The following is a 115,564-nucleotide window of genomic DNA, read 5'->3' as shown; positions in this document are numbered from 1 at the left end:
ATAGTTACATTGTAATAAATGTATAATAACATTGTAATAAATGTTTAATAACACTGTAACAAATGTTTTGTTTTATTGTAATAAACGTATAATAACAATGTAATAAATGTATAATAACACTGTAACAAATGTTTTGTTACATTGTAATAAACGTATAATAACATTGTAATAAACGTATAATAACATTGTAATAAACGTATAATAACATTGTAATAAACGTATAATAACATTGTAATAAATGTATAATAACATTGTAATAAATGTATAATAACATTGTAATAAACGTATAATAACATTGTAATAAATGTATAATAACATTGTTAATAGAGGTATAATAACATTGTAATAAATGTATAATAACATTATAATAAACGTATAATAACACTAACAAATATTTTGTTACATTGTAACAAACATAATAAAAAGAATCGCTACTTTTCAAAAAAAGAATCACTACTTTTTTCAAAAAGAATCGCTATTTAAAAAAAAAGAATCGCTACTTTTTTCAAAAAGAATAAAGTAATAAATGTATAATAACATTATAATAAACGTATAATAACACTAACAAATGTTTTGTTGCATTGTAATAAACGTATAATAACAATGTAATAAATGTATAATAACATTGTAATAAATGTTTAATAACACTGTAACAAATGTTTTGTTGCATTGTAATAAACGTATAATAACAATGTAATAAATGTATAATAACATTGTAATAAATGTTTAATAACACTGTAACAAATGTTTTGTTGCATTGTAATAAACGTATAATAACAATGTAATAAATGTATAATAACATTGTCATAAACGTATAATAACATTGTAATAAATGTATAATAACATTGTTAATAGACGTATAATAACATTGTAATAAATGTATAATAACATTGTAATAAATGTATAATAACATTATAATAAACGTATAATAACACTAACAAATATTTTGTTACATTGTAACAAACATAATAAAAAGAATCGCTACTTTTCAAAAAAAGAATCACTACTTTTTTCAAAAAGAATCGCTACTTTCAAAAAAAAGAATCGCTACTTTTCCAAAAAAAGAATCGCTACTTTTCAAAAAAGAATCGCTACTTTTTCAAAAAGAATCGCTACTTAAAAAAAAGAATCGCTACTTTTTAAAAAAAGAATAGCTACTTTTCCAAAAAAAGAATCGCTACTTTTCAAAAAAGAATCGCTACTTTTTCAAAAAAGAATCGCTACTTTTCAAAAAAGAATCGCTACTTTTTTTTAAAAGAAAAGTTACTTTTCAAAAAAGAATCGCTACTTTTTCAAAAAAAGAATCGCTACTTTTTTTTTTTGGAAAAAAAGAATCGCTACTTTTCCAAAAAAGAATCGCTACTTTTTCAAAAAAGAATCGCTACTTTTTCAAAAAAGAATCGCTACTTTTCAAAAAAGAATCGCTACTTTTTCAAAAAAGAATCACTACTTTAAAAAAACATTGTAATAAACATATATAGTTACATTGTAATAAATGTATAATAACATTGTAATAAACGTATAATAGCATTGTAATAAATGTATAATAACACTAACAAATATTTTGTTACATTGTAACAAACATAATAAAAAGAATCGCTACTTTTTCAAAAAAAGAATCGCTACTTTTCAAAAAAGAATCGCTACTTTTTCAAAAAAGAATCGCTTCTTTTCAAAAAAGAATCGCTACTTTTCCAAAAAAAGAATCGCTACTTTTCAAAAAAGAATCGCTACTTTTTCAAAAAAGAATCGCTACTTTTTTCTAAAAGAAAAGTTACTTTTTCAAAAAAAGAATCGCTACTTTTTTCTAAAAGAATCGCTACTTTTACAAAAAAGAATCGCTACTTTTCCAAAAAAAGAATCGCTACTTTTTCAAAAAAGAATCGCTACTTTTCAAAAAAGAATCGCTACTTTAAAAAAACATTGTAATAAACATATATAGTTACATTGTAATAAATGTATAATAACATTGTAATAAATGTATAATAACATTGTAATAAATGTATTATAACATTGTAATAAACGTATAATAACATTGTAATAAATGTATAATAACATTGTTAATAGAGGTATAATAACATTGTAATAAACGTATAATAACACTGACAAATATTTTGTTACATTGTAACAAACATAATAAAAAGAATCGCTACTTTTCAAAAAAAGAATCACTACTTTTTTCAAAAAGAATCGCTACTTTCAAAAAAAAGAATCGCTACTTTTCCAAAAAAAGAATCGCTACTTTTCCAAAAAAAGAATCGCTACTTTTTTCTAAAAGAATCGCTACTTTTCCAAAAAAAGAATCACTACTTTTCAAAAAAGAATCGCTACTTTTTCAAAAAGAATCGCTACTTAAAAAAAAGAATCGCTACTTTTTTCAAAAAGAATAGCTACTTTTACAAAAAAGAATCGCTACTTTTTCAAAAAGAATCGCTACTTAAAAAAAAGAATCGCTACTTTTTTCAAAAAGAATAGCTACTTTTACAAAAAAAGAATCGCTACTTTAAAAAAAACATTAAAATAAATGTATAATAACATTGTAATAAATGTTTAATAACACTGTAACAAATGTTTTGTTGCATTGTAATAAACGTATAATAACATTGTAATAAACGTATAATAACATTGTAATAAACGTATAATAACATTGTTAATAGACGTATAATAACATTGTAATAAATGTATAATAACATTGTAATAAACGTATAATAACATTGTAATAAACGTATAATAACATTATAATAAACGTATAATAACATTGTTAATAGACGTATAATAACATTGTAATAAATGTATAATAACATTGTAATAAATGTATAATAACATTGTAATAAACGTATAATAACATTGTAATAAACGTATAATAACATTGTTAATAGACGTATAATAACATTGTAATAAATGTATAATAACATTGTAATAAACGTATAATAACATTGTAATAAATGTATAATAACATTGTAATAAACGTATAATAACATTGTAATAAATGTATAATAACATTGTAATAAACGTATAATAACATTATAATAAACGTATAATAACACTAACAAATATTTTGTTACATTGTAACAAACATAATAAAAAGAATCGCTACTTTTTCAAAAAAAGAATCGCTACTTTTCAAAACAGAAACGCTACTTTTTCAAAAAAGAATCGCTACTTTTCAAAAAAGAATCGCTACTTTTCCAAAAAAAGAATCGCTACTTTTCAAAAAAGAATCGCTACTTTTTCAAAAAAGAATCGCTACTTTTCAAAAAAGAATCGCTACTTTTTTCTAAAAGAAAAGTTACTTTTCAAAAAAGAATCGCTACTTTTTCAAAAAAGAATCGCTACTTTTCAAAAAAGAATCGCTACTTTTTTCTAAAAGAAAAGTTACTTTTCAAAAAAGAATCGCTACTTTTTTCTAAAAGAATCGCTACTTTTTTCTAAAAGAATCGCTACTTTTACAAAAAAGAATCGCTACTTTTTCAAAAAAGAATCGCTACTTTTCAAAAAAGAATCGCTACTTTTTCAAAAAAGAATCGCTACTTTTTCAAAAAAGAATCGCTACTTTAAAAAAAAAAGAATCGCTACTTTTACAAAAAAGAATCGCTACTTTTTCAAAAAAGAATCGCTACTTTTCAAAAAAGAATCGCTACTTTTTCAAAAAAGAATCGCTACTTTTTCAAAAAAGAATCACTACTTTAAAAAAACATTGTAATAAACATATATAGTAACATTGTAATAAAAGTATAATAACATTGTAATAAATGTATAATAACATTGTAATAAATGTATAATAACATTGTAATAAATGTATAATAACATTGTAATAAACGTATAATAACATTGTAATAAATGTATAATAACATTGTTAATAGAGGTATAATAACATTGTAATAAATGTATAATAACATTATAATAAACGTATAATAACACTAACAAATATTTTGTTACATTGTAACAAACATAATAAAAAGAATCGCTACTTTTCAAAAAAAGTATCACTACTTTTTTCAAAAAGAATCGCTACTTTCAAAAAAAAGAATCGCTACTTTTCAAAAAAAAGAATCGCTACTTTTTTCTAAAAGAATCGCTACTTTTCCAAAAAAAGAATCGCTACTTAAAAAAAAGAATCGCTACTTTTTTCAAAAAGAATAGCTACTTTTACAAAAAAGAATCGCTACTTTTAAAAAAACATTGTAATAAATGTATAATAACATTGTAATAAATGTATGATAACATTGTAATAAATGTACAATAACATTATAATAAACGTATAATAACACTAACAAATATTTTGTTACATTGTAACAAACATAATAAAAAGAATCGCTACTTTTTCAAAAAGAATCGCTACTTTTCCAAAAAAAGAATCGCTACTTTTTCAAAAAAGAATCGCTACTTTTCAAAAAAGAATCGCTACTTTTTCAAAAAAGAATCGCTACTTTTCAAAAAAGAATCGCTACTTTTCCAAAAAAATAATCGCTACTTTTCCAAAAAAAGAATCGCTACTTTTCAAAAAAGAATCGCTACTTTTTCAAAAAGAATCGCTACTTTTCAAAAAAGAATCGCTACTTTTTTCAAAAAGAATAGCTTCTTTTACAAAAAAGAATCACTACTTTAAAAAAACATTGTAATAAACATATATAGTTACATTGTAATAAATGTATAATAACACTGTAACAAATGTTTTGTTGCATTGTAATAAACGTATAATAACACTGTAACAAATGTATAATAACATTGTAATAAATGTATAATAACATTGTAATAAATGTATAACATTATAATAAACGTATAATAATACTAACAAATATTTTGTTACATTGTAACAAACATAATAAAAAGAATCGCTACTTTTCAAAAAAAGAATCACTACTTTTTTCTAAAAGAATCGCTATTTTTACAAAAAAAGAATCGCTACTTTTTTTCTAAAAGAATCGCTACTTTTCAAAAAAGAATCGCTACTTTTCCAAAAAAAGAATCGCTACTTTTTTCAAAAAGAATCGCTACTTTTCCAAAAGAAGAATCGCTACTTTTCCAAAAAAATAATCGCTACTTTTCCAAAAAAAGAATCGCTACTTTTCAAAAAAGAATCGCTACTTTTTCAAAAAGAATCGCTACTTTTCAAAAAAGAATCGCTACTTTTTTCAAAAAGAATAGCTTCTTTTACAAAAAAGAATCACTACTTTAAAAAAACATTGTAATAAACATATATAGTTACATTGTAATAAATGTATAATAACACTGTAACAAATGTTTTGTTGCATTGTAATAAACGTATAATAACACTGTAACAAATGTATAATAACATTGTAATAAATGTATAATAACATTGTAATAAATGTATAACATTATAATAAACGTATAATAATACTAACAAATATTTTGTTACATTGTAACAAACATAATAAAAAGAATCGCTACTTTTCAAAAAAAGAATCACTACTTTTTTCTAAAAGAATCGCTATTTTTACAAAAAAAGAATCGCTACTTTTTTTCTAAAAGAATCGCTACTTTTCAAAAAAGAATCGCTACTTTTCCAAAAAAAGAATCGCTACTTTTTTCAAAAAGAATCGCTACTTTTCCAAAAGAAGAATCGCTACTTTTTTCAAAAAGAATCGCTACTTTAAAAAAAAAAAAAGAATCGCTACTTTTTTCAAAAAGAATCGCTACTTTTTTCAAAAAGAATCGCTACTTCTCTAAAAAGAATCGCTACTTTTCAAATGAATGAAAAGTAGCCCAATTGTGTTTTTTCTAAAGGAGGGGATATAGATACAATGTTCATTTTAACGGCACAAACCGAGCACAAACGAACGACACAGTTTTTGTGCGATTGAGACGAATTGGGGAGGAGAGTGACGTCACAGCTCCAGAAATAAATTTGTTATATCTGCGAAAGGAAAATAGATGCAATGTTTGTTTTAACAGCACAAACCAGCACAAACGAATGACACCGGTTTGGAGCGATTTGAATGACAAGGGGTGGAGAGTGACGTAACACAACCAAAAAAATTATGTTCAATATCTCAAACACCAAACCAGCACAAACGTTCGTTTTTGCGGCACACATCAGCACAAACCAATGGCATAGTTTTGGAGATTATTTCGTTTTATGGGGGGCCAACTTCACGGAGGTGTGTGACCTGAAAACTTGCTTTTCTCAAAAGAGTTAAATTACCATTGCACATCTGGCATCTTCACTTTGAAGAATCCGCTCTGCTTCTCGACTGAAGTTGACCAAAGTGCTATACAAGATGTTCTGAATTCTCCATGTTTAGCATAATAACGGAGATGCACACAGAATCAGCGCTGTTCGTCACTAGATAGTGCGCGACTAGTGCAGTTGCGGAGCCTACGCTGATTTAGTAGACTGAGAATAAGTAGCGTCATAGAGTTGAACCAGCCGTTCTGACTGGAAAGTTCGCGGGATTGCTTGCATTATAAGGACATTGTACGAGTAAAGGACAAGTAAGTCCAGTGTTATTTGAATATTAATGTTATATTGCAAGTGGATTTGTTGTGGATAGTGTTTATAAGTTTATGCATCTATATTAAGCGGCCATTTACCACACGTGAATTGCATGCTGTATTATATGCCGTCAATCCTTTGAAGTTTAAATAGCGATCGTTATAATTTGAATAAGGAAGCATATACTTTATGTTGAGTTTTACATTTATATCTACAATGTAATATTTACGTGATTTATGTTGATTACTTTTATTTCTTTCATTGTTTAGAAAACCTTGCACATGTCCATCTATATTGATGCCAAAGCAATCATTAAAATGCTATCATCTATCCATGACTCTGAGTTCTCTGACAAGAACACTGTGGCGGTCAGTGCACATTGATCCAGCTAAAACAAAATATAACATGGTCCTTCGAGCCGGATGCTGACTACTACAGATATGTCATTGCCTGATGATAACCCGTCCAGTCCAGACCAGTCAGCTGGGAGACCAGTGAGACATAGTAAACTTCCTACGCACCTGGAGGACTATGTTATGGACTATAACTTTCCAAGGTCAACTAGTCCCCCACCAAACTCACTAGAAACACACACAGTGCCTTCAGCAGCAAACCAAGCTGTGGACAGAGCATTATCCTTGCCGAGTATGTCTACACCAGTACGTAAAGCAGAACAAGTTCAATCAACGGATAAAATGTCCCTGAGGGAATTGATGGAAAACATCTATGCAGCTGAGAGGGAGGAGTCAGCCGAGATTGCACAGCTTACAAGCAGACTGTCTCTTTATGAGAAAAGGCAGCAGCGTCGACAGGATATGTTAAAACGTATTAATGCTTTCCTACTGGAGGAGGAAGCAGATAACCTCTCACTCCAAGAAGCAGATATAGCACCTCAGAAGGGAGCACTTTCCCCTGAGTCTGTTCATAACATTACTTCGACTGCTCCACACTTCACAAAGACACCTGTTGACTGTCCAGCATCTCCGTCTGACCAAATGAGCTCTATACAAAAGGGAGCTGAATTACTTCGGATCTCACAAGTTCCAGTTATGGGAGACGTGGCACAGGGTACCATAAGAGCTCAGTCTGCCCAGCAAACACTTGCACTGAATGATATGAGTTCAGTCCACTCAATTCAATCATCATGCTTTGTGTCTCCCCAACTCCCTATAGCATTTGATACTGCCGTACAAGGACAGTTGCTCCTACAAAGGCAGTATGTAGATAAGTCACCTCCTGAACTTCGAAGGTCATTAGGAGTTGAAAGCGGCCCTTTTATGTCCCAGCAGCAATGGGCCACTAATCATCAGACTGCAATACATACAACGCAAAACTCTGTACCTACCGTTTATGCGGGCTGTCGTCCGAATTATCCTGGTTCCTACGCAGCACAGCCTAGTTATGCTGGTGCACATGGTGTTCACAACCCAGCACAACAAGTAACTTGGCCAGAATATGATAATTGTCAGACAGTTCCTCCACCTCCCATTAATTTGTACGGAGCGCCAAAACCTTCCATACCAGACTTTGCTGTAGACAGTGAAAGGGATTTCGCTAATCTGAAACTAGCTTTGGATAATCTACTAGACCCACATCCTGAGCTATCAGAGAAATACAAATATCACGTGCTACTTGAACATCTTAAACTTCCAGAGGCTCAAATGATTGGTCAGTCTTGTCGACATGAAGCTCGGCCATATACCGCAACAATGCAGGCTCTACAGTTGCATTACGGGCAGCCACATCAATTAGCACAGAGTGAAATAGCAGCCATACTCAACGCTCCAGATGTGAAGGTCGGCGAAGCTAGTAGTTTCCAGTCATTTGCCTTAAGGGTTCATCTTCTTGTGAGTATGTTGCTGTCCCTGGAGGGCCAGAGAGGCATTGAACTCAGCTGTTGCTCCCATGTAGACCGGCTCCTTAGCAAACTACCCAAGTATCTCAGAGACAATTTCATTGAGTTCTTACAGATGCAAGGCAAATTGAATGTCGCCAGCCTCAATCCATATAATCTTCAGGATTTTTCTGGTTGGCTGCAGAGTAAAGCTCAACAACAGCGTCTATCCAGTAGACTAGTTGAGCGTTATCAGAAAGAGAGATCCTCCTACTCACTTCAGGGAAAGGATTCAACCTCATCTAAAAGACAGAGTGCTTCAGTCTACCATGGTACAGAACCCCAAAGTGTCAAATCACCTAAGTCTGTATCTCAGCCTTCTCAATGGAAGAAATCCAAAGTCAATTGCCTATTTTGCCATAGCAAAGAGCATTACATAACCCAGTGCTCAGAAATAAAGGAGCAATCTACAGAAAACCTCATGCAATGGATAGCAGAAGGGAAACGGTGCTGGAAATGCGGCCGTTCCCATCAGCCAGAGGACTGTAATTTAAAGAAACCATGTGGAATCTGTGGGGAGATACATCTCCAAGTCCTCCATGGAATCACTGAACAGCGATCCAAGATTAAGCACACCAGTGCATTAAAAAGTAGGATCTATCTCACACCTTCCAGTCCCTCAGGTCGAGTACTACTGAAAGTCGTGCCTGTGCTACTACATAATAAGGACAGATCAATCGAGACCTTTGCGATATTAGATGACGGAGCTGAACGTACCATGCTGTTACCTGCCGCTGCTCAACAGCTTCAGCTAGGAGGGAAAGAGGAAACCTTAGCCTTACGTACTATCCGTCCTGATGTCACATTCCTAACTGGTTTAGTTGTTACCTTTGATGTGTCCTCTAGAAGCAATCCAGTAGTCAAGTACAGAATCCAGAATGCCTTCACTGCAGATGGATTAGATCTTGTGGAACAGAGCTACCCAGTGAAAGCTCTTCAACGTCGATATGTCCACTTGAGAGATATTCCATTGCAGTCATTCAAGAATGCTCAGCCCTTGTTACTGATTGGCTCAGATAATAGCTCTCTGATTACTGCAGTGGAAACAATTCATGTAGACACTCAGATTGGACCAGTTGCAGTCCGTACAAAACTTGGGTGGGCTCTTCAAGGTCCTGAGGGTCTTTCAAATCGGTCAACTTCCACTCATCAGAGTTATTTTATTACCACTGCAGCAGCCTATGATACCCTCCATAGAGATGTGGAGCGATTGTGGAAGTTAGATTCTCTACCTTACCGCAATGAAAAGCTGTTGACGCGATCTAAACATGACCAGGAATCGATTGAGATCCTAGATGGCAAGACCTGCAGGGTGTTAATCGATGGAATTCAGCGCTATGCCACTCCCTTGTTAAGAACTGACAATTCCCCCAAGCTCCGTGCTCCTCAGGAATCTGTGCTTGCCAATCTCCGCAGTACCGAAAGGAGACTCCGGGATCAACCAGAGAAGGCAGCCGACTATCAAGGGGAGATGAATAGACTAATTCAAGCAGGTTATGTAAAGGAGATCACAGCTAAAGCAGCTAATGAATCGGAGGAATCCTGGTACCTGCCACATCATCTCGTCTATCACAATGGCAAGGCACGTCTGGTGTTCAATTGTTCATTCGTCTACAAAGGTACTACACTCAATGAGCAGCTCCTGCCAGGACCAAACCTGGGACCATCCCTGCTCGGGGTCTTACTGCGATTTCGACAGCACTGTGTTGCGATCAGTGGAGACATCAAGGGTATGTTTCACCAGGTTCGACTGTTACCTGAGGACAGACCCTTACTGAGATTCCTTTGGCGGGATTTACTACGGGAGATCCCGCCACGAGTATATGAATGGCAGGTGCTACCGTTCGGGACAACCAGTAGTCCTTGCTGTGCGATCTATGCACTACAAAAGCACGTCAAAGAACACCCACGCAGCACTACTGACCTCATCCAGTCTGTCAAATCCAATTTCTACGTTGATAATTGTCTGGAGAGTCTACCTACTGCTGAAGCAGCCAAGAACAGAGTGGATGACTTGCGTGCACTGCTGGCAGATGGCGGATTTGAAATTAGGCAGTGGACGAGTAACCGATCATCAGTAGTGGCTCACTTACCATCTGATGCTAGATCCCAGGATATGGAACTGTGGCTTGATCACAATCGGTGTGACCCTCAAGAACCCGCATTAGGACTCTGCTGGAATTGTAGAACAGACACATTGGGTTACAGACATCGACCTATTAAACATTCAGCACTAACAATGCGCACAGTTTACAAGATACTAGCGAGTCAGTATGACCCTTTGGGATTCATCACGCCTTATACCATCAGAGCCAAGATTCTCATACAGCAGCTATGGTCAAAGAAAAGAGACTGGGATGACCCAGATCTCCCTGCAGATCTGCGTGAGTCTTGGAATGTCTGGGAGAGTGAATTACCACACCTCAGTTCAGTTTCAATCCAGCGTTGCTATGTTCCTGAAGCAATGGATAATCCTGAACTTGAGCACCACCTTCATGTTTTCTGCGATGCGTCGGAAAGAGCGTATGGAGCAGTAGCATACCTCTCTACAACCAATGAAGGCGCTACCAATGTCTCCTTCATAATGGCCAGGTCAAAAGTGGCCCCAAAACGTCAACAGACCATGCCACGGTTAGAGTTGTGCGCAGCGCTGGTTGGAGCACAGCTGAAAAAATTAATCCAGACAGAATTGTCACTCTTCTTGAAACGGACCACACTATGGACAACTGTTCTAGAATGGCTGCAGTCAGAGTCATGCCGGTTCAAGGTATTTGTCGGCACACGTGTATCCGAAATACAAGAACTGACAGATCAGCGATCATGGCGTTATGTTGACTCACTTAATAACCCAGCTGATGACTTGACAAGGGGCAAAACCCTTCTAGAGCTTACTGGACCGAGCAGATGGAGTAATGGGCCGTCTTTCCTCTTGCAAGCTTCAGATGAATGGCCTAAGAGACCACACATAACTCAGCCACATAAGTCCAACGAACTAAAAAATCGGACTTTCTGTAGTTTTGCATCGGTACCACGGAATATTCCAGACACAAACCAGTTTGATTCATGGAAAGACCTTGTCGAGGCTGTACGTCAGCAATGCCACGGGGCGGCAGAGCCAAACCAGACTCAATTGATCAACAGTTACCGTGAAGCAGAAGCTATTCTACTGCGAGCTTGCCAAGAACAAAGTTTTCCAGAAGAGCTCGTTTCTCTAAGAGCAAGCCAGCCAGTTCATAGTAGCAGCAGACTTAGAAATCTATCACCAGAGCTGGACCAAACAACAGGTCTCATAAGAGTAGGTGGGAGGCTACGGCAGTTACAGCATGTCAGTGATCTTGATATTCATCCCATTGTCCTCGACCCTCGTCATTCCGCTACCATGCTTATAATTAAAGACTATGATGAACAGCTTCTACATGCTGGTTCTGAGAGATTATTTGCAGAAATCAGAAGACAGTATTGGATTTTGAGAGGTCGACAAGTCATTAAAAGGTACCAACTTCGCTGCCCAGAATGTCAGAGATGGAGAGCACAGCCTAAAGTTCCTCAAATGGCAGATCTACCAAAGGCTCGTCTACGCATATTCAGCCCACCTTTCTTCTCAACAGGTGTAGATTGTTTTGGGCCATTCATTGCCAAGATAGGCCGACGAAATGAGAAACGTTGGGGAGTGATTTTTAAGTGCCTGACGACACGTGCTATTCATTTGGATCTCCTTAATTCACTGGATACAGATGCCTTGCTACTAGCCCTCCGTAGGTTCATTGCCCGGCGAGGCAAACCAGCAGAAATAATTTCGGATCAGGGCACGAATTTCAAAGGAGCTGACAGGGAACTCCAAACAGCTTTCAAGGAATTGGAACCACAGCTTCAACAACAACTGGCAAATTACCAGATTGATTTCAAATTCAATCCCCCTAATGCACCGCACTTTGGAGGAGCATGGGAGCGGGAGATTCGCTCCATTAAGAGTGCACTCCAGGTCGCTGTGGGAGCTCAATCATTGTCAGAAGATGTACTTCACACCATGCTAGTTGAAGTGGAAGGTATCCTCAATTCCAAGCCTCTAGGGTATGTTTCAGCTGATGTGGCTAATCCCGACCCTATAACACCAAATATGCTTCTCATGGGGCGGCGGGACGCTTCTTTGCCACAAGCCATTTACGCTCCTGAGACCATAGGAAGACGTAGATGGCGGCATTGTCAGAACTTGATAGATCAGTTTTGGATCCGTTACCTACGAGATTACCTGCCAACCCTTCATCCCCGCTACAAATGGCAGCATCCAACAGAGCCCCTTGCACTGGATACCGTGGTAATGATAATTGACCCCAACCTACCACGAGCCTAGTGGCCTATAGGTCGTGTGGTGAAACTCCTTAAAAGCAGAGATGATTGTGTACGAACTGTTGAAGTCCAAGTACGGGATAAAATCTACACACGACCTGTAGCCCGTCTTATCCCACTTCCCGGGCTGCCAGATAATACAGAAAATCCGCAAACATAAAGATTTCTACTGATCATCACATTTGCTTCTCAAATGTGGGGGCGGCTGTTCTGAATTCTCCATGTTTAGCATAATAACGGAGATGCACACAGAATCAGCGCTGTTCGTCACTAGATAGTGCGCGACTAGTGCAGTTGCGGAGCCTACGCTGATTTAGTAGACTGAGAATAAGTAGCGTCATAGAGTTGAACCAGCCGTTCTGACTGGAAAGTTTGCGGGATTGCTTGCATTATAAGGACATTGTACGAGTAAAGGACAAGTAAGTCCAGTGTTATTTGAATATTAATGTTATATTGCAAGTGGATTTGTTGTGGATAGTGTTTATAAGTTTATGCATCTATATTAAGCGGCCATTTACCACACGTGAATTGCATGCTGTATTATATGCCGTCAATCCTTTGAAGTTTAAATAGCGATCGTTATAATTTGAATAAGGAAGCATATACTTTATGTTGAGTTTTACATTTATATCTACAATGTAACATTTACGTGATTTATGTTGATTACTTTTATTTCTTTCATTGTTTAGAAAACCTTGCACATGTCCATCTATATTGATGCCAAAGCAATCATTAAAATGCTATCATCTATCCATGACTCTGAGTTCTCTGACAAGAACACTGTGGCGGTCAGTGCACATTGATCCAGCTAAAACAAAATATAACACAAGAAAAAACCACAACAACAAGATTTTCAAACAATAAAAGACAAAACACAAACTGTAAAGTAGGTGGAACTCATGAAAGTAAAATCATAAAACATCTAAAACATTCTGGGAAGGGGGCCTGAGGACTTTTTACCATTGCAGCTTAAAAATAATATCAGATTATTAACTTTAAGATGCTTTAGGATTTATATTTAGTAAATTACTTAATTACTGCCTTTAACTTTCTGTACTGATTCAGGAGATTCCATTCTCTGACCTATAATTAAAAAAACAAAGAAAACAAATTAAGAATATTGAACACCTGTCGCATTTGGCAGAAATGAATTATGTGAGTGAATCTGGGAAATGTGTCCCTCTGATGGGCCACCTACAAGGGAAACATTATGAGGGAAAAACATAGTCGTTAGGTTTTGAACTAAACATTGATTGTAATTTTGGTGACATATTGACTGAATGTGTCAATGATGTAGGCTACATAATACAAAAGTCACTTATCTAAAACAGATACAGGCAAAAATATCTCACAAAATCTGTAGTGTTCTTTTTAACTTATGTTGTGGCAAAAATTCATCAAACAAACATCACTGCGTAAGAGACACTCAGAGTCAAATTATAAAATAGAAGTATTTATTCTTTCAAGAATAGGAGCAGTCTAATACACATTTGTTACCCTGTGCAGAAGAGTGACACACCCCCAGACAGACTCAACTAGCCTTTATCTCAGTTTCAAGGCCTTCTTCCCGCCAGAGCCTTCCTCCCAGTAGTTTTCCATAGACAAGGAAGCCATAACACTAGTTTAGATTCGTCACTAGTTGGCCCACTAAGCCCCCCTGCACCAAATGGCCTTCTGACATCTAGGTCAGAGGTCCTTGTTCGTCTGTTCTCTGGAGTGTCTCCCCCTTCTGCCTCCCCAGGTACATAAACAAAATCTTCTCTCACTACAAGTGAGAGACACACATGTGACATTCTTTGAATCATCTATATTTTACTAAAGACAAATGAATATCATAAAATTGCCACCACACTTACCACTAGCTGGCTTCAAGATCTATGCAGCAGAGAAACAAGGGCGCAGAGCCAGCTTTAGAATATTGTCTTTGAACTTCCGTTTTTGCGGTCGCTCTGTTTATCTCTATGGCATTGCTGTCCAGGAGTAATTAGCTTTTGCAGTGGTTTTACGTAACGTAAAGTTAACGTAAGGTATCATGAGGATTGTAATGTTCAAAGCAGACGTCTTAACAAATGTCAGTCGACCGTGAAGATTTTAAAACGAGCCGTTCATTCATATAAGTAGTTATATTATAACATATACCATGTGTCACTTTTTGGATTGATTTATTACCCCCTTGCCCTGTCACAAATGATTGACAGGGAATCTGTGTCTCCAGAATATGTTTCTGATTTATGATGGGGTAACGGCGTCAGCGTGTCTAGTAACTATGGCGCCGCGTGACGTGTGACGCCGCCGGAGGTGTTGACCGGGGAATTTGAAAGAAAGGTGTCAGCAGGCTTCCTGGGTGTTTTATTGCCTTTGTACCTGAGCCATAGGTGTTATGACTGTGTGTATTATGTCTGCTGCGCTGTCGCGAGTTCGCACTTCGACAGAAGCTGCGTGTATAAATTTGTGTAGGACGCAATGTCAGTTACAGAATCGAGCAGAGCAGTGCAGATCGTGTCAGCGCTTCGGTTTATTTTCCTTGTTCTCAAACTATATTCCAAGGTAAATTGTGTTGCTGGAAACGCGAGTGCAAGAAGATGGATGCTTGTCTTAACAGTAAGTGTGTTTTATTATTTAGTAATATTATTAAGAAACATTATTTATTTATGTGAGAGTCATTGTTCTATTGGGGTTGCTTAAGGTTTAAAATCTGCGCGCTTCAGGTGACGCGGCTGGAGTGAGCCTCATCGACCTTGTTGACGAACTTAATTTTCTGAATCAAGCGAGTGGTACGTCGGCTATAATTATGATTTGTGTTTAAATGTTAGTCTACATATTGTGTGTTTTATAATAACGCTTTATTTATTTATAACAGGAGGTACCAGAGGTACTCATCAGCGGTCTAGTAACGTTAGGCATACAGCGCGTGCTTCTTTGCGAGAGAGCGCGGACGTCATTGCCCCCGGTAAGTGTTGTGTATGCTTATAGCGAGACTGACCCATTTGCGTTTTGTCTAAACACATGTTTCATTTGTTGTTTATCATTTTTTTACCAGCCCAACCGGAACGGAAAACCATCACAGCGTTAGTGCATGCGGCTCCGCGTGATAGTGCACACAACGAGCCCCTCGGTGAGTGTATAATTGTAATTCAACTTTATCAATCGTTATACTGCTATTATGTGTTATAATGTCTTGTTGAATTTAGTTTAAAAACTTTCTTATGTGTATTTCCAGAAGGCTTATCAAACCTAGTGAGCAAGGTTGCATCTGAATCTACGGATAGGATTGTGACGACAAAGGATAGATCGGCTGGTTTAGTGGCAAAACCAAAAAACAAACTCAAACGTAAAGCCCCAGCGGTGACCTGTGCAAAAGCAAAAGGACCGTTTGATGACGTTGGGAGAGACGGGCATTCCGGACCACAGACATCGGCACAGAAGAAGCCAAGACGATCTGCTAAAAGTATGTAAACAAACAATGTTGTTTGATTGAATTCAGTTCATTCTAAATTAGATGCAAATAAGCTACCAGAGTACGATAATGTTTTATTTGGATGTGATAGTGAGAGATTGTGTGTGTGTGTGTGTGTGTGTGTGTGTGTGTGTGTGTGTGTGTGTGTGTGTGTGTGTGTGTGTGTGTGTGTGTGTGTATGTGTGTGTGTGTGTGTGTGTGTGTGTGTGTGTGTGTGTGTGTGTGGGTGTGTGTGTGTGTGTGTGTGTGTGTGTGTGTGTGTGTGTACAATGTGTTAGTTCAGAACTGTTGTTGACACATGATTTGTTTATAAACAGGCACATCTCTTAGAGTGTGGATTTATTTATAATTATTTTACTGTATGTATTGGAGTGATTTTTGTAAAAGTGTAGACTCTTTTCAAACACTCCTTTATAAACAACCATGTTGAAAAAAAAAAAAAAAAAAAAAAAAAAATGTATCATGCAATGCATACATACTATTTTTAAATTAATATTATTATTTTTTTCTCAACAGAAGTGGTCGTGAATGACAATGCAGTTCCTGATATAAACGACGTTCAGAGCTGGAGTGACGGACTGATAGAAGCATGGGATGACTGCGTGTTTACAAGTGACCCTAAAGAAACCCTGCAGTCTGTTCCATCCAGCGAGCGTGTGGTGGCTGTGGTAGAGTCAGACACTGATGAGCTGCCTTCAAATCAGGAGGCTTTCAGACGGGAATCACAAGCCAATATAGACAATCAACAAATAATTGGTCTGATACAGGACTCTGTCAAGACAGCGTTGAACGCCTTCGAGGTACGTTTTAACGAACGCATTAATGCTTTTGAGAGACGCTTAGATGCTTATGAGAATAAGCATAATGATCGTGAACATTCTACGACGGCTGCACATCAACAACAGGATATTGGTATTAAACAAGTCATAGCAGCTCAGCGGTTGCATAGCAAAACTATCCAACAAGTAGTCAGAGATCAAGGTCTGTCTGTGGAGGTGTTAAAGCAGATCGTACTCACGCTTAAAAAGAAACACGGGTGAGTTGTGAATGTTTTTATATATTATGTGTTTTTGTGTGTATTTTCTTCTACATTAATCCCAACATTGTGTGTATTTTTTAGCATTGGTGTATAATGACTGATTAGCTAGTTTTTCTTTTTTCTCGCTGTATAGATGTTGGTTTTTATTTTCCGTAGTTACTTTAATTGTAAACCTGTCAGTGATTGAAATAAAAATTAAAAACTAAATCTGGTTTTAAAAAAAAAAAATGGCTAAACGTTGTCGGGAGTCAGATGGTTTTGATCAGGGTCCGGTAGCTAGGTTTAGACGCGACGATGGCAGTGTGGTATCCCCTGAACAGTGCAGTAACACAGAAACATTGCTCTATTTAAATCAGACATTGGAGGGTGTGAATAGGTCTGAGTCTACAACTAATACATTGTTAGAATTATTGGATATTATGACACCAATGGTAGATGAGGATCCAGGCCCAAATATTGATTTTGAACCTTTTGTAAACACCCAACAGGTTGGAGAGGTATCAGAACCTCCTCCAGAAACAAATGATGCTTTTGATAATCCTGTGTCTTTGTCACAGTCAGGAGAGGGAGCAGGTACCCAGTCACACCGCACACTCAATCGAGGTGCACCCAACATGGGTCTTGCACATAGTGACATAGAATCACTTGTAAGAGAGGGTGGTGATGTGTGTGGGTACACTGTACTGCCGCGCTCGCGGTTCAATGGCCTGGAAATCCATAGGCTTATAAATCTGCGGGAGATATCTTCTACAGATTTAGCAGCCTACACCATGTTTTTACATGACACACTTTCTGAAGTTGTGGACTTTTCCAGACTGTTGGGCGGCGACGGTAGTTTAATCAGCATCACCTTGAGGGGTCCGAGTTTGACATCAGATGTTAGTACACTTTTGACAGGCACCAATGGTTACAGTGTAGATCTGTTTATAAACGAACTTGAGAAAATAATGCAGAGCAACGCGGATGTCCAGTTTAATGAGAGATTGAATTTAAGACTGTCGATAGCGAGAAGTAAACGCGGCGGTGTTTATCGAAAGATGCGCGATCTAGCCCACAATGAAGTGATCAGTAAAAACAGACTTAATCTGTTCTGTCCCACAAACATTTCAAACAATCTTTGTTTTGCAATCTGTCTGGCGCATTTCCTAAACCCCCAGAAACCTCACACAGAGCTAGAGTCTGTAGCATATTCGTTGCAGAAGGCAGCTGGCTATACTGACCAACACAAGATAGCGTTTAATGACATCAGACAGTTTGAACGCATGCTGAACGTTAAAATAGTTGTCTTCTATCGATCTGATACGGGTGTTTTGGAGAAGTATACAAACACAGACGAACCACATCCTAAAACAGTATTTTTGTACCTGCACGGCGATCATTTTTTTTATGATAAAAAATCTACGCGCGTTTATTGGCACCCCATACGTGTGTGGATTTTGCTACCAAGGATACACATGTAGGAGAGATCACAGATATCGGTACATCTGTGATGTCTGTAATGATCCAGAATGTCATAAACATAACAAAAAGTCAAAACACTGCGGCGACTGTTTGCGCTACTGCAAGTCTGACTACTGTTTTGAGATGCATAAAAAAGCACCTCAAGGTATGCAACACGCGCAGTGTGATGTGACCAAATATTGCAGAAAATGTAATAGACGTTACCATGTCAGCGGTACTAAACCCAAAGCGCATAAATGCCCTGCAGATCGTTGTGTACACTGTGGTGAGAGTTTAGTTACCGATGGTGTGCATCAATGTTTTATCCAACCAGTTAAGCCGGAGATGCCAAACGATCGTTACATTTTCTATGATTTTGAGACCCGTTATGAAAACGGAAGGCACACAGCCAATTTCGTATGCGCTATTACGTTTGCTGGCGAAGAATTCGTGGCTGAAGGACCCGATTGTGTGGATCGTCTCGTTAAAAAATTCAGACAACCTCGTTACCTTAATTACACATGGATAGCTCATAACGCATCGGGTTTTGACAATTTCATTCTTTTGGAATACTTCACTAAGATGGGTATCGCTCCTAAAATCACGATGCAAGGCTGCCGTCTGATCTTGATGTACGACATTGCTTTCAAGCAACGGTTTATTGATTCATACTCATTCATCCCCATGCGTCTGGCCAAGACACCTGTTGCGTTTAATCTGACTAATGCAGAGAAGGGTTACTTTCCACACTACTTTAACCGCGTTCAAAATGACAACTACATAGGCGTCTACCCTGACAAGAAATTTTATGGGTATGCGACGATGTCGAACCAAGACAGAACGGCGTTTGACGTTTGGTACAGTACCATCTCTGACAAAGTGTTCGATTTTAAAAAAGAACTGGCGCTTTATGGTAAAAACGATGTTGTTTTGCTGAGGGAGGCTTGTATGAAGTACCGCGATGAATTCATTCTGTGTACAGGCCTTGATCCGTTTAATTACACCACTCTGGCGGCCACATGTATGGCTACGTATAAAACACACTACATCCCTAAAGACACAATAGCTCTGACACGCAACAATGCGTACACCAACCAGAACAAAACATATTCAAACATATCAATTGAATGGCTTGAATATGTCCGAAAATCGCAGACCATAGATGTTCAACATGCTCTAAACAGTGGCGAGGTGTCATTTGGGAAATACTACGTGGATGGATTCTATGACGACGGTGTCGTGAAAAAAGCATTCGAATTTCTCGGTTGCTTTTTTCATGGATGCGACCGCTGTTATAACTCAAATGATCTAAACCCGTTATCAAAAGTGCCTTATGCTGTTCTGAGAAGGCAATGTGACGACAAGCTTGAAATATTGGAGCGTGCGTACGGTCTTCAGGTTGAGATAATTTGGGAATGTGATTGGAGTCATGCCAAACAGACAGATGCAGACGTGATGGATTTCATGTCCACTTACAAACACCCTGAAAGATTGAAACCGCGTGAAGCTCTATTCGGAGGCCGCACGAACGCATTCAAACTGTACCACAAAGTCGCGGAGGGTGAACGCGTTAGGTACGTTGACTTTACTTCACTGTATCCCTTCTGTCAGGCTCGAAAATGCTACCCAATTGGTCATCCTGAAATAATATACAAGGATTTTCAAAACCTTGAAGAATATTATGGACTCGTCAAGGCTACAGTTCTTCCTCCGAGGAAGTTGCTCCACCCAGTACTGCCTTATAGGACTGGGGGCAAGTTAATGTTTCCTCTTTGTAGGGAGTGTTCTGAACAGCAGAACCAAACACAGCCATGTATGCACACAGATGAGGAAAGATCCATTCATGGATGTTGGGTTAGTATTGAGCTGTTGAAAGCCATTGAGAAGGGTTATGTGGTGACAAAAATCGATGAGGTCTGGCATTTTCCTCAACGATCTGAAACGTTGTTTTGTGATTATGTTAAAACATTTTTACAGTTCAAACAGGAGAGTTCAGGTTTTCCAAAAGACGTTGTGACCGATGCCGACAAAGAATCTTATGTTAGAGATTACTTTGAGAAAGAAGGGATTAAGTTGAATCTGGACAAGATTGAGTTTAATGCAGCACGCAGATCCATAATGAAGCTCCTTCTTAATTCTTTATGGGGGCGGTTCTCGATGCGCGAGCAGTTGCCAACCACCGAGATACTTATAGACCCTGAGCAGTTTGCCCGATACATTTTTGGCACTGAGTATGACCTCAAGCATTTCTCATTTGTGTCAGACACTGTTGCGATCGTTCAGTGGTCTTACGCAGATGGGAAAGGGGTCCAGACTCGTGACATCAATGTCTTTCTCGGGGCTTTTACAACAGCCCATGCACGGTTAGAGCTTTATGATCTTATGGACAAGTTGGGTGATAGACTGATTTATTGTGATACCGATAGTGTTGTATTCACATCTAAAGAGGGTGAATACGAGCCCCCACTAGGGCCATACCTTGGCGATCTTACTGATGAAGTTGGGGATGGAGACCATATTGTGGAGTTTTGTTCAAGTGGTCCAAAAAGTTACGGGTATCGTACTGCTATGGGTAAGGTGTGTATGAAGGCCAAAGGTATCACTCTGAATGCTGTAAACTCTGAGGCCATTAGGTTAGACTCATTAATTGGTCTTGTTGATCAGTATGTGAGGGGGCGGGGTGAGGGTAATTACATTATCGCACACTCCGACAGTATAGTGAGGAACAAAAAACAGTTCACATTACACAACAAGTCAGTTGTGAAAAAATTCCAAGTGGTGTACAACAAACGCGTTTTGCTACCTGACCTAACTACACTACCATATGGCTACTGACAACGTTTTTGGTCATCGAGGGGTGCTAGACTCAGACGGTTTTTATTTCAGGTTACAACACCCCTTTTCATGTGTATTAAGTGGTCCTTCTAGCTCAGGAAAAACTTTTTTTGTAAAAATGTTGTTGGAAAATGCTAAAACTGTAGTTTCTAAAAATGTTGAAAACATTGTGTACATTTATGATTGTTGGCAACCTTTGTATGATGAATTGTTGAAACTGTATGATATTAAATTTATTGAAGGTATCCCACAAACCCTGAATGATGACCGTTTGTTCCCGCCCAACAAGAATAATTTTTTGATTCTAGATGATGTTATGGATGATGCTAGTAACAACTCTGAAATCCAACGTCTGTTCACGCAATATGTACATCATAAAAGCCTGAGTGCATTGTATATTGTACAAAACTTGTTTTTACAAGGTAAATCCAGCAGGACCATCAGTTTAAACACCAATTATCTGGTACTGTTCAAAAACCCCAGAGACAACACACAAATTAATGTATTAGCACGTCAGATGTACCCCAGAAACACAAATTTTTTTATGGAGTGTTATGAAAATGCGACCAGCATTCCTTTCGGGTACCTTTTGATTGACTTTAAAGCGAAAACACCAGAGCAGTATCGTCTCAGAACAGATATTCTGTCACAATATCCAGTTGTGTACATTCAGAAAAGAAAACATTAACTTTGTTAGACGGTATTTGAAAATGTCAGCAAGACTTTTAAGAAACTTGCCTCTTTTAAAATTATTATTAAAAGCCACACCTAAACAAAGACGCGTTATTTTAGAGGTCGCTGCAGACGAACTCATTGTGTCGTTGTGTGAGGTAGCTCTTAATGTAGTCCATGGTAATATTCCACTATCGTCACAACAATATCAGAAACTAAAGAGAAAAAGAAGCGAGATCAAAATAGTTGCTGATAAAAAGGTTGGTGTTAGACGCAAAAGACGGTTAATCAATCAACAAGGAGGATTTCTTTTGCCGTTGTTAAGCGTCGCAATTCCCTTTATAACCAGTTTAATCGCATCTAAATAAGCTTGGTGATGGAGTACGCTGAGAAGATGTTTTTAATCCCGCAACACCAGTTGGACAAGCTGAAACCCTCTAACCCCCGTGAGTCTATACAGCATGTTGTGGAGAACGATTTGGATGCGACTATAAGAAATATATTGCAAAGGTCTGACATAGATCACCACGAAAAAGCTAAGCTGTACACCGGTGTTTTGCAGAGGTTTTTAACACTCACTAGACAGGGGGATACGGAATCCGCCACATTAACATTAAGTCTTCCGCAGCCTGGCAACCTTGTAAAAGAAGATCCATCTCCAACAGGCCTTGTTACTGTCCGCGACGGCTTAGATGATTTTGCAGATGAGATTTTAAAGAATATTCCACAGAGGAGTATGAAAAATGTCCGTTACATTTTAGATAAAATGTCTAAAACTAAAGATATCACATCGTGGACTGAGTCGGGGGAGTTTGTGTTTAAAGGTAGAACAATCCCCGGTTCACACATGCTTGACCTAGTTAAAAGCGTCACGGCTCCACAAAAGGTTGCTGATGAGCGGAGACCTGGTGGATGGCATGAGTTTCTGGAGGCTTTTGCTAGTTTAAATATGCCATACTCAGTGGTGCCAAACCACCATGTCAGACATGCAATTAACTCGTTCAAGACCATAGTGACCCCGATTATAACTGGTTCATCTAAGAAGAGTAAAAAACGGAAAGTGCATCCAAACACACCGATACCTTCAGAATATTCACAAGACTCGTTATTCAAATCCTCCAGTCTAGACCAGAGTCGATGGTTAAGTTTTTAATCCGACAGTTTGTGGTTAGCCTATTGTGTTTTTGTTTTGTTGTTGTTGTTTTTTTTTTTTTTTTTTTTTTTTTTTTTTGAGAATTTATTGACATGTATTGTTGAATATGATGTGTGTATGTGTAATAAAAAAAAAGAGTTTAAAGAAAGAAATATCTGTTCTTAAGTTGTTTTATTTAAAAATATTAAACATGAGACATATACATTTCACCCATTTGCACACACTGAATACATTTGAAAACATTTTCATTACATGGAACTTGTTTTAGTTTTTTCACAAATGTTGACACCATTTTATCATTTTTAATTAAATCATTGGTATACAATTTCAACACATAATCATAATCAAATCGCTTTGACATGTGGTAGAGAAAGAACACACAGTGTTGACCACAGGTGTCTGATGAAAAATCTTGGACTTGCACAGTGGAATATTGTACTGCACTAGAATTGAGATTTAAAAAGTCTTTGATAACGGGGTGAAACCCTTGGTAATCTGGTTTATTACCAAAACTATCGAAAAAACAACCTACGCTATCATCATTTATGTAGATGGCCAACCAATGTTGGCCTGGGAGGCCTGATGGATCTGTATTGATTAAAACCATTGATGGTAATGTTCTTAAAGGGGTTTTCGGTAGATAGTCACATGGTAGCACTCCAAGAAAATAAGTATTGCACGAAATCTTATCCATGACACCCGTAAGCTGCACAGTGTTCATTTTAACCCGTTAATAGTAATCAACAAGCACCTGTCGTCGATTTGATACTTCAATTATGTTGTCAAACAAAGCATAAACAATTAAGGTAACAGTCTGTGGTATTGGCTGTCTGAAGCGTGCTTCTAGTCTGATATTGCCACTTTTGACAAGTGATACATGCTGTCCACAATCCTCGTCTGGTGTGAAATTGAACGTGTAGAGTGTATAGCCATGCAGAAAATCTTCCCTATCGATACTTAGAGCCTGGTTTTTAAGATGCCTTCCAGAAGCCAGCGCTAACTGATAAAACTCACGCACTGCAGAACCATTTTCAAATTCAGGCTGCAGAGGCTTCGAGGGGTACTGTTGACCATCCAGATAAATGGCTAAAAATTCTAAATCATAGTTTTTAAATGCAAAAGGGTTTTTATTATATGACCCCACAAATGCGTCATTATCAACCATCGCTAGAACCAGAGATTTTGGCAATGCTCCTAAAAACAAGTTCTCTTGATTACAGACCCGTGATCCGGCTGGTATTGAGAAGTTTTTCAAACACACCCTGTCGATGGGGTACTTTGCAGTGGTTGAGAGTAGGGCTTGCGCATGACCCAGTCTCACAGCTGGGGACACTGTCACTTTTTTCACAAAAAGTGATGCAGACTGGATGTTCAATTTGTAGGCTATGTCATTGCTCCTCATCAAACAGAATTCGTCTTTACCTCTCGTCATTCTAATTTTAAGGTCCAATCCATTGAGTAAAAGTTTATCTTGAAAGAAGATGTCACTGTGAACTGGTGCGAGTAGTTCGACCACATTACTAGCGTTGGTGAAGGCTGCTCTCTTTGTCAGGCCGTTATTTGCCCCGGCAGGGTCTGAAATGTCCATATGCCCGGCTTTGTCCTTATAGAAGAGCCCCGCTGAGAAAAGTGTTTCAAGGGTATCTTTACCATAATTAGTAAGACACTCTATCATACAGCGATATGGATATGTGCTAGAACTCTGTGAAATGAGACGGTCTCCAAGCGACACGTCCACTTGTGAAAAAATTGTGGCTCCCGGATAGTTGATAAGCCCTACGGGGTCTCCGTCAGCAATGTCCGTCCCATCTGCATAAGTGATTTTGAGACGCATAAACAACAATGTGTTGTTTAGATCCACGTAATCCTCTCCATTCCCCGCAATGAAAAATTCCAGAGGCGATGTCGGAGATATCGCAGATAATGGCGGAATTTCTATATAAGTGTTCTTTTCAATAGCGGTCTGTGTCAGGGGTACAGTAAAAAGATCCAGTTCGGATTTTAAACACTCTTCTGACATGTTGTGTAGTAACGCCATGATCTAAAATATTGTTTTAACAGAACTCCTTGATCTTTTTGAAGCAGTACGCCTAGCCGTACCCTTGCGCTTGCGTTTTACAACTGATGTTTTCTTGGGGGACCGTTTTGTTTTCTTCTGCTTCTGGCCACTCCTCCGCACCCCTGGAGGCCTAGGTACACTTTTACGTGCCATCACCATTAATCCGGACCCGTCTTGAGTATCGTGATTGTTATTAAAAGATCGTGATAACGTATTACTAACAACGTCACTTAGTATGTTTTTCGCTGCTGATTTAAGATGTGGCTTGGCTATGCTAAATCCTCGTCTCAGTAGTGGTATAGCCATTCTAAAGAGACCCCTAAAAAGTCCGCCCAAACCAGCGCCATACATAACTCCGCCGGAATAGCCCGGAAGTCCATTGCCAGCCTGATTCTGGTAATAGGCCACATAACGCATGGGATCAACATTGTGATTGTTGAAATATGTCATTTTAATTAAAATTTTTTACTGGCCTAAAGTGTAGTTTAATGCACACTTTCCCGTAAGAAAATGGGATGTGTTGATTTTGATCGTCCTTTACTTCTATAGCAATGTCTGCGATGACCGATTTGTTGATAGACACGTAGTGGGGTTTGTCGTATCGTACACTGACTGTGTTGTTGTTATCACCGGTTATTTGTACACACTCCAGGAGTGGTACGAAGGCATCACCTACTGACTGGTATCGTATAATATCTGTGTATATATACAGAGTGTAGAAACCTCCGTGTATGTCTGCCTGATGCATTGCATATGTTACAACATCCTTTTCAAAATTAGTTTTTCCGGGGTTTGTTTTTTGTCGCATAGAATCTCCTATCGAGGCACCTGGTTTCAACCCTAAAATAATGGCTAGTTTTCCGTGGAAGGTTATTGAAATGTTAGGTTTTGCTTTCAGAAATACTTTGTTTTTTACAACATCGTAACCGAATGACCCATGAGGGGCTAGTAAATCATTTATCACACTAACCAGGGTTGGGACCTTGTCGTAATAACCTGTCTTTATAGGTATGCGCAGTCTCGATAAGTCGGTCTTCTTCACATCTACACCACGACGTATGCTGTTAGTGTTTTTTTCGCCGTCGACAGCAGTGGGTTCGATGTTTATCTCAAAAAAGGCATCTTTGTTGTTAAAGGTGTACCAACTTCTAGGATATTCAATTTGAACAAGACCTACCTCCCATTCTCCTCTTATATTTATAGAGGTAGCCAGCCTTGTTCTATAATTAGAGATTGTATTATCAGGATATACAGACTGTGAAGCATTGCATGGTAGTGTGACATAAAAACCACCCTCTGCCATGTCTGTTTTTTATACAACTGCAGACAGTCTGTGCTTGTCCTTTGTTTTTATGGCACCTGTACGTCAACTAATTCTTTCTGATCGATCCATGATGCAAATTTTGCAGGCCATCCGAGCCATTGTACCAGTACTAATGTTTTGCGACCCTGCTTCTTCTTATCTAAAATCTTTTCAACTTTAAATGTCTTGTTTTTACTGACAAATATTTTTTGTAATTCTTCAGCATAAAAAACGCCGTTGATAACATCACCATCATAATCACTCAATCTGTAAACAGGAGGGTCTCGTGGAATACACGCTGATACAGTAAAATACTCTTGTGTGTAGTTTTCTTCATAGCCTTTTGCAAACGGGCCTCTGACTTTAGAAATTCGAACCACGTCCCCGATCTTGTATTTAAATATGGGGTTAACATTGCGGGGTTTGGTATCACCATATAGGTTATGTAGCACCACAGATTCGTTTTCTGTTCCCACATCAATCGGTCTCATCTTGATGCTTCTGTGATAGCTCACATTGTATCCTTGTGTAATGTCTTGAAGTATGTCGATGTAACGTTTGGAGTTTATAGCTGTTAAATATCTCCACATTCTTCCTTTTAAGGTTCTATTAAACCGCTCGATAACACACGCCTTTAATTCTGTGTTTGTTGAAAAATGGTTAATATTGTACTTTTTTGTCACCTTTTGAAAGTGTTTGTTAAAAAACTCCTTTCCTTTATCTGTCTGTAGTTTTTGGGGTATGCGACCCTCTTTCAGTATGGATTCAAAAGCTTTAGAGACCTCTACACCACTCTTGTTTTTTAAAGGCCTTGTCCATGAGTACTTACTAAACAAATCAATGCAAGTAAGCAGAAAGTGGTGGTTGTCATTTACCTCGGCATATGCCGACATATCTACTAGATCGGCTTGGAACTGCATATCAATACCATAGACAAAAACCCGATTCCTTTTATATTTTAGTGGGGCACTTCTGTGTAGTGTATGCATCCTCGCCAGCGACCCAATCTGAAACTTCTTTATCGGTTAAACGAACACCCGTCTCTTTTAAAACAGCTTCTTTTAAACGTTTTTTACCCCCTAAAGAACCAGGGTTAGAAGGTGTGTAATAAACCTTTTTCATTTCTTCGGACATATTGACACTTCACGATCCACAAAAGAATAACACAGATGGTTTAAGTGGTTTGGGTATTTATTTCTTAAACATTAAAAGGACACACGGTATCATACAGCATCAATGTAGTGTAGAAAATTTATACACACCACAATGTTTTTCTCTAGAATGTAATCAACCAGTGTTTCAACAATTTTACATACATCAGTCTGATTGTTTCTTGTCAACATGTCTACACATAGATCCGACACATATGTACACAAACACAATATATCAGCTATTCTAATAAAACTACCACATTCAGTCATCATGTTACGGCGCCCAGTGACATGCCCGTTATTCAGTCTCGAGCGCCGTCCCCTGAATACTGAGTATGCATACTTGGCCTAGTATGCATCATTTGTGCGCTGATGAGCGATGCACCTGTTCGCAATGAACGCTGAGCTCTAGCGTATATCTGGCTCGTTGGCTCAGTGTTCCTTGCGAAGTATTGTTCCACTACTGTGTTGCATGACTGAGCATTCTCTGGATAATTTATATAACCTATCTTTGATTTCTGAAACCCCTGCTTGCCCTAACGACTCTGATTCTGTGCAGCCTGCCAAGTGAACCCCTGCCTGTGACCCGACTTCGATTCGTGCTGCCAGCCCTGAACTAAGCCTGCCTGACCACCGAGAACGGACTGAACCAGCTACCCAGCCCTCATATCCCCTTAACCCTTTACCTTCACCTTGCCATTAATAAAACGTTGCACATGGATCCGTCTCAGACTCCTGCTTCAAAACAGAATACTTCGCCACCACAGGATCCAGCAGCAATGTCCGTTCTATCTACTGCATTTAAAGCCCAAGCATCTCAACTCGCTACTCACCATCGTCAGTTGACCCATCTAACCTCGTTGACAGAGGAACTTGTGAAGGCAGTGCAGAGTTTACAGAAGCCCACGGAGGAAATCCCTGTGCAAGTCGCGCCAGTTCTATCGCCAGCCGCCGACTCTGCATTCTCCAGCACTCGTATTTCTCTTCCTGAAAAATATGAAGGGGATCCAGGTAAATGCAAGGGTTTCATGCTTCAGTGTTCCATGTATCTCGCCCGGCAGCCCGCTCAGTACGCTACGGACATGGACAAGATTACGTTTATCTGTTCTCTTCTCACGGGGCGGGCTTTGGAGTGGATTACCGCGGTCTGGAGGCCGGATGGAACCGCTTTCACCTCTTATGCCGACTTTCTCGAGCGCTTCACGGCCGTTTTCGAGCATTCTGTAGAGGGGAAGGGATCGGAAGACCGCCTACTGGAGCTCACCCAGGGGAAGTGTACCGCTGCTGATTACGCGCTCAAGTTCCGCACTTACGCTGCGCAAACTGACTGGACTGATAGCGCCTTAAAGGTGGTGTATCGACGGGGACTCAACCACGACCTTCAAGCTGAGCTGGCCTGTCGCGATGAGGGGAGGAACCTGGATCAGTTCATTCACTTGTCCATTCAGATTGACAACCTCATACGATCACGCCGTTCCGGCATCCGCTCCTCGACTTATGCACACCATATCTCCAATCTGCACTCTCCGGGTCCCTTGGCATCGGAGGCTGGAGAGCCTATGCAAGTTAACGCCACACGGTTGACGGAGGAGGAGCGTGAACGCCGGAGGATGTCAAAGCTGTGCATGTACTGTGGAGGAGATGGACACTTCCGTTTGCACTGTCCCCAGCTATCCACACGCAAAGAAAAGACAACGGTGAGTCTAACTCTTGACAGTCTAAATCCTCTCTCCTGTGTTTCTGTGCCTCTTGAATTTACAAAGGTTGATCAAATATTTTTTACTTCAGCACTGATCGATTCTGGGGCGGCAGGGAATTTTATGTCTCAAGAGTTTGCTCATAAGCACAAGATATCTCTAATTCCCTCCACTTCTCCTCTCACAGTCGAAGCTGTTGACGGACGGCCCCTTGGCACGGGGCGCATCACTCATATGACGCAGGAACTGCGAATGCGCACCGGACTTCTGCACTGTGAAAATATTCAGTTTTACGTTCTTCAAGCCCCACATACTCCTGTCATACTGGGTCTTCCCTGGCTAAGGAAACATAATCCTCACCTGCAATGGTCCACGGGACAGATCGTTCGCTGGGGTGAAAATTGCTTTTTCAAGTGTTTAAGCCAAGTGAAACCATTGTCCGTCCGAAGCATCTCAGCACTCAGTGAACACGCCGCTCTTTCTAGTCTCCCTACGGAGTACAGCGATCTGCAGGAAGCGTTCAGCAAAGTTAAAGCCACCCAGTTACCTCCACATCGAGAGTACGACTGTGCCATTGAACTCATGCCCGGCTCCACGCCTCCCAGGGGACGCATTTTCCCCCTTTCGCAGCCCGAGACGGAAGCCATGGAGAATTATATCCGAGAAGAGTTGGCCAAGGGTTTCATTCGTTCTTCCACCTCTCCTGTATCAGCTGGATTTTTCTTCGTTAAGAAAAAGGATGGAGGTCTACGCCCATGTATAGATTACAGAGCCCTTAACGACTGCACTGTGAAATTCCGCTATCCTCTGCCGTTAGTTCCCGCGGCACTCGAGCTCCTCCGCACAGCAAAGTATTTCACGAAACTGGATCTGCGCTCAGCTTATAACTTGGTTCGTATCCGTGAGGGAGATGAATGGAAGACAGCGTTTTCCACAAGCTCCGGCCACTACGAATATTTGGTAATGCCGTTCGGCCTGTCCAACTGTCCAGCTGTTTTCCAGTCATTCATGAATGACGTATTCCGAGACATGCTTCAGCGCTATGTAATTGTTTACATCGACGACATACTTGTGTACTCAGACACTTTGTCGGACCATGTTCAGCACGTACGGGCCGTGCTTCAAAAACTCATAGAAAATCAACTTTATGCCAAGTTTGAAAAGTGCGAGTTCCACCAGACATCCACTTCATTCCTGGGTTACGTCATCAGTCCTGAGGGCGTGGCAATGGATGATGGAAAGGTCAGAGCGGTGATAGATTGGCCCCAGCCTACCACTCTCAAAGAGCTACAACGCTTCCTGGGCTTCGCAAACTTTTATCGGCGGTTCATCCGAGGCTTCAGTTCTGTCGCGGCTCCCCTGACTGCGCTGGTGCGCAAAGGTACCACTCGCCTCCCCTGGACTGAGAGCGCATCTCAAGCTTTCAATCAGCTCAAATTCCGCTTCACTACTGCCCCGATCTTACGTCACCCCAATCCAGAGTTGCCCTTCATCGTAGAAGTTGATGCTTCCAGTACAGGCTTGGGCGCCGTTCTTTCTCAGCGCCAAGGAAATCCCGCTAAATTGCATCCGTGCGCATTCTACTCAAGAAAACTGAACTCTGCAGAACGGAATTACGACGTCGGAGACCGTGAGTTACTGGCCATGAAATCCGCATTTGAAGAGTGGCGGCACTGGCTCGAGGGGTCCTCTCATCCATTTACTGTGTTTACCGACCACAAAAATCTTGAATATCTGCGAACTGCCAAGAGATTGAACCCGCGCCAAGCCCGGTGGTCTTTGTTCTTTTCTCGTTTCCAGTTTACTGTGACGTATCGCCCTGGATCAAAAAACACGAAAGCTGACTCCCTGTCTCGTCAGTACGACTCTGAACTCACCAGTCAGACTCCCGAAAACATTCTCCGTCCTGACCTGGTCCTCGGTCCCATCCAGTGGGATATTGAGACTGAATTAGAACAAGCCAACACTAACTCCGAACCTCCGCCTGACTGTCCTCCAGGAAAAATGTTCGTGCCCGAAGCGCTCCGGGAGAAGGTGCTTAAACACGTCCATGCGCTGCCTAGCTCTGGTCATCCTGGCATCACTGCTACGATTCACATTCTCCGGAACCGTTACTGGTGGCCCACACTGCCTCAAGACACGACTAACTTCGTTCAGCAATGCCAGAACTGCAATACCCAAAAATCTTCACGGCTCCTTCCTGCAGGTCTTCTACAGCCTCTACCGGTACCCCAACGCCCATGGTCACACATAGCCGTTGATTTCATTACTGATCTCCCTCCGTCTGACGGACATACAACGATCCTTACTGTTGTCGATCGCTTCTCAAAAGCCTGTCGTCTTATCCCTCTGCCTAAACTGCCCACAGCCCTGCAAACTGCTGAGCACCTCTGTAATCTGGTCTTCCGTTTCTATGGTTTACCTGATGACATTGTCTCCGATCGCGGACCACAGTTTACCTCCCGGGTCTGGGCAGCCTTTTTTCGGATGCTTCAAGTGAATGTCAGCCTCACATCTGGGTACCACCCTCAGTCTAACGGGCAGGCTGAACGTCTCAATCAGGAGATTATTCGTTTCTTGAGATCCTACTGTCATTTCCACCAGGAGGATTGGAGTCGGTATCTCATGTGGGCTGAATACGCTCAAAATTCCATTTGTAAGCACTCCACGGGTCTAACGCCTTTCAAGTGCGTACTTGGTTATCAGCCACCTCTGTTCCCCTGGTCCGGCGAGCCCTCTAATGTACCAGCTGTGGATGACTGGATGAGGCGCAGTGAGGAGACGTGGAATCTAGCTCACACCCATCTTTTACGTGCCGTCAATCGCACTAAGAGACAAGCTGATCGTCACCGCCGTGCTGGTCCAGTCTATCAGCCCGGTCAGTGGGTGTGGTTATCCACCCGGGATCTCCGACTCAATCTGCCCAGCAAGAAACTCAGCCCTAAATTCATGGGTCCCTACAGGATTATACGGCAAATTACCCCAGTGTCTTTCCGCCTTGCCCTGCCCCGTCAGCTCCGCATTGCTCCCACATTTCATGTTTCTCTATTGAAACCAGCCACTGCATCTTCCACGGTCAGTAATGTAGAGTCTGAGGATTCCCGTTCTCAGCCCATCCTGATAGAGGGCGAAGAGGTGTACCGTGTGCGCCATCTGCTGGATTCTAGACGTCGTGGCGGGCGTTTACAGTATCTTGTAGAATGGGAGGACTTTGGTCCTGAAGAACGCTCCTGGGTGGACTCAAAAGATATTCTGGATCCTTTGCTCGTTCAAGTATTTCATCATGATCACCCAGACAAACCCGCTCCTCGTCCCCGCGGCAGACCTCGCCGCCGTCAGGGTTTTCGCGCCAGGAGTCGCTCCCAGGGAGAGGGCTCTGTTACGGCGCCCAGTGACATGCCCGTTATTCAGTCTCGAGCGCCGTCCCCTGAATACTGAGTATGCATACTTGGCCTAGTATGCATCATTTGTGCGCTGATGAGCGATGCACCTGTTCGCAATGAACGCTGAGCTCTAGCGTATATCTGGCTCGTTGGCTCAGTGTTCCTTGCGAAGTATTGTTCCACTACTGTGTTGCATGACTGAGCATTCTCTGGATAATTTATATAACCTATCTTTGATTTCTGAAACCCCTGCTTGCCCTAACGACTCTGATTCTGTGCAGCCTGCCAAGTGAACCCCTGCCTGTGACCCGACTTCGATTCGTGCTGCCAGCCCTGAACTAAGCCTGCCTGACCACCGAGAACGGACTGAACCAGCTACCCAGCCCTCATATCCCCTTAACCCTTTACCTTCACCTTGCCATTAATAAAACGTTGCACATGGATCCGTCTCAGACTCCTGCTTCAAAACACATCAGGTCTAAAATTTTTCTGATGGTTACACAAATTGGATCACCAGCATTAACGCATAATCGCATCATATCTGACCATTCATTTGACACATTTCTTACAACACACATTTGTTTCTTGAGGTTTGTAAAACGTCTGGCATCAACACCACATCTGTTTACAGTAATCGATACATTGGCACATTCATTAATGTAGTTATACAATAAGGTAGTCATCTCACATCTAATACGTTGTTTAAGTAGACACTTAGCCAGTCCGGTTGCAAAACAAGTGTTTCCCATGCTGTTGTCACAAACAGTCAACTTGGACAATACCTTTCCAGCTGTCCACAGCGTCATAGACAATTTGTTCACTGCTGCCGTCCAGAACTTTCTCTCTGACTTCGCAAAGCTTTTCCACAATGAAAACCTCGTCACGTAGTTCGTGTAAAATAGCGTCCACTGACCCCTGAATCCTCTGGGGGTGAACTCTTAAACCACAACGGCTCAATGCTTGAGCAACTATGTGCTTAAGGTCTGGTCTCACCAGATTACGTGTCAGTTCCTCAAAGTACGTGTCAAAGAAATAGGGATCTGGTTCAAACAAGCAGGAATGTCTAATCTGACTGGGGTGATCCACTTCACAACCCAAACAGATTTCTTTCAGCTTTTTGTTGATGACATGTTCCAGAAGGACCACAACAGTTGCTTTTATGATTTTGAACCCGTCAGAACGGATACAACTGTCTGTGGCGTCAATTCCTGCTAAGGCCGCCGCTCCTGCTATTGCACCGCTGTTGCCGTATGGTGTTGTAAGGAAGGTCAGGTTGTGATATCCTAGATCCATGCAAAATTTATCCAACCAGCTGTTGTCACAGGTTTGTGGGTGGGGTTCCAACGGTGTCGCATTGTCATCAGGCATTGCTGGGGCAGTCTCAGGGGTGTTGCTGTAGCAGTAGACTGGTGTAGATCCTTGAGACATGGTGGATGAATGCAGCGGTTGTACCGATCCGTAGGCGTTTTTAATGACTGTAATATGTGGGCGGGCTTAAGAGGCGGTCTTCGGTGTTGGTAACGCCCTTCTTAGGTTGAAACAGTTGCATCTTTACAGAACTGTAACGATCATACATGTCACACCATCTAAACATCTTGTCTATAGCTGTAAATATACTGTCAAGCATTCGAACATCCTTCCACCGAAACAGAAATTTCATGTCGTAGCACGTATGATGCTCAGATTCTCGAATAGGCCACACATATCTGTCGAGCTTTGTCTTGTCGTTGCAGCAAAAAATATAAACACAGTCGTCTGGTAGCTTTTTAGTGTGGTCCCCGACCACCCGAAATCTTGTGTTAGGGGTTAAGCCATCCCACTCGGCGACGTATAACGGATCATCACCATCGTTGGATCATCGTTCAAATCTCTCCAAACGTAGTTGAAAAACACAAACCAGTCTTTGTCTTGAAAAATCACACATGGAGTATCCCATGTAAACTCGTCTCCAACATCAGCAGTGTAGAGTTTCACAACACGCTGCACCTTGTCAAACGCATATCTCAGAACGCGTTTACCAGACATCGGGAAATCACGTTTCACATTAGCTATGTCTTCATGAAGAAACTTTGTCAAGCTAACATTTGTTTTTTTCCTTGGTGCATAAGTTAGTTCCTCTCTCATTTCAACAGGTCCTCTTGTTGGCGAAATACACATGACCTTTCTAGGGGTTTTAGAAGTTCCCGGAGCAGCCATTGTAGCAGGAGAAAGATGCAGAATGTTTTCTGTGTCTAACACCACATCCCCTAACCTTGTTTAAATCCACGATGTAGGTAGTGACGTAGGTAGTGACGTAGGTATGAAAAGGCTGTCCAGGATGTACCATGACATAAAAAAAAAATCCATCGCCATATGGTGAGGTGCGAGTATGCTAAAACGTTTGTAATACAAATTAGAGCTGCCGTATGTCCTGACACCTTTCTTTAAAATTCCCCGGTCAACACCTCCGGCGGCGTCACACGTCACGCGGCGCCATAGTTACTAGACACGCTGACGCCGTTACCCCATCATAAATCAGAAACATATTCTGGAGACACAGATTCCCTGTCAATCATTTGTGACAGGGCAAGGGGGTAATAAATCAATCCAAAAAGTGACACATGGTATATGTTATAACTACTCATATATACGCAAGATCACTGTGAAAATACAGACCGGAAGACAAAGACAACGAGCGCGGGGCTACATAAGCCACGCACTTGCGAACTTCCCGCACTTCCCCTCGTGGGGGAAATCCCTGCCGCCATTTTGAAGTGCGTTCCACTTCGTGAAGTGGACGAGGGAAGGAAGTTTGTGGACAGACCCTCGTTCCCTAGATTTTGACAGAGGTAGTGAGTCTACTTCATGTACACTTCAGGCACCTATATGTCCCACAATACAGTAAGATTTTTGATGTCACCACAGATCTCGTCTAATCACCAACAAACAACTCTATGATATATCAATTATATAAAATATAATTATAATTTATTTTATTTAAAACAACCCAAACCCACCTATACATTTGGATGCTGCATTAAACAAATTCTTAAAGGGGGAAAAATGTACATAATAAATCAACTCCATAGCTGATTCCAAGTGATCAAGGGCTTAGGACGTTTTTCAAATTCAGCCCATTGCAGTTTCCGCCTGAAGTGGGCACTCTTGCAACGTAAGCAATGACGTACATCCGAGTGAACGAGGCGGAGGGAAGTTGGCAAGTGAAGGGCATGTCCATTTTGGACTGGAACGCAGCCCTGGGGTGCTTATCTGTGCATCCTCGTTTCCTTTCCTCGAGTCTCAGCGAGATGTCCGTCAAGATGGCTGGGCTCGATCGGTTTCCGTGTCATAGGATGGAGGACGGAGGACCATTTTATTTTATTTTAATTTTGATGAACCAATATCGATTATTAAATCAGATTTTTTGGTCTATGGTGTTTTCAGTTGATTAATGAAAAAAGAAAAGAAAAAAAGTCCCTTCCAATATATACATTTTCCATATATAAAGTCTTTGACAAAATTCGTGCCTAGTACTACCATCCAATATATCCATGACCGGACTAACCAATTGGCTTGATTGGACTGCAGCCCATGGGCCCTGCCTTTACCTGTTTACTTTTCTCGTAAGACTTTTGTTCATCTTCAGAACACAAATTTAGATATTTTTGATTAAATCTGAGAGCTGTCTCACTCCTCCATAGGCTTCTATTGTAATTGAAACTTGCTTGTTAGCCCATAAAAGCATCATAAAACATTGTTCTGATGCACTTGTGCCATTGTTCAGCTATGAAGCTGTTGGAAAGACCATATTACTGTAAACAGTGAACATCATGTATTTCATGTCATGTGTGTTACTGTAACTAACTGGTGGCAATCTGTCCCTCCCCAGGGGACAGTCCTTGATCTGTGAACATAAGAGATGTGAAAAGTATAGGGCGCACTTGATTATACAGGCTCAGATGATCAGGAGGACTCCTGGGTGAAAAATAATGGCAGCAGCAGCAGGGCTTTGAAGCGCTGAGCTTCACAGGTCACAGATCAGAGCAGTGTCTTCTGGGGCTGACAGCTGATCCGAGAGAGGCTGTCTCTGTGTTAGTGATGATGAGAAGACTCCATCTCTGCTATGGGACTGTCCACCGACACAGAGGTGGCCATAGTGTGTAACATCCAGGTACTGTAGCTCTGCTCATACTGTGTCTGATATTTCCCTCCAGTCAGGAGAGCATCCCAGTACGCAGAAAATGCACATCAGAGAAATTAATAGGGGTATACTTTCTGACAGCATTTTCAAAATGCATATGAAAATATAAATATATATAAAAAAATTAACAGTAGATTGAGATCATGAATGTTTAATAAATACAAATGAAATATCCATACAAGTTTTTGTATTTTTCTAACATCAGAATATATATATGTGTGTGTATATGTATTTTTATTTATTTATGCGTTCATTTTTATGTATTTATTTACTTTTTACAGTTTTTAGTGAATTTGTATTTGCTGTCATCCTGGTCTTTACTGTGCTTCAGTCTATCTCACCAAGCTCAACAGTTGCTCCATCTTTGCTATTTCCACCTCCGGCCCACTCGGCAACTCATGACCCTTCTTGTCCTGCAGAGCCAAAGAGAAAAATGAAGAGAATGAGATGAGTCAGCTGCTGGTAGTGAGAGAACTGACCCAGGGGTGCCAGTAACAATCACAAACACTTCTCAGTGTGAAGCTCTAATTTAAACGTTTCCATCTCGACTGGCTGAGGTAATGAGAGAGGTGTTAGCAAGGTGTTATTTCCTATTTTGCTGTAGCGAACCGCTCTAATCTCACATGACATTTGTCTGATATTCCTATTGCTGACCATACCAACACCGTAATGAACTAAACCAAACCAGACCAGCTTCTCAACAGAAAAATTCACTTGCACTAATTAAACACTCTCCAGTTCCTGTCAATCATTAGGCAAAATTTCAGCAATCATGAGACTGGTAATCACTGCAAGAACATCTGCTAAATTTGCTCAGCAGAATGCTAATGTTCAGATATCCACCGAGCTGTAGTGGAGGGATCTTCAACAAGCTCTAAGTAGTAGCTCAAGGTTACATCTATTCATACAATCCATCAAATCCTAACCAAGGAGCGCAGTTAATGAAATAAATTTGAGAGAGTGAGATGTGTCAATCAAAGGGACTTAAGCATTTAGGGAAAGACAGGATGTTTTTTACTCCAGAGAAATGCTAGTCTTTGCCTTAGTTTCTGTTTGAAATCAACAGAGGAAATATTATAAATAGTCTTTATAATAACAAACATTATTTTCTATAGCGCCTTTAAAAGTTAAATCTCAAAGCACTTAACAAAAATAAGAAAAAACAAAAGAGAAATAAAACAATACAAAATAAAAGCATTCATAAAAGAGAAGCACATTCAAAATATACAATACAAATATAAAATGTTATCAAAAGAGTTTCATAATTAAATGCTATAGAAAAGTAATCAAATAAATAAAATAAAAATTACCCTAAAAAAGTATGTTTTAATGGAAGCTTTAAAAACACTCAAAGAGTCCGCTTGCCTAATCTCAGAGGGCAGAGAGTTCCATAGTTTTGGAGCAAATGAAGAGAAGGCCCCATCACCCATAGATCTTAAAAGAGTTGGCGGGACAGTTAAAAGACCAGCTTCGGAGGAGCGGAGATCACGCGTTGGGATATACAAGATTAAAAGTTCTGACAAATATTGAGGAGCCAGACCATGCAAAGCCTTATACAGGGTACCCCCAGGATCCTCCCACTTAAATTCAAGGCTTTTTAAGACCTTTTTAAGACCATTTCAAATTAAATTCAATGCCAACTTCGTACCCATTCCAACATAAGTATGAGGGGAAAATGTCAAATCTGTATAAATTTTAAACCATAGAAAATGATTATGTACATGTAGGCTACTTGAATTAAATAAAACATTTTATTTAAATGATCAGTCATATTTAATACATACGCAACAGCGTTGTAGTGCGCACGTGTGTGTAGGCCAGTGTTCATTTTGGCAGCCATTTTTGATTCAGTCTTAGTCTTCATCTTCAGACGAAAATGCTTATTAATGCAAACTTTTAGTCATTACTTTTAGTCAAACTGCAGTTACTTTACTTTTGGTAGATATTTTATATGTAGTCTTTAGACAGAAAATGTAATAATTATTCTCTCTAGGCCATTCAATTAAGCTTATGAGAAATCATTGACATTGCACTCTTTAGCAGTAGCACTTGTGCAATTCTACATCCCTTTTCATAAGTTCTGTGGTTCTCCAATTTTTTTGAGTGCCGTACCCCCTGGTACTCCCTCTCGTCCACTTTGACTGCAGTCACACCTTTTCCATTAAGGGACAATATTTGCCCCCTTTAATAAAATTTTCCATTTAATTTTTAACCTTTATAATACCTTTTAAAAATGAATAATGCTTTAAATAAAACAATGTTCAATAAATATGCAATGTTAAAAAACTTTTAATATTAATAAAAATATTATATTTAAATAGCCAGTAGGTGGCGGTAACTCACTGTCTTTATGAGTGAGTCTCGAGTCATTCATTCATTGAATCTCACGATTCGTTCAAAGCCACAGATTTTGATGCAAAATAGAGCAATAAGCCTGACTATACTGTTTTATGCTTTTGTTGTTTTTTAACTGTTGTATAAAATATAATATAAGTAAGTAATCAACATGAAACCTGACAGTGAGTCAGTGTAATGGTGCGTTCACACCGGACGCGAATAGCGCGTCAGGCGCGAGTCATTTCAATGTTAAGTCAATGCAAAGACGCGTTACGCGCGCAAAACGCGTGTAACGCGTCTTTGCATTGACTTAACATTGAAATCACTCGCGCCTGACGCGCTATTCGCGTCCGGTGTGAACGCACCATTAGGACTCCAAAATAGGAGTGATGTGATCCCTATTTTATTCCTGGTCCTAGTCAGGATTCTGGCAGCATAATTTCGAACAAACTGTAATTTGTTACAGCTTTTGAAACCCCTGCAAGTAGAGCGTTGCAATAATCAATGCGAGAAAATACAAAAATGTTCTTTATTTTTTCAGCCACCGGAAATGACAACTTGTTTCTAATGTTTGGCAATGTTTCTAAGATGAAAAAAATATATGTTTTGACTGTATTCTGGATATGAGGATCAAAAGTTGAATTAGCATCACATATCACCCCCAATTTTTTTTCTTTTGTTTGAAACTCTAAATTAGAGCCATCCACATTTAAAGTTAAAGACCCAGCTTTACGTAGCTGCAGGGGTGAACCGATGAGTATAACCTCTGTCTTGCCACTGTTCAGACAAAGACCATTTTGAGAAATCAATTTTTTTAAATCTCAGAAATACATTGAGACAGAAAGGCAACAGCCACATTATCATCAGGTTTTGAATGTATGTAAATCTGAGTACCATCTGCGTAAAAATGAAAGTCAAGACCAACTGATCTTAAAGGGATAGTTCACTTTAAAATGAAAATTCTGTCATCATATACTCACCCTCAAGTTGTTTCAAACCTGTATGAATTTCTTTCTTCTGCTGAACACAAAAGAAGATATTTTGAAGAATGTCAGTAACCAAACAGTTGACTGGTCCCATTGACTTCCATAGTAGAAAAAAAAAAAAAAACTATGGAAGTCAATGGGACCAGTTAACTGTTTGGTTACCGACATTCTTCAAAATATCTTCCTTTGTGTTCAGCAGAAGAAAGAAATTCATACAGGTTTGAAACAACTTGAGGGTGAGTATATGATGACAGAATTTTCTTTTTAAAGTAAACATGCCCCATTAAAAGTTGACCAAGTGGAAAAATGTAAATGCAAAAGAGTAAAGGGCCCAAAATTGAGGAACACCGGATTTCACCACACCAACCTCAGACCTCCAACCACCCATAACAACAAACTGCTTTTGATCTGAAAGGTATGACTTAAACCAGTTTAGCGCAGTATCAGAAACACCAAAGACAGTCTCTAAGCGGTTGATTAAAAGAGATTGATATACTGTGTCAAAAGTAGCACCTAGATCAAGAAGGATCAAAATTGAAAGACAGCCAGAATCAAAAAGCAATTGACAAATCATTCGTGACCTTAACTAATGCAGTTTCAGTTCTGTGGAATTTACGGAAGCGGTTTAAAAAGATTGTTTGCAGTAAGATGAGAGTGCAATTGAGAAGCAACAATACGCTCTAAAAGTTTAGCAAGGAAAGGAAGATTGGAAATGGGACGGAAGTTATTACGATTATTAAAGTCTGTGTTAGCTTTTTTAGGTATGGGGTTACAGCAGCAATTTGAAATGCTGCTGGCACAACAACAGAGCACAGGGAGTCGTTTATAATACTCAAAAAAACAGGACATAAAGAAGCAAAACATGACTGAATCAGACAAGTTGGTATAGGACCAACAATGGAAGTGGCAACTTTCAATTATGAAACCTGATTGCTAAGAGAATGAATGTACAATGTAGAGAAATTTGAGAGAGAGATACCCAACAGACAGAGGAATAATGTAGGGATAAGGGATAAAGTAGTGATAATGCAAATACACGACTCAATCTTCGAGCTGAAGAAATTAAGGAACCTATTACAAAGGTGAGTTGAAGCAGGGACATTTGAGAGACTGTCATATTTGAGCAGTTTGTTAATGGAATGAACCAATTGTCTAGGGTTAGGTTATTGATATCCTTAGCTTAAAAAAAATGACGTATACATACCTAATATTTTTGATCAGCAAGGGTGCACAAATTGTTCAAAAGTGACATGCAGTAAAGACATTTATAAAGTTACAAAAAAAAATCAGATAAATGCTATTCTTTTGAACTCTGTTCATCAAAGAATCCTGAAAAAATGTATCAGTTTCCCCAAAAAATATTAAGCAGCACAACTGTTTTCTACATTGATAATAGGAAGAAACATTTCTTGAGCATTCAATCAGCATATTAGAATTACTTCTGGAGGATCATGACATTGACACTGAAGACTGGAGTAATGGATGCTGATATAAATATATTTAAATATTGAATTATTAATTTGACTTTGTTCACTCTGGAATCATTGCTAATCTTCATCAAGGACCTTCAGTCATGTAATTTATTTCTCTGCATCTATTTGTTCTGAAAGCACTTTTCCCACACTGATTTGTATCTGGAATTACTATGTTTTATTGCCTGGCAATATGATATTTAAATTTAAGTTCAATACGCTACGTTAATGTCTTTCATGAAACATTCTCATCAAATGTCAGCTAAACTGAGACGTTCAGTAACTGGGTTAAACTGCAGTGGGTTGTGGGTTGGGTGAGGGAGGTGTGGTTCAGCGGTCTGTAATGGGAGAGAGAGGAAGGAGGCGAGCGGTACGTTCCACGACCGCCGTGCTGGAACGAGAGAGAGGTAGAGAGATGGACTGAGGACTCGTACGAGCGACTGGAGAGAGAGCTGAGAGAGCGTGTTTTGTGCCGTAGTGTGTGCCACGATGAATGCGCTTTCTGCATGCCTTTTGTTTGTTTTGTTTAATTTTTAGTCCCAGTCACGTCGACCCTTCTCTTCTTCCTTCCTAACCCTTGAACCTCATCGCTCAGTGATTGAAACAGCACTGATCGATTAAGCATGTGATTTCATTGGAGGGCTATACATAATATTAGTGCATCACTCACCTTAGGCTTCTTGCGGAGGTTCGGCGAGAGCTTGAGGCTGATGACATGGCCGCGGTCATCGCCCACGATGATGATGGGATGGACAGGGTTGAATTCGATTTTCACAGGCCTTTTCTTCCTTGACACCACTATTTGTTGGCAGAGAGCCTCATATTTGTTGACACTGAGGTCGAACACATGAACCTGAGAAAGAAATAGAAGAGGAACAGGAAGTTGTAGTCTTTGTCATTATTTGTAGTATCAGTTTATGTTTTGATGTTTTCAGTGTGAAGCAGACATTAGCACCTCTATAATGTGTTCTCTTGCTTTGGCTCTGAGTGTCAGCAAGCAAGATAATATATGTAATTTTTTATTTTAATATAAATCATATAACTTTTATTTAACTTTTAATACACATAAAGTATATTTGCTGTTGTGTCTCGGTCATATTTAGAATGACTTTCTCTTGAGGATGACAGAAGGAAGTCCAAATCAAGTCAGATCAGGTAGGATTATATTTAAAGTCAATATCAGAACAATAGAGCAGATTGTAGCTCACATGCTCATGACATATTTTGAGCTGTTGTCATTATGTAACAGTTTAAATTAGGCGTCTGTTATGTCCTGAACCCTTTTCTCTTTGTTCTTTTACAAAAATTAGGCTGAAAGCCGTTTTATTTCTTTTTTTATCTTTATTTACTTTCTTACTTACTTATTTACTTACAACAGATGCTAATTTAGTTTCCATGGGAGGATAGATATCTACTATTTTAAGAGCAAGAAATTATTATCTTTGATTGCACTAATGATCACAATATAACAGTTATTTAGTTTCTGGCAGGACCTGACTGAATGTATGTTTTACTCCCACAAGCAAAGTGTGAGTGTTTGTGTGTGATGCAGCTTGATGCAGTCAAGCGCCGTTGGAAAGACGTCCCACTGTCAGCCTGCTACTGTGTTTTATTAGCAAACATTATCATGAAAAATTTGCTTTAAGTGGAAGTATCCAGAAAGTTTCTATTTTAAGGTGAGGGATTATTAAATGTATTATGAATGTTATTATATTTATTACTTTTTCGTTATTATTATATATAAAAAAAGGATTTTATCATATTGTGGATTTTACCATTGTGTTTGTATTAGAGGGGTCGGTTGGCTGTTTACCTTTCTATCAGTGGTGATAGCAGCAAAGACAGTGGAGGAGTATGGAGCCCAGGCCACATCTGTCACATCAGCTCTCAGGTCAAAGGTGAACACAGGAGACCTGGAAGAGACATGTGTTGTTACTGGAATAGTAGAATACTTCAGATAAGCTACTATTCAGTCAAAACAATATAACAGTGAGACATGTTTAAAAACCTCATCAGGACTTCCTCGGGCAAGACTGTCACAATCAGTAAGAAAAAAAGAAGGGGGTCTGAATCAATAGTTCCACATAATCCAAATGAAAGAAGTCTGCTTCTCATTTTGAGGTGACAGATGAATTTATCTCCTGGAGTTTGTCTGAGCACCAGACCTGACAATACTCTTTATATCACCGCTCGTGTCTGTGCAGGGAGCAACTCTGCACAGATAATTAAAGGTGGTCAATTATCAACTTAACAGATCAAACAACACATTTATTTTAATAAGGGAAAATTAATATACATGGAAAAATATTTATTCCTGTGATGGCAAAGCTGAATTTTCAGTGGCCATGACTCAAGTGACTCATGTGCTCAAGTAACATTTCTTATTCAGTTGAAACGGTTATACTACCACAATATTTTTGTGGAAGCTGAACAACATTTATTTTTTCTAGATTATTTGATGGGAAAAAACATTTATTTGAAATAGAAATATTTTGTAACATTATACATTTATTTACTAGAGATCAATTTAATGTATCCTTGTTGAGTTCAACTATTAATTTCTTTCAAGAAAATACAACAAGCTTCTAAACAACTTGCCCCAAACTTTCATTGTAAATGCAGTCATGTATGTAAACAATCTGTGTTTGATTTCACAAACTGAGGGGCAAGTCAAAATTGTGGTCTGTGGTGTCACAGGATGCTGAAAAGTCTACTGAAAAATCTATTCAGTCAACTTGTAATATATGAACACACTTCTAATTGCTTATCCTACCATTGCAGATCCTCTATCCACCTTTTTTTTTAAATGCAAGAGTGGCTTAGTCATTCGTAAATTGAATGTGTCTGGCTACTAACACATACACAAAATGTGCAGTCAAGAGAACGATTCATTCATTATTACTGTATTAACTCAAAGGTGTCTTTTTGCGGAACTAAGACAGTCTAATTGATTTGTCAAATTTACAATTAAGACATTTTAAATTAAGGCAACTGAAGGATAATTTTTAGAGGTGGAAAAGTGCTCATACTTAATTCTCTCATCCCAAATTTTCACCATCCAGTCCAAGCCGCAGGAGATGAAGACGTTGGAATAGAAGGGATTCCACCTCACACACTGGACACTCATGAGGAAGTGTGCATCATACTCTTCTAGGAAAGTGCTAGAAATGAACTTAGAGCCCTGTGAAAGAAAAACAAACTCATTATTGGTTAATTTACCATGAAAAAAATGCTGTTTTATACAACGACACTCTTGCTCCTGTTATACTGCTTAATTATCTGCTGATGAAAAGTGATCCACGTCATTTTTCTTGTTTTGTGCTGCTCTGGAGATTGTTCGATCCACCAAGCATGATCCATCAAGTTTAAAGCATAAATCCTGCTGCATTCGTTTAGTTTTTTTTTTTAATACCTTATCTTTATTAAAAATATATATGTAATACATATAAAACTTAAAAAAGAAAATATGCAAGCATCTGTTTAGCTTTAATCGCTGTTGCATGTCTTTTTTTTTATAATTCATGCACATGGCAAATGCCCCTGTTTTGATTTTGATTGTTGGAGTCAGTAGGAGTGAAAATTTTAAAGAAGAACATGTGTTTGCCTGTGATGTTTGTAATTTAGAACAAAACAAGTTATACAGACCAAAGCGTGGTATCAGATGAGAAACAAAACTGTCTGGTCTGTCAAAATAAATAGTTTAAATGCTAAATGACCCAAGACTGCAGATGTTCACAGGGCATTTGTTAATGCGATATATACAGTATATATACTGTATATAAAAACAATGTTTGGCTGAATGATTGTATGACTAACCTTGGTGTAAATGATCATATTGGATGTGATGCTATACGACTGACCTTGTAAATCGTTCCAGATTGAGAGGCAACAAGAAAAAACCAGTCATATTGTTTATGAACGTCCAAAGATGTTCCAGCTAGAACCACAGAGAAAATATCTTCAGTGAGGATAATACATCAATGCATGCGATTTTTTACACCATTAGCACCTTTATTGCATTTGACATTTTAACTGTTTCTTTCTGTTCTGTGTGATTTCTAAAAACAGATATGAACATAAATGGAACTGATTAGAAGCTCCCTTGAGAAGTATGCGTTCATAACAAATAAAGTAAGGTGGTCGTACCTGTAGCAATGACATCCTTAAGGTCATCAGGAACTTTGTCCGTGCCTGGGAGTTTGATGATGTCTGTGAAGACTAGTTCATGCTGAAATCCAAATGATTGGCATCAATTAACCTCTTACAAAAAGGACTTGTACTAGTCTAGAATCAACACTTAAATATTTCCTTCTGTACCTCTCTTAGTGTCCAAGACCCCACTCGTCCATCAGCGGACACAGAGATGAAGTTGTGATTACTGTCCAAATGATCTTCCTGCCACTTCACCTGTAATGAAGACAATGAAACACAGAGCCAAGACTTTATCAACCAACAATCACAAAAACTATTCAAGCACTGAATTCAAATCTGTATTGAATTTTATTTAAATACATTGCCATTCAAAAGTTTGGGGTCGGTAAGATATTTGCATGTTTAAAAATCCTCTTATGCTCACCAAGGACAGGCTGCATTGATTTGATCAAAAGTACAGTTAAATATTATTATATTTAAATAGCCATCACTTCAGTGTCACACGATCCTTCAGAAATCAATATTAATTTGCTGATTTGGTGCTTGAGAAACATTTCTTTTTATTATCAGTATTGGAAACAGTTGTGTTGCTTATATCAGTTGTTTGTGGGATTCTTTGATTAAAATAAATATCTTTAGTTTGAACAGTATGGGTTAGTACAAGTATGTTTAAAAAAATAGTGCATACTGCACAAACACAGTATACAGTACTGCATATTCATATTACAGAACTAGTAAGAGTAGTATTATTCAGACCATTATATTGAACATACAGCTCCATTTTCATATCATATGTAATTATGGTATCCTGTTATTATTTTACCCATGACTCCATGGTAATATCCTCATCCATACCTGCATCACAGGGCCTTTGTGTTTCCCAGAGCTGGCTGTGCTTTTATAAATGGGCTGTTTACTCTTTTCCAGCAGGCTGTACACTGCGACACAGCCATTATTCAAACCCACAGCCACCAGGTGGGACAGTTGTTTGTGGATGTCTATGCACATTACGCCTGAGTCTGTGTTAAAGATGAATTCTGGGTAAGTGTGCATCTTTCGGGTGTAAAAGAGAAGCATGCCCACACGATCCTCATGAGTATATCCATCTTGAGGGGTAAGTTGAAACACACTTCAGAGTCATTCAGCTTACAAATGATTCCTTGTCTAAGGTTTTCTCTCAGAGTAAATAGTAAACTTACATGACCCAAGACCAACAGCGAACAAATCGTTGTATTCAGTACTCCTAAAAATTAACGAATACAAACGTCACTCAAAGAAGTGCTTCCTATTTTACTCAAAAAAAGCATTGTTTTAATTAAGTATGAAATTTACCAGCAGAGGGCAGTCACAGAGAGTCCTTTAGCTTTATCATACTGGAATTTCCAAAGCGGGAGAAGAGTGCCCTTCTCTCCTCGAAATTCATCAGCGGGATCCTCAAAGTACAGGAAATCTGTGATTTGGATATAAAGCTGTTAAACATTTTTAATGTCTGTCCATCCGTCAGTAATCCAAAATAAATGGTATAGCAGTGAAAATAAATGTTTTCTCTATATACCATCTGTAATGTCTCCATGTATATTTTGAACCACTGCACGCTCCATCATCTTGACTGCATGAGCTAGTTGAGATATGTCATGTTTCTGGAAGCACAAGAGGGGATTTTTCCCCTTTAACTAACCTTTTAAACAAATCAATCACACTCTTGAACTAAAAAAGACAAATAATTTTCTTGATCACTTTTAAACACAAGAAATATAAACATGGATAAATAATCATCCCAACATCCCTATAATGTGACATTATGTTGACCACAGCCCTATTCAGGTTTACGCACTTTATAGGTAAAATTCCGAAGTCCTGAAGGCTCTGCAGAAGCCGGTGCCTCCTCCTACAGGACAAAAGACATGTTAAATCCAAAGCTCCTCGTGAAAGATATGTGACAAAGCATTCATTTCTAACTGCATGAAAAGTCTGAACTAAATAAGACAAGAAACATGTATAAATAATCATGCCAACATCACTATAATGTGACATTAGGTAGAGTGAGATCACAGGTCCGAAGGTTTACGCACTTCCTCACTTGAATCCTGCCAGTACCAGTCTTCTCCCTTAGCTGTGCACTGTAAAAAATAATCATTTTAAGCAATTTGTACCGTTTTATTTTACAGATATTTCCTGTATTTTTGTCTAAAAAAATGTCTAAAATTACAGAAATAGACTGTACATTTTCCAATGTAAAATAACATGAATAACATTTAATTGTGAATAATCATAAAATGCATTTTTTTTTAAAGAAACTTAATTTTTTTCACATAAAAAGACATTCGCAAATTTATCAAAACTTCACAAAATATATATTTTTTGTCTAACAGATGACCTGTTGTAGACCTTTTACCGGAATTAACAGAGAGAAAGAAACAGTGCAGCCCAGCCAACATTTATTCACCTTATTCTGAACCAAAGACTGTAAATATTGTATGAAGCCGGTTTTTGCCAAATCATTCTAAGCTATAGTTACTCTGCGTGAACCGAGCAGTTGACTTGAATGAGGGCGAAATGTACTTTTCTTTGTGGTTTTTGGTTTCTCACAATCTATCCTAAAATAATCAGTTTGTGGAAAAGAATCAGACTTCCCATCACTACTCTGACTGACCACAGCTTGTTCTGCTGGGTTCAGTGTTACATTATGAATTTCTTCTCATAATAGCATATCATAATATCATAGGCTAATCATACATTCTTTGTTGTAAAACGTGGATATTAAATGACAATTATGACGATTTTAAACTTTCGAACCGAAGGAATTTGCACCCTGGCGCAAGGATACAGTCTCTACTAAGCACTAGACTGTATACTTGCTTATGCAGTCATGGCAGAATGGTCAGATTCTGATTATCAATACCGGCAGGAAAATGCAGGTGGGGGAAAGTGAATGAACATAATAAAGTTCTCACGCTATTCTTCTGGTATGGTAAATGGTAAATGGAACCACATATTGACCTACTACTCCTATTTCTGTCATAGAAAGATATTGTGAAAGTAGTAAGAGTGTACTAGTGTGGTTCCGAATTCAGCACATGTCTGGTCTACATGCAATCGCCCTTATGTTTTGCCGCAGGACAGCAATTGTGAGTTAATATTCTGTCATCTTTGCAGGAATGTAATATGAAGATTATACAAAGTAACATGTATCTTTAGCAACACTTGTTGGGTTTCCATATTTTATGGTGACTTGCCATAGACAATGATTTTTATTGTGTGCAAACTGTAGGCTATATTCTATCCCCTGAACCTAACCCTACTTCATTTTTATTTATTTTTTGCAGTTTCAAAAAACAAAATTTAGCATGATTTATAAGCTGTTTCCCTCATGGGGCCGACAAAAAAAATAAAAGTTCCAAAATGACTCGCATTGCCATTGTTGGGGGACGTTTGGGGAACTAAATAAGACAATTTAAATAAGACAAGTAATTTTCTTGATCATAGTGTATGAACTCGATTACAATGTGTCAGATCCACTGATCTATATAGAGATCATATTTTTTTGTCTAGCCACCTGAGTCTCCTCGTCACCCTCGTCGTCCTCCTCATCTATGATAGGGCGTTCTTCCTTGTTTTTATTTGTCTCCCGCCTCTTAAGTTCCTCTTGGTAAAAATCATAGATTTCTGACTGCAGAAAGAGCAGGTCATGCTAACATTGAACATGTCCGTATTCACAATAATACAAGCATAGTTCCGTTTTACTGCAGGTACACCACAAAAATTGCTCAAAATAATTTACCAGCAAGGTTTTCTCACCCGACTGGCATTAGCAGAGAAGTTTGCATAAAGAGGCTTGGGTTTACAAGCTACGTCCTGCAAAACAAAAAGCAAAATGCAGTTGGTTATGCATAGACTGAAAATACAGAAAACCTACAAAGTCTTCTGGGCTCAACATTAAGCCTTGTCATGTGCTTGCCCTTTGGACAAGTAAATCACTCCCTTTCTTAATTGTCAGAGTATTTTTGGTGGTGTAAATATAATTTATTCTGAAGCATCAGTGTTCTATCTGCGTTTACATACTTAACAAATACCTACTTAAATCTGCATATTTGTGACATTTGCATTTACCCAAGGGTGTCATTTACCTTTATAGAGGCCAATTTTTTTATTCCTTATTTTATTTTATTGGCCTTATTAAAGTAATGCATGCTCTTTCATATCAAATTCTTAGATTTGATCAAGAAATTCAGTTATAATAAGACACTATAGGGCTGTTCAATCAAATTAAACAATTTACACTGAAAAATTACAACTGCAGTAAATAATGTTATGAGACTGATGTTTTAAATCAATGTAACTAAACTGCCAATAGGTGGCGGCAGGCGACGGTCTTAATGAGTGAGTCATTCATTCAAACGATTCGTTCAAAATGCCGAAACATTAAAAACAAAGCTCTGAGTGGTTTCCTTTGGAACTATTTTCGTCGGTGAAATATAACACAAACAGTCAATATTGTGTCTAAGAATGAAAGTAACTTAATAAGTTAACTAAGTTAACTAGCAGCTACTTGTTATTTATTTATTGAACTATAAATTAAATGTAACATTTGCAATCGTGATGATATTCAGAAGATAAGCTCCCTTATTTGTGTTTTGTTAACTAACTTAACGTTATATCATATGTTATAAATAAAAATAACTTCTTCTTTTTTTAACCGCAGTTCTTGTGTGTGCTGTTAACGCTATTTTTCTCCACGAAAGTCTCTCACTAAAACAGGCAGCAAGCCTCAACAACTGTTAACCTTGTTAGCAGAAATACCGTTTATATACTGTCTATGAGAAATACACTAGCTGTTAACGTTATCCCTCGTCACTGTTTACATTGAATGTAATAAAATCAAAATCATTCTCGCGTTTCGATGCTTTCCTAGTTATTTTTTTTTTGTCATTAAAGTTAACGTTAAATAAAATTCTCTTTCACTTGCCCTTTCAAAAAATCTAAGTTAACGTTAACGTTACTTGTCCTGGACAAGCATTAATGTCGAGCCTATTTTATCTTGATTACGAATTTGCATTCGCTGTAATATCGTTAACATAACCTACCGGTTCAGATTTCACTGCTGCTTTTTGAGGAACGGACATTTTTCTTTTTTGCTTATTTTACCTTATCAATTTATAATACTAACGTTACTCTAAAACGGCTAACGGTTGTAACTGCCGATGTTTGTTAGTCGTTGTCATGGCAGCGGGATGTGCATGCGCGCATTGTCATACTCGTCGGATCGAGTAGTGACACGCATAATATGAGACGCATATTCCATATGAGATATTCCATAAACGCGGATATTCATATATATCCGCGTTTATGGAATATCTCATATGGAATATATGCGTCTGGGGTGGCTGTATATATGCGCATATATGCGTCTGGAATATATGCGACATATGAGATATTCCACCTCAACCCCAGAGCCATAGAGATACATATGGCTCTGCTCAAACCGCTTCAAACTTGTGAAAGGTGGTGTGTAAGTTAGGGCCAAAACGAACAAAATGCCCCCAAATTAAATATAACGGGGCAAAATACACCACACAAATAAACTAAATCTATTACGGCTGTCGTGATTAAAATTAGATGTGAAAATGAAAAATGTCGATTAAGTGTCGATTGCGGCATCACGTTTTTTATGCGTTTTGTAAAACACCCTTAATATTTTACTCCCGTGTGAGTTACAGTCAGGTTAAACGCCATTCCATCGTCTCAAAATGACCCAAAGCATAAAAAAACCCAACACTATTTTTTTTTTTTGGTCCAGAAAGCTTATGTTGTTTTAATCTAATAAATGTTTTTTGTTGATTATTTACCTATAAATTATTAATCTGAATAAACAAAAAATAAGCACATTATTTCAGTTAAATACAAAATAACTAAATATATGTAAAAATAGCCTAATTAATTTTGTGTCTCTGCCAACCTCTTCGAGAACCATCTCGCTGCAGCCTGGGCCCTGCATGGGGTGAAAATCCAACCCGGCCCACATCCAAGTGTGACATTCAAAGCAACGCCCATGTTCAAATACAGCAAACCAGATCAGTTCTGCACTGCACCCAATTCTTAAGATTTTATTGGTCATGTCAATCACATACTGATTACCTACAGTATGTACACATGTTAATGATTTGTATTCATTCACAATAAAGCAACGGTGAAGAAGCATCGCATGGACGTGTAACGTTATTCATATTAATATCATCTTTTACAGGAGTAGCCATGTATTACTCCTGTAAATGATGATATTATAATATAGTATTAACGTGAGCCGTTAATTATGAGAATTATTCCGAATATCACACCTACACCAAACACAACGGCCTATGGATTATATTGTTGTTTTTCCCACCTTTGTCTTTTTCTTCCCTAATTCTCTTTTCACCTCATATGTTGTGAAGTACCATTATCACATAGTAGACACATGCACACACATATTGACACACATTCCTGTTACCCAGTGTTCATTCCTGTTATTAAATTGTATTTTTCAAGTACCATTATCACATATTAAACATATGCATGCACGCACGCACACACATTAATGTTACCTAGTGTTCATTCCTGTTACCCAGTGTTTATTCCTGTTATTAAATTGTATTTTTCTTCTACAAAATAAAAGTTAAACCACTGTTTTTATCAGTTTTGTTGTTTGGTCCATAATTTTTGCTAAATCACAGTAATATAGACATTCACAGGTAAATACAGTAATTATACAGCAGCCTACTGCTAAATTACAGTAATAAGAGACACTAACTGTAATTTTACAGTTATATACAGTAATTCTACAGCAGCTTACTGCTAAATCACAGTAATAAGACAGCATAAATACTGTGAAGTCACAGTATGCAGCGGCCATTTCACAATTATTTACTGTAAAAATATTACAATATTTTACTGTGAAAGTCATGCAACTGGTAACCTGCAATTTATTGTAAATTTACAGTCAAATAATTAACAGTGTACACATAATTAGTCTCATCCCACATCCAAATATAAAGATATTAAACGTTCTACAGTCTCGACAAAGGAAGAATAGCTCAGCAGGTCTCTGTGCTTCTAAATATAGATCACTTGACTCCATCCATGTTACACCAAAGGTATTTCATACTCCATGTATATGACCTATATATACAGTATTATAAACAAACCACAATTCTTCTGTTCATAAACATGTATCACATTTTGTCTATAAGGGCTTCTATTTCATTTCTTTGCTCATTTTGACTCATCTCTGACCATCTGCCATATGGTCAATCAGCAAGTAGTGACTGTTGTGGGAGCGGCAGGAGGGGAAGATGCCTCTGTGTCTCTGTTACGAAAAGCAGGTTTATTCTGCATCTTTCAGCGTAGATACACACCATGGAGAACAGGCAGTCTCTCTATGCTACTCTCATTTCTGACATTTTCTCACATTACACCTTGTTACTACACCTTGGAAAAAATGTCAAGGTCTTACTTGCACTCGACTGTACTGTACTGGTAACAGAATGTAACGGAACATGCGGTTTTCCTCCGCACTGAGTTGGGCTGCTCTCAAAAGGGCCTCAGTAAGAGAAGAAGAGAGAACCAGAAGACATCAAAGGTAAGGATAGGAAAAATACACCCATGAATGGGTGTGAATGTGTGTGTATGTACTGTGCAAAAGTTTTAGGCACCTTAGTATTCTCACAAAAAACAACAAATATCAGTTTACATGTCCAAATATTCCTTTTGCCATTATTTGTGTAAAGTTTTTGTACGCACAACCACTCTATCTGTTTAAAGAACGATTCAACTCACTCATAAAAGTAACTTGTCGCCTCCCACTGGAGTAACGATGTAAAGTCTCTGGAAAAAACACTACCCACCACTAATGAGATCTGTCTGGAACATGCAGCAGCGTTATTTTAGAGTTATACTGTTGGCTATATAGGCTATAATATAATAGGCTACTATTATAGTATTTATTAATATAGATTTTTTAAATACGTCTTTAGTTTTTTTTTCAGCTTTAGTTTTAGTAGGCTTTTAGTAACTTATTTTACTTCAGTTGCCAAGGCAACATTTCTAATTTCAGTTTTTCATCCGTTTATATTTTATTTTAATTCAGCTTTATTTTAATTATATTACAATTATTTCTGTAATAGTGACATGGCAGAAAGAAATAGTAAGAGTAGACTAGTATGCTATTCAGAACTCTGCACTCATTGATATAAATATGAATGGAGGTGGCTATGTGTGAGAAAGCACAGGGAGATCCCAGCTGCTGAGCTGAAAAAACTGAGACAGATTAAATCCAGAAGAACTGTGCCAACGTCTCCAAGACGCTTGAAGAAACCTTCCTGCAAAGCTACAGCATGGACAAATGCTGTGAAGTGAGGATGCTTTCAAAATAATGTCATAAATATTTGATTTATCAGTTAATTTCTATTAACTGAATCAAATCAATATTTGGTGTGACCACCTTTTGCATATAAAACTGCTTTTGTATATAGGTATTGCACATTTTTCAGGTAGCTTTGCCGGTTTCTTAAAGAATCTTGGAGACGTTGCCACAGTTCTTCTGGATTTAGTCTGTCTCAGTTTTTTCTGTTTCTTCATGTAATCACAGACAAACTCGATGATGGTGAGATCAGATCTCTGTGTGGATCATACGGCTGCTGTCATCCTTGTGCATAGGTATACGCTGTGGAGAAAATTAAAATGAGAATTATCAAAAATCTCTATAGTATAAACTTTGACTGTGAACATGAGGTAGCTATAAGTATTATGCGATTAAATCTCAAAATAATTAATATATTAATATTAAACTCTGTTATGCAATTTATTCTCAAAATAATTAATATCATACACAACAGTTAAACGTGATCTGCTGTGACATCACAATCAAGTTGAATTGTGGTATATCCACCTTATTTTTGGAATTGGAAAATTTAATTTGTAAAATACAGATCTTTGGGCTTTTCGATTTTTTTATATATTTTTTTCAGACTCTAAATACATTTTAAAGGCTGCTTTAAAATGAGCAAACTTGGGTTTTGAGTTACTCAATTTAGTTTGATGAATATTCAATTTTCCTAATAACAAAAACAAAACGATAACATATCTTTTTCTTTTGGAAAAAACTAAGGCAAATTTAAGACTAGGTTGAAACTTTATTAAACACTGATGCCAAACTGTTTTCTCTTATTTTTGCTAGCGGACTGAAATTATGATTGGATTCCCTAAATGAGCTATCCACCTTATTTTATTATTTTTTTGCAGTTTTTTTCTTCCACTTTTAACTATAGCAAACTATTAGCTTAATAAACTATTCGTATATGCAAGTAAATGTAGCCTATGTTGTAACTATAGTAACTTTTACCATATGATATGATCACCAAGTTTACATGGCACGGAAACGTAATGGAGCCGCCTGGCCCGTTTTTGCACTGAACCACATGGTTTCACAACGAGAACCGTTCACGAAATCGGCCAAATTTAAAAATCTTGTCATTCCTTTTTTGGCATTGTTGGAAAATTTTAACGGTCATCAACATTGTAAGTCCTGAAAAGTTTTTTTTAAATGACAAAAACAAACAAAGACTGTACATTTATAACACTAGGCTATATTACCTTTATTTGAGGGTTCTTTTCTAAACAGCGGCTGTGGGTGTGACTTATCTCTTCTCACTGCCGTTATCAATCTTTCTCTATTTAAAATAAAAAGTTCTTTAACTGGAGTTTTTCTTTTGCCAGTTGAGCAAAGGGGAACGCAAAAAAAAAAAAACATTTAACGTAGCCTACTCTCTCGAAGTTTACCAAACTTACGACTTCCGCTTCTGAGAAACTCGACCGGAAATGCGAAAAGGGTCAATCAAAATATCACACAACACAGCCTGAGCCTGTAAGGATACTTTGTTAGAGATAGCCTACAATAATACACGTGACTTGAGGGGAAGTCCGACTAAAAATCATCTTCTTGAGACCAGCTGGTTAAAATGAATTGCAAAAATGACGAACAAAACGGGTTGGTTCTGAGAAAATATATACCATTATTAACATTGACATTCATATTTTGTTTTGACGTTAAATATCTTATTCAATGAATTTGATACTTTACAGTTTGCGAAGTGTGACCAACGCATCCAGTTATTTTTTTTAGAAGCATACTGTATATTTGTGCTTTTGCAAGTTTTATTTTTTAAAACTAATTCACTGTGTGGTAGGAGATGCGAGGTCAAAGGACTGATGTAGAGCAGCTTCTCAGACAGTCACTGACGGAACTGCTGTGGATCCAGCGCCAGCTGTCAATCATAGCAGCACGAGATGCCATTCATCCCTGTGCCCAAAATAAGGTGAGTAATCCTGTTACATTTACACATGAATTTTAAGATTTATCATATGCAGTGGTTGTAGTAACAATGATGGTTCTTGTGCACAAGGTGGCGCCATCCTGCTATATTTATATTTACACATCCTCATCTACCAATCAGAGTAAAAGAACCTGCACGGTAGCCAATGCAGAGTGTGTTTGTGTCATGTGAGGAAATTACAGGTGATTCATGCAGACAGAGGGTGTGGTTGCAATGCACTGTCCTATCAGGATCATCTTGGAAGTGCAGGCCTGGTCCCCTCCCTTGAGACTAGACATGCCATCTTATACTGATGCATTTGTAGAGGACTGCCCCAGTGCAGAGGGATGGGGGAGGAGGGGGAAGAGGGCAGGCAGCAGTACAGGAGCAGCTGGGGTTGCTTGGCAACAGAGCAGAGGAGACTGTAACACATTCTGTATTGGGAATCTGTTTCCTTTTTCCTTTTTTTGTGTGTGCTTCCAACGTGACCTGTTTCCTCAGCGCAAAGAGTGGCTAATGGCCAGGATGTGCCTACCATACTGTCTAAGTAATCCCTTTTAATACCCCTGTGTGCCTTAAAATCTGATGTAACTGTGTGATTTTCCGAGAGGGTGAACTTAATTTCCCTTGTCTAGTGTGGTTGCGGGATGAATGGAGCGGAACTCCACTGTTTTTTCCCTCCTTTCTGTTCCTAGAGATAACACAAACAAATCGCAGTAGGATGAGATAGCAATACCAACATGTATGTTTCCAAGTGGCATATGTAGAACAAGATGAATTGCATAAAGACGTAGACAATGAAAGTAGAGGACGCATGTGTTGATTGCAAAGATATAAAAAGTCTCCATATTTAGTATTTTACAAATGAACATGCTGTGAGAGATAGACAGTCTGGTTGCATTCTGCAAATGAACGGCACCTTGTGGTGGTATCCCAAAAAGGTACAAAATCACTTTCACAGACCTTTACCTACTGTTCCCTGTAGGTGGAATGACCTGCCTTACTCAACCCGAGCAGCTAGTATTTTCAGTAAACGGCTAAATATGCATATTTTTCGTCATACTAACAATTACTATTCTATTATATTTCTGTAATTTTTTTTATTTTTATTTAATAAAATAAAATAAAACCTTGCCATGTGCACTGTGCTAGACTAACTGGGAATTGTCAGAGCACTTACATATCGATGCCCTATTGTTGGTTTGATGGCTTCTATTGTCCTCATTTGTAAGTTGCTTTGGATAAAAGCGTCTGCTAAATAATTAATGTAAATGTAAATGTTTCAAGGTCGTGTCATGTCTAGGTTTGTTGCTATGAAATTTGCAGTTTAACCCATTAGACATAGTGTACGTCTACTACTCATTTTCAAATGTGAACAAATAAATATGCTGTTCACCTTAAGGCTCGTGAAAAAAAGAGAGAAAAAACCCCAGGAGGAATGTCTTGCTACAATTAGTTTGAATCATATTGGAGGTGTCACAGTTGTAATGTAATAATAATAATACAGAGGTAGAGGATGAACTTAGGTGCAGGGTTTTTATTACACAGGTAAGAGAAACAACAGAAACAGCAGGTGAATAGACAGCAGTAGTGGGATGTAATAATGATTTATCAACATCTAGGAACTATACATATTTAGTGCTGCGGAGGGTGTCTGTGGAAATTAGAGAAAAACTGTTAACAAATATAAAAAAGACAAAGAAACATAATAATAATCAATTTAATACATTGAAAAGTGAATAATAAAAAGTAGTAATTTACAACAACAACAAAAAATTATAAAGGAAAAAATTTATTTTTAAAATATGCGTTTTAAAATTATTTTTTATAATTAATTTACAACTACTTTTTCATATAATTTTTACATCCACCAGCTGGTGTGCCCATGATCTCCATCTGCTTTATCTCATCATAAACTGCATTTCCCCGTAACCCTTTGCCTGGACTCATTATACGTCATTATTACTTTCAGCTGTGTCTCATTTACCTTGTTAACTCTGCCTATATAAGCCGTGTGTTTTCAGATGTTCGTTGCAAAGTCTTGTATGAACCAACACCGCATGGTTTCTTTGGTCTTCTGTCTGGTTTCTTGTCTGCCCTGTTGATATTGTTTGAATGTTTTGACCAATTGCTTGTTTTTATGGATTATAATTCTGGATAGCCCCAATTAAAGGCTGCACGTGGTTAATCAACCCAAAGTCTTGGAGCAATTCATGGCAATAATATTTTACACATATTTTATATATAGCTGCCACAAGGGGATCATCATATTTGTTTGAAAACCCCTGATATAGACAGTTATTAAATATAAATACAGATTAATCTCACATAAAAAAACACAAAATTGCTAACGTTTGTTATAGCCAAATATGTCACAAAAATAATACACATAGCGATACTAAAAATGATAAGATGCATTGAATTGGCAGTTGCAGCATAAGAAATGCATGAAAAAAGCAAATGATTTACACATCAGTGATGGGAGTGGCTCTACACTTCACTGCTCTCCATGTGTGAGTGTGCAAGTGTAGGATAGAGAGAGAGAGAAAGCCTGTGTGTGCATACTGAATGAGAGCAGGAGAGTGTCTCGGGGAGCATGCGCATTTCTTTATGAGCGTGTGTGTGTGTGTGTGACGGAGAGAGGAGTAAGAAAGGGAACGCACCGTTCTGTTGCACCACTCCTAGAGAGCTTGGAGATGCTCTCACACTGTCTGTCTCTTGTTCCAGCTCAGGGCCTCTGCAGAGACACGCACGCATGAGCACAGAGCCACACACAAACACACACCGCAGACGTGTCGTCACTGCCACTCCTGGCAGCCAGTGATATAACGGAGTGGGAGCGCTAAGGAGGAGAAAGATAGGTGGAAGTGGCTACCGTTAAGGTACAGTGGACACACAGATCATATTTGTTATGAATGAGATCGGTAGCAAAGCAAATGTGTGTGAAATGCCTACTGTTATGTCTACATGCCGCTCCTCTATGGCTTAGAACGGGAGCGTGCGCTGGATCGTTACAGCTCTGCAATACTGCAAAGCAAGACAAGAGAGAATGTGGCATGATCCAGATGTGCCAGGAGACATTTGACCTGGCAGCATCTGGAGTCAGGTGGTGGATTGTGATGATGTCTTGCTGCTTAGTCCAGAGGCTGCAAACACGCGGATAATATCCTGAGTAGCTGGTCAAGGTCATGGTTAGGTGTAGATATGCACATTAGATCATACATTAGGTGTCCATGTGCTGTTTTTTTTCCTCACTCCTATCGCAGTCGTCATGGCTCCATGGCAGTCGGCACACAGCTGGAGTGAGAAGTCTCTCTTCAGTTCATTTTCCAAACGAATCATGGACATGTCTCTCTGTGGGGAGGGTTGACGGTCGACTTGATTTGTTGGTCCAATGGCTCATTAGCTCCCTGGTTAATGCTTCCATCCCGCTTGCAGGGCTTTTGACTTGTTATATATGATAAGTTGAATATATTGAGCTGTTTGGTTTGCCAGTCCTTGTTCCCGTAACACTGCTGGCTCTGGCTGGGTTGGTACTGATGGGGCAATTGGTTGACTGGCTGTGACTGTGTCTGTTAATGTAGTGTAGCATGCAAACCAGCTGGAGAACTGGCACACGTGACCGTGCGATTGGTAGTATTACTATTGTGATACAGCAGACTGTTCTATGAGATTATGCAAAATCCACACAGACACTCATGCACACACAAAACAGATGCGAGAGCTTTGAAACACATGAAAGTCCTATGTGTGATTGGCAACTGCTGTGTTTTTGGCATTGATACTACAGCCCAAAAGGTCGGCAGTTGAAGAGTTTAACTAGAAGTCTTGAAATTATACCCACAGCAGCAGTTTTATTTAGGGCTGCCCTTAACTAAAGAATTTCTAGTAGACTAGTAGTCGTTCATTTAAGCAATTAGTCTACTAGTTTCAGGGCTGAGTAACATTTTTATAATTTATTAATAAACTGGTGTTTTCTGAGTCTGCTGCAAAGTTGACAATACTGACTTGTCATCTCCACAGTATAGTGGATGTGCCTATAGAGAGAAATGCATGTTAAGTTAAACCATGCAGTAAGCGCTGTACTAACTCTGTACTAATACAGATATGCGCCTAACAATAGCGCATATTTAGTCAGTAACCAAACAGTTGATGGGCCCTATTGACTTCCATAGTATGGAAAAAAATACTAAGGAAGTCAATGAGGCCCATAAACTCTATCTATATATCGATATTAGTACAGAGGTAGTACCGCGCTTACTGCATGATTTATCTTTATATATTTTATAATATATTTTCAAAATATCTTATTTTGTGTTCAGCAGAAGAATGAAATTCATACAGGTTTGGAAGAACTTGAGGGTGAGGATATGATGACAGAATTTGTATTTTTGGGTGAACTATCCCTTTAAGGTGAGGCTATGTTTGAGTTTTTTTGGGAGTCTTTTGGCGACCAACTGACTAATTAAAATTTGGTCCACTAAGCCTCTTCTCGTCAACTAACTTTTGGTCGACAATTAGGGGACAGCCCTAGTTTAATTTACCCACTTTTAAAGATGTTACTTGCACTGATCAATTCAATATGAATTTGAGATGTTTGTTGCTTGTCTTAAAATTTAACGTGAGCTAAGGTCATCCATTCATTGGACAGAAATTCGAACCGTACCAGAGTTCGTTTGGGGCCGGACCGAGACCACCTCTTCAGCTGGGTCTCGGTACAGTTGTTTAGTCTGCAACCGAGTGCGATTGCTGTAATCACACCTGCCCAAAAGATCCGCACCAAGGGGGGAAACGAACTTGAATTCGAATCAATCGAACCAAACAAGACAAGTGTAAATACACCCTTATTTGACACTTCTGGGATAAGAGGAATCTTTTAATAATCGGAAAAATGATACTTCACCTCTAACATACAGGAACATGTCTACTCTGGTCACCCCCAAAGTTTGCTTGGTAAGTCACTGCCCTGTCTGTCCTCTTCCCCTGTAGCTGAAGCAGGAGGTCCAGCCGTTGCACCTGGCCTCTTACAGAGCCCACCATGTAAATCGCTGCCGCCTCCTAGAGGACAAGAACAGAGCTCTTAAACTAGAGCTAGCCACTCTCAGACAGCAGAAACAGCAGCATCGATCCCTGGTAAGTCAGTTTAGGGTGTGGTTTTGTTGTTTATTCATCCAGGTTTTGGCAATAATCACACTTGGATTTCAGCATGTTGTCTGAAGCTCCTCTGCCCTGGTGAAAAGTTTAATAAATGAAAGCAACAGTTGTTTTCTGTAAGACTTCCTGCAAAATGCACAGGAAGTCCCTGAATTGTCTGCTGTGTTCCAAGTGGTGTGATGCTGGAGCTGTTGCCCTGGCAACAAGCCCACTGGTAAGCGAGGACAGGTTGGTAATGGAAAACTGACAGACCATAATAATGGCTTTTGTTGCAAGCCTCAGTTGCAACAGATCAATTTCATCCCGCTGAATGGAGATGGGAAGTGACATGCACAAATTTAACTGAACTTGAGCACCGCTGAGAAAGTTTGCCGTACTTTAGAACACACTTTAGAACTGTACCAGAAATTAAGCAATTGCAATGAAGCAATGTGTTTTTAAGGGGATGGTTCACCTGTAAATGAAAAGTCTGTCATTACTTACTCACCCTCATATTGTTCCCAACCCGTATGACTTTCTTCCTTGTAATGCTAAAGAAAACGTCTCCTGATAATCTTCCCCTCCAGGGCTGTTCACCATTAAAACCGTATTTTTTAGTGAACTGACCTTGGATATCAGTCCGATTTGTTCAAATTGTTCAATTTGAACTTTATTAATTGAAAAGTCGGACTCCAAAAAACTATTCGTTCATGAACTGGGCATCACCATTTCTCATATGATCTTTCAAAGGAGAGCTTCGGGGGGTGTCAAGATTTTCTGTTAATAGCGACTTACACTACCGTTCAAAAGTTTTGGCTCAGGAATATTTATTTTTAAAGGCCATCGCCCAGGGCTCAGGAGCAGCTGCTCAAGATATGTTCAAGAGAGCCTGCCTTGGAAAACAGGGGGCATGCTGGAGTTTTTACCTTGCCCCAAACGAGCAGGCAGGCTGGGCTAAGAGGGTGTCCTGAATCAAGAACTTGATCCTCTGAAGGTTCCACTTCCATACTGTATAATGCTTGGTGACCTTCCACTCTATTGCTCCCACTTCATACATTTCTTCATTGCTACAACCCTGCTTGCTCGTTCTTACGGCACCGAAGCACTCAATTCTTCTTGCACTAGCCTAGACCTTTCCCTCTCACTGGCAGTGTTGCAACAGGTTGGTGTTGAACTTCCAAGTCCAGCCCTGCCCTGTGCCACAGTCCCAAGGAGAGCCTTGTGCTTCAGCCTAGCTTCTGCCTGTCGGACTGCCTCAGCTGCCTTCCACTTCCTCCATGTCCTTGGGACGATGCCTGCTCTGGACACTTTAGCATCCTTCTACTTGAAGCGGAATTTGTCCGTCACCTTCCCTTTCTTCAACACTAAAGACCAAGGATTGTAATATATTAAAACAGAAAAAAGTTGTTTTAAATTGTAAAAATATTTTATAATATAAAGAGGCTGGACATTAAAACATTTTAATGACCCCACACTTTTGAACAGTGTTATGTTATATGGCTCTAGAAGACTTAAATTGTAGTACATAAGTCATATGGACAAATGTAATGATATTATTATAATACTTTTTTTTGTTGTCATTTTGGTTTTAGTTTGATGTGGAGCCCCATTTACTTTCATTTTATTGAAAAGAGTGGCCAGGATATTTACAAGATGAAAGAGAAAAAATTACAACTTTCCCTTTAAATACAACTTTGCACTTAAAACCTGTCATAGTTGAAATATTTCAAGTAGTGTTATTTTTATGTGACTGGCAGTTACTTAAACAGTGAATGTAACAGCACCACAGTAGGCAAATATACTATCAATTATTTATCTTAAATTTTTTATTATTAATAGGCAAGGGAAACTATGTACATAGGTCTGCGTGAGTATTAGAGCAAACGGTTACAGCATTTTAAAGAAAACGACAAAAGGAGTAGATAATAAAAAGAGTCTTTAATAACAATCTAAGGAACACGCAGAAGAATAACAGGAATATACTAGAAAAACACAAAATTCACCCCAAATTTTTAAAAATTTTTACTCACCCTCATGTCATTCCAAACCTGTAAGACTTTCATTCATCTTCAGAATACAAGATACTTTTAATTGAATCAGTGCGATTTTTGTCCCTACATTGACAGCCTACACAACTATCACTTCAAAAAAAGTTCCTAAAAAGATCATAAAACTAATCCATATGAGTCAAGCGGGTTAGTTAAAATTTTCTGAAGAGACTCGATTGCTTTATATGGCGAACAGAAATATCTGAGATATAGAAATATCTCAGATTTCTTTAAAAATATCTTCATTTGTGTTCCGAAGATAAACGAAAGTCTTATGGGTTTGGAGGGACATGAGAGTGAGTAAATGATGACAGAATTGTTATTTTTGTGTGAGCTAACCCTTTAATCATAAACGACACGTAACCAAGAACTGAGGAAACTAGGGGTTTAAATGCTAGTGATGGGTCATTCATGAACGATCCGTTCAATGCGTCTGTCACGTGAAAAATTAACAAAAGACTCAGAAGGTAAATTAAATATTAATGTTCCCTGTAAATTATCTTTGGCTGCATTATAATGATTTCTTAATTCAAAATATGATCAAGATTGCGTAGTTGGATGTGTTCGGGGAATTTGGCTGTTAAAAGTAGCCTATAACATTTAAAGCCACTTAAATGAACGAAATGACTCAAATAAAGATTTGTTCATTTTGACTTCCCAGCACTATTAAATACATCGGGAGCAATGAGGTAACTAAATGAACAGTGAAGGTAATCAGTAACTATAGAAACAAACAAGGATCAAGAACATAGGCAAACAGGCAAAGGTAGAACCAAACTAAGGCTACGTCTACATTAATCCGGATACATTTGGAAACAGCGTTTTCGTTTAAAAACGCTCTCCTTCCACACTAGCGTTTTCAGGCATTTTCCAACGTTTGAGTGTGGATGAGAAACTTTTGGAAAACACTAAATTCACCTTATACCGCGCATGCGTAAATCCTCACAAAAGCTCACTGAGATGACTCAGACGGAAAAATAAATAATAAAGTTATCACGCAATTCTTCTGACAGGATCATTTTATTTAGCTAAATATCTCACCATTCACTGATGCGTTCAGGTCACAATCAGTCACCATATGTTACCATAGAGTGTGCAAAGTAACATATTTTAGTAACAGTGTGAAAGTAAATAGCACATAGGCCTACTGTAACAGGCACAATACCGGTATAAACATGAATGTGTATTGGTACAATATGCGTACATGACTAAACTTATACGTCATCTGTTTTAAATAACTATGTACACGAAAACGGCGTTTTCAAATTTATCCACTTTGGAGAGCGTTTTCGAAAATGTTCGTTTTCATTAATAAAACGCTGTATCAGTGTGGACGGAAGGCCAAGACGGAGAGAAAAAGATGCATTTTCAAACGAAAACGTATTAGTGTGGACATGGCCTAAAACACACTGAAACTGAGGGTACATTCCCTAGTAAAAAATAAAATAAAAAATACTAAAATGTATTAGAAAAACATTTATTTTGGCCAAGTATACTACCAATACATTTACATATTTTTTAATAACAAGACCCTGCAGTTTTACTTTTAGTTTACTAAACTGCTATACTTAAAGTCTGCTAAATTGGACCAACTAATTTGTACTAAATGCACTTTAATTGTGCAAAAATCGTACTGAAGTCGAAATATAAAGATATACTTGGTATTCTTGATTGTGCTAAAGTGGAACTATTGCAAGTATACTTAAGGTACACTTTAAATATCTTGCATTTAAAGACTGATATTAGACTGATATATTGTGAAAGTGGCTGGTAAGTTAATAGGGTGTCCACAGGTTTCCTTGACACATATTTATGAGAGGCAGGTTATGAGGAAAGCAGATGCCATATTGGACTGTGTAAAGCACCCCCTTCATTGTTCTTTTGAGGTCCTCCCCTCAGGCAGGAGATTCAGAGTCCCTGGTTTTAAGTCCAATAGGACAAAGAACTCTTTTATACCAAGTGCAATTCGGTTGCTAAATTTGCACAATTCGTTGACCTAAATGAGTAGTGGTGTAACAGTGTTTTAATTAGTAGTTTTGTGTTGTTTATTTGTCTGTATATTTGGTGTTTACTTGTTGTGCTACCTGTATGTTTACCTGGCTGCAAGACAAGTTTCCCTTAGGGGACAATAAACTAAACTGACTGACTAAACAGAGTTATACATGCATAAAAATATTTCTGGTTTTAGTTGAAAACGGTGTTGTGTAAACGGCCACTAAAACAAACCAAAGCATATGCCTGACACAGTTGTAATATTGTTTTGCTTTGAGAGTTTGTTCATTTAAATAATCTTTTGTAGTAAACTTTTGAAGTAAACTGATTTTTTATTGCAAACCTGCCTCAGGTCCTTTAACTGAAACAGAGAATCTCAAGGAGAGAAGGGAACGTCAAGTCTGCCAAGGCTGGCATTGGTTCAGTTTCTAAATGATCACACCTCTTCATTTATTAGCTTCAGTTGTGATAGTGGTGAACCAGACAAATATGCCGTGACAGTCGTTGCAGTGCGAGTCCTGTGGCTGGTTGCCAGGCGACCATCTCTGACGGACAGCGAGTAGAGTGAACCTGTGGTGAGGAATGACCTTCTGTCTCTAGAGAAAGTCTCACGCTTAGGAACCGCCCACCCCATCTCTATGGCAATGCCTGTCCTGCGGAGAAAGGCAGGCCGTGGAAAAGCCTGGCTGTAGTGTAATTGGTTTCATGATAATAACATTCATGAGTATAATGACAAAAGCAGATAATTAATACAGAGTAATAACGGTCCGGAGAGAGACGCATCTACTTAATTAGCTGAGCATAGTATATTTCAGAAGAGAATTCAGATGAGTGAAAGGAGTATGCAGTGTTTTTCTGTAAGGATGTTGCCAGAGAGTTATATCAGAAGGGTTGGGCCTTGACTTGGGTTGCCATTGCCATGCACCCTAATAGAATTAGACTCAGAAAGTGATTTTTTAGCAGGGCCATGCTGCTTGCTTAACTGTATTTTCCTCTCCATTGCATCGACCGCTGGAGTCATTTGGAGCAGGAGGTCCACACTTCCTGATCCCTGTCTCAGAAGTTAGACCAGGGCAGGAAGCATCAGCTCCTGCTGTATAAGTGCCTACTCAATGCTTGTCGTTAATACCAATTGTGTGTTGAAACGCGAACACCAATAAACTTAGGAATGAACGTTTCAGAATGTAGGCTGATATTTGTTTGAGTAATGTGTGAAATAAAGAATACTGTACTTCAAGTTAGATTTTGAGGTTCACCGGAAAAAAAAAATCTGGCTGATACAGATGTGTCGATAATTATTATTAAAGGGCACCTATTATGAGATTTAAAATGTTCCTAATGTTGTTTTGGGAGTCCCCAACAACAGTTTTACGTGCATGCAATGTCAAAAAACACTTTTGTTTTCGTATAATATGCATTTATTTTTACCTGATTTGCTCACCGACTCCCAAATGATTCGTTCAACGACTCATTTTTCCAAACCCCTCCTTTGCGCGACGCTAATCTGCGATTGGTCAGATGACCCAGCAGTGTTTACAGAGATAATACTTATTGTTTAACACGGAGTACAATGATGCTTTTATCAATTAAATCGTGTTATAATAATGATTATAGTCCACTGCTTTGTAGTTTGTAGTAAAAAACTAAAAATAAGATAAAGAATTTAATGTTATGTTAGCGAGCATAGCCCAGAGTTCATATTGTAAAAGCACAATCAGTCTTTGCATTAGCCCGAATCCGATGCATAAACATAACGTTTTTACAAAAAAAAAAAAATGCAGTTACGTTACTACGAGGTATTATTCTATTCTTTAAGACAACTCCGAAAACAATGACAAACACTTCACATATCTCAATACAATTGCCATTGAAGACCTAGAAGCTAAACGGTGCTTACACAACAAACAAAATAATAATTAAGCATGCATAAAACATAAAAGCAACAATTATTAATAACACTTACAGGTTGTGATACGGAGTTAGATTTAAGTTAGATTTTAAAGGGGTCATGACATTAGAAATCAAATTTGCCTTTGACCTTTTGAGATGGCAAGTTTCTAAGATGGCAAAGTTTCATAGCTTAAAACATCCTTCTCATTGTAAACAAAGCGTCTATTTAATCAAGCTCCAAAAACGTCTAATGTTGATATTTTTGGATTAGCCTCCAGAGCAAGACATTGACAAATAATTTTACATCATCACACCATAGGCCCTGCCCACTGGCGTTAAGTCGCTTGGCCTACACCAGATGCAAGCGTTATGTCGCGTCAAAAGCAAATAGAACCCATTATAATCACTGACGCTGTCTACACTGGATACAGATGCACATTCACTTTCTGACGTACTCTCTATGCGCTTGAGTCTGTCGACAAGGACAAATGGAAGAGTAAATGGAAGCATAAAGGAGCGTTCAGTTTACGTTTCCTGTTTAAAGCGCTCAATCGCTAATTTCTATAGAGACTTCAGAATAATAACAGCATCAGGAACAAGTGGATGCTTTAAATTAATGGCACCATGGATCGCGTCGGAGGTTTTGTAAATGAGGCGCAGTGTAATGGAGAGTTTGCAAATAAACTTTTGTTGAGAGATGAAACAGTATAGAACAGCAGCACCGTGACAGGTATGACTGCGAGAAAAAGACTTACCGTGTTTTAGCTCTGAAATTTCGTGGAAAGATGTTGTTGCAGCATTTCGTCAGCCGAACAATCCAAAAACACATTAAATAACAGTACAACCCATTGAAGAGATGCATGTATATCCCTCACAGCCTCGCTTTCATTCCCGTTAAAAATCAAAGATGGCACTGCTTTGAATAAGGTCTATTGGTGACAGCAGCTACATTGCAAACCGTAAGTAAACGATTTTCATAATGCTTTGTCTGTAAATGATGGTTTTATATGGATAATGTTACACTTACTCACATGCAATATTGAGTGTTGATACTTTTTCTTTCTTTTTTTGCAAAAAGCTTTATTACAATTATAAGTGAACCTCAAGGAACATATTAAAATAAATGTCATGACCCCTTTAAATATATTGTGTTTAAACGAGCAGCATTTAAAACCTAAAAATTACAGTTTTGTTAATCACATGCCTAATTTCCTAAAACCCACTGCATTATGTGGAAGTCATATATTATGAGCATGATTGGCCATGGGGAACAATATTGTGACCTCGGTTCTCTTAAAGCAATTTTCACAATTGATTTCTGCATGCCACTTGCCAAAACAAAATGAATCACTGCCCGTAAACTAAAACCTGGGATTAATATTTATTTCCTGCTGCTTGTAAATTCATATTTTTAGTCGTGCCTCCGTGACTGTGAGGCACAACAAGTGAGCGTAAAAACAACAAAACACCTTCAGGGAAGATATTCTGTTTAGTTTCTGGAGCGAATATCCCTTCTCTTTCCCTTCTGCTGTCTGTCTGCAGTATATAATTGAAGCATCCCAAAAAGACATTTACAGTCAAGGGGGTTGAAAATAAATCAGATCTTTGCTACATTCATATTAACATCAAAGTGTATGGGTATTTTCTCTATTCAGTCTGTCTAAAATTATTATTCACTTCTAGTATTTTTATTGTAGGGAAGTATCTATCAAGAATATAAAAGTAAATGTAAATAGTAACTTTAACTTTACCAAATCATCCAGACCTTTCTGGAGAGTGACTGTTCATTTTTCCAAGCCTTGAAATATCTGCTTCTTTTCTTCTTAAAAAAAAGATTAAAGATGGTGGTTGATTCTACTATTACTTTTTTCCCTTACCTGCCAATAGCACGTGAATTGAGATAATTTTACAAAAGACTATACATATTTAAGACCAGCCATTAAACAGATTTTTATTTATTTATATTATTTAGCTGTTTATTCCATTCACATTAGGGACAAAGAGCAGACGTCATTTTGTCACTCGCTGCATCTTATACAAGAGCTCCAGATTTGTATCTGTCACAGTCATGTCTTTAGTTACATTGTCTCGTTCTGTTTAATTTCTTGTCATGGTTTTCTTTGTCTCTGTTTTGCCTGTGTTCTACTTAATGATTAGTTGTCATGGTTTCTGATTAGTGACTAACCTGTTCCTTGTTCTGTTAATGACATTCCCTCTTTTCAGTTCTGAGTTCCGCGTTAACGTTTATGGCAGGGTTCCTCAAGTCCGGCCCTGGAGGGCCACTGCCCTGCAGAATTTAGCTCAAACCCTGATCAAACTCATCTACCTGTAACTCTGTAGACCTCGATTAGCTTGTTCAGATGTCTTTGATTAGGAACTTGGAGATAAACTCTGCAGGGCAGTGGCCCTCCAGGGCCAGATTTGAGTAACCCTGGTTTTTGGTTTATGTGTAGTGTTATAGCTCTTTGTGTTCATTAATGTCTATTTTCTCTGTAAATTCTGCGTCATGCTGTTACAAGTTGTTTTGGGTGGGGTTTTTCCCGTGTTCTGGTTCTGTTCTGTTCTGTTCTCGCTCATTGCTTAGTTACCGATTATGTTCTTCAACTGTCTGTAGTTAAGTTGCTTGTTTATTATCTTGTTTCCTGCTTTAGTTCACCCATGTGTATACAGCACGCAGGCCGTGTCAACTGGGAGAAAAGAGTTTTTTAGGTTCTCTCTTGTCGATTCTGAGGATTCTGATTGGCTTGCATGGCTTTATCCTTCTCCCTACACTGCCGCCCATAGGTTTGCCATAGTTATGATGGCGCACGACGGCGTATTTATGCGGGTTGTGTGCACAATGTTATTATTGAAAACGGAGGGGGGGGGGAATATTCGTTTCTTTAAATACCCGGCTATGTGTAAATGTTACCTGAGTATATGATTATATTTTTCCTTCGAATTTTCAGCGCACAGATGACACCATTGTCAAAACGATCCCCATTCACACGGATCTGTGAAAACAACTAAAAACGCTGTATTCTGCTGCCTGGCCATTAGATGGCGAAGAATACAGACTGAACATGTAATACGCATGTGCATGAAGTCATGATCTTCAGAGATTCACATTTTTGTTGTTAACACGGAGACCGTTTTCAAAAACTTGCACTTTGAAACCTGTTTTTAGTTGAAAACGTTTTTGTGCAAACAGTCCCTTATTTGTCCATACTTTTCAATAACTGCTGCACGTAAACCCTTATTTTTTTTTTACATATTTTTTAACCATCTGCTGACAGATGCATCATTCTTGTTGATTTACTTCATGCTCACTCTGACAGTATCCTTGTATCTCTACATATTTAAGGTGCTTGTTTTCACTGTTTCTGTAATGTATATGCATTCCCTTTAACTGGAAATCTATATAGGCCACCCCCATACATGTAGAATCCCACAATTTCAGCGGCGCTTTGAAAGCTTTGTGGTATGATGCTTCATATCCATTACACTCCTATTTCTATGTGGTGTATAAACCTCACTCTTCGAGCGAGCCGGAAGCCACATTCTGCCTCATTTTACCTAGTCATGTTCGCAAGCAGAGGTATCAGTCTGACTGCAGGGTTTCTCAGATGCGGGACTCCCTTAAAGCAGTGCAGATTACAGCAGACAGCAAAGGAAAGAGGTTGTTACCTCTAAATCAGGGTAAAGAAAATGTAAAATAAAATGTTGATATAAGAAAAAAATATCCAGTGAACAAAAAATGTAAGAATATTACTAATAATATAATATTTATATATTGTTTGGTGTCGAGCCCTACTGATGGGGTTGTGGGGTTCATGGTAAAGATTTTTCCTAATTAGCTCCACCTATTTCCTGTGTCCGCTTCAGTTCTGCATGGAGGTTTGGTACCGGTGGGGAGGGGTTAATGGTTTTAGGAGTTGCCGCCCACTCAACAGCCTATTTCCATCATTCCCCCTCCCACTTCCTCTCTCCTCCACCCGCACTCAGCATCAGTCACTCAGGGAGGGGATGGAGGGCAGACCGTAGCGTATGGTGGGGGAGCACTGTACCTCTGCTTCTGCAGCATGCAGCAGGCCTTGTAAAGAGAGAAGGAGATCGAGAAAGAGAGAGAGCTGCCGTTACCGCTGTCTGTCATTTGCACGCCCAGAGGAAGCAAGACGGAGGAGGAGAGGAAGAGTGCAGTAGGGAAAGGAAAGAATATTTTCTGAGTAGGTTTAAGAGCCTTTGGAACTGGGAACTGAGACGGTAAATATTTCCTCTTCTCATTTCTCCTCTTGCTGCAATTCTCTGTTTCTCTCACTTTCCTTCCTCTGCCTGCAGCTTGGCTGTGGGGATTCCAGTGTGTGTTTCTGCATGAGGAGCTGTGCAGCATAGTAAATCCTCTCTCTCTCACTCGCGCTCTCTCTCTCTGTGTATACATGCTCATAGCTGGGTATTACCCCAGTTCATGCATCATGTATTTTCATGCTTCTAGATGCATGATGAAGGATTATGCAAGAACGCAAGTTTTGATTCTTCTGAAGCATGTTATCAGATCAGGGCTGCATGTATGTATTAAAAAGCCACCTGCTCTTGTCTTGAATGTGCACATCTAGATGCATTCAATTACTTTTCTTTATTTCCATGAATTAAGGCAGCAGGTCAGAGATTTTCTGTGATCTGTGTTTTTTTCTTTCTTTAAGTTGTCCTGGGTCAGACTTTTTAGGCAGCCAGTGGCCTCCCTGCATCTTGCCGGTTGTCATGGTTACAGCAAATCCCGCGCCTTAGCTGAGTGACACTTGCTGTTCAATAGTTATTGACTTATTTAAAAATATCCCATGCCCCGTGTTCTCCTTCTGGTCCTCTTACGGGCATGGTCCTTCAATCCACTCAGACAGTCATGTGAATGAATACATTATTTGCTGTTTGCAAGAATATGTCAGTCAGCACATTATCTCAGTTAAACGTGTCTTCGAATGCTACTATACCTTTTAAAGCGGATATTATTACATGCATACTTAGAGCAAGAGCCATAATTGTCTTTCTAAATGTACGTCATTAGTATTGCATTGTATATTCCCTTTGGAAATGTAAAGTCCTCTGTCTTTATCTTAATTAAGTGGCTCTTTACTTCAGGACATTTGCAAGAGTTATCATGCAAAAAAAGAGCTTCCTAAGACATTAAGCTACTGTAAATTCAAAGTCAGTCAGGATGTTCTCTATGCCTGGAGTCTGAGCCAGATTCATCACTGTTTCTTTTTTAGGATAGTGGGGAGACAGGCTTAAATGACAGTACTCTAATACTCCGTTAACAAGCTATCTTGCCATCATAATGATTCAAAGTGCTCCATTTCTAGTGAGAATAGACATAAATGTTAAAGTCCCCCTGCAGTCAATAATTGTATCCGTTAAAACTCATCTTTGATAAACACAATGCCATATTTAAATGTTATTTTTTCTTGTGAAAATAATTCCTTCATGCCTTAAAATAGCGTGAATGTAATTGCTTAATTTGATGCAGAACCATGAATATGCTAATTAGTCCCCGCCTCCACTCACTCACAGCAGCTCAGACTACCTAAACCACTCGTCCAACTGTAGTAAACGCTACACAATGGCAACTGGAAATATTGGTTTATTTCAGCAGTTTATTTTAAACAAGTAATTTATTTAAAAGAAGAAGTGGAAGAGAGAATACATACAGGTCTGGTTCTACGGGGGTGCATGAGCGTGCTGAACACCCTCAAACAAAAGCAAGAGCACACTCAGTTGATACTGTAGTATCATATTGACGAAACCGGTTTGGTAAACGATCCAGTGTGTATATGTGTTTGCGCTCTGGAGTCAAATGTTTCTATTTACAACATATTATTGCAGCGGTGAGCAATGTAGCCAATAGCAGACATGTTTGTTGATCTCTTGAGCTCAGTGGCCAATCAATTTAGTCAATTAATTTCAGTTCAGTTCAGCGCTGAACTGCACTGCACACTCGCAAAACCTCTCATTAACAAAGTGTAGACACAATGTAATTAAGAGGTCCATTGTGCAGTGTAGACAACTTTATTGATTATAATGGATCTTTGAGAGATTGCAAACTGAGATGAGTGACAGATTTTTTTGTGATTTTAAAGGGAACGGTCTGTGCACCCTTTCTAGGCTATATATAATTAATTCAGAATTTGAGTAAGAGTTGACATATCATGGTAATTGATATGATTAGCCTTTGGCTTGACTACATTATGAAACCCAAACCGCTAATAATGTGTTGCTGATGTTACACAAACCATGTTCTTGTTTGCAGAGTCAGGCAGCTACCTTCTAAAAATCAGCATCCCTAGAAATAAAGATTGCTCATTGACAGGATTGGTTACATATTTGTAATGGTATAGGAATTAGGGAGGTAGGGAGTTTTTGAGACTGTCTTTGGTACACTGCAAGGAGAAAATACTCAGCAATGGTGTTGACTGATGAATTTGTGCATGATTTGTCTTAAAGCATATTAAAAACACCACATAGACATATAAACCACGTTTAAAATCTTGATTTTCACCACAGGGGGTCTTTAAGAGAACTAATAATACATGAAAGAGTCATAAAACCTAGAAACTAGTTAGCATTTTTGCACTTTTTTAGAATGGGTTGTTTTGTAAATGCCTGAAATAAGATCAGGTCAAAAATATTTACATGTTATATTCAACTACAGATCATACATCTGTAATGTGTTTGTCATCAGATATTTTGAAGAACTGTTTTTGTCCATACAATGAAAGTCAATGGGGTCCAAAACAACATTGAACCCAACTGACTTACTTTTATCGTATGGCCAATTTTCCCCCCTCAAAATAGAATGAACTATCCCTTTAAAGGTTTGTTCAAAGCCGTAGCAAGCTAAAAACACAGATTCAATGATAACCAATTCAGAGGCTTCTTGGCACCAAGAGTCTCGGGACAGCAGGATGCTGAGCCAAGAATAAATCAATCACCATGTTGACATCCTGAGCACTGTAGCATCATTATCACACCCCATGCATATATCTCTGGGGTTCAAAGTTGGAAGCTTCCACCGCTGCATATGTAAGTGTCATGAGAAAGATTAGAATGCAACAATTAAGTCTTTCTGTGGCATTTGACACTGAGTTCTCTAAGATATATGTTTCTTTCATTACTTACCTTTAACCTTCCAGTCAAGTAGTCGACTAAACAATACTGCTGCTTCTAGTCGACATTTTTGTTGTTGTTGTTGTTGCACATTTATGTTTTGCTATATATTTTTACAAAGGCTATATTCAAATTACCATAATGTTAATGTTGCGTTTTAAGTATCTGGAGTGGAAAAATTTATTTAATTTTACCTCAGAATTTGCTGCTTTAGTTTTCTCTGTGTCGCTTGCAGCGGGCTAAATACGTATATATACCGGTACTCTGAAGATGATCAAGGTTAAATAGTATTTTGACTTGAAAGAAAATTAAAAAGGTTTTGTGTAGAATGTCAAATTTTCATTATGTCAACAATTAAGCTTGCATATAGGTTTGTTATACTACCAGAAATGAGGGACAATACCGGTATGAAATTTGATACTGATTTAAAGGGGAAAGATTTTGAATTATACTGTATATACTGTAGGCCTATGTCTATTGGCTAACGTTGATTAAGTGAACGCAGTGTACAGTGTAAGTACAAGTACAGTGATCATAATGCAAGGCTAGCACTTTGTATATGATTGATATATTTTTTTTTAGTTGCATTCAATATGGGATTTGATTTGTTTGATTAATAGATTAAGTAGGCTATTTCAATTGTATCGCTTATACAGATCGTTTTTCACTAGTCTTCTTAGACTAGTCGACTACAAAATGTCCATTTAAAGCTAGGGTAGGTAATGTTGGAGAGCTAGCCAGATTTGAAAGTGGCACCTCTTCTAAGCTCCGCCCCCTCCTGTCAGTGCTCCGTCCAAAGCTACGCCCCCCCCACAAACATGAACGCGCATCGACATTTGGAGTCAGCTGCATGTACCTACCAGTGATGCGCGGGTTGATCCAAAATGAGCTGAGCGGGTGCCTGCGGTCACCCGCGGTTACGAGTCATCCAAAAATATTTTTAATGATATTCGGGTAGCGGTCGGTCGGGTCGTTTGAAATAAAGATACCAATTAAACCTTTGTAATTTATATAGTACTAGACACAATGTTCTATGAAATACATAGGTCTACACTTTATTGGCTGAATGCGCGAGGATGACGCACAAGCTCAGTCTGCAGAGATGACAGTGGGAAATCCTTATTTACCTGAATGTTGAGCGCGTTATTAACTTTTGAATAAAAGCTGACGCGGGACAAAATGCCCGATTTCCTAACACGTTGAACTGAGCAATGCCATTGTGCCATTTTAATATGCTACTTTTAAACGCATATAGCTCAGTAATGTCAGTTTTATGTATTTGCTGAGAGGGGGCGGGATTTTTGTTGGGAAAGTCGGGGGAGAGACGCACACTTCGATTAGACTGGATAAACACATGCAGCATCTTAATTGTTAAGAAAATTAAACGAAATAAATGAATACATCAAGCCTTTATTACAAAACACTTGGCGATATCATACAGCATTCAGAAAAATGCGCACCCCTAGTTCCTCCGTCTACGGCCCAATGACGCTACGATGAGCATTTACTATAGCTACTTTTAAAAAACGCGGGTCGGGTACAATATTTTCTTTCTTTTTTTTTTGCAGTCCGAGTTGCGGGCGGGTTAGTTGAAAATGTCGGTCGGGTGCGGGTTGTTTATACATTGACCCGCGCATCACTGCTGTGCACGCAGTGGTGCTCGGGCACGAGACATGAAGGCAGCTGATTGGTTCTTTACATTCGCACCGAATGGCAGTGATTGGTCAGAGTTTTTACTGTCCTACAGCTGCTACAGAGGTCAGGTTTTTTTCATTCCTTTTTCTGAACACTTAATGTATTGACTACTATCAGAATGGAAGGACCATTTCACCCAGTATAAAAAAAAATGTTTCTGAACAGGATTACCTACCCTAGCTTTAAACATATAAGATAGACATATATATACAAATTGATAAAGCCATTGATGTGGGTAATGGAGGCATAATGGTATCTTTTAATGATAGGGCAGATGGAAAGGTGAAATCCGAGATTTCCTTCCCATAGAGATGCACTTCCTCCCTGATGAGATGTACCATGTCATGGTGATTCCTTTCAGGGTTTCCTGTTACACATTATCCATTTTGTATTTGCACAATCTTGGACTGTTTTCCAAATGAAGGGAGTTTGCTGTACCCTGTGAGTTTCGTTTAACAGCGAATTGTGAATGAGTGTCAAATAGGCTGCTCGTTCTCACGATTAACTTGCTACCTGGATGAGTAGGTTTCTATAGCAACTACAGAGTCCCCTCCCCCACTGTAAAACGCACACGAGCACGCAATGCGTAGCGCTTTGACTGCTCTCTCCGACTTACCGGAGGTGATGCTGTCATTTTGCCAGTCGAGTAGCGTGAGGATTTACCATTCAGTGTTAATAGCTCAGATAAATGATCAGCGTTTTCTCGTTCATCTCATTTAATGGGAGGCATTGTCTTGTTATAACGAAGTTGGTTTGGGTGAAAAAGCCCTCAGTTTAGCAAAGCTCAGCTGTGTAACATGTTGACACAGATGAAACGGTTGTTACTTCCACACCACTAGGTTTGAGCTCCCAGCTGTTCCTTCTCTGCCCCAGTCTCAAGAGCCCTAATGCTACGCATGACTGCTTTAAAACACCCATCGTTAGGCGTCGAACACTCTCACACACATCCAGACCTTTCTTTCTGGAACATGCCCTATCTTACTAGTATTCTAGTATTCTTAGTTTTACTGCCCTCGAATGAAGTTACTGGGATTAGCCCATGATTCTCTAATCATGAATCTTCTGAGCATAAGGAGAGATCATCTAATATTGTCTTAAATGTTTCAGACCATTACTAGATGTTCGGGAACTCTTTAAATGAGCATTATAAGTTACACACAGCTGAATTGTGAGTCATATTTGCACCACTTGCATATTAATGATTGTTTTCAAATGGGTTTCCCAAACTTTTTTATTGTAAACAATTACATATGACTTAAAGAATTAATTGTACAACATTTGATATATATATGGTGCATCTGTACTTATCTTTTCATTTGTAACAGAGTAAATATGGCATCTTCCCTGATTAAAGGGTTAGTTCACCCAAAAATCTAAATTCTGCCATCATTTACTCACCCTTATGTTGTTCCAAACCTATATGGAGTTTCATTAATCTGTTGAACTAAAATGAATATATTTTATAGAATGTCAGTAAAGAGCAGACAGTTGATGGTAGCCATTGACTTCATAGTAGGAAAAAAAAATACTATGGAAGTCAATGGCTACCGTCAACTGTCTGGTCACCAACATTTTTCAAAATATCTTCTTTTGTGTTCAACAGAAGAAAGAAACTCATACAGGTTTAGAACAACATGTGGGTGAGCAAATCATGACAGAATTACAATTTTTGGGTGAACTAACCCTTTAAGGCCCTTTATAGTATCTGGAAGATGCTTCAATGCATTCTTTTTTGTTAAACGGCAATACTCTGATAATCTTTCTTATGTTCTGTCATACAATATGGATTTAAATCCTTTCAGTTAAATCAGTTATTATTGGTCACATCCCTTTGTTCTTGTTCTTCATCCTTCTAGGTGTCAGAGGTCAACGATCGGAGGAAAAGGTGTCAGATCCTTGAGAGAGAAGTGAAGAACAAGGCATTAGTATGTAAGACTTTGGTGAGTACCAGCACAAGCTACGCAGTGCATAATGTATTGGCTGATAATGTCTGAAACTATGTGTTCTCTCCTGTTGCACTCCATAACCATAAACCACAACTGACACTGATCTGTACACTTTAAAGATTGTTCTAGCTGTTTTCTTGGGTAGTTTTTTCTTCCTGTAATGCCTGTCCTTGCTAAAGCTTTTATTGTTTTCAACAAAGCACACCCAATCCTGTTGCTCAACAGCACCTTTGCCTTTGCTAGTCTCTTTTCTCTTTTTCAAACTTGTTTCAGACAGGTTTTCTGAACCCACCAATCTTCAATAAAAAATGCAGTATGTTATTTCTCAAAGTCGTTGCTGAACATTTTTGATATTTGAAATCAACCCAAACAAACACACCCCTCTCTTCATTGCTTCACCTCCAAAGCTCTCCCTCCAGTCCTAACCGCCCTGCTCCAAGTCGGTCTTGGACCCCGATCGCTGGTAACACTGCATTCTCATTAGCCTCCACATCTCTCACTAGCTGGCCTCTGTTACACACGCAATGCAAGAGTGGATGTCTATAGCACAACAAAAATGTATACTTCACGAAAGATAAAGTGAACGACAAGGAAGCACAAAAATTAACATGCATACACAAGAGTAAATACAAACAACAGTTTGTTGTTAGTTGCCAACAGCACAGCAGCTCCAGACAAACAATGACACAAACCAATGTTACTCACGTATGGAGCGAAATCAAAGCAACCTCCGCATCTTCAGCCCCCCTCGCTTAGCTCTCTCCAGCGCTGGAAAGCTTTTCTAATATTAATGTGGGTCCTAAAGCTCTTTCCTGATCATAACTTTTCTTTTCACAGTTATATTCTTATGAGCTTTTCTCTTTTGTAATGTCTTTCAGCCTTCTCTCTTTCTACAGTCTTTTTTTAAATCTCCCTCTTGCTCGTACGCTCTCATCCACCGTCATACGCCCCCTAATGCTAATTGGCTACACGTTTGTTGTTTTGTCGGTCCGACCAACTTTCAAACAGCTTTTTTCAAATATCGCTTACCCTACCTTTAATGAAAAATTAATTGAATTGAATGAAATTTAAATTTAATTTAATTTTTGATTTTATTTGAAAATGTTACTGCTAAATTCAAAAAGTATTTTATAAATTGTATTATTTTATATATTTTTTAAATAATTGTATTATTTATTACTGACATTGAGGAATTATTGTTGGTGGATTAATACACCCCCAATATTCAGATTCAAAACATAACCCTGATGTGTCACAGTAGTCGTGTTACAGTAAATTTGGAATTGATATACAGTACTTAATCATTAACCATTTGAATAGAGTTGTCCGTATCCTGCAAGGTTTGCATATTGATAAAAAAAAAAGAAAAAGATTTATATTCCCTCATAAAGGATTTAGACTCAGAAACCTTTCAAAAACTTCTGGTTGAGCTGTTAAAACCATGGACTACACAAGGAAAGCCAGTGATTTTAAATATTTGGTTTCACATGTGTACAGGGCACATAAGTTACCCAGCTTCTCCCCACAGTTCGTATGAATGAAGCTACCACACACCACCTCCTTAGTGGAGATCCATTGGCTGTTTAATGGAAAAGCACAGGAATAGCATGTTTGATCTTCAACCAAATACTTCTTGGTGGCAAACGCTCAAATGTGCTTTTAAAATTCCCTGAAAAAAACATCTTTATCCTTCAATGTCAACTATGTTAATTTGATAATGCTGCTCAAAACCCTTGTGCTGCTATCAAAGTGCTGTAGCACCACGGCGCTAGTCCAACAGTTGATTCATTCTAATAATTTTTATGAGCTGGGGGTGTTAATTAGCATGCTTCAAAGGGTGTTTTGCGACTTGTAGAGATGACATGTCAAGAGGTCACGTAGATAGTCGCTCTGAATAACAAACAGCTGTCTAATAGGATCAAATCTGTCTAATGAGCATTTTTTCCATCATTGAATGCCAAGTATCTAAACTGCCTTATTTGTTTATTGTGGTATATACATCAGTGCAGTGACAGCATTCTGACAGGCTAAGGGAGGATGCGGTCTCCCTCCCGACCTCCTGTAGCTGTCATGGAAACCACCTGCTCTCAGCGGGAGAGAAGCCTGAGCTTTCACAGCAGGATCAGAGGCTAAGATTTCTGTTTGTTACAGGTACAGACTGGAGATGTCACCTAAGATTGGCAGATCTGCCACTATAAGCTGCATGTTAAAGAATTGAATGTGTATTGGCTAAATGAAATGTGCACAGAACAAACTCCTTTTAGTAAGTTTAGAAGAGTCAATGTATAGTGAGCCAGTGCCAGTACCCTGGTACAGCCATGGATATTTGGGTAGTTGACATTAAATACTTTTGGGAAGTTGACATTAAATACTTTTGGGAAGTTGACATGCTATACTAAACAACATTTTTTTTTGCCACTCTCTACAAATATTGTATATTTTGGTTTCTCATGATTTGTCTAAGCATTCAAGGCATGTTGTCCTATGTGAGCACTGTTAGATGTTTGATAAACAAATAAAATTAACCTAGCATGACAAATAAATAATCTCAGTTCAACATGACCCACAGATTTACTGCCTCCCAGAGTCTCTGTTTCTCCTGTTAATACTGTATGTCTGTGGTTGTATAACAACACCCACACACCCTATATACATCTACAATGCTGCAGTGGTTGGCCATGTAAAGAGCCTCATCTCAGTGAATGTTTTGGAAGGATGAGCAAAGCTTTTCTGAGCAGCTGCAAAACCAGGGGCCAAACCGGAGGGTGGGGATCGGGCAGCCGTGTCTGCTTGAATTAGTCCATTCTTGTGGCACGCTTTCGCTCTCTCTTCCCAAGACCGCCTCTTTTTTTGCCGTTCTGCTGCTTGATCCATCCGTATGGAAATCGAAAGCAGAATTCCTGGGTATGAAACGTGCCGCTGCTTTAACTTACATCCCTGTGAGAGTTTCTGTTGATAATCCCATGGTAGTCTAATCTTTGCTACATTAAAGCTGTGCTTAATCAGCTGTGACTGCGCAGAGAACATAACTGCACATTTTTAACTCTAGGTTTCAATGTGCAGCCAGTTCAGTGGTCTCTTAAAGGTCCCTTGAGCAGAGGTTAAGGACTGTCCTTTCATATGAGGTAATAGAACATGATGGCTGAAATGTTCCCAAATGTATATGCGGATATGCTACACGTGATCTCATGGGAGGTCTGCAGTGGTCACCGTTTGCTAGCAGTTGAGTGTGCGCTGCCCTTGTGTGCAGTAGCTGTCATGTCCTGGGTGACACTGTGGTTGACAGACAGGGCTTCTGACAAGAAAGTTCAAATGCTCCTCTAGTTGCTGTTGAGCAAACCTGCCACCTGATATACTGTGAGATGTGAGCCAGCTAGGAAGGGACAGGATGCTGAGTCAGAGACGCTCACAGAGTTCAGTCAGGGTGTGGCACTTTGAAAACTTCAAAAGATGGATGGCTACGTTAAACAGTCACAGTAGTGTATTTGAAATGACTTTCCAAGCTTGTTCGTGTGCATTTATGAGTAGATAAAGTGTGATGAGATACAACTTGCCTGTTTAGATGTGAGATGATTTGCCTTTCTCTTTTCTTTCTCATTGTTTGTTGCCTTTTTCTACCTTTTCTAAACAGTGCTCAATGCCAATGTGTGTAGTGTTTTACATTTTCAAATGCAGTCCTAGCTTAATACTGAGACATCGATAAGTAAGCTATCTTTAGGTTGATTCCCTCATAAAGTGTAAATAGGTGCTCTGATTTCAAAATATTTAGGTTTGTTTCAACCAGCCCACATACAAATGCTGGCTCAATGTTGTGAGTTTGGGGCATGGCTATCAACTATCTGACCAATCGCAGAGAGTGGGAGTGTTTGGGAAACCTGTTTGAGAACACTTCATATTTTAGCAGTTTTATGTTGTGAGGCTTGTGACTAAATAAATTATACACTTCAAAAACTGCATAAATGACTTTAATTAAATTAAAAAGGTAATCTACCAACAAATTGAATCCTGGTCTGTGGCAATTGCTGCATGGTGCCATTCTCCATGAAGTATTGATTCTTTTTTCATACACGCCGTGTCAGAGATTTTGAGGTTTTGGTGGCTCTTTAAGCACAGTCAGTTATGGGTGGCAAAATGAGCACCCATCTTCAGTCCCTACAGGCAAAAGAGATTTGTGTTTTATCACTGAGAGCATCACCCAGTGTTTGTGTGTTCTCTAAGCAGTCACATATATACATCCTGTTGTCTGAAAGAATTTCTATATTGATCTAACTTTTCTTTTGGATGAAATGGCCAGATGTCTCGGTCCAAAATTGTATTTCTCTGCAGTTTCACTTCCGATTGGTACTGTCAGTTTTTTAGATATACAGAGTAGATAGATAGATACTGTAGATAAATACTAGATACGATAGATAGATAGATAGATAGATAGATAGATAGATAGATAGATAGATAGATAGATAGATAGATAGATAGATAGATAGATAGATAGATAGATAGATAGATAGATAGATAGATAGATAGATAAACACAGTCAGTTATATCTTAAGTAAATGTAAACAGTAGGGTGAAAACCAGATATGTCAGTATTTTGTAGCAGTGCATTATGTCTTAAAGTGACAGCAGCCTAGTATACCTGCTGTCTGTGTCATTAAGGCTCATCAAACAACAAAAGACAAATAGAAAATCACTCACTGCTCTTCACTGAATAACGTTTGTATCTTTAACAAGAATCAAGTTATATTTCATTCATACATTGAAAACTATGCAGGGTTTTATTTTTACATTTGATTGACATCTGTAGTATTTCTTACTACGGGCCCTATTTTAACGATCTAAGCGTATGGTCTAAAACGCACGGTGCAAGTGCACTCAGGGCATGTCCAAATCCACTTTTGCTAGTTTAATGACGGGAAAAATGGTCAGCGTGCATGGTCTAAAAGGGTTGTCCCTATTCTCTTAATGAGTAATGGGTGTGTTTTGGCCGTAATGTACAATAAACCAATCAGAGTCATCATCTACCATTCCCTTTAAAAGCCAGTTGCGCTCGTGCCATGGCGGATTCGCTATTTACATGGTGGAATTTTCAAGCAGAAAGACTGAACGCTTCTCAAAAGATGAAACTGATCTGTTCGTGTGCGAGGTTAAAGCGTGCAAGCAGACCATCTACGGGACAAGCTTCCACCATATCTTTATGTACACAATAATAATCTTTTACATTGTAATCCTTTTATTATTAATATTTGCCATGTTTGTCTTGCACGTCCCTGTGTGTGTAATAAGCAGAGTGTACGTGTGTTGTGCACCCGCCTATATTACTAATGCGCCCTGTAAATAACAAAAAATGATAACTGAAAATGATAACTGCGTCGGGCTGAAACTAGCAGAAAACACTTGTCACGCCTGGCACCGCATTGCACCGGGTGTATGATAGGGCCCTACATGTTAAAGAAAACTACTGTGCCGGAATTCTATTGTACCGGTACTTGTCCTTCTTTGTACTTTTTTTAACAGAAATAACAATATAATGATATATCGTTATTGTGAAACATTTGATCATAACATTGATCATAAATAACATTTGGTCATAATAACATTTTGGTCATATATTATGTACAGAATGAGCTGACTCCTTTTTTTTTTTTTATCTTGACAGAAGAATGAGCTTCAGGATGCTTTGTTGGAAAGAAAACAGCTCAATCGTGAGCTGCTTAGTCACATCCTGAAGGCTGCACAGTACGAGAAGGTAAGAGATGGTCATCACGCCCCAGCCGAGCTCATCCGATCAATGGCTGCTCATTACATGGCTCTTCTAAGAACATGTGCCCGAAGGGCTCTTCTCTGCATCTCATCGGCAGTATTGATCTTATCGTGTCCCTGTCTGGTCAATATATCCGCCTTGTTTGTTTTGACCAGATTTATCTCAATGAAACTGGATGAGGTTTTGCCTGTATGCATTTATTATAGTTTGAAATCGGCCTCCATGATGTGAAAAACGTGTCTACATGCAAATTGGAGATCATCAGAAAGTGAAAGACTGAAACTCTATCATAGTGTGAAGGAAATCCAGTGACACCCGAACAGGGGTATCAATGTGAGTAGTGAATCTGCTGAGGAGTGGATATCGTACTAACACAGGACCGCTGAGAGTGGCAGTCCATGGCACTCATTGTGTTAATAGTGTCAATTTCACCGGTGCTTTTTGCCAAGCTGACGGGCCATGGTTTGGCAGTCTCTCTCAGAATAATCCACAGACTGTTCCTCTCCTCTAACAGCAAAAAGGGGCCATCTGTCACAACCCCAGACAAGCGTCTGAGATAAAATGTCTTCTGTTTAATCAGGTAGTGTTGTCCGCTCCCATTCCCATTCCCTCAATGATCAAAGACTCATTTCCCAGCATTCAGCGGTGCTAACAAGGCAGAAGAGAGTAGGTAAATAACCCCAAGTGGGACGGGTCGGTTTGTCACACGCTTCGGCACCAGGCGGAATCTCATATACCGATCTTAGATCGATACGAGATGTGAATCAACCTCCCCATTTCTCTGAGCCTCTGAGCCGGATGAAATGTGTCCTAATAAATGAGACCGAGTATGGGCGTGTGCCAGCCACAAGTGTGTGATATATTGAGTGGTGAATTTTGATTGGTGGATGGGGTTCTTGTTTGACTGTGTCCTGAGTTGACCCTCTTCTGCACTCATCAGGTGATTGGTTGTTTCTCTGAGCTCTGGCAGCATCGTGAGTCAATGTAAAAGTCAAACGCATTTCTGAACACTGAATCTTTATTTTTAGAACTGTTGCCTTAGATACAAATCACCTGAATTTTTATTATTTAGCCCACAGTGCCGTAGCGTTATGTTTCAAGCCTCAAAGAACCACTGCACCTTTTATGAGAGTGAAAAAAGCTACTAAAATAATCTATCAAAAAGATTAATTCTGTGCTCTCACGGTCCATTGTAAAATGCATCCAAGCATTGATGCAGAGTCAGCCGTTTTGCTTCCCTTTGTTGTGGCCATTATTAAATGTCCAACAGCTGAAGTCTGGCCAAGGTTCCTGTGTTAACTCTGCTTTCCATTGTTTAGGTGACATTATTGTAAGTTTAGCTGGACTTTTGAGGCTTTAGACAGTTCATGTATCCTCATCTCTCCCCAACTCTTTCACTCTGTAGGTAAAGTCAGACTATGATCAGCTCAGAAAGGCCTTTGGTTGTGTGAGTCAAGAGAGAGACTTGGCCAGGCAGGAGAAGGCTCAACTCCAAGACAAACTGGAGAACCTTGAGCGAGTCCTAAAGGTAAGATCATTGTTGCATATTGACTAAGGATCGATTATCGATTCAAGTCCAACCAGGATCCAATTCATCTTGCAAATGTTATTAAATATCTTTAATATTAAGAATACTACTCATTTTAGAAGAGTTTAGAGATTGCCTTGGCTTGCACTGACCAAAATACTGTAAACTGAATGCTTATCATATAATTAAAATCCTTTTCCCCCATGACAGCTTTTATCATATCTAGTAAACCAATCGGTAATGTTTACGATCATCTTTCATAATGTTAGGGTCTTGCTTTTAAAGGAAAAACCGATATCTGCTGAGATAATTAAAGTTTCATTTATCGGACTCGTTTCTGCCGGCATCATGTTGCTGACTTATTGTTCAATGAAAAGTGTTCCTGCACTTGTCGGCTTATTGACTGCTTATGTCATGTATCTTGAAAGGGAAAAAGCTCTTATAACAAGAAATCGACTGCTCATCTTTAAAGGGATAAATATGTATTTATCTCTCCTACCTTTCTTATTATTGACTATGTGATAAATGAGGTGAGATGAGAAAAAGTAGAACTAGTATAGCAATGAGTTGAGTAGAAAACTGTTTTCTGTAAAATGTCAGAATTCCTTTTGATGTTGTCTGAATATTTCTCTCTTGCTCCGCAGAAATGTATAATCATTCCAGGCAAAGCAGCAGGACTGTAATAAAAGATTTTCTTTTAAAGAAAAAAATAGCTTCTTGAATTTCCGTCTGAAATGTTTCATTTGAACTGTCCACTGGGCAAATCATCTATTTTAAATCTTAAGCTCTTAACAGGATAGTCTCCCCCGAAAAGGATAATTCTGTCACCGTTTACTGACCCTCGTGTTTTTTCCATTTTTTGTATTTTTGGTCAGTCATTCTTCAAAATATCTACTTTTGTGTTTTGTTTTTTTTGCAGAAGAAAGAAAGTCGTCAAGTTTGGAATGACATGATTGTGAGCCAGTGATGACAGAATTTTCATTTTTGGGTAAACTATCCCTTTAAAATATGTTGATATGACTCATGTAATTCATGCTTTTATGCTTTCTAGTTTATTAAATGTTCAATTGAACATTTTCTAAATACGTAGAGTAGTTTCCTGTCCTCTGAAGCTCTTCAGCTGCTCCTAAGTTAATGATTATGCAAAGCATCGAGTTGAATAGGCATGCGAGTGCGCAAGGTGTGTGTATGCGTCGTGCTTAAAACACTTCCACCAAAGAAAGGAGGCTTTAAGTCTCTTGAAGAGGATGAAGGTGCGGACAGTGAGAGAAATGAGGAGAATAGATGGATCTTAGACTTTATAAGCTTTTCTAAGTTTTTAAGCCTCACAACACATCTGATATGTTTCAGTCCAATTCCTGTCCGGTTTAACTTCATCTTGAATAAAGGAGAAAGAAACTTGAACCCAAGCGGTCTATTACAGTAGTCATTGTGTGTTGTTTTTTTATTCATCCGTGTTTATTCTCGATTTTCTGCATTTTCACAGAACATGTTGTATTTACCAAGCGCTTCCCGTCAATGGCTGTTGGTGTCATCACTCACTGTCACTATTGCGCTTAATGTGTCTGTGTTAAGTGCCTGTGTGGTTATTCATGATGTTGTTTCCCAGATCTTTGTCCAGAGCCTGAAAACAGCAGGTCAGAACAGTGATTCATTGTTTTGTTCTACAATGTATGTTTAAGAAAGCAGGGGTTTCTACAATCGCGTCCTAATTCTAACACGATTCCCTTTTTTCTCTTTCTGTTTTTCTATTTCTCAGCATATGCGAGAGGCTGCGGATCGGCGGCAGCAACTGGAGGCAGAGCATGAGCAGGCCCTGGTGTTCCTCAACTCCAGACAGCAGGAGATCAGCCTTCTGCAGAAGGTAAGAACCTCAGTGATCCTCAAACAGGCCTGTACACACACACACACACACACACACACACACACACACACACACACACACACACACACACACACACACACAGAATGGGTAAAAAAATAAAACTACAGTCGCTTATTTATTTAACTTTTCAAATTCCTATTTATTGTTTTTTGAGAAAAGTCTCTTATGTCGAGCAAGACAGCGTTTTTTATATATATAAAAAATTTCAGTAAAATTTTGAAATATTGTTACAATTTATAATGACTCTTTTCTGTTTTAATATATATTTTTAAATGTAATTTATTCCTGTGATGACAAATCTGAATTTGTCAGCCATTACTCCAGTCTACAGTGATATCAGTGTCACATGGCAACATTTTATTAATATCAATGTTGGTATCAGTTGTGCTAGAAAATGTAATACATTTTGTACAATACAATTGTTTTTCACCAATTACAGCAATTTCCAACCCAACCAACAATTTTTCGAATAAAAAAGTTTAACAAGTTAGTGTACTAAAGAAAAATCAAGGTAAATATTAGTGAACAGAATATTTTATATATATATATATATATATATATATATATATATATATATATATATATATATATATATATATAATATATAATATCCAACCAAGCTGTGATTTTGTCATTTATGGAGAAATGTGAAAATTAATATTTAATTGTCAATTTATGTTAAAAAAAATCTTTAAACTTCTAGCTATAAAATTACCCATAGCTAAACAAAGGAGTCAGACATTTTATTCCAAAAACGTTTTTTAAATGTAAGCTTTTCACAGCACAGATCACTATGTCAAACCAGTTCAATTCCTCATGCCAACATCATATTCATCTGTTATTTATTATATCTAAGGATTATGACATGCCGTACTTCCTTTCCAGTCTTTCTGCAGAAGTTGACGTAAGGATAAGAAAATAGTCTGATGTGGAAGCAGTAGATATTCTGGCTTAGTAGGGCTGGATAAAATCAGTGCAATCACATGATAGGATCATGGCTGCTTTCCTTTGTGTCTGCGGCCTTTCAGGAAGGAGCAGCGACAGGCAAACAAAGCAATTAGAGCCGACAGCAGACACCGCATCAGTGCAGATCCCTGGGGAGGGGTTCAACAGAGCTTTCACCTCTCTAACATACACAACACAGATATATATGCACAAATGACTTACTGATACAACTTGCATGGCAATCATAGCTTGTCTACTGTATGTATCTCTCAATTACCTGCTTGCCTGCAAATTTTACTCACTTATGAGTAACTCTGCTGTAAACTCTGACTCCCATTTTTGCCCTTCAGATACTGAATTTCCCCTCTGGGATCAATAAATCTGTCTGAAATTAGATGAAGTAGCTTTGCCAAAGAAATCTTGGCAAATCTTTCAGAATCACTCCGAGATTATAATGTCCTACTGACGTTGCAGTTACTTCCTGAGGTTTGAGTTTGTCGGGTTTTGAGTGAATGGAATGGCATTCGTACTGCTAAACTAAATGCGCTATCTCTTATTTTCAGGTTCAAGCTGAAACTGAGAAAGAGCGTGAAGAAGTGGTGCATCTGCTAGAGGTAAAATTTAATCTACTTCCTTTCGTTCTGTCCTTTGGCATCCTTCTATGAAAAGCCTAATTTACACTCATAGCATGGTCAGCAGAGTCTGCCTTTCGTGCAAAAAGGACCCGTCTACCCCAATTATCTGATAAGTTTAGAAGGGACAGGTTCGGCCTGTCTGGATCCCTCTTGTGTTTGATAAAAGACCACCATGTCTGACAGTCGGGCCGGTCTGAGAAGCTTCTACTTGTCACGTACTGTCAGCTTAATCTGAGGAGAGCTTATGTATGTTCCCTACGGGGCGTCCTTCCAGTGGTTCCTAATTTTTATGACCTTCATCATTTTTGCCTCTTCCCATCTTTAATATTGTTTTATACCCTGCAATTTTGTCTCGAGACATTTAGTTCATCTTTTTTTCCATGGTTGAATATTATGTTATATTATTTAGTTTTGTGTTATTTTTCATCTCTGACCCCTGTCATTCTGATTTATATTTATTTGTTTTCCCTTTGTGTTTAAACAGAGCCATATGGACACAATGCAGGTACACACACTCTCACTCATGTAGAGATTTTTTTTGCAACCTTCCATATCAGTTTTTTTCTCATTAGAGACATACAAACAACATGGACCACGGCACTCCTTACGAAAAATATGTTTATTCAAGTGTGCTATTAGTAGCCTATACTTCTTTCAAACTTAAAATAAGAAAGTATTGTTTCATCTACTTTTTATTTACAGTACTCAGAAATGTACTTAAAATTGCACTTAAGTATACTTGATTTATACTGACAGAAAAGTCTAAGCATATTTGGCCTATACTTGTACTCAATCTTTTGATCGAGATATACTTAAAAGTATAATTAAGTATATTCTAAGTATACTTGGCTTGTAGTTGTTTATTCTTTTGATTGAGTAGCCTATTAAATACTTTTACTTTTACTTTTACTATTAAATACTGTCTTATAATCTTACATGGTTTGAAAATATTAATTTATAAAGAAAACTGATTTTTTTTTGTCACAATTTACTTTTCCAAACACATATATTTTGAATTTACTCCTACTATTTACTGCAAATAGCACACAAAAGCACTATAAATGCTCTACATTCACAGTTTTCTGAGACCATAGTCATAGCTTTGTGTTAAGAACTGACTGAAATGTAAGTCACTATTAATCGATTACCTTCCACTAAGAACAATAAGTAAATAATAAAATTTTTGGGTGACCTGTCCTTTTAAAATCATTGCATTATTCTGTGCCAGTTGAGTATCTCCGCTGCTACACTCATCCGTGTGGCCATGAATTGTTGCTGTTAAGAGTTTAACAAACAAAATTAACTTTTCCTGTGGCTGTGACAGGGTTTTGCGTCACGTATTTTGTTGTTGGGGTAAACCTAGGACCTGTTAAAAATTGGCTTTTCCACCGTCGGGTCGAACGGTTCTTAGAATGGTCAGGAACGGTTTCAGTTATATTTCCACTTGAGCTTGGTTCGGCACGGCACGATTACAAACCGTTTTCTCTTTTTTGGCTAAGCGTGCTGGTAGAATGCGTGAAGTGACGTCGCCACTCAGGATTGGTCACTTGTCTGTTGCCTGGCTGCCAGTTTCTTTGTAGCTGGCTAAGTGCACTATTCGAGTGAAATTATCGCAAGTTAATGATAACATTAAAATAAATATCTGATCATCCTCCATAACGCAGTCGCTATTTACATCTCATATCGTCTGTAACCTCTTGCATTACCAAGGCAATGACTGACGCATTTGTATTTCACTCCAAAGATCTCTGTTATCAGCCCTACAGGGGAAAATGAAACCATATCCGTACCGGCTGGGCCGGATTGGCATGAAATAGAACAGTTAAGCAATGAGAACATTTGGCCAGACAGTGGAAAAGTTTAAGTATTATGATCCGTTAGATAATACTCTTAACCTGTGTTTGTGTTTTATTTATTTATTTATTTATTTAAACCTCTTATGCCTTTGGCACTAAAAAGAGCTCTCATTGCATGCTTTGATGCAGTTGCTGTGTTAAGCCATTATTCATTTGCTTTCCTGATAATATGCATTAAATTAATTAAATGAATTTATCTTAGGTTTCTATTCACAAGCAGATAATGTGTTGTTCACATTTTTTTTGTATTTGTCATATTTATAAACTATAGATATTTCTGTAGCTCAGTGGTTCTCAACCAGTGGTTAGTGATCCAGAAGTGGTTCGCAAGAAAAAAAAAACAATGCTAAAGTCTTCATCTGTTCATAATCGCTGCAACGGGTCATAAAAACTGCTGAGAGGGTTATCGGCTCTAACCTCCCCGCCATGGACACTATATACAGACAGCGCTGCAGGAGGAAAGCACAGAGCATCCTTAGGGACAAACACCACCCAGCTTATGCTCTGTTTAAGTGGGTGGACACAGGCTACAATCTGAGACACCGCAGGCCTGTGAGCATCAGCACTCACAAGTCCCGTCCGTTTAACAGCTTCTTTCCAGCCACTGTTAGGTTAGTGGCACAGGACATTAAGGAGGGTAAGAAGTACCCCACTCTGTTATTAATCCAGGTGCATTATCATTATCATTGTAATAACCTGTGCAATATTACTTATGTAGAGTTTACAACGTGCAGTATTATTAATCTATTTTATCTTTTATAATGTGTACTTATTTAAATTAGAAAGTCTATTTGTACATAGTTTCTTTTTTTGGACTTTTAAAATGTTTGCTGCTCATAGCTCTCCCTTAAAATATATTTTTTAAAATAAAAGCTGACTGAGAAACGCACAAAAATACCAATGTACCTGTACTGTAACGTACCTGTGCAAATGGCAATAAACTTTCAACTTTATTCACACAGATCACATTTTTTGCATTCCACTGCACTGCATTTCCATATTTTTTCTATGTAAACATGCACTAGACGAATGCATTTGACCGTTGTGCTCGCGTGACACACAGTTCTAACTTCAGTGTACTCAAGTTAAAAGTTAAATTTGAAAAATAAAGTGATTTTATTTTTGTTCATTCCACTGCCCTGCATCTCATGCTTTTAACCACTAAAGTGTGTTGTTTCAATGATCCCTTAGGGATATCAGATTAAATTGGCTTATTAACTTCAAAAAGGGGAAAAACAATTCCCATATCATGTTCTTATTGTCACAGGCTGTGCATTCAATCAAACTTTATAGCATTTTGTCGCAAATGTATTCAATGCTGGGTAATATGTCTAATAGCAGGGATAGCTAATGATACAGTATTTGGCCCAGTGTTTGTTCCATGTGCTAGGCTGGTAAATCACACTTCTGCTGTGTATGTGTTTACAAAATTGTCTGTTTTCCTGTCAATAATTTTGCATATTGTTGGGTGTAATTTTGTGTAATATTGCTGGTTCCTGGAGCCAAACCATTTGATAACCACTGCTACAGTTCAGTGTATTTCTCCTGTATATTTATTCCTATGTATGATATAAACAATTTGATTTCATGTTAAGTAATTCTTTCCTGTGTATTCCTTACTCTGTCCCTCAAAGGTCAAGGTTCATGACTTGGAGCAGAAATGCCGGACACAGAGTGAGCAGTGCAATATTTTGTCAAAAAAGCTGGAGAAATATCACCTGGGGTCAGACACGGAGGATACGCTCGACATTGACTCGCAGGAGAAAAACTTGAGCAACAGTTACAATACCCTGCAGCACCAGGCAGAAAAAAGTGAGCAAACCATTTTTTTTTTAACAGTTGGAGGTGTATCAGTATGCACAGTGAACATGTACAGTATGCACTATTAGAAACCATAGCAATACAATTACGGTACTAGAACTCAGGCAAAACAGTGACAGGGAAAACTAAGACAAAGAAACCCCCCGAGGGGGAAAATCTATTCTATTTAATTGTCTTCTCATCTAATGTTTTTTTCCACAGCCTTATTTAAATCCATTTGTTCAGATTCCTCTTATTGTTTAATGATCAAAGTCATTGATCTCCATTATAACTCATGCTTGCAGGTGATGAGAAATCTGACGGAACTCCACTGGTCTCAGAATTGCCCATAGTACAGCAACATAAGATTGACAAGCCAGAGCAGCTGTCGGTCAAACCCACCGTCCAAACCCAGAATCGCTCCAGCAGCCCCATGCAAGCATCCCTCTCAGAGGTTTGTGTCCCTCAGCCAACCATTCATCACAGCTACACGGTGATCATTCGGTTAACCGGTTGCCACGAGCAGATAGCAGTATCTGTTTATCTGCCTGTATTTTACTCAAGAGAGAAGAAATGTGCTCATTTCATGCTTTTATAATTGGCCTCTCTCTATAATTAGATACATAAATGACCTCATATCAGATGTTTGGGTTGAAGACTGTCTGATGCTTTAGGAAAGAAATTCAATTGTTTACTGTATGTGTAAACTAAATCACACATTTAGGCATCTAAAGTCTCAGTGGAATGTGGACTAAAAAGATACATTTAACAATTAAATGTGAAAAGTGTAATTGTTTTAATGTTAAAATATCTACTTTTGTCCCGACTATAAAGTTAAATTGTTTATTTTGCCAATAAACTGTAAACACTATGACTCGATGCTTCTATAAAAACATTGTGCTGTTTGTTTGAGCGTCTCAGCCAGCCTGACACAGCCAAATTGGCTCAACCAATGGCGTGAGTTCTTGACCAATGGCAAAACCTGTTTAAAAACAGTCATTGTTTTTGCAGTTTCGTTTGGTGATGCAATCACCACCATAGAAATTACGCACTTCAGCTTTATATTTTCCCTGGCTATGTGATTGACATCAATGCAAATAGGTAATAATCATCTCCGCTCTGTGCACTTAATCATACATGAATCAGATCATCCATGAACACATGCATGCACTGTGCACATTGGGAGCAGGACTGTAAATAAAAGGATGTTATGTAATGATCCTCACACAAACACTCACATAGTACATTGCCATAGTACATTTATGTTGTGATGTGTGGAATTTAAAGATAAAGATCAAGTGTGTCAGCTGATTTCCTCTGTCCAGATGGATGATGAGGTGAGACCAGCTCCAAGAACCAAGGCAAGATACACAGGTCAGGTCCGCCTCTGCACTGCCCGTTACAGGTACTTTTCTTACCACTTACCCTCTATATACAGTATTTATAAGTACTGTTCAAAAGTTTGGGGACAGGTACAGTATGAAAGCGAGGCTATGAGGGATAGACTACTTACTTTTTTAGACTTACTTAGACTTACATCTGCTGTAAAAAGCTATATAAAGCTCCTAGATCACTTATAATTCACCACAGCTTATATTGTCAGGAGCTTTTTGTCTACTGACATATTTTGGAAAGATATTTATTCAGTTTTTCGTCAGCAGAACAATCCAAAAACACATTAAATAACAGTACAGCCCATTGAAGAGATGCATGTCCATCCCTCACAGGCTCGCTTTCATTCCCGTCAAAAATCAAAGATGGCGCTGCTGTGAATAAGGTCTATTAGAATGATTTCTGGAGTATCATATGACACTGATAAATGGAGTAATTCAGCTTTGCCATCACAGGAATGAATTCCATTTTAAAATATATTAAAATAGAAAACAGTCATAATGTTCAATGTACAAAAACATTACAAATCTTACTGACTTTCTGAGCAGTAGTGACAGATATATATGTATTACACACATGCTTGTACATATACATATATCTGTGTGTTTGTATTTTACTGTTTTCTTTGTTTTCTTTCCCACTCACTGTCTGGTGTTTTGGTCAGTTATAATCCCTATGATGGACCTAATGAGCATCCAGAAGCAGAGCTCCCTCTTGTGGCAGGGAAATACTTGTACGTATATGGGAACATGGATGATGATGGATTTTATGAAGGTAATTGAGTTATGATGTGAGAGGTGTAATTAATGTTGAAAATTAAGAGTTTAAATTAAGAAAATACCTGGGGCCTGATGTATAAACGTTGTGTACGCACAAAATGGGTATAGAAATGTGCGTAATAAATTTTCCACGCACCAGGGATGTTTCCTCCAAGGAGGCAAGGGAGGCAGTGCCTCCTCAAAAAACAGGATGAGAAAATAATTAATATTACAAAAATAAAACAACGCAAATATAAAAAAATTTGACACTAAAAATCACTGTCCAACAGCAACACCAGCAGGTAAAGCTACAGCGGGACGCCACGTATCTCATGCCTCCCTGAGCCTATTGATTTTTAACAGACCCCCTAAAGTGTGCGGCAGGGGATAATTGTGCACGAATGGAGGAAAGTCACATGAGAGGAGGCAATGCCTACATCGCACTGTGATTGGTTGTGATTGGCTATGATTGGTTTGTGTTATAAATCCTGCCTTATGTTTTTGTGCGTGTTACAAAATTATTGCGTTAATGGGAAGACTAATTGAAATGGAAGTAAGTAACCAGCTCAGCCACTTAGATATCACTGTTTTTTGTCACTTCAAAATCAAAATTGCCTGACAACATGATGACTGTTCTTTTTTTTTTTTTTGTGAGCAATAAGCTTGGTGAAATTACAGCACTTAAACCGGAGAGTTGCTAGGCCTCCTCTCGCTATAGAGAGTTATGCTGCTAAGGCCTCCGCTTCCCAGAGCTCCGCCTGGATAGCAGTTCTCAGTAGTTAGGCTCCAGACGAGCCTCCTTGGAAGCTATCCTGAGTGTGGAGCATAGTTAGGTCTCATCTCGCTTTAAAGAGTCGTCATGCTGAGGCCTCCATTCTTAGAGCTCAGCTAGCCAGTGGTAATAAGTTACAGGCTCTCTGTAAGCCTTCTTGGTACTCCTGGGTTGGGAATGTTGTTAGGCCTCCTCTCGTTATAGAGAGTCGTTCTGTTAGAGGCCTTTGCTCGCCTCAGCTATTATGTAGCTTCCTTGACAGGTGTAGGACGTAGTGCTGAGGCCTCCGTCCCATAAGCTCAGCCAGGGGCTAAGCTGCTAGGCTCTCTGTGAACCTCCTTGGCTACTGCACTTAAACCGGAGTAATCCTCTGCTCCCCTGACTCTACCTAGATAGCAATTCTGAGTTGTTACGCTCTCTATGAGCTTCCTTGGGAAACTGTCCTAGAATGTGGTTAGGCCTCCTCTGGCTTTAGAGAGGGATCATGCTGAGGCCTCTGTTCTTAGAGCTCCATTCAGTGACGATATTCCCTTAAATGTATTCTCAGGAAAACCAAACCCTTGAGCCCTGATTGTGGACTGAGTTTCTTTTTTGACTCAGCCCTGCAGGGAAGGGAGGAAGGGCGCAAGCCTGGACTTTCTCTAATAGAGTATGCAGCTCTAGCTTTGGCCGTAGGGAATTAGTCATGACAGCCGCTGGTGTGTACCTCAGGGATGGGTACACCTTTAGAGTGACTAAAGGTGACTTGACTTTAATGTCAGCCGATGAGGCACTCATCTCTTCAGCATGGTGGAGTGGGCATTCATTGCCCAAAGTGTCCTTGAGGGGACACAGTGCGAGGTCCCATTCGAAGTGGAACGTCTCAGGTTATGCATGTAACCATGGTTCCCTGAGAAGGGGAACCAGACACCGCGTCTCCTTGCTTCAGGTATTCCTGTGCATGTCTTCCTCAGATAAAGAAGTGGATGACCTGTTCTAAGGTGCCCCTTTTATACTCCCAGTCGCATCAGTAGTACGTCATAGGCTGTCGCCGGCCAATGTCAAGTTCTTTGTCGTGTTTTCACATGTGCTTCAGACACTGGCCATGCCCAAAGTGTCCTCTAGGGGTCTCGTTTCACTTCTCAGGGAACCATGCTTACATGCGTGAGCTGAGATGTTTATACATGAGGCCCCAGATCTATAATCACCCAACAACAGAAAATCTGAACAACTTATTTGCTAATGGACACTAGAGGATAAATAAGACATCAGACAAGTAACAGTGAATTTAAACAGTACGCATTACCTGACAGCATGTATTATAATGGCATGATTACAAAATTCATCACAATTACATTTTATGTAATGAGATCTCTTGCAGCCTTTGAGATCTTTCTTTGTGTCTTTGTTCCAGGAGAGCTGTTGGATGGGCAGCGTGGCCTGGTTCCCTCTAATTTTGTGGAGTTTGTCCAGGACAAGGAAAAGCCATCTATCGACGGAGAAGAGGAGCAGGGCAGGCTTGAGCAGAGCTGTCTGAGCCTGACTGCCATAGATGGAGCTGCTCCTCGTGACAGCCTTAGCAGTGATGCCCTCGGCCACTGCAGCAATGGGACAGGCACACTGGACGGAGAGGAGCTGGGCGACAACATCGTGCCTTACCCTAGGAAGATCAACCTGATCAAACAGCTGGCAAGAAGTGTGATAGTGGCCTGGGAAGCGCCTCTGGTGCCCCTCGGTTGGGGCAACATCAACGGCTACAATATCTTAGTGGATGGGGAAGTACGTTCCTTTGTGCCATTTGGGGGCAGGACCAAACTGCTTCTTGAGAAGCTAGACTTGGCTGCTTGTACCTACCGTGTGTCGGTACAGAGCGTGACGGACAGGGGTCTTTCCGATGAGTTGCGCTGCACCTTGCTGGTGGGTCGCAATGTTGTGGTGGCCCCCACTGGCCTGCGCATGGACGACATCATGCGGGACTCCGCTGAACTTTCGTGGCTGCCCAGTAATAGTAACTACTCACATGTTGTGCATTTAGATGGTGTGGAGCATGCTGTGGTCAAGCCGTGCTCTTACAGACTGCGTTTTGTGAACCTGAAGGCCGCCACAGTGTACAAGGTAAAAGTGTTGGCCAAACCTCACCAGGTGCCCTGGCACATGCCCCTGGAGCAGAGAGAGAAGAGAGAGGCTGGGGTGGAGTTCTGCACCCAGGCTGCAGGCAAGTTTCAACTCTAATATATTCAGATATCACGCCAATGTTGAGCGATTGAGATGCATAGGATGACTTTTGTTTTTTAGATTAGATTGTGAACCACAAATTCATATCAGATCCAATTTTATTTATTTGTGATTCATTTGAGTGTATTTCATTTAAGGTATTATTTAATGTTGCTCTGATATTGCTGCTTTTAACTATTTATTTAAAGAACCTGCTCATAAGTGTCGTTCGTTCGTAAATTAAACTTCACTGTTGCGCTGTTTGTGTTTGATTTACTAAAAAGAACCTGTTCAAAAGAGTCATTTGTTTGTGAATCTGACTAGAACGTTTTGCTGTGTGTTTTGGATTCACTTGAAAGAACCAGTTCATACGAGTAATTTGATTTTGAATTGAACTACACTATATGTTTCTGACTCGCTTAATAAAAATGTGTAAATTATTCTTGAGGTGGACTAGAATAGTTGTGTTGAATGCTTGATTTTGCAGCCTGTGAGGATAACTCAAAAGAAAGTCCATTATTTTTTGCAATATACAGTTTTTGATTGCATCACATTCAATACATACAGTGAAAACACATTCATAGCTCTGGTAAAATCAACAGTAGGGGAGCAGGATAGCTTGGAACACTATTACGGGGAACCTTCTAGCTTAGTACATTAGGAAAATATTCGTATTCTTTTTTTTTTTTTTTTACATCAACATGTTTTAAAGTGTACAGTAGAATGCAGTTACAGAAAGTGCTGCTGAACAAACGGAATTTCCCACAGCCACTGAAAATAGGCAAAGAGTAAAATACTGATCTTGACATTATATTAAATGAAGATCAGAAAATCTGTATTTTTAGCTGACACAAGGCTGACACACATCTGACCTAAACAGAGCATACACAGTCTTCTCTGAGACAGACAGAAAACAGCTATTTTTGTTGTTCTGATTAGCACAACACTCCACTTAACATAGTCCAAGGCAACAGAAAAAGATTTAGTGAGGCTAATTGGATTAATTAATTAGCTGAGATACTTGGAAGTAATATATGCCCTTGTGCCATTATTCAGCTGTGAAGCTGTTTGAATATTACTGTAAACTTGAGCTCAAGCTAATTAATCCAGTGAACACAATCCTTTCTAAATATCATGCATTTATTACGGTAAATAACTGGTGGCTATCTGTCCCTCCCCAGGACCCCCTCTGCCTCCTCAAGAAGTCCAGGTCCAGTGTGGACATGCCCCAGGGGTCCTTCAAGTGCGTTGGAAGCCCCCTCCAATGACACCTATGGGAACGTCCAATGGTGCAAGTGTCATTGGCTATGCAGTGTGCACTAAGGGTCAGAGGGTAAGTATGTGTGCATCAGCAGTCATATCAGTGGTGACATTTATGTGACAGAACAGTTCTTGGCTGCATGGAGGCTAAAAGTCATCAAGACCTATTTTTATCAAAAAGTCATACTGATGCCCCCTGTTGGTGGAGCAGGGAGGTTCCAAACACTTGAATTCATTGTTTCTGGTGTTTTTGTGTCATGAATTTTAAAGGTCTTTCTTTTATGTTATTTGGGTGATTAATGAGAATGTTGATTCTAAACTATTGTCCAGTCAAATTACTGACATTTTCTTGGAAAAAAGGTCCATTGTCTATTGTCAGTAGTGCACTAGTGTTGTACGAAGCACATCTCACATATAAGTTACTTTCAAAGCAAGCAGATTTCTGTTGCTCAACGCAGCAAATTTGCTGGATCAACTTAATCCCTTTGCGAAATCTGCATGGGGAAATTTTTCCTAATTGTGTGGATTCCTACTGAAATTACTGGAATTTCACCCATAAAAAATTAATTGAACCATGGTAAATGTGATTGCACCTTAATGCTAAAACTCATGCTGTTTCAGATCGCTGAGGTATTGTATCCAATGGCAGACTATGTGGCAGTAGAGCTGAACCGTCTACAGTGCTTGGAGGCCCGTGAAGTTATCGTCAGGACTTTATCAGCACAAGGGGAATCTCAAGACTCCCATGTCGCCGTCATTCCAAACCACCTGCTGGTGCCTCCTCCTAAAGGCCTCCCTCCTTCTCACCACATGCAGTCCTCTCTCCCACCCCAGCAGTCCCAAACGATGCCTCCCCATCCCCAAATACGGTCCCTTCCACCTCACCCTGGATCCCAACCACCCAGCCATCTCCAACCCCTCACCATTCGACCCAACCAGCCCCCACCTCACCACCATCCCCACCGTATGCCCCATCCCACACAGCCCTCTCCACCCCACCTCCAGCCTTTACAACCACACTTAATCCCTCAACCTCAGCACACCATGCAAATGCCCCAGCCTCAATCGTCCATGCCCATGCCCCAACCCCAGCAGCCCATGCCTATGCCTCAACCCCAGCAGCCCATGGCCATGCCCCAGCCGCCCATGCTTCATCCCCAGCCAGCTATCCCGATGCCCCAGCCTCACATTCCTCAACTGGCCCTTCCCCAATCCCAAAGACCTCTAAGTGCCAGAGAGCTGGAAACCAAAGAGCCAGGGCCAGGAATGATTAATCATGGAGGGGGCCCACCTCAGCCATGGGAGCCCGGCTGCTCCCCATCAGGCATGCCCACAGGCCTGCCACACGGACACACCCTGGATGCCCCGGCCTGCCCGAACCGCCGTTCCCCGTCACCTCAAAGGATCCTCCCTCAGCCCAGGGGTACGCTTATTCCTGACACTGTGGCCAAGGCTATTGCCAGAGAGGCAGCCCAAAGAGTGGCTGCAGAGAGTGGACGGGTGAGTCAAGTCAGCAAAAAGCATGTAATGTACAATGGTTGCAAACCAACCTTAACCCTAGAATGCATGACCCAAAAAAACCTACATGAATAATGGGGGTCAAAACGACCCATATCGAAGTCATTTTTATTTATACTTAAATAAAGCATGTAATGTACAATGGTTGCAAACCAACCTTAACCCCAGAATGCATGACCCAAAAAAACCTACATGAATAATGGGGGTCAAAACAACCCATATCGGAGTCATTTTTATTTATACTTTTATTAAAATTGTATTTAGATTTTTATATTCTTAGTTAGTTAACCCAAATAATAAAATTCTGTCATCATTTACTCATGTCATTCCAAACCTATGTCGTTCATCTTCGAAATTCAAATTAAGATATTTTTTAATGAAACCTGTGTGGTTTCTGTCCTTCCATTGAAACTCCAGGTAACCAAAACTTAGAAGATCCAAAAAGGCGTTGTAAAATGAATCCATATGAATCGAACGGTAAGCCAAATATTGTAAGGAGAAATGATACCTTTATATACAGTATGATGAACAAATTTAATTTAATTTTATTTACATCTAAACAATGATCGACACACACATATATAGAGCACATCACATTTGGTAAACACAAAAACTCAAACGTGTATGTAAAGAACCAATGACTAGATGTGACACACATACAGACTTCTGTGTTTGCCAAATGTGATGCACTTTATGTATGTGTATTTATATTTGAATAGAAGCCTAGTTAACTCTGTTCATCATAAAAAGTGACCAAAGTCTTATACAGTATATATTGATCAAATATTTACCAAAGTCTTATGGGTTTGGAACCACAAGAGGGTGATTAAATGATCATTTTTGGGTGAACTATCGCTTTAAGTGTAGTTTTTAACAGTTATGAATATGATTATATGCATGTTTCTGTAATGTTCTTTTCCATGTACATACACAATAAAACAGTAATTAAATATAACTAATAACTATAACTAACGTGTTTATGTGAGAAATTTGAATTTGCTGGCAACTTTTAATTTATAGATTATTTTGTTTATAGATTATTTAGCAAATCTATAATATTTTATTTATAGATTATTTTGTGAATTGACAAATGTGATGATTTTTTTATTATTATTATTATTGACAAAAAAAACATGGTAAGTTAGAATAGGATGTCATTTTGACCCCCTTTATGAAGACTTGGGGTAGTTTTTCTGATCCTATAAACAAATATAGTTTTGCTGAGGCTCAATATTTATGAGGAATACATCAAATATCAAAATAATCAAAATTGAATAAACAACACCCTATCGGGTCAATTTGTCCCGTTTATGCATTCTAGGGTTAATATGTGCAAATGAGAACCCTTTAAAAGAGTTCATGAACATACAGAAGATTAGATATTTTGTCAGTACTTAACCTCAGCGTAACTGTCAGATCTCTTTATTAAGATTTCTGAAAGTACTTTAATATATTTAGATGGAGAGGAGAAGCCAGGGCTTCTACTCTCAAAATTCAGATGAGGAAGAGGATGAGGAAAGCTATCAGGCCCGCAGAAGAGGAGCATCTGTGGATGACTTCCTCAGGGGCTCAGAGCTGGGCAGGCAGGTATGGCAGTTGAAGTGATTGCCTTACCATACAACCACAGGCATAAGAGGCGAATGTCAGCATTGAATGCTTTGCTTTGTTGTATTAGCTTTGGATTGTCGTTTTCTCTCACAATCTGCATTTCACAGTCTCATTACAGTCACAGCGAGGAGTATCATACGGACAGCAGTCGAGGCTCGGACCTCTCAGACATCATGGAAGAGGACGAGGAGGAGTTGTATTCTGAAATGCAGCACGAAGAAGGCAGGCGACGAAACTCCCACAATGCACTTAAGGTATCGCAGAAAGCGAAAGACATCTCACAATATCCCAATGACATCCTGGTTTGCATGGCTGTAACTAGTTTGCTTTCTTCCCGATTCAAGACCGGAGGCAGCACTCAATCTTCGAGTCAGCTGGATCGGGACTCATACCGGAAGCCATCTCACCGAGGTCCTCAACCTCAGCGCCGACCCCTCACGGTCCCATCCATTGGTCAGTGCTCTCCCAGTAAGAGACAGGATGCCAAGACTTGCTTTCAGGGCCTGTCTGTCCTCCTGCTCCACATTGTCTCTTTTTGAACTGTTAAACGTCCATAAGCTTGTCAATGTGTACCAGACCACCACTGTGTGTTCCAACCATAACCATATCCTGTTGCTTTCAGCCATTATAACCCTCTCTGAATCTTTACGTCTCTCTTAAGGGCTGCGTCCGAAATCTAAAATATGCTGGCTCTGCCGGCAGCAATATAGAGTTAGGAAGGCAGCAAGGCACATCCGAATCCATTGATCGTGCCTCATCCAGTCTATTGGGATACCTTCATCTGATCAATTTTTGAAGGCGGCATAGATAATATCCCACAATCCTGTGCGTTTAATTCTGTGACAGTTGAGCTTATAAATAAAAAAAGTTGCAGTTGGTGGTCAGTTCGTGTGTAAATGTATGTATTTGACCAACTTTTTCCAGTTTTGATGTCATTTCTAGTGAGAAGTTAATATTGTTGTAATTAAATATTTGTTTAGTTACCACCAAAGCTCTCTCTATTTTGTTGTAGATCGTTAAACTGTTACGCTGCTTCAAAAAAGTGTGTCCGAAATCACAATTTTCGGGAGGTACCTTGATACGCAAATACCATGAAGGCCTGCAAAGTCATTGCCTGATAGGGCAGCCAGGCAACAAGTCAGCTGCCGTAGCTTTCGGACGCAGCCAAGGTTTCCCATAGAGATGCCAGTGTAGTTAGGTGTCTCCAGCCTAAGCAGGTTGACGCGGAAAAGCCTTCGCAGGGTATAACGACTCTTTGATTGGTGTTTCCCTCAGAGATAACCACTGAGAGTAACAGTGAAGGGAACCTCTCTCCCGTCAAGGAGGATGTTTACTATGGCAGTGTAGCGCGGCACAGGACATGTTCCTCCCGGAGGCACGGGGGACGCAGGCCTCCTTATGGTACGTGTTGAAGCTGCAGCATTTAGAGTGGGGTCCGAGGAGAAAGAAAACGGCCATACGCATGAAACTGCACTGGACTGCACCAAGATGGAAGCTTGTGTTGGAAGTGGTGCTGTAAGATAGCCATTAGCAACATGTTTGCACAGAGAATGCTCCTCCCCCCTTTGCACTGCCCCACCAATGGATGCCTGTCAAACCTCCCTCTTTTCAACCTGACCACTCTCATTCTTTTACTTTGGCCATGCATGACTGAATGGTGAAAGTTAAAGGGTGGCATCTTGCGCCGAACGAATGCCATCAAATATGTACATAGGTAATGGTTGACCAGGAAGAGAACGCAAACGGTTCCTTGGCATCGACTGCAAAGGCAACTGTGTAGAATGCACATTGGGCATGTTGGAATCACAATCTAGCACAGCTCTGTAGATGCGTCAGGGAGAAAAGGAAACAGGTGTAGTTTTATCCGGGACTAATTTGCCCCATCTGATGGGTCTTTCTCAGATCCAGATCTCTGCATGGTTACAGTAGCTCAGACTGCGTGCTCCCTCTCTCTCTCTCTCTCTCTCTCTCTCTCTGTCTGTGTGTGCGCCTGTCAGGAGCTTCATGTTTGGCTTGCTGTTCATCTGTAATTGGCTGCCATATGGGTGTTTCACTCCCAATCGCCACATACCCACACACAGGCAAACACACACAGTGACACACATCATAGCCATCATATTACTGTAAGAAATGTCTGTTTCTTTCAACCCACCCAAGATGTGTTTGGCAAATAAATGGATTGTGCAAGTATGGAGCGTAATTTCACTCCATTGGACTGAATTGCATGCTTATTCACACTGTCCATTATTATACACAGAGATAATAATATTTATACTGTTTGTTACTCGCTTCAAAACATCCTTTAAAAAGTCTTGTAAGCTTATACCATCAAGTCATGCCTACTGTATATGGTTTTGTTTTACAGGACCAGGTGGATATATATATATATATGGGTGAATTCGGGTTGATTGGGACATATTTTGCTATTGAGATGAATGAATTCAGTCGGCATGTTTTTTTATTTTTTATTAATACTTTTATTTAGAAAGGATGCATTCAACTGTTTAATAGTGACAGTAAAGCAGGTGTAAAGAGTAACTGAAAACCACACTGGAGTAAAAGTACAGATAACTTACAATGAAAATGACTCCATTACAAGCTTCAAGTCACCAATTCCAATATGACTCGAGTAAATGTCTTAAGAGTATACACTAGTCCTCAACACCAAAGAGATATGTCAGTGAAAACAATAAACAGTTGATTTGTGAGGAGAGCAAACACATGTTTCTTTTTCTAAAATCAAAATAAAACTGAACACCTACTGTAAATATTGCAATAAATCAAGGTCAACAGCAGCCACTTAAACATCCACTTAACAGCCTCTTAAACATCTACAAACACTAAAGTCTCAGTTAAGCTCAAGTGCTCATGGAGGGGCATAGCCTACTGTAAGTAAACCAATATCCTTTAAAATGTTCTCTTCAATATAACGGATAAATAAAATAACGTTAAGTAAAATTAAATATTCAAAGCCTACTTGTACTGGACGTGCTGGCTTCGGCTGGACTGAATTTTAATGACTTTTTTAGATTTTCTTCCCTTCAGTTTGGTCAAATGGACCTTCAAAGTGACAAATATTAATACAAATAATAAATTTTATCTCAATTAATATAAGTAGCATAACAGTGAGTATACAATAATTAGAAAATTATTCTAATTATTCTAGTTTTATATCATACTGCAGAACACGGCTTTCCAACTATCCATGTATAGGGATAATACGGTGCCACTTAAATCTGTCTATTAGACAACTTGTTTTTTTTACCTATCTTTCTCATTGTAGATGGATACAGGGACCGATGCCGGCGTTCTCCTCCGTACTATGATGAATCTGAGCAGGAGGAGCCGTTCCGAATCTTTGTGGCCCTCTTCGACTATGACCCGCTCTCCATGTCCCCTAACCCTGACGCAGCTGATGAGGAACTCCCTTTTAAAGAGGGTCAGATAATAAAGGTACTGCTCAGATGGAGTTAATGATCTGTTGTTAAATGACCCTTCCATTGTTTCAGCATCCCTCTGTGTGTGTGTCTAAGGTGTATGGCGATAAGGATAATGATGGCTTTTATCGTGGGGAGATCCGAGGCAGGTGTGGACTCATTCCCTGTAACATGGTGTCGGAAATCCGTGCCGAGGATGATGAGACCATGGAGCAGCTCATGAAACAAGGATTTCTCCCTCTCAATACCCCTGTGGACAGAATTGGTTGGTGTTTTTCCTGTCACAGTTATCTACACTTATTATAATGACAAATATATTAAAGATTTGCAAACTTATTTTTACACACTACTCATACTGTTCAAAAGGTTTTTGGTCGGTAGGATTTTGTAATGTTTTTTAAAAGAAGTATCTTGCTCACCAATGCTGCGTTTATTTGATACAGTTAAAACATCATATTGTGAAATATTATTACAAATTAAAATAGTTGTGCTGCTTAGTATTTTTTGTGAAGACTGTGATACATTTTTTCCTGGATCCTTTAATGAATATAAAGTTCAAAATAACAGCATTTATTTGAAACAGAATTTGTCACTTTTGTTAAACTTAATACATTCCAGCTAAATAAAGGCTTGTTCACACCAAGGATGATCAATATAATGATAACAGTATTAGCGTACCCAATAATGCACTGTTTATTATGAGCAAGTTATGTCATTTGCCACTTTACATGCTTGAGCTCTTTAAAGAAGGATAGATTCTGATTTGGCAATGTCAATTCAATTCAGCTGGAAAAAAATCATTCTGAAAGTGATTCCAAATTATATTCTTACGCGTGTCATTATCATTATAGTTGTGGTGTGGACTTTGCTATTCTCATAAAATTAAAACTTTATAGTTATAGTTATTGTACTTGGTGTGAACGGCCCTTAAAAGTATTCATGTATTTAAAAACATCTTATTGACCCCAAACTTTTTTTTTTTTTTTGTACTTTGTTAGAATATATCGAATACACGGCTACTTTTATGGTCATCAGTACAGAGCTTTCTACCAGTAACTGGATCATGCTAACCAGTCAAATGTTATTTTGTACATAGCCTGCCTATCCTACAAAGAAACTGATTCTCTCTCCCATCAGAACAAAATAGGAGAGGTCGCCACCCAGTGGCCACAAGAAGAATGGTTGCCCTGTACGACTACGACCCCAGAGAGAGCTCCCCAAATGTGGATGTTGAGGTGTTAAACACATACTCCAATATATATATATATATTTATTAGTCAGGTTTTAAATCTGCTGAATATGCATTTGTGAATAGTTGCTGATCATTTGCTTTCTGTGGCAGGCTGAACTGACGTTCTGTGCTGGTGACATCATTGGTGTTTTTGGGGATATAGATGAAGATGGCTTCTATTATGTAAGTATCATTGTTGCGCTGACCATTCACTCTGTTTTATTCGGAGCCTGTGGCATTGTACGTTTTTCTGACTCTCAGGGTGAGCTGAATGGACATCGGGGCTTGGTTCCATCCAACTTTCTTGAAGAAGTGCCTGATGACGTGGAGGTCTATCTGACGGACACTCCCTCCCAGCAAGGTCAGGACGAGCCCAATCCGGTACCTGCTCCTCGCCCAGAGGCCAAACGGGTACACCATCGCCGTTCTCAGCGCTAGGCCCTGTGTCCATTCATCCTCCGTTTGAGTTTCGGTCCACTGTGTTTTCTTGTGCTTGTTTGTTTTTTCGTTATGTGACCGTGGTGGTGGTTTCCAGTCCAACCTTTCTTGCTCTAGGAAAGGGAGAAGCAAAGCCCACTGCAAACAGAGCCTTTTTTTTTTTTTTGAGAACATAGAGAGACAGATACGAACGACTCTTTTAAGAGAGCGAATGCTCGTAGAGCCGCCAGAGGACTTGTGGAAAAGGCCAAATTCTGTTCCTGCACCGGACTTTGAATAAAGCATAAAGCATCTTTGCACTGAAACACAAAACCCTACTTAAGTGAAGCTGTTTGCATTAGTCAAAGTGCTTTGTGAAGTCCATAGGGTCCGTGGCTCGTGATTTGTGACCCTGTTAAAAGACTGATTTGGAAACTCACGTAGTTGACGCATGCCTGTTTTTTTTTGTTTTTGTTTTTCATAACAGACCTGTAGCTTTTATATAAAAGTAAACTACATTCCCCCAAATGTTGTATTTCTTTGAAGAGGCTTTGTTTCTTTTTGTATATTGCACATTGTCAAAAAAATCCTCTATTTTTCAGATCATATGAACTAGCAGAACATATAAATATTACTCATTCTCATCTCTTCCAGAGAGACTAAAATGATAACAGTCATGATGTAATTACAATAAATCAAAATAAATGAAAAACTGAGACAAATATGTATTTTTTGCTAGTGGACATTTAGTGGACAGATATATTCATTTATGTGTACGTGGTGTTGTTGTTTTTTTTCTCCTCATAATTGATGTTTTGGATTTTTTTTTGATGTCGCTGCATTCTAATTTCTGTTTTTCCCCACCGGCTTTGCCAAAAAAGAAAAAAGCTGAGGAATATTGTTCATTTCCCACCCTAGCAGACTTTGGTCTTGCTAGGTAAGTTAAGCAACTGGCGATACCAGTGATCAGTCTCATGCAATGGATTTTATGCAGATTTTTTATGGACTTTCTACGGCTAAATTATCTAATTGGAGTTTTCTATTACCGGTATATTGCTTTTATATGTAACATATAAGCAAGTTGATTTATTTGTCTGTTTTCACCTAAATATAAGGTTTGTTTCAGGTTTATCTGCTTAAAAATGTTAATTTATTTAGATTTATTATTTTATTTATTTTTCATAATTTTCTATCTTCAAAAACACAGACTTTTCTGCTTAATATGCCAGTGCATTCGACATGTATGGTATCTGCAGTTGGCTTCCGTGCTGTGTGTCTATTTTGATGCTTTAATAGAATATAAGATCCCCTGACTTTTAGAGGTTTCTAATAACAATTCAAACAGAAATTAAATGAAGGACTATTTTTTATCTTTCTTATAGCAGCCAAGAAAAAATTTTAATAACACAGTTGAGTTAATTCAGGAACCAGCCATATTATCTGCCTTTTCTCTAGAGAGTTCCAATCTGTGAGTAGTAATATCATTTTTGCTCTTACTTTTCAAATCATTTGTTTTAAAACTCTGAACATGAGCTGGACGGTTACTGAGAAGGCAGATGATAAGGCAAAAGATAGACTTGCTGTGTAATATCCCACAATTTTCCCTTCCCCATGGATGTTTCATTAGGTGCCTGTGGAAAGTACAGTGCCAGCTCCGGCCCCTGGAAGACCTGCCTCTCCCACTGTGCGTCCTTTGCTTCCTGTTGGCCCAGTCAGGCCGCTGAGCCCAGCCAGGGGTCCACGAGACCTGGCGTCTAAAAAGAAAAAAGGTCTGCTCTCTAAGGGGAAGAAACTGCTCCAAAAGTTCTCAAAGTAAAAGTATGAGTTTGATTTCAAATTCATATGACTACAACAGCATACAGATTTCTATCTCAAAAGGGAAACAGCCAATCCCCGATGTGTCAAAAACTAGAATTTTCAACAACAACAAAAAAAAAAAGAGAACTTTCACATTAACATGCCACGTACACATTATGAAATAGATCTAATATCCAGATGAATAGGAATGACATGTATAAAGATGTCACTCACATGTCAGTGAGTTTGCTAATTGGCTGTCAGAATAAAAGCATCTTTCCATACTGTGATGTAGAGGACAAAAAGATGTTATATTTAAAGAGTTTGCCTACTTTCATTGCTATTTCCATTTTTAAAATCAAAGTGCTGGATTTTGAGCTACATATTTAATCTCAGATTTTAATGTTTGGGTATTGCATTCATTTAGTGATGAACCGAAACGGTTCAAAAAGCACTTCAAATATGGCCTGACGTTGTGCGTCAACTAGCAGTATATGCTAACATCCAGACCATATCAAGTGCATTAGTCCGAAACACAAAAAGGACCACAATAAAATAATATATTTCCATTTAAAGGCATTTTAGAAAGATGGGCAATGTGCAAAAACGCATTACTGACCAGGACAGTCTATGAGCAAATCCTTTTAAACATTGCTGTGGCCTTCATCTAAACTCAGTAAGTACAGTATATTACCTACATCTGATGTCTCCATACATCAGTCTTCGCCAAGTATTCTCTCTTTTGCTTGCTCCCTATCCCGTGTTTATCACGAGAATGACTCTGAAGTTATAAAAATACAATGGAAAGTTTCTGTGTTTGCCTTTCAAATCGCACAATCTGTGTGTGTTTTGGTGAATGGAGTGTGTCCCCTCTGCATCCATGTTCGTGCAACCCCTTAAACTTAAAAGGGACAAATGTTGTTATAAACTTTTGTGATAATGTGACGTGCTGCTAATTACAAGTTGTTTTCTGTTCCTTTCTAAAGTCAATAAGGGTGGTGTCTTGGCGTCTCCTTAAAGGGATAGTTCGCCCAAAAATGAAAATTGTGTCATTTACTCACCCTTGTTCCAAACCTGTATGAGAACCTTTCTGCTGTTGAACACAAAATACGATTTTTTTCAAGATTGTTGGTAACTCATAGTTTGGAACAACTTAAGTGATGACAAAAAAAGTAGAGCTAGTTCTGGCAGGGCTTGTGTCAGCTGACTCTCAGCTGATCCACGTCTGCCTATAGGAATATGACGCTTATCCCAGTATACATATATAAGCTCCTTCAGTATTATCAATAGCTATCGCTTTTCTCAGGAGCCAATTACCCTCCTCCATCCCCAGCTCCTCTCGTCAGTCAGATTCTCGAATTATGTTGTATATTCAAATATTGACATTAATGATATTTGCAATACATTCATGTTGGTTCTGTTCTGTTGACCCTAAGGGGGTTATTGCTGCTCTTATCCATGCTAGGCTGCATGGATGCGCAGGGAGTTCTTTACCAGAACAGAACCATACCGCCAATCCAATCCTATATGCTACTGGCCAATCGTATTTGATGATAGTGTTTCTGGCAGAATTTTCATTTCTAGTGAACTATCCTTTAAATTCCACTTTCTGAAGGCTGGTTTACACAGAACGCGTGTGGAAATTTTTTTTTTAACTTTTTTACAGTGGAAATTGTTTTCTAATGTTACATATTAAATTGAACGTATTTGATCAGTGTTGGCTAATGTGCGCCACGTTTTTGAAACGTTGCATCAGGTTAAAAGATGAAAACCCAGGAAATAACGCAGGAACGCGTTCTGTGTGAATGACCCTTAAAAGGTTTTTCACCCCAGAATTAAAATTCTGTCATAACTTACTCATTCTACAAACTGTATGAATATTTTTTTTTTTGTGGAACATAAAAGAAGACATTTTGAGAAATAATTCTCTCTTTTTTTGTCATACAATTGAGGTCAATGGTAACCAAAACTGTTTTCTTCACAACATTCTTCAAAAGATTTTCTTTTATGTTCTGCAGAAAAAAGAAAGTCGCAAAGGTTTGGAACAACATGAGGATGAGTAAATGATGACAGAAATTAACACATTTTTGGGTGAACTATCCCTTTAACACTGGTTTACACAAATAGGTTGGGCTGGTATAATGAGATCATACATAGGCCTAAATGACATATCCTTGCTGCTGTTATCATTGGCTGTTTTTCCTGGGGTCTTTGCTTGCTATGGTAGACAAACTTTCTGTGATCGTCTCTTTGCTGAGGACCATATAATACTCATTCTTAGCTACTAAAATACAGGTTCAATACCCTCAGGCAAAACTACCTATGATGGCTCAGCTGTCTCAAGCTATAATAGTAGTTTACATTAAGGGCAAATTCTTTTGCATTAACACAAACATCTTGTCCCACAACTGGAAATGCGAAGTTGAGCCAACATTTGGTGGAATATCAATAATGTGGCCGGTTAGGTTTAGATTGCACTCTTGAATGGTTTGATCCAGGGTACATACTGTGTGTTTAAAAGAAAAAAGAAAAAAATTAAGTTTTTTAAATCTTTAAAAAAGATTATCTTAAATGTATTTAAGCATTTTAATATAGCCTATAAATGTATATATATATATATGACATTCATTTGGGGTGAATGAAGTTTATTTATTGTATAAAAGAAAAACATGGGAGGTTCTAATTAATTAAATGATAATAATAATAAAAAGTTGGATAGCCAAAAAGGAATGTATGAAATGTTCAGCTGCTTGTATAGCTTGCGACATCATTTTGCCAAAAGAAAAATAAATAAAAGAGATTACATATATTTTCATTTAACAGAAATATCTCTATTATTATCATGAATCCCGAGTGTTCGTTGTAACTGGATGATGTGTTCATTTCTCGGTTACTCTTTTGTACTCCATTTGTAGATAATTTATAAATGTTTATACTTAATTTACAGACTTTTTTAGTGCTTTAAAATTTAATATTTAACAGTGTAAGTGTTATCCATGGTGTCTTCAAGAAAAGATGCTCAAGTTGGCAATTCTGTGTTCGCTCTGTGAATTAAAGAGAAAAAAAAGGACTCGTTGGTCTACTGATATGGACAAGTGTGTGGCTGTGCATGTGTAGAATTGTGTAAAATATACATTTTCTATGAAAATAAATGTGATATTTTTCAATATCGGACTTGAACTTTTCATGGCAAATCCCATAGCACGTCTCCCATCAGCAAACATAAAAATGAACACAGCAACAACCCAGTAGATGGCAGCAGTGGCCTCAATATCCCAGTACTTCCCATAAGGCATCATGGGTAAGGTGAGTGAATTAATATTGCTTTTTGGGTGAAGATTGATGTTGACAGGCCATATTCAACTCTGTCATCATCCAAGAGCTGCATCTATCACATTTAATGACGGGTTATAATTATCTAGTTTATCCATTTCTGAGGTGTCATCCTTCTTCTTAGGATCAAACTGGTGTTACTCAACAACACTGATGTTTAAAAATTCAAAGCGCGTAGTAAACAAACATGGCGAGTTAAAGGAATTCACCCAAAATTACATCAGTCCAAAGCTATTCCATGAAATACAAAAGTAGATATTTGTGGGAAATTGTTGCTGCTTTTTTCATACAATGCAGTTAGTGACCAGCAGAGTCTATCAAGCACCAAAACAGCTAAATAAATCATAATATATATTTTTGAAAGTATTTATATGTATAGGGGTATAAAGGCGCACATTAAGAACAATTTGCTTTTCACCACTTCCATGTGTGATTGCAGAAAAAAATATATGCTTGAATTGAATATTGATGAAGCAACAGATTTTGTTTGAAAATAAATCATAAAAGTGGTTAATTTTGTTTAAAAATGTATGAGGTGGCAAGTTTGGCCTTTTACCCCACACATGGGGTAAGGATCACCAGCATGGGGCAAAAGGCACACAGTATTGATATAAATTCTTTAGCTAAAATAAAGTTTTTAATACTAAGTTAATATTTGCTCAAAACAATCACATTAGCAAAGTTTGTACTCTTCTCTGTTCATTTTGATAAATAAAATGATTACATTTTGTTCAATAAATATACTGTCAGTTCAATTTAGAAAATACAGAAAACATTTTTTAAAGTAGATCCTGAAAGCATTGAAAATTATTTAATACAAATGTAATGTATTAACAATAAAATATATTTTATTATATGATATTATTAATATCATATTTTTAAATATGATGGTCATTATAAATGTATTTATTATCATGTTAATTATTGTGCCTTTTACCCCAAATGAGAAAGTTTTGGAAAGTGCTGCGGCAAGTTTTTGTGCCATATAGTGGTTTAGAGGAAAATCAAATGTGCCTTTTACCCCGGTGCGCCTTTAGCCCCGTTGTACCCCATATGATTTGTCATATATGGTTAATCAACCCGATCTCAATAACTTTGTGTGACCAAAATTAGATTAAAATAATATAAATAATCTTTAAAACAGATCATCATAAACGTTTGCCTCACTATTTAGTCTATCGGTTCATATAAGAAAAATGCTGTGTTGATGACAAAACGCATTGAATCTTGCATGTAAAGTAACCAAATAAGAAACGTCATTTATAAATTGTGAACAACAGGCAATAGCTGACCCTCCCCCCTACTTTTATGGAGCTATTTTATTTTTGGGTGAATTGAACTTTTGTTATGGATGTTTTTTCCTTTACATTACTACTTTTGTGTTCCACGGGAGGGGAGGGGAGGGGAATAACCACTTTGAGGTTTGGAAACAACATAAGGGTGAAAAAGTAATAAGAGAACTCAGATTTGAAGTTGAACTATCCCTTTAAAAAGGCCTCTGAGAGGAAAGGAAAGTGCTTGAGCCTGCTGCAGAGGTTTCAGCGGAATATGCTGCACCGAAATTCAAGAGGATGAAGTGAGGGCCAGCCCTGCCTAGAGAAAAAAAGGAGGAGAGCGAGAAATGATTATGCTCGTATATCACCGCGCCAGGCTTCTCTTGCTCTTGGCTCGGCTCTCCTTCCTTTCAGGAGTGAGCTGTAATGATCCCGGGGGGCCCTGGGCCAATGGATGTTTAAAATTCTCTCCGGCTTTGACCTCTCGATCAACGCCTTCTTTTAACAAGGGCCCTGAGCTGGGACACAGGCGCCCATTCATCTTCCTGCTGCTTTTTCGTGAATATTTCAGAGGCAGTAAAGCAGCTCCTTTTCAGAGAGCATTGTCTAACTGACCCCTGAATGACAGAGGTGCGTTCAATGCAGGTAACTCGTCGGATGGGTCGGGGTTGGAAACAATGGCGTACATTTTTCATGAATGTGTTTTGACCGAGTCGTCTGTGATGGGAGAGTCTTCTTAAATGAACCACAGTGCCCATGCTGAGACTGTAAGTACACCGAAGCAGTGCTTGAGGCTTTGTTCGCAATTAATGTCCTCTACTTGGAAGGAAAACGCCTGCCTCATGCCACCTAAGATCTGAGCGGGAATTTGCAGGGCTGACCTTTTTATAAAACTAGAATAACTTTCAGCAAATCTGCAGCTATCAAAAAAGCGTCTGTGTAATGGAAGCAAGCCGAGCTCACGACCCCTTCCCCGAGGGAAGGCGTAGAACGACATTGCAGGTTAGCAGTAACTTATCTCTCCATCCTGTAGGGAGCAGAGTGATATACATCCACGACACGCACCGCAGAGCGCATTCATTCATCACCTGCATAGAAATTCAACTCACACTGAGCGAGAGCGCCTCTGCTCAACTTTATCCATAGATCAACGTCACAAAGGCTTTGACCGAGGCTCCCAAACTCCATACTTTTCCAAAGGGTTCCCACTGCTCCGATTGACGGACGCTGTTTGCTAAAAGTGATATAGTTGTTGTTTTATGACTATTCCCTCAAACCTGGGTGATTTTTTTTTAGCATAGCATTGAAATATATAACTTACTTTTTTCTTAAAGAGGCTGAGCAGCGGTTTTACCAAATTCTGCTCTCGTCTGTATAGCGCATCTAAAAAAGTAAAAAGAGCAAGTTTTCTTACAGCATATTGGCGGTGACATCTCAGAATGTGATTTATGTGTGAAGGGTGGTGTATAATCATTTAGCGACATGGAGTCGGTCATGGGGTTGGTAAGATTGATATACATGTGGCCATTGTGGTATATTTCATTCTCTAAGTAGGTTTACTGTCATTCTGTGTTACTGTGGCAACCTATCATCACACGATCCTCATCGAGATAAAAAGCTCAAGTAAATTGTAGTGCAGCTGATGCGCTTTGTTCACGTAAACAAAATTCTTAATGGAATAGGTCATCAAAATGGGTCAAACTCACTGGCGGGTCAGTTTACTGACCACCATTTCATATTATTGCTACTAAGCTGTTGTTCACCTTTGAGTATCACGGCTGTGGTCTGTCACACACTGCTAACATCTGGACATCTGAGCAGATGGGGATGATATGATAACAGAATGTAAACTGGGCCATGGGGGAAAATTCATTTTCAAAAGCACTCCAGCAAAGGCATCGCAACTGGAGGGATCTACTAGTTCTGAATTGATTAAAATCCAGATGAAATGCAGCTGCATGTTGAAATT

General features: G+C 38.9%; 3 protein-coding genes across 9 annotated transcripts; 2 read left to right on the top strand and 1 right to left on the bottom strand.

Moving 5' to 3' along the window:
* Nucleotides 1–15,280: 15,280 nt before the first annotated feature.
* LOC306984534 (uncharacterized protein) lies at nt 15,281–17,833 on the top strand (the record flags this gene model as incomplete). Its single annotated transcript, XM_079586008.1, has 7 exons — nt 15,281–15,299; nt 15,407–15,472; nt 15,559–15,648; nt 15,739–15,813; nt 15,919–16,146; nt 16,672–17,191; nt 17,752–17,833. The coding sequence occupies 7 exons, from the start codon at nt 15,281–15,283 to the stop codon at nt 17,831–17,833; spliced, it is 1,080 nt and encodes a 359-aa protein (XP_079442134.1).
* A 19,292-nt stretch (nt 17,834–37,125) lies between these two features.
* On the bottom strand, nt 37,126–51,260 carry LOC306984481 (dynein axonemal intermediate chain 1-like). The gene is made up of 16 exons (XM_079585917.1): nt 51,099–51,260; nt 49,813–49,869; nt 49,571–49,684; nt 48,087–48,134; nt 47,849–47,902; nt 47,570–47,654; nt 47,347–47,464; nt 47,214–47,257; nt 46,870–47,120; nt 46,180–46,269; nt 46,009–46,090; nt 45,723–45,799; nt 44,892–45,043; nt 43,676–43,775; nt 42,533–42,715; nt 37,126–37,480 (listed from the first exon to the last, which is right to left on the bottom strand). The coding sequence occupies exons 1-16, from the start codon at nt 51,135–51,137 to the stop codon at nt 37,400–37,402; spliced, it is 1,575 nt and encodes a 524-aa protein (XP_079442043.1). The 5' UTR covers nt 51,138–51,260; the 3' UTR covers nt 37,126–37,399.
* Nucleotides 51,261–55,647: 4,387 nt separating this feature from the next.
* rimbp2a (RIMS binding protein 2a) lies at nt 55,648–112,066 on the top strand. 7 transcript variants are annotated; one of them, XM_079585909.1, is made up of 25 exons: nt 55,648–56,035; nt 56,131–56,157; nt 56,235–56,363; nt 78,109–78,192; nt 83,852–83,941; nt 85,362–85,484; nt 87,244–87,348; nt 88,878–88,928; nt 89,434–89,454; nt 92,440–92,617; nt 92,911–93,059; nt 93,931–94,010; nt 94,662–94,771; nt 96,921–97,721; nt 98,902–99,053; nt 99,602–100,480; nt 101,957–102,085; nt 102,214–102,360; nt 102,451–102,559; nt 103,382–103,507; nt 105,390–105,559; nt 105,640–105,808; nt 106,681–106,778; nt 106,886–106,957; nt 107,036–112,066. In XM_079585909.1, exons 3-25 carry the CDS (start codon nt 56,238–56,240, stop codon nt 107,210–107,212), a joined length of 4,146 nt encoding a protein of 1,381 aa, XP_079442035.1. In that variant the 5' UTR covers nt 55,648–56,035; nt 56,131–56,157; nt 56,235–56,237; the 3' UTR covers nt 107,213–112,066. The 7 variants fall into 7 exon arrangements, with proteins under 7 accessions (XP_079442035.1, XP_079442037.1, XP_079442036.1 ...); XM_079585911.1 differs by lacking the exon at nt 101,957–102,085; XM_079585910.1 differs by lacking the exon at nt 103,382–103,507.
* The last annotated feature ends 3,498 nt before the right edge of the window (nt 112,067–115,564 follow it).

Source organism: Phoxinus phoxinus, assembly GCF_949152265.1.
Source record: "Phoxinus phoxinus genome assembly, chromosome: 17".
Taxonomy (NCBI): domain Eukaryota; kingdom Metazoa; phylum Chordata; class Actinopteri; order Cypriniformes; family Leuciscidae; genus Phoxinus; species Phoxinus phoxinus.
The sequence above is the reverse complement of the archived record's forward strand: the minus strand, read 5'-3'. Positions and strand labels throughout refer to the sequence as shown.

Excerpts from the sequence above, each read along its gene's own strand:
- LOC306984481 (XM_079585917.1), bottom strand. The coding sequence starts at position 51,137 with ATGTCCGTTCCTCAAAAAGCAGCAGTGAAATCTGAACCG. Across the intron at positions 49,685-49,812 it reads TCTCTGCTAATGCCAGTCGG|TCAGAAATCTATGATTTTTA; the intron begins GTGAGAAAACCT and ends CTCTTTCTGCAG. Across the intron at positions 37,481-42,532 it reads ACCTCCGCAAGAAGCCTAAG|GACAAGAAGGGTCATGAGTT; the intron begins GTGAGTGATGCA and ends TTGGCTCTGCAG.
- rimbp2a (XM_079585909.1), top strand. The coding sequence starts at position 56,238 with ATGCGAGGTCAAAGGACTGATGTAGAGCAGCTTCTCAGACAGTCACTG. Across the intron at positions 85,485-87,243 it reads ACCTTGAGCGAGTCCTAAAG|CATATGCGAGAGGCTGCGGA; the intron begins GTAAGATCATTG and ends TCTATTTCTCAG. Across the intron at positions 97,722-98,901 it reads GTTCTGCACCCAGGCTGCAG|GACCCCCTCTGCCTCCTCAA; the intron begins GCAAGTTTCAAC and ends GTCCCTCCCCAG.